Here is a 144179-nt window from a genome sequence, read left to right as displayed (position 1 = left end):
AAAAATGATAATATAGGCCATCAAATTGTGGAGACAATTCAGAATTTAGATTATGTAGTAATGAATAATGGACAACCAACTTGCCAAACGAGTCCAGGAAACTCAGATTCCATGATTGATGTCACGTTTTGCTCACCATCCCTTTTTGATAAAACTTCGTGGTCTGTAGATCTTGATACCTTGGGATCAAATCATTTCGTTATAAAGGTTGTGATCGATGTCTTGGGAACTAATGCTAATACCATTTATCCCAGTACTAAGTGGAACATTAAAAAAGCAAATTGGTCATTATACTCTCAGCTTGTTGATACCTTATTAAACGAAAAACCTCACACATCCTTAAATACCCAAGAAAAATATAATTTCCTTATTGACTGTATTAATGAAGCTTCTAAACAATCTATTTCTGAATATAAACCATTTAAATGCAAACGGACTCCCCCTCCGTGGTGGGATTCGGAATGTGATCAATCCGTTGCGGAAAGAAAGAAGGCATTAATAAACTATAAAAACAATTCTTCTCCTGAAAATTTTTGTAAATGCAAAGAAGTAAATGCTCGTGTCAAAAAATTCCTGAAATTAAAGGCCAAACAAAGTTGGGTTGCATGGTGTTCAAAATTAAATAAACAAACTCCATCTAGTCTTATTTGGAATCAAGCAAGAAAAATGAATAGGAAAAAAGTTAATTTTTCATTACCTCTAAGTAATTCATGGGTAGACGATTTTTTCGATAAAATAGCTCCACCTTACGTAAATAACCAGTTAGATGTTATTAATTCTAAAACGCTTCCATCTGATCAGAATCATTTTCTCCTTACACCTTTTTCGAGAACTGAATTAGAATTTGCCCTTGATAATCGCGTTAGTACCTCACCAGGATACGATGCAATCAAATATCCGATGATACAACATTTACCAGATAACGCAAAACAATTACTTTTAAATATATTTGACCAGATAATTATTGAAGGCAACAGCATAATAGATTTTAAGCGTATTATAGTCGTTCCTATTCCCAAACCGGGGAAAGACCCTAAATTAGCTGAAGCTTACCGACCGATATCATTATTATCATGTATATTGAAGACTCTCGAACGGATGGTTAAGATTAGGTTGGATTGGTGGCTAAGGGATCAAAATCCTTTACCCGCTAACCAACATGGTTTTAAAAAAGGTTATGGAACTTTAGATTCCTTAACAACTCTTGTTGTAGACATTCAGAACAGTTTTTCCAGGAACAGTTATGTGCCCGCTTTATTTTTAGACATCGAAGGTGCTTATGACTCTGTCTCTCTTTCAATTCTCCAAGAAAAAATGATTACATTTTTTAATATTCCATCACAGTTTGCTTCTAACATTGTAAACCTGTATAAAAATAGAATAATTTATTTAAAAAATAATCATACTCTTATAGGCCCTAGACTTAATAATAAAGGATTACCTCAGGGCTCCGTTTTGAGCCCTATTTTATTTAACATTTACACAGCAGATCTATACAACATCACTATTAACAATATTGCATTTAATGTTGTACAATATGCTGACGATTTCTGTTTGTACACAGAACACAAGAAATATCAGCAATCCATTGAAAACTTGAATAGTGTCTATGGTCTCCATAAAAAATGGTTTATTGAAAATGGCTTTGAATTATCATGCAGTAAATCACAAGTTTGTTTATTTACCAGACATAACTTTCCTAATATTAACACAATCACCTTAGGTGGGCATAAATTTTCTTTTAAAAATAAAATTAAATATCTTGGAATGATACTCGACCAAAAATTGACCTGGAAGTTACATATTGACGACATGTTGAACAGGTGTAATAGGGGAATAAACTTTCTTAAATCAATTAATAGAACTTGGTGGGGATCGGATGTTGAAGTAAGTTTATTATTTTATAAAGCTTACATACGATCTATTTTCGATTACGGCAGTGTTTTGTATGGATCAGCAAGTAATGCACTACTAAACAAAATCAACGTTTTACAGAATTCAGCCTTACGAATATGTCTAGGAGCTATGAGATCCACTCCAGTACAAGCTTTATATTTGGAAGCCTTGGAACCTCCTTTAAATCTAAGACGAAGTTTTTTGTCCAAAAAATATTTAATGAAAGTATACTTAATTAACCCTCTTCTATACCAAAAAATAGTGACTTTAAGTTGCCATGATCTAACCAATAAATATTGGCAAAAAAAGAAATCTCCCTTACTGTGTGAAGCTTATAATGAAAATATAGTACTCTTAAAAAATATAGATAAAACGAACGACTTATTCAAAAACTACGCGTACTCATCTTTCTTTTCTCCTACAGATATTATTGTACCAAATTATAGTGAAAACATATATTTAAATAAAAATATTCTTTTATCCATAACGAATAGTTACAATGAGTCAATAGCTCTATATACAGATGCGTCTAAATCTGCAGATGAAACTGGATGCGCCTTTTTTATACCATCGGGACATATAGAAAAGAAATTCAAACTGAAACCGGAGACTTCGATTTATACAGCAGAGGCTATTGCAATATATGAAGCTTTACTATATGTAGCTGAATTTGATTTCGCCCATATTATAATTTTGTCTGACTCCTTAGCAGTATTGAAATCTCTTGGTAAATATGGACCCCCAAACATCCAAGACTGCCCATACATTTATAAAATTAAACATATTAAACAAAATCTTTTAACCAAAGGAATCAATGTACATTTTATCTGGATTAAAGCACACGCAGGATTTGAACATAATGAGTATGTCGACTTATTAGCCAAAGAAAGCGTTTCATCCGATACCAGTATTCTACATAAAATAACACTGACTGATAGTATAATCTCTTTCAAGTCAACACTGCATCGGGAGTGGAGCTACCAGTGGAAGGAATACTCTTTTGTGAATCAAAATAGATACTCGTTAATTCAGCCCGATATTCCCAAATTTCCTTGGTACAAGTCTTGTAGAGCTTCTAGAAAGTACATAACTTCTATTATTAGAGTACGATTCGGGCACGCATGTTATCCAAAGCATTTATTTAAAATACAGGTTTTGGATAATGATAAATGTGAGCATTGTGAAGAGGAAAGTGATTTAGATCATATATTTTTTGGTTGTTCTAAAAATACAATTTACTCATCTAAATTAATAAATGATTTATTAAAATGTAAAGTAGCAACTCCTTGGAATATACTATATTTATTATCACTTGGTTCTGTAGATGTATACAACTCTTTAATTAACTTTTTAAAAGACAGCAAATTATCATTATAATTCCCTTAAACATTTTTAATTAATACCTTTGGTAGTTAGTAGTTTTAGCTGTTAAGCTTAGTGTTACTTAATACCTTTTAGTTGTTATCTTTGTTTTAAACCTGTTTTGTATAACTTGATAACTTGTATTCCTTATGTGTCTGGCAGTATGACGGTAAGTCTAAGCCAAAATAAAAAAAAAATAAAAAAAAATATCAAAATATTGCTAGGTATTTACCGGAGACAAAAAAACTTGGGAATACACAAAGAAGTGGATCACTGAAGCCATCAACAACACAAACTCTAAAAAAATAGATAAGAAAAAACATTGGATGACTGAATATACAGGGTGTAACAAAAATACAGGTCATAAATTAAATAACATATTCTGGGACCAAAAATAGTTCGATTAAACCAAACTAAACTAGTGCAAATATGCACACAAAAAAAGTTACAGCCCTTTGAAGTTACACGATAAAAATCGATTTTTTCCGATATATCGAGAACTATTAGAGATTTTTTAATGAAAATGAACACGTGGCATTCTTACGGCAGGAACATTTTAAAAATAAATTATAGTTAAATTTGTGCGCCCCATAAAAATTTTATGGGTGTTTTGTTACTTTAAACCGCCCCAAACTTTTTTGTACGTTCCAATTAAATTATTATTGTGGTACCCTTAGTTAAACACAATGTTTTTAAAACTTTTTTGCCTCTTAATATTTTTTCGATAAACCAGTTTTAATCGAGATGCGGCTTCTTTTTTAATATGTTTACATAAACATTTTATGGGGGTTCTGTGCCTTTAAACCCCCCAAGTGTTTGAGTACGTTCCAATTAAACTATTATTGCGGTACCATTAGTTAAACAGGATGTTTTTAAAACTTTTTTGCCTCTTAGTATTTTTCCGATGAGGCACCTTTTATCGAGATGTGGCTTCTTTTCTAATATGGTTCAAAATATACCCCAAACTGTAATTATAAAAAAAAATTCATATTATTACCAGGTCTCTACAATCATACGTAACAGTATACAAATATGTGGTGGATTTGAAAAATATTCAAAATATCTCGATAAAAACTAGCTTTTTCAAAAAGTACTAAGAGTAGTGATGTTGATTATAGTTACTTTCAAGTAATCGTTACAAATTGTTACTTTTGTATAAAGTAATCATTTTCAGTATTCGTTACTTTGATTACTATGATTACTTTTGTTACTTTTGTATTTGAGTACCGGTAATCATATCGAGAATCGTATTTCTCAGTAGGTAGGTATTTTGTGTATGTATAGGTATTCCGATACGACAACTACCTTCACTGATCTGTTTAAGGGATAAATCGTTACTTTTGTGTAAAGTAATCATTTACAGTATTCGTTACTTTGATTAGTATGATTACTTTTGTTACTTTTGTATTTGAGTACCGGTAATCATACCGAGAATCGTATTTCTCAGTAGGTAGGTATTTTGTTTAGGTATTCCGATATAACAAAGACCTTCACCGCTCTATTTAAGGGATAAATCGTTACTTTTGTATAAAGTAATCATTTACAGTATTCCTTACTTCGATTAGTATGATTACTTTTGTTACTTTTGTATTTGAGTACCGGTAATCATATCGAGAATAGTATTTCTCAGTAGGTAGGTAGTTTGTATAGGTATTCCGATATAACAACGACCTTCACCGATCTGTTTAAGGAATAAATCGTTACTTTTGTATAAAGTAATCATTTACCGTATTAGTTACTTTGATTAGTATGATTACTTTTGTTACTTTTGTATTTGAGTACCGATAAACATATCGAGAATCGTATTTCTCAGTGGGTAGGTATTTTTTATAGGTATTCCGATATAACAACGACCTTCACCGATCTGTTTAAGGGATAAAAATGATTTGATTACTATGATTATTTTTGTATTTGAGTACCAGTAAATTACTGGCAGTACTGGCAGTAATCATATCGGGAATCGTATTTCTCAGTAGGTAGGTATTTTGTATAGGTATTCCGATATAACAACGACCTTCACCGATCTGTTTAAAATCTTCACCGATCTGTATAGTCGAGGAAATGAAGCATTTTGGCTCGCAATTTTTTCGTCCAGCATGGATTTACCTGAAATTTTCACAGAAGGTAGGGAATAGTCCAAGGATCATTTTCTATATCATGCTGCTGTACGCTAAAACCTTGGGGGTAGTTGCCACCCCATCTCGAGGGTGGGAATTTTTTATTACATTTTAATCATGTAAATCGAAGTAAAAAGTAATTTTAAGAAAAAAATGTTTTTATATTTTCTTCGAAAAACTAATATTTTTAGAGTTATTCGTGGTTGAAAGTAACAGTTTTTCGACGGAAAAATCGACTTTTTTAGAGGGTTTTTTGAGGATAACTCGAAAAATATGCATTTAATCCAAAAAACTGTAGATATCAAAATTGTATCTTTTAGTAACACAAACAAAACTGTTTTTCTATAATATTTTTACGACCAATACAAACCGAGATACGGCATGTTAAACGTTAGATTTTTTCGTCAAATGCATAATTTGAAATAATCAAAATCAAATAACGGGAAAACTTTGCATTTTTTCAGGAAAACTTACATCGATGTTTTTTCAAGCATACAATAAGATCTTTGAAAAAAATAATAAAAAGTTTCTAGCATAAAAATTGAGCAACCTATGATCAAAAAAATATCGGTACCTATTTTTCTCTACGAAAAAAAAAAACAGTGAAAACAACCCCCTGCCTACCCTTGTAACTAAAAATTGGTCTTCGCCTTTCTGTAATTCCTTTTATATTTATAATATCAATACACCCAAGAAGTTTGACCTATTTAAAATGCCTAATTTTAGAAAAATTTAGAGTTTAAAAAAAATTTATTTTTTGCAATTTTGCATTTATTATCATTTTCTTCAAAATATCTCCGAAAATGCTGGAGATACGAAAAAAATGATAAACTACTAAATTGTATCTTTTTTAATAGCTAAAATTTCTTTATGCATAGATTTTCATTACAGTAAACAGTTAGCGAGATATAGCTGTTTAAAACATCTATTTACGAGCAAACATCCCCTTATTCGAGCGCTTTAAACCCACCTCAATTAAAAATTAAGGAATCTTACGGAATTTAATTTAGACAATCTTATTTCTCTTCAAAAATCCTACAAAACTATTACTGAAAAAACTTTTTATCGCAAAAAATGAAGGAGCTATATTTATAAAACTAATTTTTTTTTCGAAAAATTCGAATAGTCCCCTTATAGAGCATTTTCAATGTACCAATGTATAATACCACAGAGCCGGTTTGTATACTGGATGACTAAAAAACTATTTGTATGTGTATTTTTATATATTTGTAAATTCTAATTTTTGTGTAAATAAATGTTTTTGTAATTCTTTAATTCTACTTTTTTTCTGTATAGATCTATTAAATTGTCTACTTATAAAATTTGCAATGTTATTAAGGGTGGTTTTTAAGGGTTAAAATATTATTATATTATATCCTAAAGCATAAAACAATCATTATTTAACCAGACATAACCAAATTTTACCTATATTAAAGTTTACAATGTTTTTATATAATTTTTGACAATAAGGGTAGTTTACACCACTAAAAGTAATCAACGCCCTTGAGCATGATATAGAATATGAAGTACAGGGTAAGAAGATTCTAATGCCAAATATTTATGTAAATTGATGCAAGCCGAAATTATTCTTTTAGGATAAGTAAACTTTTCATATATAGCTCCAACAAGGGTGGTTTTAAGGGTTGAAATATTGTGATTTTATATCTTAAAGCACAAAAAAATCATTATGTAACTAATAAGAAGCAAATGTTGACAATATTAAAGTTTAAAATGTTCTTTTATATTTTTTTTACAAATAGGGGTGGTTTTCACGCTTAAAAAAACAAAAACGTACAACGGCTCAATATAGAAAATAAACTAGAGGGTGAAATGAGCCTAATCCCAAATTTTTGTACAAATCGATGCTGGACGAAAAAATTGCGAGGTTGTGCCATTTTTCCAGCTTCATTTCCTCGACTAGTATTACTTTTGTTACTTTTGTATTTGAGTACCGGTACTCATATGGAGAATCGTATTTCTCAGTAGGTAGGTATTTTGTATAAGTATCCGTCACACCCTTAAAACGCTTCATACCGATAACGATATTCTCACTCGATACAAATACACTCGATACTCGATACATACACACAACGATATTATACATTCGTAAAATACCGGTCCCTTCCGTTACTCGCTGGGATACGATTGGTATTTTTTATAGAAAGTAATCAAGTGTACTGGTTGTTGATATAATAGTCGTTACTCGCTTTGATACTATTGGTACGAAGTAACGAAGTAATCAGAGTAATCAAAGTAACGATTTGCCTCTCTGTATAGTAATCGTTACTTTCGGTATTCGTAAGTAACGAGTACTTTGTAACGAATAGTTACATTTTCAACATCACTAACTAAGAGGCAAAAAAGTTTAAAAAACATTGTGTTTAACTAATGGTACCACAACAATAATTTAATTGGAACGTACAAAAAAGTTTGGGGGGGGGGGGGTTTAAGAGAACAAAACCCCATACAATTTTTATGGGGTGCAGAAATTTAACTATAATTTATTTTTTAAATGTTCCTGCCATAAGAATGCCACGTGTCCATTTTCATTAAAAAATCTCTAATAGTTTTCGATATATCGGAAAAAATCGATTTTTATCTTGTAACTTCAAAGGGCTATAACTTTTTTTGTATGTTCATTTGGAATAAGGTAAGTTAGGTTCAATCGAACTATTTTTGGTCCCAGAATATGTGATTTAATTTATGACCTGTATTTTTGTTACACCCTGTATACTCTCAACCTTGTTAAAGAAAGACAAATACTTAAAAACGGCACCGGAAATCGAGATAGGCACCATAAATACAACTATAAAACACTTGTGCAGAAGGGACAAAAATAATTCGATTAAAAACATATAATATGTGCACAACTAGAGGAACATGCTTACCGCCAATAATCTAGAGAACTTTTCTTAAATATCTAGCGAGAGAATAGAGAATTCAAACCGCAGACACAGATCATCAGAAATATAATACATACTGGTAATACCATAACAAACCCAGAATGTATCGCAGCGTTGTGGAAACAATATTGCGAAATACTATTTTTTAACAAAGGCCCAGAGGATAATACAGAGGAAATTAGTTATGAAAAAGAACTACAAATACTGAAATTGAGGCGGCGATAAAAAAAGCTAAAATTCAGAAAAGCAGAAGGGGAAAATGGGTAATAGCTGAGACACTCAGAGAAATGAGAGAGATAGGGACTGAAGTAATGTTTAGAATTTGCAGTGAAATCTGGAACACCGGAAAGTGGCCAAATGATTGGGTTAAACTCACGTTTATTCCCATATATAAAAAAACGTTCACCAACAGATTGCAGCAATTACCGTACAGTAGCATTGTTATCCCATGCGAGCAAAGTACATCTAACCATCATCAATGAAATATTAAAACCAATTCTCTTACACTCTTACTACAGATTCCCCAAGAACAACGCAGATCCTTCCCAGGAAGAGGAACAGGGCCGTGTGGTGCTATGATGCGGTGAGGCAGCCGCATCAGGCGGCATCACAAGGGGGGCGGCATAATCAGTAAAACCAAAATACAAATTGAGCCATTCAATAATTAAAAATATATACAGGACGAAGTGTCAGCTGAAAATATTTAACTGGTTAAGATTTAACAGAACTTATTTTGACAAATTTGGAAAAATTAGTTCTTGATTTAAAACGGCTCAGAGTACAAGGCTATGATAACGGGGTTAATATGGAAGGAATAAGAAAGAGTGTGCAAAACAGAATATCTGAAAAATATCCGAGGGCGTTTTACGTGCCCTGCGCATGCCACCTTAGTCATAAATGACGCAGCGTCTTCATCTACAGAAACAACAACCTTTTTTTGTATTATACAAGAACTGTACAATGTTTTTCTGGTTTTACAAAGCGTTGGGAAGTTCTGAAAAAAACATGTTTCACAACTAACATTAAAACCGTTGAGTACTACACTAGATGGTTAAGTCGAATAGAGGCATTGAAACCTCTAAGATTTCAATTTTGTGAAGTATATAATGCCTTATTCGAAATAATAGAAGACGTCAACAATGATTCAGAAACTAAAGTCAAATAGTCGGAGAGATAGAAGCGGATTTTGTGCGTGATAAGTAATATGGAAAAACTATACGGGGATATGTTGAATTAGTTATGTACATGACTTTCACCAAGGGGTCAAAGTCGCGGATTTTATTATTTTTTTTATGGCGCTCATGATCGAGATAGTGCACCAAAATTTGGGAATAAGTAGGTCATGACGTAACTAAGTAAAATCTGTAGGGGCGGAACGCTGCGTGGCCGACAAAGTGGTGGGGCAGGGGTGAATACAAAAAATATAAGGGGTTTTTTTCGACGTTCGTGATTGAAAGAGTACACCAAAATTTGGAAATAAGTAGACCATGACATTACTGAGTAAAATCCTCAGAGCCGGAAACCAGAGTTGGGCATGAGGGTAGTTATAAGGGGTCAAAATCGCCGTTTTTATTATTTTTTTTGTGACGCTCATGATCGAGATAGTGCACCAAAATTTGGGAATAAGTAGGTCATGAGGTAACTAAGTACAATCTCCAGGGGTGCAACGCTGCGTGACCGGCAAAGGGGTGGGGGTAGGTGTGAATATAAAAAATATAAGGGGTTTTTTGAGACGTGCTAGATTGAGATTGTGCACCAAAATTTGGGAATAAGTAGACCATGACTTAGCTAAGTAAAATCCCCAGAGCCGGAAACCAGAGTTGGGGATGAGGGTAGTTTTAAAGGGTCAAAGTCGCAGTGTGTATTATTTTTTTTGTGACCCGGCACAACATTTGTCCCCACGCAGCGTTCCGCCCCTGGATATTTTACTTAGTAATGGTATGATCTACTTATTCCCAAATTTTGGTGCACTATCTCGATCACGAACGGCAAAAAAATCCTCATATATTTTTATACTCACCCCTGCCTACCACCCCTTTGTACCCCAAGCAGCGTTCCGCCCTTGAAGATTTTACTTAGTTACGTCATAACCTACTTACTCCCAAATTTTGGTGCACTATCTCCATCATGAGCGCCACAAAAAAAATAAAAACCGCGATTTTTCCCCCTTATAACTACCCTCGTTTGCCACTCTGGTTTCCGCCGCTGGGGATATTACTTAGTTATGTCATGGTCTACTTATTCTCAAATTTTGGTGCACTGTCTCAATCACGAACGTCGCAAAAAACCCCTTACATTTTTTATATTCACCCCTGCCCCATCCCTTTGTCGGCCACGCAGCGTTCCACTCCTGGAGATTTTAGTTAGTTACGTCATGACCTACTTATTCCCAAATTTTGGAGCGCTATCTCGATCATGAGCGCCACAAAAAAAATAATAAACAACGGAACTTTGACCCCTTATAACTACCTTCCTTCCCCATTCTGGTTTCCGGCTCTGGGGATTTTAATTATCTATGTTATGGTCTACTTATACCCAAATTTTAGTGCACTATCTCAATCACGAACGTCGCAAAAATCCTCTTATATTTTTTATATTCACCCCTACCCCCACCCCTTTGTCGGCCACGCAGCGTTGAGCCCCTAAAGATTTTACTTAGGTACTTCATGACCTACTTATTCCCAAATTTTGGTGCACTATCTCGATCATGAGCGTCATAAAAAAAAATAATAAAATCCGCGACTTTGACCCCTTATAACTAGCCTCGGCCCCAACTCTGGTTTCTGGCCGTTGGTGAAAGTCATGTACACAACTAATTCAACATATCCCCGTATAGTTCTTCCATATTACTTATCACGCACAAAATCCGCTCCCAGCTTTTAGACTAAAAGCACGAGCATTAGTAAAAAATAGTAAAAATTATAAATTTATATGCCGTGTAGTTCTTTGGCATGATATTTTATTTCATATAAATTCAGTCTCGAAGATGTTGCAACATGTAACTATAAATTTGTCAGAATGTGTAAAAATGTTGTCAGAAACTATGGAAAAAATGAAAATTTACTGACAATTTGGCTATGACCAAATGAAAATTACTGATAATGAAATTGCAGAAAATCTTGTAAATAAGTTCCGAATTTCCTGCTGAAAATTCATATTGAGGCAAAAGAAAAATGCGTCAATTTGATTTGTGGATCAGCTCTCAACAGAGAAAGATAAAAAAGTAAATTTTTTCATTTATATTATAGACATTGCCTTTAATTCTTTGATTGATCGATTTTCGCTTTTAGAAACTCAAAATAAAAATTTTAAATTTTTATATGATATTTTTAAATGGAGGGAAATATAAGAAAAGGGAAGGATGATAAAATTTGTACTAGAAAAATACTAGAAAATGTTCATTCAATACTTTTCATAGAAAAACAATCGGGTATAGAGGCAAATGATTTTCTAGAAGAATTATTGCATTATTTATCCCAAATAATACCATACTTTATGAAACCTTTAGAGGTTTTGAACTATTTGTGCCAAAATAGGGCCGGTATTATCTGTCCCGATTAAACCCCGGTTAGAGGAATTTTGTCATGCGAGGTGCAGAAAGTACCGGCCCTAAGAATTTTATTAACACTCTCTATTTCGGTAGCTTGGGGAAAGAAACTTTTCAAAATTAAAAATGATTAAAAACTATTTACGAAGCTCCATAAGACAAACAAAACTAGAAAAATTAGCACTTATTTCGATAGAGTCCTCACTAGCTGCTACTTTAGACTACACCAATCTGATTAACGAGTTTGCCAAAATTAAAATCAAAAGGATAAAATTGTAATTTTCATAAATACTGTTATTTAATGTTAATACATATTTCATTTAATTTAAAGTATGTTTTGTTTTTAAAATAAAAGTTTTTGTTCATTTTGTGTAATTTCATTTAATAAAAATAAATACTAGTATTAATATAAGTTTCAATAATATTTAGAGGGCGGCATTTCGAAGACTTGCATCATATTGAAAAGATGTACCGCGGCGCTGAAGAGGAATAATAGAACACATTCTTAATATTCGTCAAATTATAGAAAAATGTCGAGACTTTAATATAGAACCCTATTTGTGCTTTGTTGACAACTCCAAGGCTTTTGATAACATAAAATAGGATAAAATGTGGTATATACTTCTTAGAGAAATGGGTACGCCAGAACATCTACTATATTTATTACAAGAGCTGTACGTAAATAATACTGCTATGGGTCATTCCACGAATATACTCTTGTATTATCGCGACAACGAATATTTTAATGTACAACATAGGAAGATAATAGAAAAGTAAAAATAGGCCATAAAGAGCATTGTTATAATGCTATAATAGAGACCTGGAAATATTGCTGCTCAGAATGACGCAAGGACACTTCAAAAAATGCATGTCTCAGAATGCAAGAAACATGCAATAAAAGACTAATCAACCAATAATTTTATGAGCAGAAGTAAAGAAGGCTCTACACTCTACACCAACTAAGAAACAAAAAACCCAGGAATAGATGGCATAGCGGAGACTCCACAACCAATGGGCAAGATTGGCATATATGTACTTGAAGTGCAATATGATATAGATAATATGTAATATTATGTAATAATAAGTTCTTTAGCCGTTGATTGATTTTATATTATAATCAATCAACGGCTAATTTTCTACTTCCAAACATAGCCGAAGAACAATGCAGATTCGTACCAGGAAAAAGAGAACGTGAGCACATTGGACACCAAACGTGGAACAATAGTCAGAGTTTAAACATGCAACTGGTACAAGATACAGAATGGAATAGAATAGAAATATGCTTTATTGTCATGTAAAATTTAACAATTTTATAGACAAAGCTTACAAGAATCATAAATAAGAACAATAACAAATAACAAATACAATTCACTAAAATGATATAAATCGTCAATATAAATAAAATATAATTATAAATGAAGTGAAACAAAAAACAGTATCAATTCAATCTATTGCAAAATTTAAAAAAAAAATTGCAAATTGCATAATCTACCTTAAGAAATTTAATAAGTTAAGTTAAGCTGCTGCATATGACACTCAAATATAGATTAAGATTCTACTTATAAATAAGAATACTGTACTTTCTTAGTTGTTGGTTAAGAAACTCTACTATTGAATAATACGGTCTTTCAGATAAATAGGCTTTAGTCATTTTACGGAACTTGGGGAAGGATGTTGCAGATTTAAGTTGTTGAGGGAGATGGTTGTAAAGTTTTTTTGCAGAATATAATATAGATTTCTTTACTAACTCACTGGACGGGATCGGTAAATAGATGTCAAAGTCAAAGGTAGAATTTCTGGTGGAATAGTCATGTCTAGGTCTTGCCGGAAAGACATGTAGATGTTTACGAATTAAGCAAACAGTTTCTAAAATATATAAAGAAGGTATTGTTAGAATCCTGTGATCCTTGAAGTAGCTTCTGCAATGTGTTGTTCTTCTGAGGCCAAACAGATATCTTATTGCTCTTTTTTGTAATTTAAAAATAACATCGGATTGGGCACTTTGGGCAGCCGTACCAGAACCCCAAAAAGTGAGACCATATCGAAGGTGGGACTCGAATAAAGAAAAATATGTTATTTTGGAAGAGACTAAATTCATTTCCTTCGAAACAGACCTTACTTCAAAGCAAGCTGAGGATAGTTTCTTGCTTAACACATCAATATGAAGGGACTATTTAAGGTTGCTATCTAAAAAAATACCAAGAAACTTTACAGATTCAACGATACTGATCTGGCTGTTATGAAGAGGTAAGGGTTGATGAGCTCCTTTATAGGATGATGCTACTGTTTTATCTACGTTAAAAGAGAGTAAATTTGAATCGGACCAGGATTTTATTGTGAGTAGATCAGAAGTTATAGCAGCATGAAGAGTTGCTATATTTGAGTTGCTCCAAGTGATACTGGTATCATCAGCAAAAAGAAAAACTTTTCCCTCTCGATTTTTAAGCTAGTGATGTCATTAATAAAGATAAGAAAAAGTAGAGGACCCAATACTGAACCTTGTGGTGCCCCACATACAACATTTTTGAGACTAGAGTCTGTATCATTTACTCTAACTAAGTAGTTGTTTCCTATTATCCAAGTAAGATTGAAACCAGTTCGAAGAAATACCTCGAATTCCATAGAAATCTAGTTTTTTTTATCAAAATGTCGTGATTTACACAATCAAAAGCTTTGGCATAATCACAAAAACAGTGGCAGTGTGCAGATTATTGTTTAATGATTGATAAACCTCATATAGTACAGAAAACATGACATCTGTGGTACATTTATTATTATTTAAAAAGCCGAACTGATTTTATGATAAATAGTTATTTATGATATAAGTGTTAAAAGTACACGTTTAAGGCACGCATGTGAAAGTTTGCAGAATGAGCGAAGCGAGTTCTGCAATTCACATGAGTGCCTTAAAAATGTACTTTTTAACACGCATATTATACAATATTTTTTTTTCTACAAACGTAATTACAGGACAATATCTACAAAAACTTTTACTTGAACATTCTGACATTCCAATTTTGTATTTTTTTGACATTACATCAAAATTGCCTATCCTATACGGTCAATACGAACTGCAGTGCCTTAAAAATTTTAAAGCACTAGTGCCTTAAAGTAGCATTTTTAACGCTCGTATGGAGTGCTAAAAATTGCATTTTTAACACGGTTGTAGAAAAATATTGTTATCAACGAGAAAGCATTAAGTCGGGCTTTTATGAGTCTCTCAATAATTTTGGAGAGTACCGGTAGTAATGCAATAGGTCTATAATTGCAGGCATTTGATTTTTCACCACCCTTATGAAGAGTAATAATGATGGCCGTCTTTAGGCACTCTGGAAATTTGCCGTTCTCAAAAGAATCATTAATTAGAGAGATGAGGACTCCCAACACACTGTCTGGGAGATTTGAGAAATTTTTTATGGATAGTCCATCGGTACTACAGGAAGATTTGCTTTTGATACTATTGATTGTTTGGATCAGTTCATATTAATCAACTGACCTTATAAATAATGAATTCGAGACCTTTCCTGAATTAGGGAGATAGGAAATGGGATCTTGTTGTGACACAATAGTTGATGTTATATTTTTACTCACATTAACAAAGTATTCATTTGGATTTTCTGGGTCTGTAAGGGAAAACGTTTGAGCTGTGTGAGTTTTATTTCGAAGATCGTTTATTATGGACCAAGTTTCTTTTGCAACACTTTTAGAGCATCTCAGGCGATTTTGATAGTACAATTTTTTAGCTGATTTTATAAGTTTTAAATAGATTGCCCTGTACTTGGTGATATATTCAGTAACAGAGACGTTGGTAGTAAATTTCTTGATGTACAGTAGAGTAGAGTATAGAAAAAAATAAGGTTTCCCGACAAATGAAAGAAAGATCGAGAGCATATGGAAACAAATGGAGGTCCTCCAGTAATGCATTATCAAGAAGAATAAAAACGGCTTCCAGTAAGTACCCTTTCAGACTAAGACACTAGTGTCTGACACCGGTGTTCAATTGCAGCAAAGCATTGGTGAGCCACTAAAATCAGCCAGACACTCAAAATGGTTCGTCTGTAGTCGTTCATTTAAAACAATGCTTTGCTGCAATTTGACGGATACCGGTGTCAGACACCAGTGTCTTAGTCTGAAAGGGTACTAAATGCATTATCAAGAAGAAACAATAAAGTTAAAACCTTAAACAGATCGGTTTGATAACGACAATAAATCAGACTGAAAATTCGGAATAATAACATTTTTCGTACTAAATTGTTAATAATTAAAAAATCACGCCGGAATTTCTACAAGAAAACTTATAGACAAGGCGAAAGCGGAGGGTTCGTTAGAAAAAAATATTCCCATGAGATTTTTTTCATAATCACATTCGTGAGACATCCCAGAATAAGGTTCAAGAAGTCGCCCACGTGAAAAGTGGTCCAATTTTTTTTAACAATTTTTTTATTCAAATTGCAAAAATCAATATTTTTGGCTCGTAAAATTTTTATTAGGTTTTTTGGACCATTCTGGACAAAAAAGGTCTCTTGTAATTTTTCTCTAAAGTTGATCGTTTTCGAGTTATAAACAATTTAAAATTGAAAAAAACGAAAAATGGCGGTTTTCAAGGCTTAATAAATTGGTTAAAAGTTATTATTATGAAAGTCAGAAAGTGACTAAATCAAAGTTTAAAGCCCCGCACAAGATCCTGAAGAAATTTTTGTCATCATTTTATTACTAAGCTGTTATTTTTAAGTAATAATAATGAGTGTCAGCACGTATTAGGCGGCCGTCTATGATGAGTGCTAGAGAGATGCATTCCGGCAGTCCAATGGGGCATCTTACTCGCACTCACATTTACAGCCGCGTCAATACGCTCTTACGGCTTATTGTTAATAATTAAAAATAACAGCTTAGTAATAAATTAATGGCACAAATTTAATTTCTTCATGATCATGTAGGGGGGCTTTAAACTTTGATTTAGTCACTTTCTGACTTTGATAATAATAACTTTTAACCAAGTTATTAAGTCTTAAAAATGACCATTTTTGCGTTTTTCAAATTTTAAATTGCTTATAACTCGAAAACCATCAACTTTAGCGAAAAATTACAAGATACCTTTTTTGTCCAGAATGGTCTAAAAAAAAACTAAAAAAATTTGTCCAGACCAAAAATAATAATTTTTGCAATTTGATTAAAAAAATATTGTTAAAAAAAATTTGGACCACTTTTCTCGTGGGCGGCTTCTTGAACCTTATTCTGGGGTGTATTATAAATGTGATTATGCAAAAAATCTCATGGGAATATTTTTTCCAACGAACCCGCCGTTTTCGCCTTGTCTATTAATGGTTTGCTTAGTAGGAGTATAGTGAATATTATTAATTCATAATAGTTTGCTATGTAATGCTTAGTAATATTATTAACTATGAATATTAACGAGAAACTTAACAAATACCTGGCTATTGAGATGTCCTAAGCACAATATTAAATTTTACTTTGTTTCCCCTGGAGCATGGATTTCATATTTTCTTAATTATGTCCTACAATAATAATATTTTTTGTATTTAGACAACGGCATCCGATTTGGACGTCGAAATGTTAATGAAATCATTTTTTTAGTAAAATTGTGGCTTATTTCCCATCAAAACTAGTTAATTACTTAAATAATAAATTATGTAATATAATTGAACATAATATTAGCCAGTGGCGGCCCGTGAAGTAGTGCCATAGAGCCATGGCACTACCTTGCTAACTATGCAGAAACATATTTTTTATCTTAAAAACATCTTATGCCTGTTAATTTTTTTTGTGATTATTTCTGTGTAGCGCAATGCACATCTAACCACCGACTCTGGCCACCCACAGCTGACCGGATAAGGGATGAGGATCATGAAAATCCCGGTGCCGAAAGGTATAGTGGCACGCCAGAAAAGAGAAAGATTGTATGAGCATCCTATGTAAGTGGCAGAGATAGAGCGGTATTGCACTTTTAATATACGTTTAAATATATACTCCGTGCCAGGCTCGAAATCTCGAAAAGTAGATCTTAAGATACAATGTTTTAGATCTATTTCTAGTTTCTTTACACGTTCGCTTGACGCTATTGTGTTTATTATCTACTACTGTATTGTATATTTGTGTTTATACTCTACTACAGCGTTTTCCAACCGGTGGGTCGCGACCCACTAGTGGGTCGCGGGCGGATTTCAGGTGGGTCGCGGCGTGGCTCTTACAGTAGCTGAATCACGTACATATACATATATATGTCATGTATATGTCATCATGGGTGAGGGATGGGTCGTGAATATGAAAAATCATCAGAAGGTGGGTCGCCAGACATAAAAGGTTGGGAACCACTGCTCTACTATATTTTTTAATTTGTAATTATTAGTGCGTCGTGGTCGTGGGTGTCGTAGGTATATAAATAATATTTTGATTATTTTCTACGTTTAATTTATTTATTGACAATGAATCAAATTAGTATATTAAAAAACTCTTTTGGTGGTTTTTCGTTAGAAAAAAACTTCAAAATAAAGAACTCGGTCGGCCTTTACCCGATTTAAAAATTGAAAAACAAAGTGGAAATGGACAAAAACTTCGCTGTCGTAAGTTTAATAAAACTATTTATGATAAAAATAGCTGGTTGTGTGGTTGCGAACAAACTAATAAACTGTTCTGTTTTGTATGCGTTTTGTTTGTAAGTGACGAGATATGCGATGCAGTTTTGTTGCGAATAAAAACAAGGTTTACCTTCTCCGGACATTTAGTTTCTTCTCATTTATTTATGTCAGAGAAGTTTTCTGCTTATAAGTATAAGTTCCCCGAATCATTTCTTAATGAAACATGCACACAATTTTTATTTTTAAACAAAACTCGGCTTAAAACTTAATTGCAAGTATTGTATCAGCGAGACGAATTAAGTACTACCTCTGGGGCTGTTCCGTTATCAGTTTTATTAAATGATGAAGGTTTAAAATGTACATTTGAAGAAACTGTTAAACTTTTAAGTATATTAATAACCATTCCCATGTCAACATCTAAATCAGAACGTTGTTTTTTAATGCTAAAACGAATTAAGACATTACTCAGAAATACCATGAAGGAAGAACGACTAAGTACTTTAGGTATGCTGTCTGCAGAAAGACATTTTGTAAATGGCATTAACAATTTTAATAATAAAGTCATTAAAAACTTTGCCACCAAAAAAGAAAGAAGGATGGACTTCACATATCGTAAACTTTAACAGTGATATTAAATAACTGTGTGCGTGTGTGTAAATAAGAGAATAGTGTTATTTTTATAATTTTCTAAATAGGCTCTAGAGACCAAATCGTAACAACAAACTTCAAGTATATCAGCAGTGGTAGGAAGAATGAAAGATTGACAGCATAGGATTAAAGGACGTGGTGCTCGGATGAGTGCGAGAGACGGAAGCTGATGCGTGATGACGAGCGACTGAGAATCGGGCAAAAGAAGGACATCGGGGAGAAATCATGCCCTAACGGGCGATTCCACCCTGATGCCATATTATAAGAGGGGTGGGGTTTAGCTGGTCCCGGCCACATCGGAGTTACGGAGGGCAGGGAGGTCCGATTTAGGGCCAAACTGGTCGACGTGACACTGATGAGGTTTCAGCTCAGGAACCCAGCACTGTTGGAAATGTTTACTTCCGACGTCTGTTTGCAGATTCCCCACCTAGTGATGAAAAAAAGTACATCAGCAGTAAATACTGGTGGTAAGTTGAGTTTTTTTTATTGTTAATTACTTAATTTACGGAACTGTTTTGATAAATTTTGGTCAATTTCTTGGCATCCCAAAAATAGTAATATAAGATAAAAATATCTGCACCTATTTTTTTTAATTTCTATTTTATATCCATTTTGACAATATCGTGAAACCGTCACTAAAAATTTAGGCAGCTGCCCGGATTCTGGCACTACCTTCCTAAAGTTATACGAGCCGCCACTGATATTAGCCCATGTTGTAAGGCCGCTCCCGTATGAAAAAAATTCTGATTCGGTTTCTTTGTGGATTCCTGTTCAAAAATATCCCGTTTAACCAAATCAGAAGGGTACTGGGTGAAATTTTTGGGCAGAAATTGTTTAAACCATTTTTTTAAAACAATTTCAAAAGATCACCTTTTGGTTCTAAATAATACTTTTTAGGGTATTTGGGTCATTTTAAACAAAAAAGATCCCTGGTCAAAAGCTGACAGTTTTAGAGTTATAAGCGATTTAAAATCTGAATATATAAGCGATTTAAAATCTGAATAACTTTTGGAGCAAAAGAGGGGATCGTTTGAATTTTTTTAATTATTTAAACAATTTCTTTCCATTTATTTTTCATACTATTAGTATTTCAGGTAATTTTTCGTATTTTCCGTGTACTTTGCGTATTTTTCGTATTTGCCGTGTATTTTCCGTAGATATATTTTCTTGTATTAGGTATTTGTGTATTTTTGTGTTTTTCTTATTTCCTATGCATTTTTCGACTTTTTCCAATTTCCCACATGTTTTTCGTGTTTTTTTGTGAATTTTCCGTGCGTATTTTTCGGTTATTTTTCGAGTGTTTTTGGTATTCCTCGTATCTATTACCTGTTTCCGGGTATTTTTCGCATCATTTTTCGTATTTACGGTGTATTTTTGTATTTAGTATTTTCCGGGTATTTTTTGCATTTTTAGTATCTACTGTCCGAGTGTTTATCGAAATTTTCGTATTCTCCGTGTATTGTAGGTACTTACGTAGTTTTCGTATTTGCCATATAGTTTTTGTATTTGGCGCATTTTTCGTGCAAGTGCCTATTTTTCGTATTTTCCGTACCTACATATATTTTCGTATTTATTTTATTTTTGTGTTTTTAGTCTTGTCCGTGTATTTTTCGTGTTTTCCGTGTATTTTTCGTATTTTTGTATAACTTTTTACTGAATTTATACTTCTTTACGATCGAGGGTGAAATTTTATAATTTCCTGGCGCATGCGCAGACAGACAGTATGTAGTTCGTTGCTAATCTTTCAAATTATGTATGTATCAGTGCAAATAAGTCATTAAAAGGATATATCAATGTTTTTAGTAAATGTATTATTTATTATAATTTTTGTGTCTTTGGATTTGTCTTCCTGGGGCATAAGATAATAAAATATCTATTTTTATTCTTCACTTTGATCTATTTGTCACCGTGATGTGTAATTATATCCGACACGTCAATAGCACGGGGCTTGATAGCTCGGTTGTTATAGCATTGGACCAGAGATCGAGAGATCGCGGGTTCAAATCCCGGACGATTCATATTAATTTATTTTTTTTTTATTATTATTTTTGCTATCTATTGTTAAGTTTTGGTTAATTTTTGGTAATTATTGTTAATTTTTGGTATTGTAACTGTTAAGTAATTAAGTATCTTTATTTCGTCGAAATTATATAATAGAAGTATAACTTCTTACGTACGTACAAAGTACACACACATTCTTTTTTTGTGTGTTTTTGATATAAAGTATGTACCTATGTATTTTTGTTTTTCGTTTTTCTGAAAACAAATAATTGATTAATTTAATTTAAAAAATTGGTTTTATTCAATAATTCTTGATACCACCAAGATATTTCAAACATGAACAGCTTAGTTTTATTTTCCGGTATGTAAAAATGACTCGCGATGAAAATAATTTACCTTCTACCAGAAGTTGTTGAAAGTTTTTTAGGATTTATTCGCATACAGTCGAACCCGCTTATTAGAATCCCTGTTATAGGAATATCCCGGTTTATGGAATATAAATTCGAGTTCCCGAAACGTTTCCATTTACTCCTTAATAAATTTATCATTTTATTGGAATAGGTTCTAATTAGATAATACCGCTTATTAGCATATTTTGCAGGTCAACGAATATTTTTTTTACAATTTACTAAAAATTTAAATTATGTTTGGTATTATGGTCAGTCGTCAAGGGCCTGTAGTGCTGGATTAGATATTATTAGGGTAATAAATATTTATTACTTTGTTACGAGTGCCTACCAATTCGATCTTTAGCCGAAAAATGCATGGGTCATAAAGTAATTTTTATTTGTCTACACAAAGGCACTGTTGCCTGCTATAAAATTGTTAGAAGCAGTTTATTTAGAATTCACCCAGAGAGTATTTACCTACTTGTTTGCAAGATGTGAATTATGGCTTTGTTAAATTCATCCATTTCTTGCCGCCAATAAAAGTTTCATTCAACCAATGGATTAAGGATGACCACACGGATTAACAACGAAAAAGCTATAATTACCGATAATTTCTCAAGAAAAAATAAGTAATTTTGTTATATGCATTTTAATAAGAAAATATTTACATATCTACATATTTCATACATTTTATATTAATTACCTACTGCTACTGTATTCATTCACATACATAATATAATGTAATTTGGTATTTAACACATACATAGATAAGTAGTAGTTACACTACTGTATTATTGACGTAAAAAGACCTAAAAACATTTACATATACTGATTATATAGGTATATATATGATATACATATTGGCATAGTATGTAAAACTACATATTGGCATAGTATGTAAAACTACACATTGGCATAGTATGTAAATAATATTATTACGTATATTCGGTACACTTATTTCGACTAGCCACCAATGATCGGTTATAGAATATCCCGGTTATAAGAATAATTTTGCCTGGTACAAAGGCTATTCCAATAAGCGGGTTCGACTGTATTAGGAAATAGGCATGGTCACAAGCTCGAGCATAGCTGGGCTCGGCCCGTTTGAGGAGCCGAGCTTCAAGCTTAAGCCGGTATGTTTCTTGCGAACCGAGCTTCGAGCTAAATCAAATTTGTTTCGAGCCGAGTCGAGCCGAGTTCGAAACGAGCAGAACTTTCCTTAACGAGCTTGTCAATATTTTAGCTAATACTTAATACTGTAACAAAAGAGAAATCTTGGCCGACCGCCGTATAACAGTAAACACCTCGAGAATGACGTCATCGAATGATCTAGGCCTCGGCGGAAAGGAGGAGGAACTTCTCGAACGTACGACCCGTAGACGGAACACGCTGATAGCTAGAGATGGGCGTCGATTGTTCCAGAATAACAACTGGGTATAAATACGGGCATATTTGTAAATAGTTTTTAGTCTTAAGCTAAAGTTTGTAAAGTAAACTTGTATAAATAAATAATAAAGTCGTAAATAAATACCCGAACGCTCGTTTTTGTTACAGTTGGTGTCAGGTGTGGGGTAAAGTTAGTGCGATATAAATAAGTGAATTACAGAGAGACTTTAAAAGACTTATTCGTCGGGAATAACCGGAGTGCGTTAATTGTTCGGTATTCGGAAAGACTTTAAAAGACTTTTGGACTTTATTCGTCGGGAATAGTTAAAGTGAGTTGATTGTTCGGTATTCGGAAAGACTTTTAAAAGACATTTTGGAAAGTACGTGTGTGTCCACCAAAGATGTTGCTACAAGAACTTACAGTAAAACAGCTCCGTGAACAGCTAGAGGAACGGGATCTGGACAGCAGTGGGCTGAAGATAGTCCTACAAGCACGACTCGAGGATGTCCTCACGAAGAACGGAGAAGACCCAAAGACGTTCCACTTCCAGTCAGCAGAACAAGCAATCTTATCGAAATTAAAAACTGTTTCTGAAACGATCGATGATACTTCTAAGATAAATAATGAGAAATTCGAAACCATTTCTCAAAAGATCGACGAGACTTCTCAAGTAATTAAAGAAGTTTGTAGACAGAGCAACGAGAAATTTGAAAGTGTTTCTCAAGTAATTAAAGACGTTTGTAGACAGAACGACGAGAAATTTGAAGAGGTTTCTAGAACATTCGATAAGATACAAAAAAGCGTAGACGACAGTAAAGAAATGTTAGAAGAGAAGATCAAACAACTAGAGACTATGGTAACCAATACGAAAGTCCTACCTTCAGTTAATGCAGTAGTTTTGGCCGTAGAAGAGAAGATCAAAGAATTAGAGAGCATGATAACCGATACAAAAGTGCAACCGTCAGTTCATGCAGTATGTTTAGATCCTGTAGTGAAAGATGAACTACCGAGAGACGAAATGTCGCATAATATGAGATTCAAATTACCACCATTTGATGGAAAGTCCTCTTGGTCCATATACCTTAGACAATTCGAAGCTATTGCGACCGCCAATCATTGGACCGAACAAGAAAAGGCTGTTTCATTGACTGCTGCTTTACGAGGTGATGCTGCAGATATCTTAAGGTCAATTCCGAAGGGTCAAGAAAAATGTTACCAGACCTTGTTCACTCGTCTAGAAAAACGCTATGGAGATGCTCATCTACAACAAGTATATAAAGCACAACTGCGAAGTAGAAGTCAACGAACAAGTGAGAATCTGCAAGAATTTGAAGCAGATGTTGCTCGTGTGGTGCGGTTGGCTTATCCGGAGGCGCCAGACAGTATTTTAGAAGAAATTGCCGTAGATACCTTCATCAATGGGTTGAAAGAGAGTGAACTACAGAAAGCCTTACGACTAGCAAGACCGAAAGTTTTAGATGAAGCACTTGCTATTGCATTGGAGCACGAAACGGCTAGTCAAACTTCACGAAGCCATAGAGTAAGAACCATTGAAGAAAGTGACGAACACAACGATGAACCTTTGGAGGAAATGATACGGAGAGTAGTTCGTACCGAGATGCCAAAGAGACGCGAGCCTAGATGTTGGAATTGCGGCGACGTAGGCCACATTCGTCGTAATTGCAAGAAGATCGTACAGCCGTCGGAAAACTAGAGCGGGTCGACACCAAGGGGCAACTGCCGACCTCGAGAACTAAAGCCCCCATAGTAACTGTCAACCTTACGTCCTCCGGTGCAATCCACAACCTATACATCGAAGGTCGTATCAATAATAGATGTAGATCGTTTTTGGTGGATACAGGTGCAACGAGAACTATCGCACGTCCAGACGTAGTACGAGGCCACCATAAGTTATCAGCTGCAACAGTAAAGCTTAGAACGGCGACTGGTGAGCTAATTAATACATATGGCGAGGCTAATATGTCAATATCCATTGGCCAGACCACAGCTGAACATCAAGTATTAATTGCCGAGATCTCCGACGAGTTCATATTGGGGATGGACGTACTAAGAAAAGTGGGGGCAATATTGGATGTTCAAAATGGAGTTCTCAGGATCAATGGTGAAGAGTTGCCCTTTCACGACGACAAAGAAGATGCCATCCGCTTACTAACTACATGCGACGTAACCATACCCGGTAATAGTGAGAAAATTCTGATGACCATGCTTGATGGACACTGCCGAGAGGGAAGTTTAAGGATGGTCGAAGATGTGGATAATGTCGGGTTCCTAACGGCGAAAACTTTGGTAAAAGTTCGAGATGTCATCCCTGTAAGAGTTATGAATTTAAGGGAAACTGCTATCAAGTTAAGTAGAGGAGCTTTGATCGGACAGTGTGTCCCCGTGGCTTCAATTTGCTCTATGAATACCAATAAGAAACCATCGAAGTCAAAGTATCCAAAAGACCTTGTTGAGATGATCATTGAAAGATGCCAAGATCTTGATCATAAACGAACGGAAAAAGTGAGGTCTATGCTGATAGAGTATCAAGATGTTTTTGCTATTGATAAGAAGGATAAAGGCAAAACAAGCATAGTAACGCATAAAATAAATACTGGAGACGCTCAGCCAATCAGACAACGGCCTAGACGACTTCCATTTGCGAAAAGAGATGAAGCCGAAGAGATTATCAAGGATATGGACAAACAAGGGGTAATTGAACCATCGAACAGTCCATGGACATCACCAGTAGTTCTGGTAAAGAAGAAAGATGGTTCAACACGTTTTTGTATCGACTACCGCCAGCTCAATGCGGTAACAAAAAAAGATAGTTATCCTTTGCCCAGAATAGACGATACATTGGATACTCTCTCCGGTTCTCGTTGGTTTTCCACACTCGATTTAAAAAGTGGATATTGGCAAGTAGACATGGAGCCAGCCGATCGGGAGAAAACCGCATTTTCGATAGAATCAGGGCTTTGGCAGTTTACGGCTATGCCGTTTGGTTTATGTAATGCCCCTGCCACATTTGAAAGATTAATGGAGGCAGTTTTAAGAGGTCTAACATGGAAAACATGCCTGGTTTACTTAGATGATGTAATCGTGGTTGGAAGGTCCTTTGATGAACATGCCAAGAATCTAATAGAAGTCTTTCAACGATTGAGGGCAGCGAACTTGAAGTTAAGTCCGAAGAAATGTCACATGTTTCGACGAGAAGTTAAGTACCTAGGACATATTGTATCGAGTAATGGTGTAACAGCTGATCCTGAAAAGATTGAAGCAATTACAGATTGGCCAGTACCAAAAGATAAACATGAAATTAGAAGTTTCCTTGGTTTATGTACATATTACCGACGATTTGTCAAAGGATTTGCCAATATCTCCAAGCCCCTAACAAAGTTGACGGAGGAGGGCAAAGAATATACATGGAGTGAAGAGTGCCAAAAATCTTTCGAACAACTACAAATGGCTCTGATCAGTGCACCGATATTAAGCTACCCGGGACAGGCAGGAAAATTTGTTTTGGATACCGATGCTAGCAACAGTGCTATAGGAGCTGTTCTCTCCCAAATCCAGGATGGACAGGAAAAAGTCATCGCTTATTTCAGCAAAGTCCTGTCGAAACCAGAAAGAAACTATTGCGTTACCAGAAGAGAACTGCTGGGTGTAGTGAAGGCTTGCGAACATTTCCATAAATACTTGTATGGCAGAAAGTTCCTTCTTCGCACCGATCACGCTGCTCTAAAATGGCTCATACAATTCCGTAATCCAGAGGGCCAGATGGCAAGATGGTTAGAAAGATTACAAGAATATGATTACGATATAGAACACAGGGCCGGAAGAGTTCATTCAAATGCTGATGCCCTTTCGAGACGACCATGCAGTGCAAATTGTAATCACTGTGCCAAATTAGAGGAACGATTTTGCCCCGTGAGACGAACCACCGTAATTAATGAGCAGTGGCAGCCCCAACAGTTACAAGACGCCCAGGAGGCAGTGGCGTAACTAACGCCAATGCAACCAATGCGGTGCATTGGGGCGCAGGCCTTAGGGAGGCGCAAAAACTGATATTCTGGAAAAATTTTAGCTAAAAAATATGTTGAAGCAAAACTTCCTGTAGCTTCCCGAAAATAAAAAATGTAAAAAAATATTGTTATTAAATAAAAAAAAATCTATGGTATGTATAACTGACACGTTCAGTTTTTTAAACCAAGATAATTTATTACATTTTTCTGACAAACAACTTGTAAAGTCAGCCTCTGAGTTTTGTAAAAAATATGAATCTGATGTGACTCATGCTTTGACCAATGAAATAATTTGCTTTAGAAATGTAGTCAAAGACGATATCAAAAGTAATAAAATAAGCAAAATCAGCCACTTGGCTGATTATCTATTGATTAGGAATAAATTTATTGCATCAAGTGTCCCAAACGTAAGTACAGCATTAATAATGTTTCTTACATTACCCGTAACTGTTGCAAGTAGTGAAAGAACTTTTTCTAAACTAAAAATAATAAAGAACTACTTAAGGAACTCTACGTCCAATACTAGACTGTGTGATCTTAGTGTAATTAGTATTGAACATGAAAGAGCTCGGTCTTTAGATGTAGAAAAGTTAGCAAAACTGTTCCTAGAAACAAAGAGCCGCAGGGGCTTTGTCAGGGAATAGGAATTAACGTACAGTGTTGTTCCTATGAGCTGTAGGTAGATTTGACTGTAAAAATGCATCATCTGGTAAAATTAATCAAAGTTTGAGAAACGGAACATAAACATTATATTGTTGCTTGCGATATCATGTATACGATACTGTATAGGGCACTGAATAAATAAAAAATGTTGAGTAAAGTAAGTAGTGTATATTTTGTCGTCCTAAAAAGTACATTAATTAATTGTAAGTATGTAATGTGATCCTCACTTCAGTTATATTATTGGTATTTGGAAATGTTCAGTAACTTAAGGGGCCATCCTAGTGTAAAAATACGAATTTCGTACTTTTACACTAAGATAGCCCCTTAATTTTATTTTCAATTAATTTTTTTAATAATAACTTTTTAATAATTAACTTTAAAATTACTAACAAAGTAAGTTATCAATCGAAGTAGCACAGAAAACGACAATAAATATCGCTTTCGTACCACCTCCAGGTGGAATACTTTCTTTGGTTACACCTCTGAGATTTTCAAAATTTATAAATCATACAGGGTGCCGAGGAAATTGAGATGAGAGAATTTTAAATAATTCACAACTCATCTATTCAGCGTGGTAAAAGCTCCAACAAGAAAGATTCCTTACTACTCAAACAAAAGAGTAAAAATGAATTAAAAATGTATAAACATTCTCAATTTCTTTGCAATACGAAAATGCAGCAGCTGCATAATACTCTGGTTAAATCGGAGAGTGGTAAAATTACTGTTATATTTCTTCGTATAATCTTTCTCTGGAGAAATGTCGTTGTTAGTTTCGTTGGGGGGTGGAGAATAAGTCTGGGAATAGGGGCGCACGAGGAATACTTGCATTGGGGCGCAGGTCAGATTAGTTACGCCACTGCCAGGAGGATGATCCATGTATAAAAAGAGTATTGGATTGGATGCGGCAAGGTGAGAGACCTAGTTGGCAGAACATTAGTGCATATAGTCCAGAAGTCAAGGCCTACTGGAGCCAATGGAATTGCCTGGTACTAAAAGATGATCTTCTGTACAGAACCTTTGAGAACGATGATGGTACAGAATCGAAGCTTCAGTTGATTGTACCTAAAAGTAAAGTGTCAGAAGTATTGCGTCAGTTGCATGACGGTACATCAGGTGGACACTTTGGTATTACGAAGACTCTGCAAAAGGTTCGAGAACGGTTCTATTGGGTGAACTGTAAAGATGATGTAAGAAGATGGTGCCAGAAATGTGAACTGTGTGCATCCGGTAATGGTCCAGTTGGTAAAAAGAGAGCACCCATGAGACAGTATAATGTTGGCAGTCCTATGGAAAGAGTAGCAATCGACATTGCAGGTCCATTTCCAGAAACTGATGCTGGAAATAAATACATCCTGGTAGCCATGGATTATTTTACGAAATGGACCGAGGCCTATGCATTACCAAATCAAGAAGCTGCTACCGTTGCAGAGGTACTTGTTAAAGAATTCTTCAGCCGATTTGGTGTTCCCTTGGAGATCCACTCCGACCAAGGGCGAAACTTTGAGTCAGCTTTTTTCCAAAACGTTTGTAAATTGATTGGTGTCAATAAGACCAGAACAACACCCCTGCATCCTCAATCAGATGGGATGGTCGAGAGGATGAACCGAACGATGGGTAAACACTTGTCCAAAGTTGTATCTGAAAATCAGCGAGATTGGGACCAACACATTCATTTATTCCTGATGGCCTACCGCTCGGCCGTAAATGAAACTACAGGTCAAACACCAACCTGCCTGATGTTGGGTCGTGAAGTTCGTTTGCCCTGCGACCTAGAGTTTGGCTGCAGACCTTCCGAGGAACATGTTGCAGGCGAAGAATACGTCGACCGCCTGAAGTTACGAATGAACAACATTCATGAATTTGCCCGACAACATATCCAGATAGCCAGTGACAGAATGAAAGATCAATATGATTCTCGATGCAAGAATGAAAGCTTCGAAGTAGGTGATCTTGTCTGGCTTTATAATCCACAACGTCGTCGCGGCTTGTGTCCTAAACTGCAAAGACAATGGGAAGGTCCGTATGAAGTTAAGAAGAAAATAAATGACGTAATATACAGAATTAAGATGTTGCCAAACGGTAAACCAAAAGTTATTCACATTAATCGTCTTGCACCATATGCTGGCTCAAATGAAACAGAAGAAGCCCGAATCCTCCAACAGAAGATGAAAGACGCCGCACAGCCAAGTTTTAATCAAGTTATGTCAAATTACGCAGCGAGAAAGAGTGCTAGATTCGGCGTGACCACAGAAGTTCAGCAAGATCTGTTTGGTGTTCCAGAAAACGTCTCTCTAGCCCACTGTGTTGCCCAAGACCTCGAGGTGACTAAAGGAATCTCGTTCGTATTCAATAGAAAGTTCGGCCGCCTGGACGAGTTAAGACATCAGCACCCTAAAATTGGAAGAGTACTGCGATTGGAAGATGGTCCTCGATCTTTGCTGTATATGGTGACCAGGAAGTCTTACACGGACACGCCAAGCTACGAGAACATATGGCGTGCTCTAACTAATTTGAAGAAAACCGTGTGTAATTATGACATCAAAGATTTGGCTATACCAAAAATAGGCCATGCAGTAGAAAATCTGGATTGGAAGATTGTGAGAAGCATGCTTGAAGTGATCTTCAGAGAAACTGGCGTACGAATTACTGTGTGTTGCATGAACCCGAAGATGTCATACCCTTCAAAGACAGTAGACTGCTATTTCTTCTTGAAGGGTGTATGCAGAGCTGGAGAGTCGTGTAGATTCCGCCATCCTGGGCCTTCATCTAGAGTTGCTGATCGGGACGCTCAGATCTTAAGAGGGGAGCAGTGTAACAAAAGAGAAATCTTGGCCGACCGCCGTATAACAGTAAACACCTCGAGAATGACGTCATAGAATGATCTAGGCCTCGGCGGAAAGGAGGAGGAACTTCTCGAACGTACGACCCGTAGGCGGAACACGCTGATAGCTAGAGATGGGCGTCGATTGTTCCAGAATAACAACTGGGTATAAATACGGGCATATTTGTAAATAGTTTTTAGTCTTAAGCTAAAGTTTGTAAAGTAAACTTGTATAAATAAATAATAAAGTCGTAAATAAATACCCGAACGCTCGTTTTTGTTACAATACTTTTTCTAATTTATTTATTTCTGCTGCGACTGATACTTCTGTTTAAGAATAAGTAATTCAGACTATAAATATGTATTTTCAATATTACAGTGTGTCCGTAAAACATGGAATAAATTCCAGCCGAGCCCAGCTCGACTCAGCTCTAAATATTTGAGCCGAGCTGACACGAGCCACGACCTCAACCTGCAGCTCGAAGTTCAAGCCGAGCTTGGCTCGAAACTCGAAAGTTAAAGCCGAGCTCAAGCTTGTCAAAAGCTCGGCTCGGAAAGAATCGAGTCCATCCTTATTAGGAAATTTTAAAATTTATACAATCACAATCAAAGCACTTTTCCGTACACCACTGCAAAGGAAAGGGGTAAGAACGGGGGCAAGCGTTATGAGCGGTGTATATTCAGGCGTACAAAGGCGCATAACTGACATTGAAAAAGAGCTTCCTATGTTGATCGTGCATCCCATAATCTGAATCTAGTGTTGAATGATGCCGTTGCTGGTGTACAGGAGTTTTTTTTTAGGATATAATTAAAAGATTATATGTTTTTTTAGTGTAAGTATTTAAATATGGGATGTACTATGTGCTGTTATGACTTTGGATTCATCGCGTTTGCCAACACTTAAAAGCAGGTTATGTGAAACCCGGTGGTCATACACAGACATGATGCTGTTATGGCTTTGCATCAAGCTTTCCAACAAGTAATGAAAGCTTTAACAAAAATTTCATTGCTATCTAAAAAAACGATGAAAAATTAGAAACTAATGCATTATTAGAGCATATGAATAATTGTGCATCTAACATCAAAATTTTTGCAATCTGAAACGGCCCTTCAACTTTTTGAAAAAACTTGTGATAAATTTCGAGAAATGAAAAATTTGTTTTCCGAAACTTTAGCAGAAGCAACAGGAATAGCAGAATAGTGGGGTATTATTATACATACCGGAATTTAAATATAAACGGATAAAACGTAGATATAAAAAAAATTTACGATGAGCTCAGCTACGACGGAAAAATAACGACGCAAAAAAATTTTTGAAGTTAATGTTTTCAGTGTAAATTTAGGTATAATATTGCAACGACTTACTAATAGGTTTGTCGGATTAAGAGACATGTATAATAGGTTTTCATGCATGTCTATTCCTAAAAAATCTTTTAACACTAACTGATGAAGACTTATACCAAATACTCTTATACAAAGGCCAAATAATGTCATTTAGATATATTTTAGTAATAATTATACTGTTATTAGTTGTCGTTATGTTTATAATTCGGAGGCCCACCAAAAATTGTTGCGGGGGCCCCAAAATCTTCAGCTACGCCACTGGTAACCGTGTCATCTAATAGTCATATTTCATGATTCGTTAATTCCAGTATTTTTTGTAATAATTTTTTACACATTATAACAATTTTTATCATTTTCAGAAAACACAACATTTTTGGTTTTTATTTTGAATACATTTTTCAGAAATGGATCCTCATTTTAACTATACTGCCATCTCTCACTGAAAGGATAAACTTCAAACCAGAGAACTACGAACACCAGTTCTCTGCTTCAAACTGTCTAAGTTGTACAGAATTCTATAATGCAATCTTCTTTTGGATAAAGTTTACTCTTCATTTTTTTAACAAAAACGTATCTATAATATAAAATCTGGTACACAATTTAATAAAATATATTTTTGAAATCTTAAATGGGATAGGTACAATATTTATTTTTTTTAGTTTCCATCCTGCAGGATAGATGATAAACTGTACACTGTCACGTTGTCTGACGTTGACAATGACATTTATTGTTGTCAAATGGTTGTCAAAAATGACGCAATGAATAAGAAAATGTGTTTATGTGCCAAAAATGTTTATTAAAAACCGAACCTATTACAGAATTTTAATAAATATCAACGAAGCATCGACATGAGCGAAAAGAGGATAACCCTCAGCAATGAGGCCATGGAAAAAATTATCGGGAATATGACGGCGGAAATGCAAAACGTTGATGGTCAATATGTTCCCTTAGGCTTCACACCACCTTCTTCAACATCTGAGCCCTTAAACTGGAATCAGCAAACAAATTATATGAACAGATATTCTCCTGAAGTTGAGCAGTATCCCCAGCAGCGGTATAATTTTATTCCTCAAGCTCAACACATGTTTGATGCCAATGGATACAAAAAAGGTAAAACTTACATGTAGACAACAGATATTTTTAAAAATAAAAATTAATCAGTTCTCACAATAATAAAAGAATGTGGTAAAAAATCGGACTAAATATGTTTTTATGAAAATAATTTTAAATACTGTGAACTGTGAGATTATTGTTGTCAGCTTTGCCAACATTCATACTTATGAATGTTTTAAAAAATAAATCTGTAATTTTTAAGAAGTAACCAATTATTTTAAGATATGGATATGTCTATTAAAAAAATTACAGTATGTAAAAGCTTTTAATACTCAAAGTATGGACATTGGTAGTGATTTCAGGAAGTAACGATGTAACAAATGGTTAACCACCATAAATGAATCATAATAAATGTTTAGCTAAATAAATATGTTACTTTCTAGGTCAACCACAGCTAAATATATCAATGTAGATATACAAAATGGTTGATTAAAAACAATTTATTAGACATGTACATAAAACGGGAGACTATTGTTATTATTAGACATGTAAAGCTTACAAAATTGGTGAATTTTGTTCTTAACATGGTCCGTGTGGATGGCATACATGTGAGTCACATGATGCCTTCACCAATGTGAGGACGGAGCTCATGTATGCCATTGATTATACACATTTTTAATATGTGTTTTATTTGTCCGTTCAGAGTATAAGTCTTAGGAACATACATCCACAAGCAATGTGTTAACCATTGACATTTCTAAGAATCAAAATTTTATTTGTGAGCAATGCTTAAGAGAGAATAAATAAGTTACTAAGAATTTTAGAACAAAAGTACAATCTTTACTGAGTGGTAGAAACCACCAAGAAAGCATAACAATACATGGAGAACAATTTAAAAAAGTTGAAAAATATAAATATCTGGGTACAATAATTAGTGAATGCACAGAAGAGATTAAAGTAAGAATAGGACAGGCAGGAAATGCTTTCAATAAACTGAAACAAGTATTTTGTAGCAAGGATATTACAATTACTTTAAAGATAGGACTTCTGAGGTGATACATGTTCTCCGTATTATTTTATGAATTGGAGGCTTGGACATTAAAGAGAGATGTTTTGGACAGATTAGAAGTCTTCGAGTTATGGGCTTATGGAAGGATATTAAGAATAAGTTGGGTGTATAGTGTCTTCCAGTGTTACTTTTAGTTAATATTGTACTCCTAGTGAAACTCAATCTGCGTTGATATTGTCAAATCTATGTAATTTTCACAATTTATTTCAAATCAACACAATATCCAATTCTCGTGGGGTTTTATTGGATGTGATATATGCTAACGACAGTTTTATTGTAGTTGTAGCTTCTGATGAGGAATTAGTTCCATTAGATAGGCATCATCCTGCCTTGAACATTGCCATAAAAGATTTTCATTGTAGTAATAACTTCTCAACAAACCAGAACAGCTCTTACTATTTGGATTTGAATAACACTGATTTTAATGCCTTGAATGATTACCTTTCTTGTATTAACTGGGATCAAATTCTTGAAAATCAAAGTCTAAAAAAAATGTTAAATATATTATTCTACGAAGTCATGTACTGTGCTTTTGAAATCTTTGTGCCAAAGAAAATGATGTCAACAAAAAAGTTTCCAAAATGGTTCTCGCCAGAACTAAATAAACTAGTAATTGAAAAAAAGTTATCACATTTAAATTTTAAAGTTAGTTCCTCTCTAAATGATTATAATGCATTCTCGAGCCTTAGAAGTAAATGTAAAGCTCTAACAAAAACTTGTCATAATAACTTTATAGAAAAAACTGAGAATTCCATTCATAGTAACATTAAATCGTTTTGGTCATTCATAAATTCTAAACGAACGAGGACGGGTTTACCAAATGAAATGTCTTTGAACAATATCACTTATACAACTCCAAGTGATATTGCAAATACTTTTGCATTGTATTTCTCATCAGTTTATTCTGAGAAAGCAATCAGTAAAAGTGTTTTACCTCCCACCACCAATATAACAATAAATTCCTGTAATATTACAATATCTCAAGTATATGAAAAAATGATGACGTTAGATGTGAACAGAGGTCCTGGTCCTGACAAAATACCTCCTATAGTTTTAAAGAAATGCAGTTTTATTTTGGCAAGACCATTGTGGAAAATTTTTAATTCTTTATGTAAGTACTGGTTACTTTCCTGATCCTTGGAAATTAAGTTTTTTAACGCCAATACATAAAGCTGGTAGTAGATCCGACATTACAAATTACAGACCAATTTCTATATTAAAAATACTATTCCCAAGTTACTTGAAAGCTTAGTGTCGGACTGCCTCTCTGTATGTTTCAAAATGTTTCCAGTAGATGAGCAATATGGTTTTCAGAAACACAAATCATCGGAATTAAATCTTCTTTGCTATTTGGATGTGCTGTCAAGTGCTTTGGAGGGTGGGTATCAAATTGATTCTATTTATACAGACTTCTCCAAGGCGTTTGACAGGGTAAATCATAACATCCTATTGTCTAAATTAGAATCTGCTGGCGTAAATGGGAAACTGCTTGAATAGCTGGAAAGCTACCTAACAGGAAGGCGCCAAGTAGTAACGATCCAGGATTGTCTATCTCAGGATGTAGTTGTCCGTTCTGGTGTCCCTCAGGGTTCACATCTGGGTCCGCTATTATTTATTATATTTATAAATGATATTGCAGATATAAACTGTGGTAAACTTTTGTTTGCAGATGATTTAAAAATCTTTTCAAAAATATCTAGTCCTGACGATTCGCAAAATCTGCAATTTCAATTAAATAAAGTACAGGGTTGGTGTAAAGAAAATGTAATGGACCTAAATGTCAAAAAGTGCCATAAAATTAGTTTTTATCAATGTAGAACGTATATTCTGTTTGAATATAAACTTTATAACACACCACTAGATTGTGTTAATACAATAAGAGATCTTGGAATACTATTTGACAAATCGCTAAAATTCGCAGATCATATTGATTCTATTATTTCAAGGGCATTACAGATGCTTGGCTTCATGAAATGAAACTGCTATAATTTTAAAAGTCCCAATAACAATGAGCTGTTAGACCTCACTTGGAATACTGTTGTAGCATTTGGTCACCTTACTATAATGTTTACGCAGAAAAAATTAAAAAATTTCAAAATAAATTCCTTAGATTTTTGGGATTTAAAATTACAGCTATTAATGGGAGTAACAGGTTTTACAGTTATGAAGAAATTAGAGCATATATATAAATATCAATACCCTGGAAGAACGTTGTTATCACCATGATTTGAAAATTCTGTATATTTTCTTAAATGGTACAGCAAGTAGTCATTATTTATTGTCTAAGGTTGGTTTTAAAGTCCCTTCATACAGTACTCGAAATGCAGTTGAAAACACTTTCCATGTACAATTTCATTGATGTAATTATGGCCTCAATGAACCCATAACTAGAATGTTACGTCTAGCAAATCAAAACACTGAGAGGCTTAATTTTAGTTCCACACCTAACCAATTTATACGCGACTTGCAACAAATCAATATTGCCTCTTAATTGTTTTGTTTTGTCCACCCTTACCAGTCTGTTCTAATTTGTTCTGTATGTAATTTATTTATTTTAACTATTTTAACTTTTATATTTTATATACCGGGTGGTGAATTAGAAAATGGGCCATAGGAAACTCGATGTAAAATTCTAAACTGTTGAATTCCTGCTTCCCTAACTATTTTACATCAAAAGTCATGGGAAACTATTTGTAGAGAACTGAAATCTGTATCGAAAACACGTGTTAAAATTGTTCTACGAACTAAATGTATTCCAAAATTTTGCAAAAATATAATACATTTTTCAGACCACCCCTAAAAGTCAGGCCACATGTAGGGCATGAATGTTTATGATGTATTGCGTTTGATGATATTGATGTAAGATGTGTGACAATTTGAATTGTCAATATTTTTATTTGATGATTAAATAATGATAAACAATAAATTTTATTAAAAATACTACTACTACTACTGAACAATAAATATTACTTTGTAAACACTAAATTGTATTGTTTAGATAATTAAATTTTTTAGATAATAAATTCTATTGTTTACAAGTAAAGTTAATGAAATGTACCTACTCAGTTGACGAAAAATCGCAATAATGTTGTATTCAGGCAATAGTTCGAGCACTGCTAGATCTTTATTTAACATAATGATACACACCAATTCAATTCCAGGTTAAACAACAATTCAAAGAATTTCAATATAGTTTTACTGTGATCCTTATTCCTAAATTGTAACTATACATTTTTGATGTAATATTAACCTACTTGTATTGCATTGGCTGTAACTTTAAATATTGTGTAGACAACTTTATTCCGTCAGTGTTTGACATAAGTTAGTGGCACTGCCAATTTATTCTAAAACTCATTTTGTTATTTGTTAGCGTTATGTATAATTTTATGTTGATTAAAACCTTACATCACAGGTTTTACTTAATCATTTCAATTTAATCAACATAATGGAGAAGTATCTTAAGACCCGAGAGGTTCCATTGGGGTCCATCTCTGAAATCAACAGCAAAGGAATGGGACCATTGGAACTGTGAAAGGACTTTTATGAACTTTTTGGCTGCCCAGGTTGTTACCCCCGCTGTTTCTGCTGATGGTTCTGCTGGACCACTCCTTGATATTAACAATATTAAGCTACAACTGTTAATAAATCATATTTCGCCACGAGTATATACCTTGATAAGCGATTGTAAAACTTACAACAAATCCATTCAAACGCTTGATAAAATATACATCAAACCAAATAATATTATTCATGCTCGTCACATGCTAACCACTAGACGACAACAAACAGATGAGACTATCGATTCTTACATGCAATCTTTAAAGCAGTTTTTTAAGGAGTGCAATTTTACTGCTGTAGATGCTGATACTAATAAAAACGATACGATCCGTGGAGCTTTTATTGCTGGAATGACGTCCACAAAGATACGATCAAGATTATTAGAGAGTCTGACATTAACTTTGCAAGAAACTTATAGCTATTTCAATGGAAATGGCAGAACTCAACTCTCAGGTTTATGGAAGTCAAAATCCAACACTCAGTGCTCTACCTGGTAACTATCAATTTGAGTCACAGAGGTCTCCAACGAATTCTGAACTTGTCACTGTGACAGCTGCTACCAACTCTACTGCTAACTCTTCTAGGTCAGGACACAAATGTTTTTTCTGCGGTGGGCCAATACATCCAAGGAAGAACTGTCCTGCTCGGGAATCCATCTGTAAATCCTGTAATAAAAAGGGGCACTTTGCAAAGGTTTGCCGCTCCAAGAGCACTAGTGCATCTACCAATGTATCTGAAGGCTACGATAACTGTACAGCCTGCATTCTTGCTGCTACTTCTGCTTCATTGAAGAAAGCTATCGTGCCTGCTTTTATAAAAGGCCTTCGTGCCGATGCCCTTATAGATACGGGTAGCTCTGTCAGTTTTGTTAATGAAGACTTCGCTAACATATGCAAACTCCCTAGGAAGCCATGTACGCAGACTGTTTCTATGGCCTCATTATCGCATTCTTCTTAAGTTAAAGGTGTAACTTGTCAAAATATTCAAATTGGTGACCACTTCTATGACAACATTAACTTACTTATAGTTAAAAATCTCTGTGCTGATATAATAATTGGTCATGATGTTCTATCTAACCACTCGAGTCTAGAGTTTGAATTTGGAGGACCTAAAGAAGTATTCAAAGTGTGTAGCGTCGTTGAAGCCTCAGTTCCTGCAGTTCCTTTATTTAGTAAGCTGACTTCAAATTGTAAACCAATCGCAGTAAAATCACGCAGGTACAGTGCTGAAGATTAGATTTTTATTAAAAATGAGGTGAAGAAGCTTTTAAACGATGGCATTATTGAAGAAAGTTAATCTCCTTGGAGAGCGCAAGTCCTTATCACCAAAAACGAAACTCACAAGAAGCGCCTTGTCATTGATTATTCTCAGACAGTTAATCGATTCACACAACTTGATGCCTATCCACTACCAAATATCGAGGAAATGGTTTCCAAAGTGTCACAATTCACTGTCTTTAGTGCACTAGATTTTCAAAGTGCATACCATCAGGTCCCAATCCTTCCACATGAAAAGCTGTACAGAGCCTTTGAAGCCACTGGTAAACTGTACCAATTTCGACGTATTCCGTTTGGTATTACCAATGGTGTAGCCAGTTTCCAAAGAACAATCGACTGGCTCATACGCACAGAAAATCTTGAAGGGACACATGCCTACCTTGATGACATAACTGTTTGTGGCAAGACGAAAGTAGAACATGACAAAAATCTTGAGAACTTTCTGAAAGCCACAGAAAAATACGGCTTGACTCTAAACAAAACGAAGAGCAAATTTAATCATATATATACTAAGGATTTCCACAGTTTTCACTGTATTGCTTCACTCAACCGTTCTCTCCAGCTCTTTCTGTCTTGCCAGTCCCCTTCCTGTAGAAATTTAATCAAACAGTAATAAACTTACTCGGTTATACTATAGGCCCAAACCATATCATAAAGCCAGATGGTAGCAGACTACAACCCTTATTAAAAATGCCTCCACCGAATGACACTGTATCTCTCAGAAGGGTATTGGGTATGTTTGCTCATTATTCAAAATGGATTCCCAACTTTTCCGAAAAGGTTCACACATTAGCTCATATCAACAATTTTCCTTTAAACGAAAATGCTTTATCATGTTTTGAAAATCTAAAATCTATAGTTGCAAAGTCGTCTGTTCATGCTATCAATGAAAATATGCCATTTGTTGTTGAAACCGATGCTTCAGAACACTCAATTGCTGCTACCTCGAGTCAGGATTCCAGACCTGTTGCTTTCTTTTCAAGATCACTTAACTCTAGTGAGCTGAACCATTCTGCTGTGGAGAAAGAAGCGTACGCTATCGTTGAATCTCTAAAGAAGTGGCGTCATTTTCTTATAGAAAAGCCTTTCACAGTCATCACTGATCAAAGGTCTGTAACATTTATGTTCAACACGAAGCATTCCAGCAAAATTAAAAATGAAAAAATACAAAGATGGCGACTAGAATTGGCACCTTATAAATATGACATTGTGTATCGGCCAGGAAAAGACAACCTAGCAGCGGATGCTTTATCACGCATCTGCTCTTGCGCTACTACCACGACGGCAGGTGCATCAAAACTCAAGTCACTTCACACAGCACTTTGCCATCCAGGTGTAACACGTATGTTTCACTGGATAAAATCAAAGAATTTACCTTTCTCTCTCGATGAAGTTAAGAATATGACTCGTGACTGTCAAGTATGTGCTAAAATCAAGCCTAGGTACTTTAAGAATGAGGGACCTCTTCCGAAGCTCATAAAAGCCACATCTCCCTTCGAACGCCTTAGTATCGATTTTAAAGGACCAGTGCCTTCGAATACCAATAATCGTTATATTCTTACGGTAATAGATGAGTATTCCAGATTCCCATTTGCTTTTCCATGTAGTGACGTTAGTGCCAAAACAGTAATTTAGAATTTAAATAACTTATTCATGATGTTTGGAATGCCTGCATATATCCATTCGGATAGAGGGACTCAATTTCTATCAGCCGAAGTCAAAGAGTTTCTCAACTCCAGAGGGATCGCGACTAGTAGAACTACTGCTTATAATCCTCAAGGAAATGGTCAAGTGGAGAAGTTGAATTCTACTGTGTGGAAAGCTATCCAACTGGCCTGTGAATCACAAGAAGCACCTATTGAGACTTGGGAACAATATCTACCAAATGTTCTGCATTCCATTCGTTCATTGTTATGTACCGCAACTAACTGTACGCCATATGAAAGAATGTTCGTGCACACACGTAGATCTTCAAATGGGAATACAGTACCGTCATGGCTAGCAGAATCAGGGCATGTATTGATGAAAAGGTTCGATCGGAAAAGCAAGTATCTCCCTATCGTAGAAGAAGTAGAGGTAATAGAGGCAAATCCTGAATACTCTTTTGTTAAACTGACAGACGGACGGGAGACCACAGTGTCGAATCGTCATCTGGCTCCAATTGGACGAGGTGAGGGAGAAGTACTAGAGATACCAGATCAAGAACCAGTGTTGGTAGAGGACCTACATGAGTTACATTCGAGTTTCAATGAATCCTCATCTACAACCACGCAAAACATGCAGCCCCAAGCAGATGCATCTATATCTTCCCCTCCACCGGCTCCATTACTTGTTGAAGAACCCCCAGTGTGTTCTCGACGAAGTTCAACAACACCTCCTTCAGGAGCGCCTAGAAGATCTGAAAGAGTTCGTCATTTACCACGGTATTTGGAAGACTATAGTGTGGGAGAATGATGTGATATTAACCTATTTGTATTGCATTGGCTGTAACTTTAAATATTGTGTAGACAACTTTATTCTGTCAGTGTTTGACATAAGTTAGTGTCACTGCCAATTTATTCTAAAACTCATTTTGTTAGCGTTATGTATAATTTTATGTTGATTAAAACCTTACATCACAGGTTTTACTTAATCATTTCAATTTTTATTATTTAAAGAACGAATAAAAATAAGAATAAAAATAAATTATGATAATTTCTAAACATAAAACTATAATAAATGTTCAAACAATCCGCCATTTTGTACTAAACAGTATCCCAATCTATCGTAAAATTCTCGTCTAACATTAGCTAGAACGCGTGGCGTTATTTTTGCACACTCTTCAATAATTCCAATTTTTAATGCTTCAATATCGGTAAATTTTTGGTCAGAATAAATTTTTGATTTTAGATAGCCCCAGATAAAATAATCGTTTGGAGCTAGATCTCCCAATCTCGGAGGCCACTTAATGTTACAGTTAGGTCCAATCAGACATTAAAGCTGTTTTTAAGGAATTCTTTACTCTCACGGTTATTGTGCGCAGGGCATCCATGCATTTGAAACCAAATTTCTTCTTCATCTGGAGCTGCTTCTTTAAGTCTCGGTAAAATCTCTTGTAGCAAGTCTAAGAATTTTTCTGAATTGAAATTTTCCTCATTAGACAAGGCGAAAACGGCGGGTTCGAAGGGAAAAATATTCCCATGAGATTTTTTTGCATAATCACATTCACGAGACATCCCAGAATAAGGTTCAAGAAGTCGCCCAAGTGAAAAGTGGGCCAATTTTTTTTAACAATTTTTTTTAATCAAATTGCAAGAATCAATATTTTTGGCCCGAACAATTTTTTCTTTAATTTTTTGGACCATTCTGGACAAAAAAGGTCTCTTATAATTTTTCTCTAAAGTTGATCGTTTTCGACTTATAAGCAATTTAAAATTGAAAATAACGAAAAATGGCGATTTTCAAGGCTTAATAACTCGGTTAAAAGTTATTATTATGAAAGTCAATATATGACTAAATCAAAGTTTGAAGCCCCCCCTACAAGATCCTGAAGAAATTTTTGTCATTATTTTATTACTAAGTTGTTATTTTTAAGTAAAAATAATAAGCGCCATGCACGTGTGCGGGGCTGTAAATGCTGAGTGCGAGAGAGAAGCTATTCCAGCAGTCCAATTGTGCATCTTACTCGCACTCACATTTACAGCAGCGTCAATACGATACAACCACTCATTGTTATTAATTAAAAATAACAGCTTAGTGGTAAATTAATGACACAGATTTCTTCAGGATCAAGTAACGGCGACTTTAAACTTTGATTTAGTCACTTTCTGACTTTCAAAATAATAATTTTTGACCGAGTTATTAAGCCTTAAAAATGGCCATTTTTGCGTTTTTCAAATTTTAACTTGCTTATAACTCGAAAAAGATCAACTTTAGAGAAAAATTATAAGAGACCTTTTTTGTCCATAATGGTCCAAAAAACCTAAAAAAAAATTAGTCCGGGCCAAGACATTGATTTTTGCAATTTGATTAAAAAAAAATGTTAAAAAAAAATTGGCCCACTTTTCTCGTGGGCGACTTCTTGAACCTTATTCTGGGATGTCTCACGAATGTGATTATGCAAAAATATCTCATGGGAATATTTTTCCCAACGAACCCGCCGTTTCCGCCTTGTCTACATAGAAAAATGGCCCAATAATATTGTGTCTAAATATTCCCAACCAGACATTTATTTTTCGACGGTATTGGGTATGGCTTTCAATAATGTTATCAGGCTTTCTTGTCGACCAAATCCTATAATGTTGAACATTTGGTTCATTATTTAATGTAAATGTACATTCATCACTAAACAAAATGTTTTTCAAAACTGTCTGTCTGCATTAGCCTTCTCTAAAAGTTCAAAACAAAATCCCCCTCGTCTCTCAGCATCTCCTTGTCTTAGTTCTTGATGACGTTGAAATTTATAAGAACGGAATTTATTCTTTTTCAAATTTTTTAAGGCCGTGGAATTATGAATATTAAACTGGTCTGCAATGGTCCGAGAACTTATTTTAGGATTTTCTACTACCGCTACATTTATTTCATTTTGATTTTCTAAATTTCTTGGTACCTCAGCCTCAGCAATATTGTTTATACACGTACACTTAGAAATCAGGGTTTCAGTATTTTCAAAATTTTGTAAAATCCTTTGAATTGTTGAATGACTTGGAATTGGTCTATTGGGACCGTGCAAGTTCGGCAAAGCGACACCTGGTTTCTACGCTCAGCAACATTATTCGCACTTTTAATTATATTGGCCAATTATATTAGTCCTGGTTACTGGATAATTGTCAAAGCCATGATCCAAAAAAATAATAAGAAGCAAAAATAAGATTCAGGTTATGTTATTAAAACGTAAACAATTGTTATGTAGTAAATAAAATTAGTTATTAAAATGCAGTACTGCAAGCAAAATACAATTAATTAAATTTACCTTTATATAATAATTGCATATCATATCAATATTGTGGAGCAATATATAATTTTTCTTCTTCATTGACAGTAGATATTATGAAATCTACGTCAATTTGACAATTTCAATTGACAATGAATTATTTAAGAAAGTTACAATATTACTCCGCTATTCTCGCACGATCGTTTCTCGTATCTTCTCCAAATACTTACACACCGCGAATTTTGATATTTTACACTAAATAAAGAACTGACAGTTCACGCACTATTGCCTAAATATAGCAGTTTTATTATTTCTAATTTCTCCTCAACTGTGGCTAATTGGCGAATGGATTTAGTGTCCGTAGTCATATAAACCCAAACAAACAACAACAACTCCTCAACTGAGTACATTTTTTAATCAACTTTGTTTTTTAAACAATAAATCACAAAATAAATAATATTTTGGCAATTCAAATAATTGTCAAATATCAGAAACGTCAATATGCACAAACGCAACATTATGTCATATATTCTTGCAATACGTGTGGCCTGACTTTTAGGGGTGGCCTGAAAAATGTATTATATCTTTGCAAAATTTTGTAGTACGTTTGATTCGTAGGACAATTTTAACATTTGTGTTCGATACAGATTTAAGTCCTCTACAAATAATTTCCCATGACTTTTGATGTAAAATATTTAGGGAAGCAGGAATTCAATAATTTAGAATTTCCCATTGAGTTTCCTATGGCCCGTTTGACGATTCACCACACTGTATATATTATATATAATATTTGCCTTATATTTAGTATCTACTAAATTGTTCCAAAATTTGTAAAATATTGTAACTGTATTGGGCTTGTCCCGTGGAAATAAAAAAACAAAACCATGTGTAAAATATTGGAAGATTTCAAAATGTGGACATACAAAATAATGCTAAAAATTCCATGGGCTGTCAAAAAAACTGAACCCTGAACCTGTATATTATATTAATAGTACGTTCTTTAACGGTAAAATATTGCAAAACCTCCAAGTTTTAAAGAACCACTTGGATTGACATGAAATTTGGCGTACGCATAGCTAACATGTTAAAGAAAAAAAGTGATATTGTGCCGATGTGTTCTTTTGCCCTGGGGGTGAGTTTCACACCCTCTCGGGGGTGAAAAAATATGTGTCCAAAATAAGTCCGGAAATGGATAAACTGACTAATTCTAAGCAAATTCTGTTCTATAGACTTTTTCACCAAGTCGATACTTTACGAGTTATTTGGGAGTGAATATGTTCATTTTTCAACAAAATAACCATGTTTTTAGACGGTTTTTCGCAAATAACTCAAAAAGTAAGTTAAAAAGGGAAGTTCCCTAGGTTGGCTGTATACCATATTGGGACCGTGCAAGTTCGGCAAAGCGACCTCTATTTCTACGCTCTGTACTTTTATTCGCACTTTTAATTATATTGGCCAATTATAATAGTCCTGGTTGCTGGATAATTGTCAAGACCATAGTCCAAAAAAATAATAAGAAGAAAAAATAAGATGCAGGTTATGTTTAGCAAACGTAAACAATTGTATGTAGTAAATAAAATCAGTTATTAAAATGCAGTACTGCAAGCAAAATAGAATTAATTAAATTTACCTTTATATAATAATTGCATATCATATCAATATTGTGGAGCAATATATAATTTATCTGCGTCAATGACAGAAGGTATGAAATATACGTCAATTTGACAATTTCAATTGACAATATGAATTATTTAAGATAGTTGCAATATTTCTCCGCGACTCGCGCACGGTCGTTTCTCGTTTCCCTTTCCAAGTACTTGCACACCGCGAATAGTTAAAAAACTCTAACCTGAAGTAGAAACCACTTCTATGTAATTGGTATATTTATTAAAATCTAAAAAAATCCCAATGGATTGAATAAAATGTGTCCAATTCAGAACGTTTTCAGACCTATCGGTCCATCATCAGTGAATCTACAATAAAATAAGTAATCCCACTATTAAAATTGAAAATTTATAATTCGATTTACATTATTTAAAAGTAGTATTAGCCTGTTTAATACTACTTTTAAATAATGTAAATCGAATTATAAATTCAACCATTGTTTGGTTCTGGGGCTATTTAGCAAGTATTCAAGTAAGTAATCTTAACCACACTTTTCTAACTTTCAAAATTTCAACCATCTTTCTGAAAAGGTCTGAAAACGTTCTGAATTGGACACATTTTATTCAATCCATTGGGATTTTTTAGATTTTAATAAATATACCAATTATATAGAAGTGGTTTTTACTTCATGTTAGAGTTTTTCAAAAAGTAAGTATTTTGTTGAAAAAAACATTCTTAGCAAAAATATAGCGTGTAAAAAACTGAAAAAATAGTATATACAATAGGGCTCTATACCTAGTAAAAGCAGAGTTATAGCTAATGAAAAATAGGTTCATGAATTCGTCAAATTCCAAATAGAATATTTTAACGTGAAATAACCAAAGAATGAAGCATTTTTGGGGAAAACTCATTACAACTTTTTTAAAGCGTTTAAAAAAAAAGCTTTATTTCTGTTTTATAAAAAAATTTCTATCTTCTAAAGTAAGCAAGTTACGCTCAAAATAAAGTTGGTTCTTTTTTGTTTTGGTAAAAAAATCGGGAAAACCACCTCCTAATTAGCATCTCGAATAAACTTTACTCGTCACCACTCTCGTGGTAACTCTCGTTACCACTTCACAAGTTTCTTTACTTGTGTTTGTATTGTTTATATCATCTGTAGGTTTCATCGGTTCAAAGTCCTTATTTTTGAAAGGGTTGTAAAAGTGCTTGAACGAGCCACTAATCACGAGTATGCAAATTTAGAAACACCAAATCTTAACCAATATTTGTCTTACAGAAAAACAAAAATATATAATATTCACAAAAACAAAGCCGACTTTTTTTATTCTTAGAGATTTTTGGTATTTCCAACAATTTTTAAGTTATTTTGAAAATAAGCATTTTTTTTCAAAATTAAAAATTTTTATTTTAAAACTAAATTTTTTCAAAAATAAGCACTTTGAATCGATGAAACTTACAGAGCATATAAACACAACATAAGTAAAGTATTTGTGAAGCCGTAACGATTAATTTCATTTAAGTTGTTAATTAGGGGGTGACCTTCCCGATTTTTTTTGTCAAAAAAAAGGGATCAACTTTATTTTGAGCATAACTCGTTTACTTTTGATGCTAGAAGTTATTTTATAAAACAAAAATAGAACTTTTTTAATCACTTTAAAAAAGTTGTAATGTTGAAGATCTTCGATGTTATCTGCTATCAATAAATATGCCGTTAACTTTAATACCCTTATTAAAGTCTGCCACTGCTTCTGTGAAGGCTTCTTCGGCATAAAAATTGAACAACATTAGAGACGACAGTATTCAACCTTGCCTTGTTCCTTTTTTAATTGAGAAATCTTCTCTTTCGTTGAAATTTCGCTGAAAGACATACTGTTGCTGTCTGGTTTCAATACAGATTGGCGATAATTCTTATGTCTTTGGCATCCAATCCCAACTCTTGTGTAGGTATTTTATGCTCATACTGCTTTCTCATAATCAATGAAACAGATAAAACCATCCTTTCTTTGATCTAAATATGGTACATTCACACAGAAAATTGATATAATAATAAGATTCAAAATTCTCAAGAAGACTTCTTCTTGACACCTATAGCAATTAATAGGCTATTGATTATATTCAAAATAAGATCGCTAAAAGGAACTACAACGTTAACGGGGTTTTATTATTCCATATGGTCAATGGACATCTATATATGAAAAAACCGCTGAGTGCTACCATTTAAAGGGGTGCGTTTTTGAGAAATGGGTGAATTAGTCCCTGGGCACAGGTTACATTAGGGTAAGTTCTATGCACTTTTGGTACAAACATATCTACATAAAAATTGTTCCTTGTTAAATTTCCTATCTAAATATCACTTTTTAAAGTCAATGATACTTCTTTTTACAAAAATATATTCATAAGAAAAAGCACCAAGAATCCCAAAAGAAAGAAATTTTGTTATTTGTCCCATAACTTTTGTTTGCGAGGATATAGGTATAGACATTGCTTTACAGAAAAAACCTACATATTTCTTTTTTAAAATGTTGTTTAGTAGAGGTAATTAGGATTTATAGTTTTCGAAATATGATTTTTCAAAGTTCGCCACTCACAGCAATTTTGGGCAATTTTCCTTGTTATTTCGCAAATATTGTTCTGTAACTTTTTTCTACATAACTTTAGATATATGCAATGGTACACGTAATAGGAATAGACATCAATTACCTTTAAAATGGTCTACTGTATAATGTTGTACGACTTTTTTTTAAAGAGATTATGGTTTTTCAAGGTTTTATACTTAAAAAAAACGATTTTTTATCATATAATATAAAAATAAAATAATGTTATTATATAATATGTATATTATATATTATATATTATATATTATATAATACCTAATATAAAAAATATATTTTTTTATATTATATATTATATAATACCTAATATAAAAAATATATTTTTTACATTTTTTACGATTATTTTTGAATAAGATATTATTTTTCAAAATGTAATAAGTACTGCAACGATTTTTGATTTTAGGATTATTTTTTGAATTTCTCATTATAACTTTTTTTTTCTTGTACATGAATATGCTATATATTGCTCAATAAAGAGGGCTTACTTTCTGTTCTTTAAAATGGTGTATCATCTATATTTAAATAATGAAAACCGAGTGATTCTTTGATATTTTTTTACCTGTATTATTTAAAATTATTTCTTTTACAAAAATTACCTACATAAACATTAGTCTTAGAAAACATCACTTTAGTTAAAATTATTTAAGCGTTGACATTTAAAAAATTTTCAAAATCAAAGTTCATCTCTTCGTTAGCATTAGCTTCAATATCTTCCTCTGACACCTGTTATCTTAGAGTTCCCATAATTAGTACCCATGCACATGCACCCTTTGCAGAATATTGAACAACTAATTCCTATCTTTTTACAACCGCAGTTTTTTGTACATCCTTTGGTACATTTACATGCTATTTTTTCAAGAAAAGCTTGTGGTGCAGGAGCTGTGATAGTAAATATTGGAATTAATCCATATTTTGAAGTTTGCCCGGCCGAGTCAACTGGATCCAAAGTATTACCTATAAAAAATAAGATTCAATCATAACACACAATCACATAAAAAAGTTATAATGAGAAATTTAAAAAATAATCCTAGAATTTTTTATAATACACCATTTTAAAGTAAACAGAATAAGCTTTCTTTTTTATTATATAATATATACTTAAATGTAGAAAAAAAAAGTTATAATGAGAAATTTAAAAAATAATCGTAAAAAATATAAAAACTCGTGAAAAGTATAAAATCTTGAAAAAGATAACCTCTTAAAAAGAAGTCGTACAACATTATACAGTAGAACATTTTAAAGGTAATTGATTTCTATTCCTCTTACATGTACCATTGGATATGCCTAAAGTTACGTAGAAAAAAGTTACAGAACAATATTTGCGAAATAACAAGGAAAATTGCCCAAAATTGCTGTGACTGGCGAACTTTGAAAAATCATATTTCGAAAACTGTAAATCCTAATGACCTCTACCAAACATCATTTTAAAGAGAAAAAATGTAAAAAATTTTTCTGTGAAGCAATGTCTTTTGTGTGAAAATGAAAATTTATTTCTTTTGGGTTTCTTTGTGCTTTTTCTTTTGAATATATTTTTGTAAAAAAAAGTATCTTTGACTTTAAAAAGTTATATTTAGATAGGAAATTTAACTAGGAACAATTTTTTGTAGACGTGTTTGTACCAAAAGTACATAGAACTCACCCTAATGTAACCTGTGCCCAGGGACTAATTCACCCATTTCTCAAAAACGCACCCTTTTAAATGGTAGCACTCCGCGGTTTTTTCATATATTGAGATTCATTGACCATATGAAATAATAAAACCCCGTTAACGTTGTAGTTCCTTTCTATAGTACATAATCAATAGCCTAGAATGCTGATATGTATAATTAGATATTATTTTAAGGTGAGTCGAACTGGCATTTTGGCTAAGCTGTTGGCGATGTTACTTTACCATAACATTCATTGGTTAGATATCTTCTTCTTTTTGTATAGACATGACTCTGTCTGTTTTTTCAATGTGCCTCTAGTAAGTTGTCGGTTAGATATCAATGAAAAATATGTTACAATTTTTGTTAAATTACTACTTACATGCTCAAGATTTCCAATTGAAATTATAATATAATGAAAGTTATTTCAAGGAAAGAGATTGCAAAGAAATTGTGCTGTTGGGAGATTTTAATGCTTGGTGGACAGAGAAAAAAACAAATGACAAAGTTGTGGGAAAATACGGTGATGCTAAAACAAATGAAAATGGGGAACATTTAATCGAATTCTGCGAACAGCACTCTCTGAAAATTCTAAACGGATTCTACCAACATAAAACATACATAAGTATAGCTGGGTCCAGCCAACGAGAAATACCAAGTCAATTATAGATTATGTTATCACCAAACAAGATACACACATACAAGTTGATGACGTAAGAGTATTAAGAGGACCGGAGTGCGGAACTGATCACTATAATATGGTAAGATCAAAATGTTTTCTACAGTATCGACCGCAACTACTACATAAAAATGACAACCAACTTGCTCAATCAAGACCATTGGAGACGGATCTACCTAAATACAATATTGATGCACTGCAAAACGACTCAACATCATTTTTATGTAATAGCCCAGTCGGGATAGCATTTGACCTTGCATTACGAGTTGCCCCAAATTTTATTTTTCTTATCTTTGGGGGGAGTCAATTTAAAATCTCGACTGAATTCCACCGTTGCGTTAGACGTCATATTGATTTTAAACGAGAACCGTTTTTGCTCAATATCTCCGCCATATACAACTTATCGACAAAAAGTGTAGAAACTGAAATTGTTGAAAAGGCGATTTTCTATAATTTCGTTTATTAAAATTTTTTTCGTGTGGTCGATATTTTCCGAGTTATGGGGGGAAAATAGTGACAGTTAAAGCATAATTATTGAATTATCTCGTTTATTATGAGTTTTACAACAAATATGCATCTATACAAAAATGAAGAGAATTCAATTTTGTATAATTTTGATCTTTCATTTTTTTGATAAAATTAATATTTAAGGTATTAGTACGTATGAGGTAAAGGTGCGAGCGTAAGACATGATTGATTTTATATCATTTGTTTTTGTTCAATATCCCCGCCATTTTCAACTTTTCGACAAAAAGTTTAAGTACTGGACTGAAATTGTTTCAATTACGATTTACTACAATTTTTCAAGAGAACCAGTGGCGGGTCTACGAGGGGGGAATGAAGAAATTCTCCCCAACAGGGTCCAAAATTTAAACAAAATTGTTGAAATAAAAAAATATATTAGCTGACATGAAACTTAAAATATCGACAGTCTATGTCATGACAGTCATATGTCTTTTATGTATTTAGTTTGGTTGGTGTTTCATTGGAAGTTTCAAATATTGTATAAAATATAATTCTCTTTATTTTTGATTGCGTACAATTATGTCGTATAGTTAATAATAAATGAGACAATTCAATAATTATGCTTCCCCTCCGTTTCCACTAGTTTCCCCTTTAACTCGGAAAATATTGATCGCATAAAAAAATTGTGCAAGGGAAATTGTAGGAAATTGCATTTCCAACAATTTTAGTTACTACCGTTTTTATCGAAAAGTTGAAAATGGCGGAGATATTAAGCAACAACAGTTCTCCTCTCAAATCAATATGGCGGCTAATGCAACCGCGGAATTCAGTCGAGATTTTAAAATTACACTATTATCGATCTCCCCTAAAGGATAGAATTATAACATTTGGGGCAGCTCGGAAACAAGATCCAATTCAATAATTGTGCTCCCCCCACCACTTTTTACTATTTTCCCACTTAACTCTAAAAATATCAATCACATGAAAAAAATGTTAAAAAGAAATTGTAGGAAATCATACTTGAAACAGTTTTAGTTGAAAATGGCGTAGATATTGAACAAAAACAATTTCTACAAAATCAATCAGGTCTTACGCTCGCGCCATTACCGCATACGTACTACCTTAAATAGTAATTTTAGCAAAAAAAGGAAAGAGGTTAAAATTGTGTAGAATTAAATTTTCTCTATTTTTCTATAGGTACATTTTTGTCGTAAAACTAATAATAAACGAGATAATTCAATAATTATGCTTTTACTGTCACTATACCGACATAACTCGGAAAATATCGACCGCATGAAAAAATTGTAGTAATAGAAATTATAGAAAATCACATTTTAAACAATTTTAATTCTTATACTTTTTGTCGAAAACATGAAAATGGCGGAGATATTGAGCAAGAACGGTTCTCGTTTAAAATCAAAATGGCGGCTAACGCAACGGCGGAATTTAGTCGAGATTTTAATTTTACACTACTATTGCCCCCCCCCCTAAAGATTAGAAAAATAAAATTTGGGGCAGCTCCTAATGCAAGGTTAGGCCAGTTATTCGTCTAACCCGACTGGACTATAAGCTGCGGCTTAGCCAAAAATTATCAAACCTGATCTACTCTTCAGCCCAGAATACCTATACAGAGATAATAAATAAAATCAATGGAGCAGCTTATGAAGCGCTCGGCACAATCCAAAGGAACAAAAAGAATACTCCATTGTGGTGGACAGATGAAATCGCTAATGCAGTATATAACAAGAAACAAGCGTATCAAAAGTGGCTGCAAACAAATGACCCAGATGATAGACGAACATATGCAAGATCAAACAGAGAAGTAAAAAATGTAGTAACGAAAGCAGAAAATATTTCCTGGGAAAGTAAATGCGAAGAGCTCAACAAATATAGGATCAACAAGATCAAGAGAAGCATGGAAAACGGTAAACAATCTGAGATCAAACAGAAAAGAAACTAGCAGAATAGATTTAATAGAAGAAAGATCTTGGATCGAACATTACTCACAACTTTTGACTGAAACAAGACCGCAATTCACAAACATCAGTAGAACAACATATGAAGTAGAATGCGACGAAGACGATGAAATAACAGTACAGGAAGTCAATAATGCAATACGAACAATAAAAAAATCGAAAGTCATGCGGACCACAAGGAATACCGAATGAATTACTGAAACATAGCCCTCAATTATTTCGAGAATTACTGGCGTATGTTTTCACCTTATTCTATAAAGGTCATGACTTACCACCGGAGTGGACAAAAGCACATATTGACAACATACACAAAAAAGGGGCCGGCGTAGCCGAGTGGTAGTGTGCTAGGCTAGCGTGCCGGTGGTCCGGAGTTCAAATCCTACCGCCGGCAAGAACAACTAGACATTTTTAAAAAATGTTTATAGGCCCCAGGTCGACTCAGCCTGGATAAAATGAGTACCTTGGGTAAAACCAGGGGTAATAATAGGCGGTTGAAGCGTAGCACTGGCCCTGTTACCTTCCTTGTATACCGTAGGCCCTAGATATAGCAGACTACCCTGCTATACTCCCAAAGCCACGTGAGCGGTATAAAACGGGAGACTATTATTATATTACACAAAAAAGGAGATAGAAAAAAATTGTTGTTTAAACTATAGGGGGCTTAGTGTCATAAACTCACTCTCACGACTTTATGGAAAAATAATAAAAAATAAAATTGAAAAAGAGATGACAGATGTAGAAGAACAAAATGGCTTTCGTGCAGGCAGATCCTGTATGGACAGCATATTTTCTCTAAAGCAGGTTATTGAGAAAATATTAGCCCACAGCCTTTCCACCCATGTAGTCTTTATAGATCTGACAAAGGCATACGATGGTGTACCACTTTCAATGCTCTGGGTAGCAATGGAAAAACAAGGGATAAGCAAAAAATATACAAGCATTACAACAGCTTTACAAAAATATGACGGTAAACATTAAAACTGGAAACAAATTAACGAGAGAAATTCCAATTAGTAAGGGTCTAAAGCAAGGCTGCTGCATAGCACCTACACTCTTTAAAATATATTTAAATAAGGCATTCTCACTGTGGAGAAGAAAGTGTTGCAATATGGGCATCCCAATCGATGGCGATAGATTGTACACAATACACTTCGCTGACGACCAAACTCTTCTAGCTGAAGACGAGAGTGATATAGACTATATGCTCAGAAAACTGGAAGAGGAGTACACTAAGTGGGGCCTTACAATTAATATACAAAAACCGAATACTTAGTTGTAGGAGAAACACCAGAAAGCCTACAAATTGAAACGGGAACTATAAACCCAACCGAAACTTATAAATACTTAGAAGTCCAAATAACTTCAAAAGCAGGGAGTAACGAGAAATACATTCCAGGATTGGCCAAGCAAGATCAGCCACCAGACAGCTACACGGGCTATTATGGAATAATAAAATAACAAAAGAAAATAAAAGAAGAATATATAAAACAATAATAGAAAGTATTGGGTTGTACGGCGCGAACTCTGGGAAATAAACCAAAGAAATAAATCAAAAATTAAGGCCATGGAAATGAACTATTGGAGACGATGTTGCCGGTTCACTAGACTTGATAGGGTGAGAAACGAAGATATTAGGAGAGAAATGGAAATCGATCTAGATATAATAGACACAATCGAAGCCAAAAGACTCAACTGGTATGGACACCTTCAGAGAATGCCTGAAAGTAGATGGCCAAAAAAAATAGAAAAATGGACTCCACCCACAAGAAGAAAACGAGGTAGACCAAGACTATCCTGGAGAGAAGATGTCGAAGATGCAATGACCGACAGAGATCTAAAAACTGAAGATTGCTTCGACTGAAAACGCTGGAAATTAGGATGCAAGAAGCGCCGTCAGCTGTAGAAGACTCGCTTATTACATATACAGTCTGTTCCAACGAAAATTTGATCCCCCCCCCCTCCCAGAAACTCAGAAACCAAGAGCTTCTTCAAAATTTAAAAAAACATGTCAATTTTTAATGGGAGGGGGACGAATTTTCTTGCAAAATTCATGCCCTCAAATGTAACCCTCTATTGCCCCGCGTCGACCCCCAAATTTTTTTTAAATAGCAAGTGTGGTCGAGTGGCACATCATTTGAAAGGTAATTTTTTTTTAATTTACCTAATAAGTTTGAAGATAATTTTGGACTTACAAATTTATTATAAATTAGTTAAATCCAAAATTATCATTAAAGTTATTCAGCAAATTAAAAAAAAAATTATAGGGTCCTGTAGAGAAAAAAAAATACCTTTTAAATGATGTGCCACTCGACTACACTTGCTATTAAAAAAAATTGGGGGTGATGCGGGGCAGGGAAAGGGGGACGAATTTTCATGTTTTTTTAAATTCTGAAGAAACTCTTGGTTTCTGAGTTACTGGGAGGGGGGTCAAATTTTCGTTGGAACACTGTGTATATGAAAGTTATTATTCATATTCTACAGTTTTAGAAAATATGTAGTTACCTTAGTTAACTCATTCACTGCCGGTCACACCACTGTGGCATGCTTAACTCTGTACGCCCTGTGCTGACCACGCAATAGGTACGTGATGTACAGGTTTGTGGACAACGATGTTTTTAAGTAGTCGGCACCCGAGGTACTATTCAAATTTTACACCGGCAGTGAATCTGTTAAAAAACAATTACCTGTGACTAATCATATTTTATTTCTTTTAGAGTATGACCTCTACAAGTCGATGCAAAATGGCACTGCAGATATGGGACTCTTTGAGACTGAATATCCCTACATACCACAGATGATGAATAATATTCCAGAACATCCTTTGCTTCACTCTCATCATGATGCCATGCCACATGTATCAAATCCTTCTCAATTGATAGATTTAGTAGGTAACTGGATGGTACCTAATAACAGCGGTACCTATTCTCCCTTTGGTACTTCCGAAAATTATAAACCAAATGTATTTGATTTACCAACTGATCTCAACACCAGTACAAGTATACATTTGAAAGATGAAACCAGATATAAGACTGCTGATCAAATGGAGGATATACAGTTTCAGGTATACATACAATTGTTAAAATGCAAAGGTACATGTTAGCATGTACATAATGCTAACATGCAAAACTCCATATTTAAAAAGTTACTAAAATAACTGAAATTACAAATTATTGAATTAATTACTCCTGTTATATTAATGGTTCTTCATATCAAGGCTTCATCCTCTAAGGATTTACAAGACATACACTAAAAGTTTTTCACAAAAATAATAGAAGAAAAACATATTTTTGGAAAAAATCAGCTTTACTGTTTTTAAAAGTGCTTATCTTTGAGATCAATACTCTTTTGCATTCGAAAAAATCAAGTGGTGAAGCATTTGTACCAGTCCCAAATAGTCATCTCAAAAAATGAGATTTCTGTATACTTGAATTGCCTCATCTATCATAGTATCTTAAAACATTTATTTCGTAGTTTGTTTTTGATTCTCTGGAATGCAAGGACCATCAAGACCATCAGTCACTTCTAGCAGACAAATGGCTATATACCATTGAACATTGACAGTTCTACCATTCTCCAATAAAATTTTGATCACATAACCCTTTTTTTCTGCAAGCATGGACTACTTATGTTTGGTGTGGCTCTTCTTAAGAAATCAACTTAAAGTTGATTGATTTTTTGTTTTGGGTTCATAGTAACATATATGATGCCATGATCAATGATGCATGAATCTCATGATAGATAACATGTTTATCTGCTTTAATATTGCCGCACACAGCATAATGTTACTCTTCTTGAAAATAACTTTATTCAAACTACAATACAATTTCAATACTTTTGCAACTTGAACAAACTGATAACTGTAAACTTCAAAATCTGAATTACAACTATTCCCTAATACGTCAAACACATATGTTTATATAGATTTTCCGACGTTTTAGACGTCACCAGACATTTCTGAACTATTCCATGACATTTCGTGCGTGGCTATTTCTTCTTTCACGTCAAGGGACTTTTTCTATGTTGGATCAATCTACGGAACTGTCGTAACAATAATATTTTCCGAAACACCAGCTATGGCCAGACAGTCCTCACAGAATTTGTCACTGAGGCTGTTGCGTCCATCCTTCAATTGTTCAAAACATCTGTGAACAGTCGATGGGTTTGGTGCTTTATCACGAAAACCAAGACGAAATTGTTTTGAATTACTTAGGGCAACTAAAATTGTATAAAATCATCACATGAAAGTTTTCATGGAAAATTTCTATTTTTTCACTAAATCGATTGTTTTGAACATTTTTATTGTTGATAAACCAAGCTATCCATGTTTAATCTGTCAATGTTGTTTTGTTTACCTTAAGAAATGTCAAAATGTACAAAAACCACATTTATGAAGTTGAGTACATAATTTCCGTTACGTGGCTCTGCAAAACTTGTAGTGTAAATTTTGTAATGATGTGATAAAATACTCTTAATGGTGTCTGCCCATTGTTCTCTATAGTGCATTTATTGACTCATTTTAGAATATAAGTGAGACTTACTTAACCGTTTTAGTTACTCCAAATTATTCTAATAGAAATTTCTACAAAACTTTTTTCTATCTTATTTTTACTTGCAAAATAACAAAGGCATATTTGATAACGAATTCTATCTATACCAGACTTAGATTTGCAGCTCCATGCATGGTCGAGAAGAGAAATTCTTCTATAAAATATAGAAAATAGTATGCTAGGTTTCTGTCAAAGATAGAGACACAGCAAGAATCACTGCCCACTGTAGTCCAAAACGGAAAGTGAAACGAGTTCTGTACTACGGCAGTCATCTATATAACTAAAAGGCTGCACTACACTGTCCATAAGGAATTACTGAAGAACAAGTACCCCCACTATGAAAAAAGAAAAAAAAGCCAATCTGAAACAGCAGATCCAAACCAACAACCCTAAAAGAGACAACAAACTATGTCAAATCTGCCCATACACAACAATAATATTATGCCAGAACAAGAAGGCACAAAAGCTGCCGATAAGTTATATAAGTGTTCATAATTAAAAACCACATTATAACCTACACGGAGCATATGAGTACAACACTCCACCTGCTGATTAATGTTATAACAAAACTAACTTATGTACCTATACATTTTTGAAGATACCAGTTTGGAACGCCAACAAGTTATCACAAAATCAAGAAGAAATAAAAGGTTTTTACAATTAATCACAAGAAAAGACATAGTGTTTATATCAGAGACACAATTCACTCCTGTAGATCACATTAAAATTCCCAATGACATAGTATTCAACCCCTTCAATACGGTGATGCACAGGTGCATCATGAGTTTGCGTTCACCATAATATACGGCGGTGCAGACGTCTGCATCATATTTAAGGTATTTTTGTTTGATCCGAGTGTTCATATTCAAATCTAGAGGTGGGGAAACCCACCTTAAATTAGTTGTATCCGTATATAGGTGCGACTTGCCGTATGACGGTCCGGCGCGAAGGGGTTTTAATACTAGAAACTCTGACTACACTTACCACGGGGGTAAAACCCTAACTACAGAGTCCATGAAAGTGAAGCTATAATACAGAAAATCAATCAAACACCATGGACTCAATAGTTATAAAAAAAACTTCTTTCATAATAATTGTAGACTGGCATGAATCTTGAACAATTTCAGCAGTGTACTGTGACCCTACACAGTATTATGAATGTTCATTACTACAAAATAACCACACTATTTTAAAATGATAACCCGAACATCTCAAATGAAGCTTTATGATATCAACAAGATGGACCTACTTCCCATTATGATGCAACCATTCTTAGTTAGTTAAACGAAATATTTCCAAATCAATTGATTGTGAGTAGGGGATTCATAGAATGGCCAGCTAGGTCACCAGACCTTACTCCGCTGGATATCTTTTTGTAGGGATATATTAAAGCAAATGTGTGTGTCACTGGATTCAATAATATCAACGAACTGAAGGAAAGAATTCCTACTGAAATTCATGCTATCTGATCTGAAACTCTTGAAAACGTGCCGTGTGAATTTGCTTTGCTTATTCTTAAGAAGTAAGAAAATCTTAATTTAGTATCTTATTTAAACTGTTTTTCATTTAAATAACCAACGATTTGCTTCAGTTCTTAAAAATTAAACATAGTTTCTTGAAACTGTCCAACTGATTTTTAAGATCTTATATATCAAAAACTACTAACTTTAGGGCAATAGTAATACATATTGCCATTTTTAAAATTGCATTGTCGATTTAATTTTGACAGGAAAAATATAGGTTTATTAAAAAAAACAAATGACGTCATTTACGTCATTTCGGATGATGTCCACATGACATAATGGTGACATCCTCATTATAAATCAGCCAATCGCGTCCAATGCTGGACATAGGCCTCCCTCAGTTCTTTCCAGTCTTCTCGACACTGGGACGCTTGTAGCCAATTTCCGGCTACTCTTTTTATGTCGTCGGTGGTCGCCCTCGGTTTCTTTTATAGTTTCTGGGCCTCCATTCCATGATTCATCGTTTCCACAGTCCATCTTGTGTTCTAGCTTGCCCTGCCCAGTTCCACTTTCGATTACGTCTTGAACTCCTGATCTTTGCCTGATTTGTTGGTTTGTTATGTGGTCTCGAAGGCTCACGTTCAGCATTGCACGTTCCATGGCTCGTTGTGTAACTCTGAGTTTATTTGCGGATTTTTGCGTCAGTGTTAAAGTCTCTGCTCCATAAGTTTGTACAGGCAAAATACCTTGGTTATAAACCTTTCGCTTGAGAAACATAGGAATTGAACTTTTTAGAATATGGCTTAGTTTGCCAAATGCTGCCCATCTAAGGCCTATTCGCCTCTGTTTTTCATGTGTTTGATTGTCTCTGCTCATTTTGATCTCGTGTCCGATATTTGTAAGTGTCTGTTTGTTGTATGGTATTATTGTCAATAGTTATATTTTCACTCATTAAGAGATTTGTCATAAGTTTAGTTTTCTCAAAGTTCATTTTTAATCCTGCTCAATCAAACAGAGTTTTAAGCGAATGTATCATAGAAACTATATTCTACAGAATCAAAAACCTTCTCGTAATCCACAAATGCAAGAACCTCATAGTTTAGGTCAAAAATCTCAAAATCCCTGCTCAGCATGAAAGCAGAGCTAAATTTACAATTTGACTTATCTCAGCGTTTTTTAGTCCATCATACATTTAGTAATAAACTAACTAACGAAACCTAAATTTTAGTTTAATAGAGACTCGAGGAAACCAAGAATGGTGGCTGAAGTAAAACCTATGAGGCCAAGCTACTCAGATGTTTTAACCAAGGCTGTACCACAGACTTTGAGTAAACCGTTAAAATGTGAAACTAAAGATAGTAAACCTAAAAAAGACAGTAAGAAGAACAACAAAAATGAGAAGAACCAGAAAATGAATAGTACATTAGGTAGGAGCAGTACTAACAATGATATGAAGGTAAGTGTAGAATATTAACTTTTAATAGAAATATCTTCTCTGTGATATTAATGTGTGTAAAATAAATATACTTTTAAGTAAATAATGAATGGGTTGCATGTGTGAGTCCATACTATTGTAGTAAAGAAAAGAGAGACGTTATCACAAACAATTTATTTTACCACTGACGACCGGTTTCGCTGTTTACAATTTATACAGCATCATCAGGTCCGGTTAAAGTAAAATCAAATGCTACAAACAACAAAAAACCAGAGTTAGTAAGATGGTCTGGTTTAAATAAAAATTTAATGATACAGCCAATATCAAAGTACATATGTTCATGCATGCACATGAATACCCACATGTACGTGCGCATGGTCTACAATCCACATACTCACAAACATGCACGCATTCATGTGCAGTGGCAAGCAAAAGTATGTCAAGTATAAGATATATACTTACTTTCCGGTATAAGGGAAGAATGTAGTAGTATTCAATATCATACTTTTCTGTGCACTTTGCTAGAGGGATGGTTGGTGAAGGGAAAAGGGGCGTTTAAACACAGCGATAAGTCCAGCAACTAGTTGTGATGACAAGTTGCTGTGATTTGTTGAGGTTGAAATGCTGTTTAGACGCTGCGATAAGTTGACCACAACAAGTTGAAGAGGGGACCATTGTGTACATTAGACCCTTTTAGACCCTTCAATGAATTATAACTAGTTTTCATCGTAAACAAATAGATCCTGTTACTTTCAAAATATAAAGGTTGGGTATGTTATACAGGGTATTTACAAAGTTATAACCAATTTTATATGAAAATCGTAACAAGTTCAACTCACTGTATAAATAAAAATAAGCACAACGGCAATGGTTTATTGATGCCATATTTTATTTATTGTCAAAATTTTTAAAAATGATTGATATTGCTAATTTACTTTATATCTAATAAAGGGTGAGTTAAAACTCAAGTAGGTAGGTACATTATTTTTTCAGTAAAATTTAAATGGGATACCCTGTATTTTATATCACTATTAAAAAGTACCATTACCGTACTTTAATTTGTATACAACATTCCCTATTCGTCTGTCTACGCAAAAGAAAAAGTAATTAAAAATGCGTGATCAAGGGATCAGGCACGTCAACTTCTGTCGGTTTTTCAACAAAAGCTTTGATGGTTCGCAATACGTATTTGGACGGGTTTGCGAGTGGTTTGTTGATTTTGGAGCGCCTGAGTTGAAAATATCAACAAAAAACATTCATACATTAAAAATTTAACTTTGTTTCTGGTGAAGCAACACAGTTGGAAAAAGCAGCTGATATAATATTATAATTGTCACCGGAAAGCAAAAAAGGTAACGCACAACTTGGAAGAACCTATAGTTTTCTAACTTCGCTTCTGGTGAAGCAACAGGGTTGGAACAACCAGATATATTATAATTGTGTCACCGGAAAGTGAAAAAGGTAACTCACAACTTGGAAGAGCCTATAGTTTTCTAACTTCGCTTCTGGTGAAGCAACGGAGTTGGAACAAGCAGATATATTATAATTGTGTCACCGGGAAGCGAAAAAGGTAACGCACAACCTGGAAGAACCTATAGTTTTCTAACTTCACTTCTGGTGAAGCAACAGGGTTGGAACCACCAGATATATTATAATTGTGTCACCGGAAAGTGAAAAAGGTAACTCACAACTTGGAAGAGCCTATACTTTTCTAACTTCGCTTCTGGTGAAGCAACGGAGTTGGAACAAGCAGATATATTATAATTGTGTCACCGGGAAGCAAAAAAGGTAACGCACAACTTGGAAGAACCTATACTTTTCTAACTTCGTTTCTGGTGAAGCAATGGAGTTGGAACAAGCAGATATATTATAATTGTGTCTCCAGAAAGCGAAAAAGGTAACGCACAACTTGGAAGAATCTATAGTTTTCTAACTTCGCTTCTGGTGAAGCAACAGGGTTGGAACAACCAGATATATTATAATTGTGTCACCGGAAAGTGAAAAAGGTAACTCACAACTTGGAAGACCCTATAGTTTTCTAACTTCGCTTCTGGTGAAGCAACGAGTTGGAACAAGCAGATATATTATAATTGTGTCACCGGTAAGCGAAAAAGGTAACGCACAACTTGGAAAAACCTATAGTTTTCAGGGACTACCTTTTTCGCTTTCCGGTGACACAATTATAATATATCTGATTGTTCCAACTGCGTTGCTTCACCAGAAACGAAGTTAGAAAACTATAGGCTCTTCCAAGTTATTCGTTACCTTTTTCGCTTTCCGGTGACACAATTATAATATATCTGCTTGTTCCAACTGCGTTCCTTCACCAGAAACCATGTTGGAAATCTATAGGTTCTCCCAAGTTGTGCGTTACCTTTTTCGCTTTCCGGTGACACAACTATAATATATCTGCTTGTTCTAACTGCGTTGCTTCACCAGAAACGAAGTTAGAAATATATAAGTTCTTTCAAGTTGTGCGTTACCTTTTTCGCTTTCCGGTGACAATAATTATAATATTCTGCTTGTTCCAACTGCGTTGCTTCACCAGAAACAAAAGTTAAATTTTTAATTTATGAATGTTTTTTTATATACTGATAACGATTTCCGAAGTGAAACTCGAAACGTCAAGTAAACTTGATTTCAAACTCGAATTGTGACTTATGTCCAAATAAAATAGTAAATCTTATTTTGTATTTCTCACGCCGGTAAGAAGACAACAATGAAATGACCTTTTTTACATTGGTCCGCATGTATATTTTTTATTTCAGCTTCGAGATGGATGACGTCACTAGTATGTAAATGCCAAAAAATCATAATTTAAAAATATGTCCGGATTTTTTAGTCGTCGGTTTACGAAATAATGAATTTATTCCATTTGGTTTTGCCACACTGTAGAACGTAGAACTAATAATAATTATTAAGTTACATAATATTTATTTAATTATAAAATTGCATAAAGTTATAAATTTAAAAAGCCATCGTCGTCATCTGAATAGGGAATCTTACTGATTCAAAAACAGCTTTCTTTGAAACACTTCAGATATCAGGACATCGAGATTCATTTTTCGGAAAAATAACAAAGAGTGCGAGCGGAGAAATCAAACTTGTTTGGTTTCGCTGTTTTGCTCTATGATTTCTGCCACTATGTTATCGAACACCCTATGTAACATTCTAATTAATTTTATAAATGTGAATCTAAAAGTTGGCTACAATTTTTGTTATTAACTTTTATTGCTATCTATTACTATAACGGATCTACGTAGCTTTACCCCACTAATCAATCACCCTGTACATTATTTAATTATATATGTAAATAAATTCTAATACGGTAAGATTCTCCTAAATTGATACGACCCAAGTCCAATGATAAATCGCTGTACCGTTTAGACACGACGATAAATTAAAACAACTCGATCCTTGTGATAAGTTGATACCAACCTCAACCCAACTCCAACTTTGATAAGTCGTGCGATGCACCGTTTACACACAATGATAAGTTGCAACAACTCGATTGACCTTGATAAGTTTTTTGATATATCGCTGTGTTTAAACGATCCTTTAAGGGGCGTTTAAACACAGCGATAAGTCCAGCAACTAGTTGTGATGACAAGTTGCTGTGATTTGTTGAGGTTGAAACGCTGTTTAGACGCTGCGATAAGTTGACCACAACAAGTCGAACAGGGGACCATTGTGTACATTAGACCCTTTTAGACCCTTCAATGAATTATAACTAGTTTTCATCGTAAACAAATAGATCCTGTTACTTTCAAAATATAAAGGTTGGGTATGTTATACAGGGTATTTACAAAGTTATAACCAATTTTATATGAAAATCGTAACAAGTTCAACTCACTGTATAAATAAAAATAAGCACAACGGCAATGGTTTATTGATGCCATATTTTATTTATTGTCAAAATTTTTAAAAATGATTGATAATGCTAATTTACTTTATATCTAATAAAGGGTGAGTTAAAACTCAAGTAGGTAGGTACATTATTTTTTCAGTAAAATTTAAATGGGATACCCTGTATTTTATATCACTATTAAAAAGTACCATTACCGTACTTTAATTTGTATACAACACTCCCTATTCGTCTGTCTACGCAAAAGAAAAAGTAATTAAAAATGCGTGATCAAGGGATCAGGCACGTCAACTTCTGTCGGTTTTTCAACAAAAGCTTTGATGGTTCGCAATACGTATTTCGACGGGTTTGCGAGTGGTTTGTTGGTTTTGGAGCGCCTGAGTTGAAAATATCAACAAAAAACATTCATACATTAAAAATTTAACTTTGTTTCTGGTGAAGCAACACAGTTGGAAAAAGCAGCTGATATAATATTATAATTGTCTCCGGAAAGCAAAAAAGGTAACGCACAACTTGGAAGAACCTATAGTTTTCTAACTTCGCTTCTGGTGAAGCAACAGGGTTGGAACAACCAGATATATTATAATTGTGTCACCGGAAAGTGAAAAAGGTAACTCACAACTTGGAAGAGCCTATAGTTTTCTAACTTCGCTTCTGGTGAAGCAACGGAGTTGGAACAAGCAGATATATTATAATTGTGTCACCGGGAAGCGAAAAAGGTAACGCACAACCTGGAAGAACCTATAGTTTTCTAACTTCACTTCTGGTGAAGCAACAGGGTTGGAACAACCAGATATATTATAATTGTGTCACCGGAAAGTGAAAAAGGTAACTCACAACTTGGAAGAGCCTATACTTTTCTAACTTCGCTTCTGGTGAAGCAACGGAGTTGGAACAAGCAGATATATTATAATTGTGTCACCGGGAAGCAAAAAAGGTAACGCACAACTTGGAAGAACCTATACTTTTCTAACTTCGTTTCTGGTGAAGCAATGGAGTTGGAACAAGCAGATATATTATAATTGTGTCTCCAGAAAGCGAAAAAGGTAACGCACAACTTGGAAGAATCTATAGTTTTCTAACTTCGCTTCTGGTGAAGCAACAGGGTTGGAACAACCAGATATATTATAATTGTGTCACCGGAAAGTGACAAAGGTAACTCACAACTTGGAAGACCCTATAGTTTTCTAACTTCGCTTCTGGTGAAGCAACGAGTTGGAACAAGCAGATATATTATAATTGTGTCACCGGTAAGCGAAAAAGGTAACGCACAACTTGGAAAAACCTATAGTTTTCAGGGACTACCTTTTTCGCTTTCCGGTGACACAATTATAATATATCTGATTGTTCCAACTGCGGTGCTTCACCAGAAACGAAGTTAGAAAACTATAGGCTCTTCCAAGTTATTCGTTACCTTTTTCGCTTTCCGGTGACACAATTATAATATATCTGCTTGTTCCAACTGCGTTCCTTCACCAGAAACCAAGTTCGAAATCTATAGGTTCTCCCAAGTTGTGCGTTACCTTTTTCGCTTTCCGGTGACACAACTATAATATATCTGCTTGTTCCAACTGCGTTGCTTCACCAGAAACGAAGTTAGAAATATATAAGTTCTTTCAAGTTGTGCGTTACCTTTTTCGCTTTCCGGTGACAATAATTATAATATTCTGCTTGTTCCAACTGCGTTGCTTCACCAGAAACAAAAGTTAAATTTTTAATTTATGAATGTTTTTTTATATACTGATAACGATTTCCGAAGTGAAACTCGAAACGTCAAGTAAACTTGATTTCAAACTCGAATTGTGACTTATGTCCAAATAAAATAGTAAATCTTATTTTGTATTTCTCACGCCGGTAAGAAGACAACAATGAAATGACCTTTTTTACATTGGTCCGCATGTATATTTTTTATTTCAGCTTCGAGATGGATGACGTCACTAGTATGTAAATGCCAAAAAATCATAATTTAAAAATATGTCCGGATTTTTTAGTCGTCGGTTTACGAAATAATGAATTTATTCCATTTGGTTTTGCCACACTGTAGAACGTAGAACTAATAATAATTATTAAGTTACATAATATTTATTTAATTATAAAATTGCATAAAGTTATAAATTTAAAAAGCCATCGTCGTCATCTGAATAGGGAATCTTACTGATTCAAAAACAGCTTTCTTTGAAACACTTCAGATATCAGGACATCGAGATTCATTTTTCGGAAAAATAACAAAGAGTGCGAGCGGAGAAATCAAACTTGTTTGGTTTCGCTGTTTTGCTCTATGATTTCTGCCACTATGTTATCGAACACCCTATGTAACATTCTAATTAATTTTATAAATGTGAATCTAAAAGTTGGCTACAATTTTTGTTATTAACTTTTATTGCTATCTATTACTATAACGGATCTACTTAGCTTTACCCCACTAATCAATCACCCTGTACATTATTTAATTATACAGGGTGTAACGAAAATACAGGTCATAAATTTAATCATATATTCTGGGACCAAAAATAGTTTGATTGAACCTAACTTACCTTAGTACAAATGTGTATATAAAAAAAGTTACAACCCTTTGAAGTTACAAAATGAAAATCGATTTTTTCCAATATATCGAAAACTATTAAAGATTTTTTATTGAAAATGGACATATGGCATTCTTATGACAGTAGCATCTTAAGACAAAATTATAGTGAAATTTGGACACCCTATAAAAATTTTATGGGGGTTTAGTTCCTGTAAGCCCCCCCAAACTTTTGTGTACGTTTCAATTAAATTATTATTGTAGTACCATTACTTAAACAAAATATTTTTAAAACTTTTTTGGCTCTTAGTACTTTTTCGAAAAGTCAGTTTTTATCGAGATATTTTGAATATTTGTCAAATCCACCACATATTTGTATATGGTTAAGTACGATTATGGAGACTTGGTAATAATATAAAAATTTATGTATGATTTACATTTTTAGGTATATTTTGAACCGTATTAAAAAAGAAGTCATATCTCGATAAAAGTTGCCTTCTCGAAAAAATACAAAGAGGCAAAAAAGTTTTAAAAACATTTTGTTTAACTAATGGTATCGCAGTAATATTTTAATTGGAGCGTACACAAACATTTGGGGGGTTTAAAGGAACAAAACCCCCATAAAATTTTTATGTAAATATATTAAAAAAGAAGCCGCAACTCGATAAAAACTGCCTTATCGAAAAAATACTAAGAGCCAAAAAGTTTTAAAAATATTGAATTTAACTAATGGTACCACAATAATAATTTAATTGGAACGTACAGAAAAGTTTGGGGGGGTTTAAGGGAACAAAACCCCATAAATTTTTATGGGGAGCACAAATTTCACTATAATTTTTCTTTAAGATGCTCCTGCCATAAGAATACCACATATCCATTTTCAATAAAAAAAACTCTAATAGTTTTCGATATATTCGAAAAAATCGATTTTTATTTTGTAACTTCAAAGGGCTATAACTTTTTTTGTGTGCATATTTGTACTAAGGTAAGTTATAGTGATGTTGAAAAAGTAACTATTCGTTACAAAGTACTCGTTACTTGCGAATACCGAAAGTAACGATTACTATTCAGAGAAACAAATCGTTACTTTGATTACTCTGATTACTTCGTACCAATCGTTGATTACTTTGATTACTCTGATTACTTTGATTACTCTGATTACTTTGATTACTCTGATTACTTTGATTACTTTGATTACTCTGATTACTTTGATTACTCTGATTATTTCGATTACCCTGATTACTTTGATTACTCTGATTACTTTGATTACTCTAATTACTTTGATTACTCTGATTACTTTGATTACTCTGATTACTCTGATTACTTTGATTACTCTGATTACTTCGTTACTTCGTACCAATCGTTGAATACTTTGAATACTGTGATTACTCTGATTACTCCGTTTACTTTGATTACTCTGATTACTTCGTTACTTCATACCAATCGTATCAGATCGAGTATCGACAGAGCGAGTATCTACTTTGATTACTCTGATTACTTCGTTACTTCGTACCAATCGTATCAGAAGAGTGAGTAACGATTATTGTATCTACAACCATTACACTTGATTACTTTCATACTTTCTAGACTGACCGTAAAAATGTGGAAATGATAATGTTTTTACAGTATGTTCAATGATCAACAACTTTAATTTTGTATGCGTTGCATTGGTTTTATTAGAATTAGACCAGGGCATTTATCACTAAAAGCACCAGATTAAATTGATTTTTAAATAGAGCACCTAGAGACTTGCGACTTTTTGCGTTGTGTTCAGCATGAACTCAAGAAAAAGGTTACAATAGGAAAATGGGTAGGAATTAGAAATGCATAAGTGCATTTGAAAATGTATAAAATGCATCCAAAAGTGCATAAACATGTCAAAATCAGTATACGGTCAGATTTTGTTATTCGGGGGGTTTTTGGGGTCACTGAACATGGAATATGCAATCAGAACTGACCTCCGAAGTACCTCTGGTATCCAGGGTTATTCAAAGGTACGTCATCTAGAGTTTAGAGGGTTTTTGTCACTTAATTGATGCAAACAGATTACTCGAGGGTTTTTACGATCTTCTTTAAATGCCACCATCTCCGCTGCGGAGGTCGGCAATCATCATAGCTATTCGTATTTTAGAGACGGTTGCTCTGAAAAGTTCATTTGATGTACATCCTTACCACTCTCTCAGGTTGCGCAGCCATGATATTCTGCGTCTCCCTATGCTTCTCTTTCCTTGAATATTTCCCTCCATAAACAATTTAAGCAAGCTGTATCTCTCTCCACGTGACATATGTCCGAGATATTCCAATTTTCTTATTTTGATGGTATTTAGGATTTCCATCCCTTTATTCATCTTTCTCAGAACCTCTTTGTTTGTGACGTGTTCTGTCCACGATATTTTCAGAATTCTTCTGTACACCAACAGCTCGAATGATTCTAGTTTTTTCATTGATGCAGCATTCAAGGTCCAAGCTTCCATTCCATAAAGCAAAGTCGAGAAAACGTAGCACCTAGCCAAAGTAACTCTTAGCTCCAACTTCAAATCTCTTGTGCAGAGCACTTTTCGCATTTTGTTAAAATTTGCTCTAGCCTTTTCTATTCTGATTTTGATTTCCTGTAAGTAATCTCCTGTGGAGTTGATCATTGTTCCAAGGTATGCATATTGGTCGACTCGTTCGATATTGGATCCGTTTATGAAGAGATTTTCGTTATTTCTTTGAGTTTTCGATATTCTCATAAACTTTATCTTCTTGACATTTATTGTTAACCCGTATTCTTGTCCAAACTCCGATATTCTGGTCACTAGCCTCTGAAAATCCCCAATATTTTCAGCTAAGATGACAGTGTCATTCGCATATCTAATGTTGTTAATGGGAACACCGTTTACCTTTATTCCAGCTGTTGCACCCTCAAGAGCTTACTTCAAGATCTCTTCCGAGTAGGCATTAAAAAGAATTGGCGACAACATGCATCCCTGTCTCACTCCACTTCTGATTTCAATTTCCTCTGACAGCTGATCGTTAACACGTACTTTTGCTCAATGCTTATAGTATAAATTCGATATAATCCTGAGGTCATTTGTGGTCTATGTTCTTTGATTCCAGGACATGCATTAATTGTTAATGTCGTACTTTGTCAAATAATTTATTATAGTCAATAAAACACGCATATATATCTTGATTGACGTCCAGGCACCTTTGTATAAGTATGTTAAGTGAAAAAAGAGCTTCACGAGTTCCCAGGCCTTTGCGAAACCCAAATTGCGTATCATTAATGTATGTATACCGGGTGGTGAATTGGAAAGCGGGCCATAGGAAACTCAATGTAAAATTCTAAACTGTTGAATTCCTGCTTCCCTAATTATTTTACATCAAAAGTCATAAGAAACTATTTGTAGAGAATTGAAATCTGTATTGAAAACAACTGTTAATATTGTTCTACGAACAATAATTATTCAAAATTTTGTAAAAATATAATACATTTTTCAGAGTAATACGCCAAAGTTAGGCCACACGCAATACCATAATGTGTATAAGGTTGCATTTGTTGACAATAAATTTATTATATTAACAATTTGAACTGTCAATTTTTTTATTTATTTTATCAATTACTGTTTAAAACACAATAAAGTTGATAAGATACCTTTAGTTAAGGAGAAGTATTAATAATAAAGATATCTTCTTCAGTCAATAATGTGCTCACTGTCAGTTAAATAATAACGTGTGGCCTAACATGCCCACACATACCTACTGCGGTAAATACATTATATTTTTCAAAATTTTGGAATGTGTTTAAATCGTAGAACAATTGTAACTTCTGTTTCTAATACAGATTTCAATCCTCTACAAATAACTTCTCATGACTTTTGATGTAACATAATTAGGGAAGCAGAAATTCAACAGTTTAGAATTTTACATTGAGTATCCTATGGCCCGTTTTCCGATTCACCACCCTGTATGTCCAGTTTATGATATATTTATAAACAGAAACATATATTCATAAACATATAAACAAGTGTACATGTACAACTATACGCTTTCAGTCGAAAGTACTACGGACCATAACAAATGCATCTTCTTGGTTTATATCAAACAGGGAAGTCCGAGACGATCCCAAGTAGGCACAGTTAAGGAAATAGTAAGTGAATACAGCAGCCGCTATTTGGTGAAATTGAAAAACCACCCAAACAATCTTGCACTAATCCTGATAGATAATAGTGAGCACTGAATAGAATAGAATATAATAGAATAGAAATATGCTTTATTGTCTTGAAAAAATTTAACAATTTTATAGACAAAGCTTACAAGAATCATAAATAAAAACAATAACAAATACAATAACAAATACAATTTACTAAAATTATACAAATCGTCAATATAAATACAACATAATAAAGTCAAATAAAAATCAGTAACAATCTATTGCCAAATTAAAAAAAAATTGCAAATTGCGTAATCTACCTTAAGAAATTTAATAAGAAATTTAATAAGTTATTTAATAAGTTATGCTGCTGCATATGACACTCAAATATAGATTAAGATTCTACTTATACATAACAATACTGTAATTTCTTAGTTATTGGTTAAGAAACTCTGCTATTGAATAATATGGTCTTTCAGATAAATAGGCTTTAGTCATTTTACGGAACTTGGGGAAAGATGTTGCAGATTTAAGTTGTAGAGGGAGATGCTTGTATAGTTTTTTTGCAGAATATAATATAGATTTCTTTATTAACTCACTGGACGGGATCGGTAAATAGATGTCAAAAGTAGAATTTCTGGTGGAATAGTCATGTCTAGGTCTTTCTGGAAAAACATGTAGATGTTTACGAATTAAGCAAACAGTTTCTAAAATATATAAAGAAGGTAATGTTAGAATTCTGTGATCTTTGAAGTAGCTTCTGCAATGTGTTGTTCTTCTGAGGCCAAACAGATATCTGATTGCTCTTTTTTGCAATTTAAAAATAACATCGGATTGGGCAGCTGTACCAAAACCCCAAAAAGGCAGACCATATCGAAGATGGGACTCGAACAATGAAAAGTATGTTATTTTGGAAGAGGCTAAATCCATTTCCTTAGAGACAGATCTTATTGCAAAGCAAGCTGAGGATAGTTTCTTGCTTAACACATCGATATGAAGGGACCATTTAAGGTTGCTATCTAAAAAAATACCAAGAAACTTTACAGAATCAACGATACTGATTGGCTGTTATGAAGAGGTAAGGGTTGAAGAGTTCCTTTATAGGGTAATGCTACTGTTTTATCTACGTTAAAAGAGAGTAAATTAGAATCTGACCAGGATTTTATTGTGAGTAGATCAGAAGTTATAGTAGCATGAAGAGTTGCGATATTTGAGTTGCTCCAAGTGATACTGGTATCGTCAGCAAAAAGAAAAACTTTTCCATCGATTTTTAAACTAGTGATGTCATTAATAAAGATAAGGAAAAGTAGAGGACCCAATACTGAACCTTGCGGTACCCCACATACAACATTTTTGAGACTAGAGTCTGTATCATTTGCTCTAACCAGTTGTTTCCTATTTTCCAAGTAAGATTGAAACCAGTTCAAAGAAATACCTCGAATTCCATAGAAATCTAGTTTTTTTATCAAAATGTCGTGATTTACACAATCAAAAGCTTTGGCATAATCACAAAAAACAGTGGCAGTGTGGAGATTATTGTTTAATGCTTGATAAACCTCATGTGGTACAGAAAACATGGCATCGGTGGCAACAGACTCGGAAACTGAAGAGCCACAAACCATTGGAGCTACCATATAGGTTCTTAGGTTCTAAGCGAAGTACTTAGTGTTAAAGGCACATTTCAATAATCTAAGAGACTATTGGAGTTATTGTTATCACTGGATAACAAATCCAAATTTATAGATAGATACATCCTTTTGTACAAACAAAAAAACATGTTTATAATTTTTATGTATGGATTCACTCACCATAGATAAAACCCTTATTCACCACCAACCCTTCTTCTATACCTCTATGTACGTTTAATTTAAAAATATTTACCTTATTCTGACTTCTCCAAAAATTAATAAATAAACGTCTATGAGGCAGTTAACGTGTTAAAATAGTTTAGTACCGAGAAATTGCGAGTCGTAAAGTTCCACGAACTTCCTTGACACGTTCTTGTGTTGAGTTAAATATCTACTTTTATTTATGGTTACGCATTAACAAAAGTGGTTTTTGAAAATTCAAAAGCCCCTCATAAATTTCTATTACAACATATGGACTTACAACTGAGCGACAGGTCTAGTTGTGCCCGTAACAAAGGAAGTTGAAGTACTTTTTTGAATTAGTGTAGTGTGTGTGATAAAGTTATTTGTCTTGTCTTGTCAATTGTGTATTATTCCGAATTTCGAGAAAAGTTGTAACGAATGAGCCATATGTCCCATATTATGGGAACCATATGTGTGCTTTTTGACCATCGAAATACAATGGACAAAAGGATAAAGGATTATTTTTTAATTTTCCACACTTGAGATAGTAGATTGAAAAAATCTACTAATTTAATAGTTGTAAAAATATATTTTTACTTCTTGTATTTCGATGGAGACTTTCTAATGTAACAAGTTCTTCTGTTACACAATTTTTTTAATTCAAAAACAATCAACAATTGAGCAGTGTTAGTTATATTGTTACTTTAATTAAGTAAGTGCCAATGAAAAGTACTTAAATTGTGAACAATTTTCTTTTAATTTAAGAAACATTGTTGTTGTAATAAACATTGATATAATTTCAATACATTGAACTGCTCTGCGTACAGACAATTTAAAATCTTCAAATTTTTAAAATTGTTTTGGTCAAATTGCGTTAAGGGGATGGGTACGAACTTTCGGTTTCAATGCTATTTAAATGGGATTCATTTTTTTCGAATCCTGAGAAAACTAATAAGTATTTTTGAAAAATTAAAACGCAGAATGAAATATTACGTTATTACCGAAGGCGAAGGTCCCTGTAAACTTCTATAATGTTTATTTTAATAAGTTACAGGGGCGAAAAAAAAAGGAGAAAATTTGGTGTGATTTTTAATTTCAAATATCTCACCCAAAAGAAACTTTATATTCATTCTAAGGGACTTTCGGCTCTCGGCAATAAAGTAATCTTTCATTCTGCGTTTAAATTTTTCAAAAATAGGTACTTATTAGTTTTCTCAAGATTCGAAAAAAATTATTATATTTAAAATACATTGAAAATTTTGGCAGGCGTCAAAATTTTGCATTTTGTTCCTTTCCCCTTGATAGATTTTTTAATGAACTACCCTTCCGTAAATGGTTTGTTATGTTAAGCAATCTATTTTGAAATATTAAGGACTTTTTGATTACTTAATGCTGAATTGTGTTCTTTACATTTTTTAAAAGCGCTTTGTTGTCCGTCTAATGAGTTTTGTAAAGAGCCAATTTTATTTTGTCTGAATTGAGATTCAAATTTATCACATTCAATTTTGTGTTTCATGTAGTGGTGAGGCAAACGTAATTTCTTTGAATAGGTACTCTTATAGATTCTTTGCAAATTAAGCATAGTGCTTTAATAAAATTATATAAAGAAATATTTTTTTAAAAATGAATAACCATTTTCAATTAAATATTTTTTTTCTTTATTAATTAACTTTTCATTAAATTCACACTTTTTCTCATTAATTTTTTTTTCTGTGGCATTTTATTTATTTTTTCTATGATAAGACCTGAATTATTTTACCAAATTAAAAATAACTTGTATTACGTATCTACTCATTAAGTATCTACTGTCGTTGTAGTGAAATACACCTTCCCATTATTCTGTTAGCCCGCATTGTTGCCATCGGCCACATTTCGGCATGACACTAAGTTTTTTGATTTTTTCTAAAATTATATTGGTGCTTTGGCGGGCCTTCAAAAAGGCGCAAAGGGCCGCATGCGGCCCGCGGGCCAAAGTTGCCGACCCCTGCATACTGTATCGTATTGTATTATTCTTATTATTGTATGTTATTGTATTATATTGAATTGTATTATTGTATTTTATTGTATTGTATTATATGTATTATTTTATTTTATTGTTTTTATTTTTGTATTATAAATAGCTTAAATAAAAATAAAAAACTTAAAATATGTTTACATTTGTTAGAAAACCTAATTTAATTTAAAACTTGTTTATCTACAATTATTTGATATAGAATTTATTCTGTTAAAAATTATAAAAAGCAAAATGTGCCCGATATAATTTTGTACAGACATTAATTAATTAATAATCAAAAATGACGTTTTTTAATAAATTCTACTAAAATTTTTTCGGCCCGGTAAGATATTATTGTATATTTTCTGGATCATTTGAAACAAAAAAGGTATTTTGTAATTTTTCTTTTAAATTGATCGTTTTCGAGCTATAAACAATTTAAAACTGAAAAAAAACCACAAATGACGATTTTCAAGACCCAAAAACACAAGTAAAATATATTATTGTTGTAATCATCAAGTATCTAAATTCAAATTACTTAAACTTTTTTCTATCGGGTCTCAATTTTTGGCAAGATTTATTCTAAAATATTTTTTTTAATTGTTACGAACCTGCAAAACTGCATTAATAACTAAAAAACAAAGTTTTTAAATGAAATAAGCCCAAAATCCTTTCGAGAACTGATAGAAGAAGGTTTGAATTCAATTTAGGTACTTCGTAATTTCAAAAATGTTATTTTTTAACTATGTTTTTAGCCTTAAAAATTGCCATTTTCCTTTTTTTTGGTTTTAATTTGTGTTTAACTCGAAAATTATCAACAAGAGAAAAATTACAAAACACCTTTTTTGTTTCGAATGATTCAAAAATCTAAAATTCTAATAAATACCTACACGGGCCGAAAAAATTTAATAAGAATTTATAAACAAAGTCATTTTTTAATTATTAGATAACTAAGTAGTCTGGTCAAAATTATATCAGGCGCCCCTATTGTTATTTGTAATTTTTAAAATCATAAATTACATATCAAATTTATGAAAATAAAAGGCAAATATCGAGCAACTAGGTGATATCTGCCTTTTATTTCCATAAATTTCATTTATTCGAGCATTCAATCATCTCCTATTTTACATATAATCATTTTATCCATTAAACAGATCGGTGAAGGTCATTGTTATATCTGAATACCTATACAAAATACCTACCTACTGAGAAATACGATTCTCGATATGATTACCGGTACTCAAATACAAAAGTAACAAAAGTAATCATAGTAATCAAATCATTTTTATCCCTTAAACAGATCGGTGAAGGTCGTTGTTATATCGGAATACCTATAAAACATACCTACCTACCGAGAAATACGATTCTCGATATGATTACCGGTACTCAAATACAAAAGTAATCAAAGTAACGAATAGTGTAAATGATTACTTGTTATATGGGAATACCTATACAAAATACCTACCTACTGAGAAATACGATTCTCGATATGATTACCGGTACTCAAATACAAAAGTAACGAAAGTAATCATAGTAATCAAAGTAACGAATACTGTAAATGATTACTTGTTATATCCGAATACCTGTACAAAATACCTACCTACCTACCTACCTCCTGAGAAATACGATTCTCGATATGATTACCGGTACTCAAATACAAAAGTAATCATAGTAATCAAAGTAACGAATACTGTAAATGATTACTTATTACATCCGAATACCTATAAAAAATACCTATCTACCGAGAAATACGCTTCTCGGTACGATTACCGGTACTCAAATACAAAAGTAACGAAAGTAATCATAGTAATCAAAGTAACGAATACTGTAAATGATTACTTGTTATATCCGAATATCTACACAAAATATCTATCTACCGAAAAATACTCAATACAAAAGTAATCAAAGTAATCAAAGTAACGAATACTTGAAATGATTACTTTATTCAAAAGTAACGATTTGTATTGATTACTCGAAAGTAACTATAATCAACATCACTAGTAAGTTAGGTTCATTCGAACTATTTTTGGTCTCAGAATATTATGTGATTTAATTTATGACCTGTATTTTTGTTACACCCTGTATATGTAAATAAATTCTAATACGGTAAGATTCTCCTAAATTGATACGACCCAAGTCCAATGATAAATCGCTGTACCGTTTAGACACGACGATAAATTAAAACAACTCGATCCTTGTGATAAGTTGATACCAACCTCAACCCAACTCCAACTTTGATAAGTCGTGCGATGCACCGTTTACACACAATGATAAGTTGCAACAACTCGATTGACCTTGATAAGTTGTTTGATATATCGCTGTGTTTAAACGATCCTTTAGGTTTCGCTGTTTACAATTTATACAGCATCATCAGGTCCGGTTAAAGTAAAATCAAATGCTACAAACAACAAAAAACCAGAGTTAGTAAGATGGTCTGGTTTAAATAAAAATTTAATGATACAGCCAATATCAAAGTACATATGTTCATGCATGCACATGAATACCCACATGTACGTGCGCATGGTGTACAATCCACATACTCACAAACATGCACGCATTCATGTGCAGTGGCAAGCAAAAGTATGTCAAGTATAAGATATATACTTACTTTCCGGTATAAGGGAAGAATGTAGTAGTATTCAATATCATACTTTTCTGTGCACTTTGCTAGAGGGATGGTTGGTGAAGGGAAAGATTTTAATGTAATATATTAACTAAACATTGGTGGGGTCTTGAGGGGTTTAGAGGGAAATACGACATTAAACCGATAGTCTAATTTGTTAGTTATATATAGTGATGTTATTTTAATTTAATTATATATGGTGATGTTGTTTTAATTATTAATGTAGCTTTTAATTATATATGATAGTTAGATGTTGTGCTGGGTGTGCGATTTTTAGAACAGATTGGTCGTTTATGTAATAGATGTGATCTGTTTGCGAATATTTATTTGATATGTTTAAAAATGAAATTGAAGAAGAAATTGAACAATAGTAATTTGTTAAAACTTTTTCATATAAAAATATTAAAAATTGTCAAAAAATTAGTCAAAATGTAAAATCATTCATAACTTACTCAGAGTTAAAGCTAAGTGTTAAGGCAATGTAGTAAGTAAATTAAACTTATTGTAATGTGAAGTTATAATTATCTATAGTACAATGAAAAACTATGGAATATCACTAAGAAGTTTAAAAAAGTTAAAGTGTAGAAAAAATTAATAATAATAAATGAAAAAATGAAAAAAGCTTTGTAAAAACTTTTTATTTCTATCTCTATTTCTATTGCATAGTAATATTTGTTGAGTTTGAAATAAAAAGTTTTTACAAAGCTTTTTTCATTTTTTCATTTATCATTATTAATTTTTTCTACACTTTAACTTTTTTAAACTTCTTAGTGATATTCCATAGTTTTTCATTGTACTATAGATAATTATAACTTCACATTACAATAAGTTTAATTTACTTACTACATTGCCTTAACACTTAGCTTTAACTCTGAGTCAGTTATGAATGATTTTACATTTTGACTAATTTTTTGACAATTTTTAATATTTTTATATGAAAAAGTTTTAACAAATTACTATTGTTCAATTTCTTCTTCAATTTCATTTTTAAACATATCAAATAAATATTCGCAAACAGATCACATCTATTACATAAACGACCAATCTGTTCTAAAAATCGCACACCCAGCACAACATCTAACTATCATATATAATTAAAAGCTACGTTAATAATTAAAACAACATCACCATATATAATTAAATTAAAATAACATCACTATATATAACTAACAAATTAGACTATCGGTTTAATGTCGTATTTCCCTCTAAACCCCTCAAGACCCCACCAATGTTTAGTTAATATATTACATTGAAATCTTTCCCTTCACCAACCATCCCTCTAGCAAAGTGCACAGAAAAGTATGATATTGAATACTACTACATTCTTCCCTTATACCGGAAAGTAAGTATATATCTTATACTTGACATACTTTTGCTTGCCACTGCACATGAATGCGTGCATGTTTGTGAGTATGTGGATTGTACACCATGCGCACGTACATGTGGGTATTCATGTGCATGCATGAACATATGTACTTTGATATTGGCTGTATCATTAAATTTTTATTTAAACCAGACCATCTTACTAACTCTGGTTTTTTGTTGTTTGTAGCATTTGATTTTACTTTAACCGGACCTGATGATGCTGTATAAATTGTAAACAGCGAAACCGGTCGTCAGTGGTAAAATAAATTGTTTGTGAGAACGTCTCTCTTTTCTTTACTACAATACTTTTAAGTTTTTAACCAGGATGGCCTGCACCAGGACTTTTTGCTGGCCATGGTAAAAGATTTATGTTCTTATTGACCTCCTTCCTCTTTTATTATTTGAGCCGTATGGACTTCAGAATTATCCTTTAATAAAAATCAATTATGAGCATGCAATTCATATAGTCCTCTAGTCTGCCTGTTTTCCAATGTTTCTCCAGTATATTATAATTCCAGTGTGTTCGTGGTTGTTCCACTGATCGACTTTCCATTAGAAGCATGATCTGTCGATACTTTACCTGTCATTATATCTATATGATTGTTGCATTCTGGACGGGATTTAGCCAGCACTTCTAGAGAAGGAAAATTATTTTCTGTACAAAAATTATGTATGATACTAAAGGCTTGTTTAGTACTGGGGTACATACAAAAAACATAGATGCTCATGAGGGTTGTTTTTATACCCAAGCCTGGCAAAACCAGAAGGAAAAAGCTAGGCCCATGAGGCTGATAAGCCTGATGTTATTAGTACTGAAGTGAGGCTGATAAGCCTGATGTTATTAGTACTGAAGTCTCTAGAAAAACTGCTCCGTAAGCACATTAGGGATTTTGTATTGGTTGAAAGTCTAATACACCATCTAATACAGAAGATGGGGTATATTCTGGAAAACAGTGATGTTGGTTGCATTTCCTGATGTTGGGAAGCATTTGACAATACCCCCTACGAAGCAATTAGAAGAGCGTTTCATCTAAAAGGAATAGATGAAACAAGCTGCAGATGGATGTGCTGCATGCTGAGGAGCTGTGTGATTCATGCAAAATTACTGCAGGATAAAGTGTCAGCACAGGTAAAAAGCAGCCTTGTTTAACACATGCAATATATTGAATAATCATATACATATTTACCATAGTTCCTAAAAGTATAGCCAACCATCAGTAGTGCAGAAGACCCAAAGGGACTACAAAGTCTTTTGTCGATAAATACATTAGCTATATGGTATTATTTTTCTGATACATTGTAGATTGTAAAGAGGTGATTTTGGCATTATAAATTATATACTTGCCCACACTGCACACTAAAAGATCTTTTGTGTGCTTACATCTATGTTAGTCTGTCATCATCATCATTCTCTTTGCCTTATCCCTATGTGGGGTCGGCTTCCCTAATTGCTTCCCACAACACACCACTCGCTTATTTCCACTTCATCCATCCAGCCCTAATTCTACTGCATGCATCTCCATCTATTTCTCCATTACTCTGTAATACCGATCCTACGTACTTAAAACTATTGCTTTTCACAATCATTTCACCATCCAAAGATACCATTTGATTTGTAGTAACTCCATCTTTAAATGAACATTCTAAATACTCTGTTTTTGTCCTACTAAGTTTTAAACCTTTTTCCTCCAGAGCTTGTCTCCACTGTTCCAGTTTTTGTTCCAAGTCTCTTTCACTATTTCCTTATAACACTAAATCATCAGCATACATTAGGCACCATGGAATGCTACCCTGTAGTTTCGCTGTTATCTGGTCCAAAACTAATGAGAATAAATGAGGGCTAAGCACCGAGCCTTGGTGCAATCCTACTTTCACCTGAAATTTATTAGTCTCTCCCACACCTGTCCTAACACTAGTCGTTACTCCCTCGTACATATCTCTCACAATCTTTACATATTCGCCAAGGACTCCTTTCTTATTGAGTGCCAACCATAGAATCTCTCGAGGAACTCTATCATATGCTTTCTCAAGATCAATGAATACCATATGAGCGTTGGTCTCTTTATTCCGGTATTTTTCCATCAGTTGCCTTACAATGAAAATTGCATCTGTTGTTGATCTGCCCTGCATAAAGCCAAATTGATATCGGATATTTCGATTTCTTCACGTATCCGTCTATCAATTACTCTCTCCCATATTTTCATGGTATGGCTAAGTAGTCTTATAGCCCTGTAGTTTGTACATTGTTGTATGTCTCCCTTGTTTTTGTAGACAGGTACTAATATACTGCTTCTCCATTCGTCTGGCATTTGTCCAACTTCCATAATTCTATTAAATAGACCTGCTAGCCAACTTATTCCTGTCTCTCCCAATGCTCTCCATACTTCCCCAGAAATATCATCTGGTCCGACTGCTTTTCCTTTCTTTATTTTTTGAAGCGCTTGAGCCACTTCCTCGTGAACTAGTATTTTATTATTTTCATCTCGGATACATCTAATCTGATTAAAATCTTTTGCTTTCTTTGCTCTCTGCTTGGCTATTTTATATATTTATCTTCGTTTCGCCTTCCCTAGTATCAAGTTGATCGTATAGGTTTGAATACGCTTCTGCTTTGGCTTTTGCTACTGCTACTTTCTCTTCCTTTTTCGCCACCTTATAGTTTTGAAGATCTGTGTCGGATCTGGTTTCTTGCCACTTTTTATATAATTTTCTCTTCTCTTTTAATTTTCCTTGTACTTCGTTTGACCACCACCAAGTCTCTTTATCCTCAAACTTTTTTGCTGGCGTTTTCCCAAGTGTTTCAATAGCCGTCTCTCTAATAATGTTGACCATTTTTCTCCAAATTGTGTTAGGGCTTCCTTTCATGTTCCAACTTATTTTTTCTACTATTATTTCCCTGAATAGACCTTCTTTCTCATCTTTTAGCATCCACCACTTGATTTTTTGTGGTCCTCTCCGATATTTTTGTTTAGTTTCGGTTTTTACTTCGATGTCCAGAACAAGCAGCTTATGTTGTTGGCTTACTGTCTCACTAACTATTACCTTGCAGTCCTTGTATTCACGTATATCTTCTTTCCTTATCATGAAGTAGTCTATTTGGGATTGATGTTGTCCACTTTTGTAGGTAATAAGCTGAGTTTCTCTCTTTCTAAAGAATGTATTAACAATCGCCATATTCAATGCTGTTGCTAATTCAAGCATGTCATCTCCAGCTTCATTTCTAGTTCCAAAGCCTAATCCCCCATGTATTGTTTCATATCCTGTCTTGGCTTGACCCACATGTGCATTGAAATCACCTCCCATTATAACTTTCTCCTCTGCCGGGACTAACATCTATGTTAGTCTGTACTCTGGACATTTTTCGGCCTTTGCCGAATTAATCGCAGTTTTGTTTTTCCGTGTAATTTCTTTTTACCTTGGGACAATTGATCTGTTAATGGGGTGTAGATTTATAATTTTCTGTCAATTGCGGTTGTTTGTTTTTGGTCCATTCTTGTTCCGCGAGAGGCTAATAAAATCTGGGAATCTACTGAAACGTTGACCATGACCAGGAGTACAGTGCAAAAGATGCGTGTGTCTCAAAGGGCGATGGAGCGTGCTGTGTTGGGCGTTTCACTACGAGACAAGATCCCAAACTGCCAACTACGACAAAGATCAGGAGTGATTGATGCAGTAGAGAGCAACACTGGGCAGGTCACGTGGCTCAAATGACAGATAACAGATTGACAAAGCGGATACTGGAATGGAGACAAGAATGTAGATGATGCCTAGCGAAGCAGAGGTCGTCCACTAACACGTTGGACTGATGATCTAAAAATCTAAAACGTTGTCATACCACACCTCCACCATGAGAAGATCTCACGGTTCTTGGAGCGTTTTGTTTTAAATTTTATCAACATCTTCCTTTTTTTTTTCATTATCTTGAATATCTTTGGTAACTACTACTTGCACCATGTCATCATTGCAACATCTTTTTATGACCTTTAAAAGCCTTACTATGTTCATATAGTAAGCTTATTACATTCAGAATCATTTGTACCTTCTGAGGTTTAAGGATCTGGCATTACTCATGATCTGTCAATAACCTTTACATATCGCACCCTCAGTAATATAAAGGCTCAACTCAAAATTTGTGTTAAATGTGATTTTGAATGATATGGGCACAAAATGAAATTATCTACCGGTTAGCATTGACAGAGGGAGAAAAAGAACATGAATGGTTGGGTAAATATTTTTATGCCTCTCTCACACTCTCCCCGGCCACCTCTGGTTTTTACTGCTACAAGGGAGCAATCAGTAACATGTCTTTCTATGACGAAAATCCTGGTTAGTTTGTGTTTTAACATTCTGTATTATATAGAATAGTTTTTAGTTGAGCCGTTATATTATGCAAAATATAGTAAATAAATGGGTCTAATTCATAATAGATCGTTATTTTGCATAAACAGTGACAGGGCATTAATAATATAAGGGATCAAACTTAAACAGTTCCTTATTTCTGTTATGTTTTTTGTACTATATGGGACTAACTTGAAAGTATTTTTTTCAATTACGTGTAATTAATGGAATTTATTTATATTTTTTTTCTCATCGCTATTTATAGTGCAATTATCAAATAACAAATCTGCCAAATTTCACATTTATAACTTAAATAATAAGCATGTTATGTATTTGAAAAAAATAGCTATAATTTTGGAAACCAGAATCTTTAAACGCGATTTCCCAAAAATCTACTTTTTTTAATTGTGCCTCTATATTACTGCGGGTGCGTATGTACAGTCTTTAACACATCCCAAGGCAACACAAATGCTTTTTAGTTTTCGTATTACGATCTTTTTGCCAAAATTAAATCTTAACTATACAAGGTGGCCCAGACTAATTTAGCCACGCTATATCTCTTAAACGAAAAGAGATTTTCGAATGGGACAAAAAGTGATATATTCTACTTGTAATACACTTTAATATGGCGTACAAAAAAATCATCCCCTAAATACTCATCCCTTAATTACAACCCCTAACTTTAATTTTTTTAATAGCACCCTGCATATTTTGTTATAGTTTTGGATGTGGTCTTTTATCGTCTATTCAAGACATTTTTTAAAAATAAAATCGGTTCGTAAATAACCAAGAAACTATCAGTTTATTTTTGTTAATTGTGTGTCCCAGACTAATTTATCCAGGCTATATTTCTGAAACGATTAGAGATTTTCGAATTGGACAAAAACTGATCTATTCCATTTGTAATACACTTTCATATCGCGTAGAAAAAATTCATCCCCTAAATATTCATCCCTAACTTACAGGAACAAAATCAAACTGATATTTTCTTGGTTATTTACGAACCGATTTTATTTTCAAAAAATGTGTTGAATAGATGATAGAAGACCACATCCAAAACTATAAATAAATATACAGGGTGCTATTAAAAAAACTAAAGTTAGGGGTTGTAACTAAGGGATGAATATATAGGGTATGATTTTTTTCTACGCCAGATTAAAGTGTATTACAAGTAGAATAAACTACTTTTTGTCCCATTCGAATATCTCTATTCGTTTAAAAGATATAGCATGGCTAAATTAGTCTGGGACACCCTGTATTATTTCCAGAGAATTATATTTGTAACATCCGTTCATTTGGTACCATGGACGACAAAGATCTTGCTGTAATTACTTATTATTTTAATTATATAAAAAAGCGTGTTACTTTTACCTGTTGTTTCTTTTATAATACTATTTGATTAATTATTTATAGGGTAATATAGATCTTAAAGATGTCCCAAATGAAAAAAATCTGAATCAAACTAAAAGTGACAAAAAGACTGCAAAGGGTGGTAATTTTAGCAGAAAGTGGGCCTCTCTAGATAACATTGCTGATCCTCAAATAAAAGTAGAAGAAACAAAGAAGAAGAAAAACGATGATTGCAAAGGTTCAGGTCAGAAGTTTTCGAAAAAAATGAACAAAACCATGAATGATGTTAATATAGAATCAACTAATTCTAAAGCTGAAAATTTTAATTTGACCAAAAATGGTCTGAAAAAGATTAGTAAACCAATAGCTCGACCAAAGGCTAATGATTCGTTTGGTAGTAGTGATCGACCTCCGGGAAAAAGAATACAGAGATCTCGTAAGAAGGAAGCTCATGTACCCTTTGGTAAGTTATACTATTATTTACTTTTTTCAACTGCAGACACCTACAAATGTTAGCCCTAAAGTATCACAATGAGATTTAAAAAATATTATCAAAAATTTAAACACTTTATTAAGTGCCATGAGATAATTGCTAGTGTCACTCTCATTTCGGTCTTTGGGCAACATAACACACATGCTATGTCGCAATGCTGGAAAATCTGTTTTGTAGTAGGATCACTAACGGGAGAATTTTACTATCATCCTTGTATGTGGTTGGCTTTTTAATGACAAATCACATGCTTTTTTTTCAAGTGTTTTCTTAAGTAGAAGTTGATTTCATGTAGTCGAATGAACTATGTTCCAATAAAATCGTCCCAGGAACGCATTCCAAAAATAGTATTTACCATATCATTTTAAAGTCATTTTAAATAAAAATTTTATTTTAAATAAAAATATCATAAACTTTAAAAATTAATAGACCTGGATCCCGCGTAAGAAAGAAAAGTTGATTAATAGCAAGCTGAAAATTTGTTAATAGCTTAACGGTGTCTAGTCGGACAAACTTTGATTCACGGGAACACTGGAACAGGGGAAGTTTTAATTGTGGACCATGATAAACGTGTCGTCCTGACAAGTTTATGATTGTGAAAAATAGCAAGTTGTTTTTAAGTTTATTCGATAGCCAATGTTATGTAATATATGCGAAAATGTTTGTCCGACAAAAATGTTGGGCATTTTAACGAGTCCGACACGTAGAACATGTCACATCACAGGAATTATGTTGGTGATGAATAGCAGTCTGATTTTTGCATGAGAGTTTAATGAAAGGTTAAAAAAGCAGTTGGAAGTTCTGTCCGACAAAATTAATGGGAAGTTTTCGTAGTCGGATATTCTAAACAGGTAAGATATAGACAAAAATGCTGGTGATAAATAGCTTTCCGACAAAGACGAAATTTAATTAAGTAAATTATTCCTTACCAAGAATGACTGTTGTCGGAAAAAAAATAAGGGGTAGATTTTGTAGTCGGACAATTTCAAAAAATAATTTTTGATATTTCAATAAGGGGTGATTATTCTATGTCAAAAGTACCTGCAATCAATTACAATCGATATCTTTCGATTTATCTCAACATCATTTAGATACCTCACTGTAATAGTAATTTATAGTAGATCAGGCAAATTATATTAGGGATTGAGTGGTCTAGCTATCTTTATCTGCCACATGCGCGGGATCGCTTGGTTAAAAGAGATAGATAGACCACCTATTGACTTTTTGCACTGTATTCCCTGTCTACCCTTATGTCTATGAATACATTTCCATTTAAGAAAAACTGTCACTTTTGAAAATAATTCATAATAAATTGCAATCGTAACTTCAAATTTAAACTAATCGATTTATTTTGGCAGCAAATTATTTCTTGCCATGTGACATATTAATTACATTATTATTTCATTTGTAGAAAGTTGAGAAAAATTACGTTATACAATTTTAGTAATAATTTATTTAGGTACCCTTTTTCAATCAAGCAAAGCATTATAGCACGAAGAATGATATTCAATAGAACTTTCACAATTATCTGGCAACTGAACCTCATTGAATTGATGACCAAGTATTTTACTAACTTTGTAAAATGTTCGAAAATTACTCAAAAATGTTCCGTTGAATGGTTTCACTTTTGATTTGGCGACTTAAAATTTAAACTGTTGACACTCAAAATAGACACAAAAATACTCCATAGTTAATATAAATTTTAATTTCCAACACACGTGGCAAACAGAAACTCAGAGACCATGTACTTTCAAATACTACTTTTATAGCACAAAGTGTCACACTGACAAATGCAGCCTTCTAATACATACTTCTAAGCATAATGTGTCATATTTACGTCTATTCTTATAAGCACCGAAGTTTTAGACTCTTCACATTTTTCAATGTCGTTTACAGGGTTAAGATTTGAGTATGGAAAAAAATGTATACAACGTTTTTTGTAGGAAATGTTCCGTACTTTCTGATGCGCCTAATTAGAAAACCCTAAGAGATTGCTTTCACATCTTCTTTGACATTTTTTATTATCATTTTGAGAATATCTAGAACAAACTCCACCCAAAAAAATAATTGTTTTGCAATATATACATGCATTGATACTTACCTCACTGTTTTTGGAGTGTGCATGTATATATATGCACATGCAAATATGTGAATATAAATAATAATATACAACTAACATAGCTTTATCAATATGTGACGAAGTCATTCTGAAAAAATGTTTTTTATTTATTTCCTTCGATTTGCCCAAACTTTTTGTCCGACATATAACTTTTTGCGTTACAAAATATAATTTGTACATAAACAAATCAAAATTAGCTTGCTATTTATCACCACCATTTTTGTCTATATCTTACATGTTTAGAATGTCCGACTAGGAAAATTTCCCATTCATTTTGTCCGACAGAACTTCCAATTGCTTTTTTAACCTTTCATTAAACTCTCATGCAAAAATCAGACTGCTATTCATCACCAACATAGTTCCTGTGATGTGACATGTTCTACGTGTCGGACTCGTTAAAATGCCCAACCTTTTTGTCGGACAAACATTTTTTCATATATAATATAACGTTGGCTATTGAATAAACTTAAAAACAACTTGCTATTTTTCACCATCATAAACTTGTCAGGACGACACGTTTATCATGCTCCACCGTTAAAACTTCCCCTGTTTCAGTGTTCCCGTGCATCAATGTTTGTCCGACTAGACACCGTTAAGCTATTAACAAATTTTCAGCTTGCTATTAATCAACTTTTTTTTCTTACGCGGGATCCAGGTCTATAATGTCTGAATTGTCAATTTTTTTAAATTTATTAATGTTTCGTACTTTGGGAACGATATCCGAACTGGAAATCGACACATCAAATAAACTTATTTTAAAATAAGATTGCAGCTAATTCTCAGTAAAAATAGTAATTTGCATTAATTAGTAAGTGTGTTAAGATGCTACAAGAAAATACCTTCAGAACGACATTGTCAAATGATGCTCAGTTTTTCATAGGATTTTCAGAGATACTGACAGAACTTAGTCAAAAATTTTCTACGTTGAGAATAGTGTACAGCTAAAGTTAGTCATTATCATAAATATTGATGGCATAACTTTGAAGGCATAATTACTACGTATTGTACAATATCACAATGAGATACTTAATTTATTCAGTTAACTTTTAAGTGTTATTAATTATTACTAGAGAAACGATTTAATATCTTTATGGTAGGGGAGCAAAGTATGCTAAATGTGCAGTCACTCGAGCGCTTTGGGGACCTATTGGGTTGTAAACAGTAGGTCTTAAAACCAAAAAAAGTTAAGTAAAATTTTCCATTTTAGTGGGCGCTTGCCATTTTTTAATTTAATTTTCCATTTCCAACAATCGTTTTTTCCGATTATAGCGACATCTATCCATAATTCGAAAAAATGTGTCGAATAAAAGTTACTTATTTTTACGTAAGGAATCCAAATCTGCAATAAAAAATGAGGGTTCCTATTTAAGATTTTAAAGTAACCCCCCGCCCCACATCCATGGGGGGTCGTGTTTGGTGCCTTTCGACAGATTTTTCAAAAATATTGAATAAGTGTATTTTACAGTTTTTCGATCTGATGTTCATTTCGCGAAATATCACGGGATTCGTAATTAAAATATTAAATTTACCCCCCACCCCTCTCCGTGAAAAGTCGTGTTTGGTATCATTCGATAGATTTTTAAAAAATATTGAGCACATATTTTTTAGTTTTTCGATCTGTCATTCATTTCGCGAAATATTCGGTTTTTTCTTGTGAAAATTTGGGGCTCACCCATTTCCTTACGCCCGGCTCAAATCGTCAGATTTTTGAAATATACACTCGTTTGCATGTACTTAACCTACCTTATCTTAATCTGACAATTTCGAGTTTTTTTAAGGGCAGATTTTTTTTTTCGGGCCCCCCTTAACGAACTCCCCTGTGTTAAGAGCCAATATATAGTAGAGGTACATCTGCAGGGTACCAGGTTTCTCACCATATGCTAATCTGACGCGCTCGAGTGACTGCAAAAATCCCCGCTTGGGCTCCCCTACCATTAATTTTTTATGCCCGAATGCTCACTTAAATTCCACTTATTCCACTTAAATTCCATGCAACACTTAAATTCCATCCCAAAATAGATATATAATTTGGAGTTACACATATGTAAGTGTTTGTATACCGTTTTAAAAAGTTTCATTTATTTACCACCAATTTCAAACCTGGAAGAGGTGGCAAAAGGTGTTGCAAAAAGAGTTTGTGTGTGTATGTGTTTCGACTTGAATAGACAACATTTTCAATCATTTTTGTAGTATGTTCGGTTTGTATACACCTATTGTTAAAATATTTATTTGTGACTTTGGGTTATTACATATAAATATATCAGGTAATAAATAAAATAATTTTTATTATGTATCCCAAAATATAAAGCATGTACATATAGTATGATACAATTGATCCAAAAAAAGGCATAACCCAGACATCCAAAGTGAAAGTTTTCCTTCAACACCAAATTGTTCTATATGGTCCACATAATGCTCAGTAAAAAGTTACACCATTTTGAGCGTCGGGTTTGGGGTGGGGAGGTGGGGGAGAAGTCGGTAAATTAGTAGTTTTTTAAGTTTATCGTCAATATTTCTAAAACTATGCGGTTTGGAGTGAACAATGTTCTATACAAAAATGTTCTACATTGAATTTTAAACTAAAAAGGTCCTATGCATAATTAATCCTTTTAAAATGAATGGTTCCAAAGTTACGGAGGTAGTATAGTATAAATTGGTCCAAAAAAAGGCCCAACCCCGTCATCCAAAATAAAAGTTTTCCTCCAACACCAAATTGTTCTATATGGTCCACATCACAAACCATACATACTCATAGACGTTTCACGGCCATGTTAATCTTTCGGATCGAATTAACGCCATCTCTTGATTGGAATGGGAACTAAATTGACAAATTTGTTACGTGGGAATTTCAAATTATAAATTTTGCGGGATTTTTGATGAAATTTCGCAGGAAATTAAAACAACAGAAAGACAATTCAATGTTTTATTCAATGTTTTACTGAAAACTTCAAATATTCCAATTTGTTTTCAAAATGCTATAAACACTACTGCCATGTGTCACGTGAAAGCACTGATGTGTAATATTGAGTTGAATGAAAATTTTTGAAATAATCTTGTAGGATGATTGTTTAGATAAATACCTTATAATCTTTCACAAACTTCCAAAAATATATAGGCCCGAAATGTTGATGACACACTTGTATATTGGAATAAAATGTTTCAGGATCTATTATATTGTTTTTTTAAATGTGGAGATACACAACACGGGATGATCAATGTAAACTAAAAATTCTACTCACAAAAACGGAGAGGAGGTTAATACAATTGATTAAAATTGTGATTAAATCTAATTAAAAACGTAACACCACTGTAATAAAATATTTAAGCCACAAACTGTAAAATAAAAAGTAAATAACAAATTAATTTAATTGTCAACTGTCAGTTGTTAAATATGACAAGAGAATTGACTGACAGCGACATCTCTGGATTGGAATGGTAACTAATTTGCTGTCTTGACCTTGACAATTTACGTGAAACGTCTATAAGTATGTATGGTTTGTGGTCCACATATTCAGTCGTGTGATGGATGACCGAAGTTAACTTTAACGTTTGAGTTAAAGTTAAGATAACTCTCAGGAATAACGATGCTCATAACTATTTAGGTAAAATTCGGTGTGATGTATCGGTCAGAGTTATGAGATAGTTATTTCATCAACGTTATATTAGAAATAACATTTGAGGAAAAAAGGTTACAGTAACAAAGATAACCTTATGTAGAAGTAGTACAAGTTGGAGTGAGCGCGAGAGATTGATCGGAACGTGCCACAAGCTTGAAAGGATGGGAAGATACCCATAACAGCAGCGGTGCCAGACTTGGTACAAGTGTACCAATTTGATACAATTAACAACCAAACTTTTGATACTAAACTATCTTAAAGTAAAAACCTCCAATTTTGTGATATAAGAAATTTGCTTCAAATATCATTAAACGACGTTTTTTAAAGTTTTTGTACAAAATCATTTGTTCAGTCATTCCAGTGCATTTACAAAAATTTGTCTGGCAACACTGCATATGTTTATAAATTTCAACTAATATTCAAAAATTATATCTCGAGTTGATTTTTGTATGATTTTTAAAATTGTATTCCCCTTCTATAGCTTTACTTTTTATTGTTAATTATTATTTTAATTGTACTGCTTTATATTTGATATTAAATTAATAACATGCCGCACAAAATCCTAGGACAACATAAAGCATCGTTCTTCGTTGAATATTCACTTGATTTCTATCTAAAAACAAGTCAAAAGATGAACTAACCTTACATATCCTTACATAACTACAGAGTTATCTCATAACTTGAGGTTTAACGTCGCGTTATAAAGTGACAGTTGATATACCAGATAACTCAAGAACTGTCAAGAAGTAACGCAAGTAGTTAAGTTAAATATGATACATCACCCCAATTCGAGGATTATAACATAACTACAGGATAACTTCACGTTAACGATAACTTCGGTCATCCATCACACGGCTGATTGTTCATTAAAAAGTTACACCATTTTGAGCGTCGTGTTTGGGGGAGTGGGAGGGGAGATGTCGGTAAATTAGTAGTTTCTTATGTTTTTTGCCAATATTTATAAACTTAAGCGCTTTAGCGTGAACAATATTGTATACAAAAAGTTATACATTAAATTTGAAACAAAAAAGATCGCGTGCATAATTGTTCTAAATCAATGGTTCCGGAGTTACTGAGGGTGTAAAGTGGAGGTTTTCCATATGTTTTACATTTTTTGGGCAAATTATAATATTATTACTGAGGAAACTAATTTTTTTAACAGGATTGTGTTTTCTAAATATAATTTGCTATTTTAATGGCCGGAGGTATGTTACTGATAGGGCCTTGAAGGAACGTCAACTTCACCACCTTCAAGAGGCTTCTACAGGCCTAGACCATATAAATCTCTGGTACGAAGAAACCTACTGTGAACTTTCTATGGACAATGTCGCATGAATATCTTTCCAACAGTAAAATTTTCGCTTCTTTAATGTAGAAAATTTTTGTACAGAATATTGTTCACGCTAAGCCGCTAAGGTTTGGAAAACATAGGAAATATTGACGAAAAACTTAAAAGACTATTAATTTACCGACTTTCCCCTCCCGGTCCCCCCAAACCCGACGCTCAAAATGGTATAACTTTTTACTGAACAATATGTGGACCATATAGAACAATTTGGTGTTGCAGGAAAACTTTTATTTTGGATGCCGGGGCTAGGCCTTTTTTGGACCAATTACACTATACTACTTCTGTAACTTTGGAACCGGTAGTTTTAAGAGGATTATGCATAGGAACTTTTTTGTTTATAATTCAATGTAGAACATTTTTGTACATTACATTGTTCACTAAACCGCATAGTTTTAGAAATATGGACGAAAAACCTAACAAACTACTATATTGGCGACTTCTCCCCCACCTCCCCCTCAAACCCGACGCTCAAAATGGTGTAACTTTTGACTGAATAATATGTGAACCATATAGAACAATTTGGTGTTAAAGGATAACTTTCACTTTGGATGTCTGTGTTTGGGTTTAGTTATACCATACTAATATAAATATGAGAAGTACAGCTAATCATACAGAGTGAGTTTTATGTATGGAAACGCTCAATTTTCTCGGAAACGGCTTGCACGATTTTTATAAATTTTGGTGGGTAGGGGTTTTCTAATGCGGCCGATATTATAGGGATAATTACATTGTTGTCAAATCTTCCGTTTTTCTGAAAATCTAATTAACTTTCTTATTTTAAATGGAATACCCTGTATATTTTTTGCGTGTTGAAGTCCTTAAGAAATACTGATTATTTTTCATGTTATATTCCCTATGCCTAAAGAGCATAATTTCGGAGTTATTGCTACATTTATTTAAAAAAAAATTAAACCAATTATAAAAATCAATTTTTTCGGCCCGGGTATACATTTTTTTACGTTCTTTGGACCATTGGGAACAAAAAAGTTCTTTGTAATTTTTCTCTAAAGTTAATCGTTTTCCAGTGATAAACAATTTAAAACTGAAAAAAAGTCGAATAATGACGATTTTCAAGGTTAAAAAACACAAATAAAAGATATTATTTTTGAAACTGCGAAGTACGCGAATTCAAGTTCAAGCCTTATTTTATCAATCACCAATAAGTAATTTGAGTTTGTTTCATTCTAAAATATTGTTCTTTAGTTGTTAATGTAGCCCGATCACCCGTCCTCTCAATGCGCTTCATTAACAATTATTAAAAATCAATGTTTTAGAATAAAACGTGCCAAAATTTTTTATAGCAAACCCCTATAAGAAGGGTTTAGCTTGAATTTGATTACTTTCCAGTTTCAAAAATAATATTTTTTATTTGTGTTTTTGAACCTTAAAAATCATCATTATTCGATTTTTTTCAGTTTTAAATTGCTTATAACTCGAAAACAATTAACTTTAGAGAAAAGTTACAAAAGACCGTTTTGTTCCCAATTATCCAAAGAATTCAAAATAAAATCTACACGGGCCGAAAAAACTGATTTTTATAATTTGTTTAATTTTTTTTTTTTTTAATAAATGTAGCAATAACTCCGAAACTATGGCATTTAGGTTTGGGGAATATAACAAAAAATTATCAGTATTTCTTAAGGACTTCAAAACGCAAAAAATATACAGGGTGTTCCATTTGAAATAAGAAAGTTCGTTAGATTTCCAGAATAATGGAAGATCTGACAACAATGTAATTATCACTAGAATATCGGCCGCATTAGAAAACCCCTACCCACCAATATTTATAAAAATCGTACAAGTCGTTTCCGAGATAATTGTGTTTCCATACATAAAACTCACTCTATAATTGCTATACAAATAGCTATTTGTATAACAAGGGAGGAAAGTGCTACTTTTCCTCCCGAGAATGAAGTTTACAGCCCGACGCGTAGCGGAGGGCAGTAATCATTCGAGGGGGGAAGGCACTTTACTCCCATGTTATACATATGATTTTTCCACCTTCCTCAAATATCAAGTAATTTTTTCATTTTTAATCATTTATTTATGTAACTAACTGACAAAAATTATTAGAGCACTAAAACTAACAAGTAGGTACAGTATAACTGTCAAATATAAGTCAAATTATTAATATTAACATTGTTAAATCAAAAAAACAATTTACTGTTTTTACCATTCTGCAAAATACAGGGTGTTTTATAAATAAACGTTAAAATGTATAGATACTTACGTAATAGATAATAGAATATTGTATAGGGCGCCAATAAGTTATTTCATCAATGACATACCATGACGTCACTTTTACTTTTCCTCCCTAGGGAGGAAAAGTACTTTCCCCTTCCTATGAGGAAAAGTACGACTTTGCTCCCTACAATCAGGTCAGGAAAAGTATACTTTCGGTAGAGGTAGGTGGAAAAAATTTTTTCCTACACCAAACTTACTTCATTTTTGCCTTTGTTACGTTTTAACATTCCTAAGTTGTCAATTAATGCACAATTTTAATTATGAATTGTTAAGCTAGTTAAGAAACTTGTTATAGATTTGACTAAAATGCTCGTTTGGTGGCAAGTGTTTGATAAAATGAAAAGAATGCATTACTTTCAGGAAGTAGATGGAGCACATTTTGAACACTTAATTATAGGAACAAAAGTTTGAGACATCCTGGTGGGAGGAAATGGTACACAGGTGGGTAGACATCGAAATTATGTTGTAGTCTCATATTTTGTGAACATTTTACTTTTTTAGTTTTTCTGATATCTTTAATAACAAATAAACTATACGGTTTTACTCTTTAATATGTATTTTAATTGACGACATGCGATACGTGAGGAGGCCATGTCTTATCATACACTAAAATGAAATTATTTCCTATATGTATATAGTACGAAAGGAACAAAGTGTTCCAAGAAAGAAAATCTGTGCAATATACCTCTCGATATTTAAAGAGCCTCCACGTAGACACCAGATCCGTACTTACTCTCAAGGAAAATCCACCCCAAAACATCACAGAGCCTACATTAAACAATCTCGTCTCTCTTATGTTGCGCTGTGCATGCCGCTCACTTGGTCGACAAATATCTCTTAAGGTGGCGACCAGAATTGTTAACGTTATGTGCCTTTCTGTTTTTAAAGTTTTGGTAACTGTTTTTTTTTTATAGTTAATAGTTTCGTTTCAATTAAAACACGTTATGTTAAAGAATAAAACCGTCTATTTTCTTTGTTTCTAAAGATATCAGGGACATTCAAAAAACAAAATGTTCACAAAACATAAGCAACAACTTATACCTTGTTCTCCGTACAGGTAGTCTCAAACTTAACATAAGAAAAACATTTCTTTTCTTCCACCCGTTCTAGTCCAGGGCGCATCTGTTTTGAGATGGACGTTGAGAGGTGACTCAAATTTTTTGCAGAAATTGCTTGAAAATAACTCAAATAATAATATTTGAGTTATCCTCCCACTCAAAATGGTCCGGAACATTGTTTAAATAATCAAAATGTCAAAATATGAAGGAAAAATTCGATTTTTTTATTGGTTTTTTGATTATAACTTTAAAACTATTCATTTCTGAGAAAAGTTGTACTGACATAAAAGTTACGTAATTAAATTTCCTACAATATAGAATTAGCTAAAAATTAAAAAAAAATAGTCACCCTTGTTGCAAAATAGCAATAATTGCGAAAAAAACATACAAAAATAAGTATTCGCATTTTACGTTTTTCAACCATTTATGCTACACTTAGGACCTTCATATTTTACCCAGAAAAACTTTATAATATAGTAAAACCACACTCTAAATTTCATTAAGATCGGTTTACAGATTTTGCAAAATAACTTTTGCCAAACTGCATCCAGCTTTCGCAAAAAAAAATTCATTTTTTGAAATGTTACAGGACTGAAAATAAAGCAGATAGCAAGTTGAATTTTTTTTTGCTTATAGAAGTGTACTGTACCCTTCATTTGCAATTTGCAAAATTAAAATCGATAAATTACCACGGCGTCAGGAAATTTTTTAAATAAACATTAATTTTTGGTGCTGCGCACAGGACAGCGGTGTTCGATTCACACAAGTTGATTTCCACCAAAATTTCTTCCAATCTTTATCTAATATATTATTTTCTTACTCTATATTTTGTTGTATTTTAATATTTTAATTCCACAAAAGTCAAACTAATTTTATTATTGTTTGTGAAATATTGTTTAAACAGTTGCATATGTTTAAAAATAATAAACTTTTATTCTCCAAGTTAAAATATATGAACAAAGAAAGTTTTTGCTAAAGAAAGTGTTATTTCAAAGGATAGAGTATGTGTTTTTATTTTGCAATAAACAAATTTATTTATTTATATCGAAATGTAATAAAAGTTAAAATGTATCAATCATTATCAAAGGTCATTGGAATGCCCAATCAGAGCAAACTATCCGCTGTCCTGCGCGTAGCACCAATAATTAATGTTTATTTAAAAAATTTCCTGACGCCGTGGTAATTAATCGGTTTTAATTTTGTAAATTGCAAATGAAAGGTACAGTACACTTCTATAAGCAAAAAAAAATCAACTTGCTATCTGCTTTATTTTCAGTCCTGTAACATTTTGAAAAAATCCATTTTTTTTGCGAAAACTGGATTGCAAAATTTATTTTGCAAAATCTATTAAATTGATCTTAATGAAATTTACAGTATTGTTGTACTGTATCATAATGTTTTTCTGGGTTAAATATGAAGGTCCTAAGTATAGCATAAATGGTTGAAAAACGTAAAATGCAAATACTTGTTTTTGTATGGTTTTTTTCGCAATTATTGGTATTTTGCAACAAGGGTGACTATTTAAATTTTTAACCAATTCTATATTGTAGGAAATTTAATTATGCAACTTTCATGTCAGTACAACTTTTCTCGGAAATGGATACTTTTAAAGTTATAATCAAAAAACGAAGAGAAAAATCGAATTTTTCCTTCATTTTTTGACATTTTGATTATTTAAACAATGTTCCGGACCTTTTTGAGAGGGAGGATAACTCAAATATTATTATTGGAGTTATTTTCAAGCAATATCTGCAAAAAGTTTGAGTCACCTCTCAACGTCCAAATGTACTAATATTTTTACAGATGCGCCATGGTCTATTCAAAATATGTATATATAAAAATATATTTAAAATATAAGTTCATAAAAGAAGTTTGAGTAAACCTTTGTCCAACTGTGTAAATACCAAAGAAAAATCTAAAATAATAAAAAAACTTAGCGTAATCCGTTAGTCTGTTCATGAAAAAATCAACTATGAAAATGGGCATAATTTTAGGTGATGCATAACTTTTAAAACTATGTATGTGTATATTGTATCATTACAATACGTTTATCTCGTTCGTGAAGTAATGCCATATACCTGCACTTTAAACTTTTAAAGGTATTTGCAAAAAAAGATTGTTTTGTTAAACACTACTATTAACTTTATCATTTTTTAAACAATGATGTATAAAGTAGTGCATTTTAATTTTAATGAAATTAAAAACGGGTCGTATGTAATTATAATGATGAATTTAAATACGTTTTGTTTTTGTACAGTGATGCACGTCGGCTGATTTTGTCTAGTAATGTCAGTGTTGACGAAGTTTTGGATAAGACGATCACCCAAAAAACTTAAAAAGAGTAAATATTTGTAATGTTAATTTGAAGATATTGTTAGAACTTGTTTAAAAAACTCGATTTTTCAATGATTAGTTACTAAAATATAACCTTTACTTACGTAATTTATAGTAGTAGCTAACGACTACATGTGATAAACATTATATTATGATTGTTGAATAGAATAGTGTGGAATATTTTTGTTTTCGTAATGATTATAAAATGTTACATGGAGCTGCTAATATTTTTAGAAAACATAAGTAAATTCTCGAATAGATCTTTAGATTCTAGTGTTTATTCTTTTTAAATTGGTTTCTAATTCTCATCTGTATAATGTACAACTGAGATACCACTTATCCAGTTTTATTATACGAGGTTGATTGATCTAAATTCATCTTCAATAAGCAGTCAATACCTGCTCAAAAAAATGGTCAAACAGAAAAAAGTTATTTTCTTTTTGGGGTTGCTGATTGAAAGCAGAGATTAGGCCTGGATCCCGCGTACCAAAAAAGTTTACTAATAGTAAGCTGAAAATTTGTTAATAGCTTAAAGGTGTCTAGTCGGGCAAACTTTGATGTAGGGGAACACTGGAACAGGGGAAGTTTTAATTATTGTGGAACGTGATTTTAATTGTGGAACGTGTCATTCTGACAAGTTTATGATTGTGAAAACTAGCAGGTTGTTTTTAAGTTTATTCAATAGCAAACTTTATGCAATATATGAAAAAAATGTTTGTCCGACAGATATGATGGGCATTTTAATAAGTCCGACACGTAGAACATGTCAAATGACTGAAATTATGTTCGTGGTAAATTCCAGTCTGATTTTTGCATGAGAGTTTAATGAAAGGACAACAAAGCAATTGGAAGTTCTGTATTTGTAGTCTGAGTTTCGAAACCTGTAACCTGTTCCACAATTAAAACTTCTCCTGTTCCAATGTTCCCGTAGATCAATGTTTGTCTGACTAGACACCGTTAAGCTATTAAAAAATTTTTAGCTTGCTATTAATAAACTTTCTTTTTTGGTACGCTGTATCCAGGCCTAGATGATTCAAACCAAAATTGTGTAACGAATACAATTATATTTCAGGTACAACTACCTATAAAGAACTCTTGTATTTAATGGAATAAAGTTGCCAAAGGCGACAGAACGGTCAAGTACTATACATAGATATCTGGGAGATTCGAGACCAAGTCGTCTCCTTGAGTTTATTCGAAATACGAAAGCAAAGAAGTTAGTTACTATGGTCAAATTCGTTGAAGTTGATTATTTAAGTTCATCGATACAGATGCCTTGAGATTTGGCAACGTTTCCGTTAGGTTGGTTCCAATTTTGATGACTTAATTATCGTCTTCATCATTACGGCTCGTTATGAGCCAAAATCTTTCTTTAATGATTCTTCCTTGGCTCGACAAGTCTTCTCCATCCTTTAACTACGATAGATTTTATGTCGTCCTCAAAGTTGACAACTACCCCAGTTTCTCTTTCTCCATTTATCCTCTAAAATCCCTATCCATCTAAAATCCTCTATCGAATGCCACGCTTTGAAGCTCCCATAATTTGTATACAACTCAACGTTGTCACGCTTGATCCAAGATTCTTGCTATTTTACTCCTCCATCTAAATTTGAACATTTCAGCTGGTACTTCATCGTTTGGTGGGCTCTTATTTTCTTTTAGTTTTTCTATTATTTCTTTTTCATTAGGCGGTCTGGCCTCTGTCCGTTGTTGATTGGTATTTTCCTTCATTTATTCTTCTTCATCTTCTGTTGTGGGTATTTCATTTAAAAGCTTTTCGAAGTATTCTTTCCATGTTTGGTATTTCGTCATCACTTGCTAAATTCCTTCCATTTTTGCTTTTGTAGTATACTATGTTTTCTTTGGTAACCCTTTTTCTCATTGTCACCCCTTGATATGTTTCTAATTTCTCCATTTTTTTAAGCTTTCTTCTATGCATTTCAATGTAACTTCATTGTATATTTTTTTCTTTTATCTTATGATTATTTTGGCTCGTTTCTTTTTTTCGTTGTATTTTCTCTTTAACTCTGGTGTTTTTTTTTTTCTCAAAATCGTAATTTATTTCGTTCATCTAGTTATATTTCTATTACTGGCTTGCGCTGTTTTGGTCCATATACTTTTATTTGTATCCATGTTTGTTCAATATTTCCATTTTCGGATATATGCTAATTTTTTAGTAACTATTCTTTCATATTTACTTCTTTTCTTTTTTTTTACTTTCACATTTACTTTCTCCACTTTACTTCCATCTTCTGCTCTTCTTCTGGCAGTAATCTAAAACTGTAAATGGCTTTGTACTATTTTTCTGTTGGTTTCTAAGAACTGGTTTAAGCTGCTTCATTTGTATTCCGACTATAAAAGTGATCTGAGTTTCCATGTTCCTTGGTATATTCTTTTTAGTTAGAAATACATCCTCATAATTATCATATAGCATTCTTTTCCGGAATCTATTAGGAAGTGACCATTTTCCTTTGATACTTCATGCAAACTATACTTCCCTATGGTATTTATTATTTTATCATTTTTGCATTAGAATCATCTAGCATTATTTTAAAACATTTTTATATACTTGGCTTGGTCTTTGTAAATATGTCACTATATCCGCAAATTTTGTAATCCATTTTAAAAATAGTTCTATGCTACCTAGGCACCTGAAATTTTCAGAATAGCTCAGAACTAGTTAAAAATGCAATATTTAACTGCTATTATATGGATATATCGATTTTTTAAATTTCAAACTATTTTAAAAAATAACAATGCAATGGCATTTAAATTCCATTTTAAAGTATGTTAGTATATCGATAGGTGGTGGCTCAGTGGTAGAGTATTAGACTGCAGATCGAGAGGTCCCGAGTTCGAACCCGGCTGTACGTATCTTTTTTTTAATTTTTTTAATAAATAATTAAAAGTTAATATACTAAAAATTCATATTTTATATGTTAATTATTATACATATATATGTATAAATATTATATATTATTATACCATTTTAAATATATTCTTTCGTTTATATAAGTTTATAATTTTATATTGGGTCCTATAAATAATGAAAACGTTTTATAATAAAAAGTTCTTTTTGATAAAAGTGTAATTATTTCACATTGTGCTTGGGATTATTTTTGAATAATTTCCTCTTCTAGTTGACCTAAACTACTGTCATATTATGCTGCTTTCAATCCAACAAAATTATTTTTAAACGAAGTTATTGTTGATAGTTAAAAAATTCAATATATTAATACATGTTTTTTTTTTCAGGAGTGGTTGGACAGAAATTGAAACAATATACCAAAGGTTGGTGGAAAATCTTTACGGTATTTTTATTATGGTTGTTTCATTTGATCTCGGATATATGTCAGTTAAGTCTACATATTAGTCGTGATATGTAAGTATAATATTTTACTATCTTTTTTTTAATACTCTTATATTAGGTTTCAGGTTTTTTACTGGCCAAAAATTTTAAAGCATACACATATCATCATGGTCTTTGGTTCGACAATTCTTTGTGGATCCTGGCCTGCTCCTAGATTCGTCGCCATTCTGTTCAGTTTTTAGCGACCGGTTGCCATATTCTTCTTCTTTTTTTGTATAGACATGACTCTGTCTGTTTTTCAATGTGCCTCCAGTAAATTATCGTTCCATCGTGTCGTTTTCGTGGTCTTCCCACTGATCGTCTTCCTATTGGGAAACCGTCTCTCGTCATCCCTACTACTCTATTGGTTGTCATGTTCTTCATCTTGCATCTCTGTCGTATATCTGTACTTGTAGCTCTGTCCCATAGTGCCTTACCATCGATTTGTTGAAGGGTTTTCATCTCATTTGTTTCGAACAATCTTTTTGTCCTCTGTGTACCAGGTCGTGTTTTTGCCGAGTATGTCATTATTCGGTACCGCCCAAAATCCCGACAGCCAAAATCCCGACGGCTAAAACACCGACACGCCAGAATCCCGACAGGCCAAAATCCCGACATGCAACAATCCTCGCATAATTAAAAATTCCGACTTTTGTTTATTACTTTTAATACAAAATACTTTTGTTTAGTAAGAAAAAATAAAAAACAGATGGCCATAAACAAAAACAAGAAATAAATGTAATTATATGTTAAAAAGAAACTTATCAAACCTGTCGGGATTATGGCTGTCGGGATTTTGGCTGTCGGGATTTTGGCTGTCGGGATTTTGGGATAGACCCGTCATTATTGGTCTGATGACTGTTTTGTAAATTCTGCCTTTCATTTCTTTTCCGATATTTTTATTTCTCCATATTGTGTCATTCAGGCAACCTTCCGCTCTGTTTGCTCTATTCACTTGATCTTCAATTTCTGGTTCGAGCTTTTCGTAGCTAGATAATGTGATGCCTAGATATTTAAACTCCATCACTTGTTCTATTATCTGACCCTCCAGCTCCAATTTACATATTATTGGATTTGCTGTTATAATCATGCATTCTGTCTTTTTTTGTGAAATTAACATGCTAAATTTTCTTAGTTATATCAAACTGGTGCAGCAAACATTGTAAATCATCTTCACTTTGAGAGATTAGTAATGCATCGTCTGCATCGTGACCAGACATCTCGTAAGGCGACAATTCGTAACCGGACAACTGGTAACGGACAACTCGTAACGGCGACAGTTCGTAACACCGACAGTTGGTAACAATACAAATTCGTAACGGACAATTCGTAACGTCAAAATTGAATTATTCAGTTTATTGTTGTTAACGTGGAACTGTTATTACAGTTATAATTGAAATTATGTTTATTAATTTAACGAATGAGTACCGGGATAATAAACATTATGTTTAAACACATTTTATATTTCGTGTTTCAGAATACCTATATTATTAAAAGTCTTTAAACACAAACAAATATTTAAATACATACAAACTTTCAACAATATTTTTAAAAGTTTATACTTTTTATTGTTCCTTAAATTTGCATATGACTAGACAAAGGAATAATAAAGTAATTCGTGAAATCTTTAAGCCGACAACCGTCTTTAGAAATTTTCAACTTTCTAAGTAAACATTTTGTAAAAGAAAAATTGTAATTACCTGTTATTATAATAAAGCTTGTGATTGGTTATACTGATTACTGATCTGATATGATACTGATACTGAATACTGATCTGATACTGATTCGTTAAATTGATAAACATAATTTCATTTATAACTGTAATAACAGTTAGTTTCCACGTTAACAAAAATAAACAGAATAATTCAATTTGGAGGTTACGAATTTGTATATTTACGAACTGTCGCCGTTACGAATTGTCCGTTACCGTCCGGTTACGAACTGTCGCGTTACGAGATGTCATGGAACCCGTCTAAATAGCAGATCATTTTCAGTTGTGTTTCTCCCATTTAATAGTATCCTTTTTTAGTTCTCACTTTATTATTTCATCCATGATTTGAAGAATAAAGGGCTCAGAGAATCCCCCTATCTTATCCCCTTTTACTTTTATTGTGTTGTTCTGGTAGATGTTTTCTATCGTTTTAATAGGGAACTTGCATAAAATTTTAAATTCGAAAAAAATGGTATAAATCACAACAGAACATAATTTAGAACCTGTATCAAAGATAAAAAAAGTTTTGTTCGTCTTTCGTTTGGCCCCTAAAGACGACTAAAAATTCAACTTATACCAGCCACCCCAAAACGCGTCGTGACGTCACGGGGTTGTATGTTTACATTCTACACCAATTATATATATAATTTTAAATTAGACATTATAAACGTCAGTAAAAAATACAGTTATGTGGCGTTAAAAGTTTTTTTTTTTTTTTTATTGTTATCAGCATCAACCACTTTGGGTTATTAGCTGTACTGTCATTGATACATGGTTACTTAAATCTAATAGCATTTTGATTAGGTATTACATAAGTTCACATTTAGGTAACAATATCATAATTTACAAATTAAGAATGGGGTTTATAAAATGTTAACAGTGGTTATAGTTTGTTTAAAACATTAATTTCTTTCAAATAATTAAACAAATGCGTAAGCTTACAGTGTGATCCTAAGGTTGCTTTTATATTGAGAGGTATGGAGTGTTTTTGTCTTTCATTAAGATATTTAGGACACTCTATTAATATATGTGTTACATTGATGTCGCAATTACACAGGTCACAAATAGGGCGATTTGACTTGGAGATTAGGTAGCTGTGAGTAAGTCTGCTATGCCCTATGCGTAAACGATTTAGCTTCACAAACAGCTGGCGATTTAGGTCTATCTCACACCAAGGTTCAATTGAGGGCTTTATTGTGTGTAGAGATGATTGTGAAAGATTCCATTCGTTTTCCCATTTGTTTAACACTTTTTCTTTAAGGAATGGTTTGTAATCGGAAACAGGCACTAAGTTCACTAACACTGAAGACGCACTGTGTATTGCTTCTCTGGCATGGAAATCTGCTTTTTCGTTTCCTTGAAGTCCAATGTGTGATGGAACCCATATAAAGCTTACTTGCTGCATCGTGTTCTTCAGTAAATGTAATTGTTCTTTTATTAAAATACTTATAGGATTACTTGTATATAACTGTTCTATCGTATGTAATGCACTGAGAGAGTCGGTAATTATGACAGATTTTGGAATTTTTTGAGTACGAATGTGAATGAGGGCTTGCAGAATTGAATATAGTTCTCCAGAGTAAATACTGCAAGTGGAAGATAATTTAAATTGTAATATAGTGTTTGAATCTACAACTGCCGATCCCACACCATCAGCAGTCTTAGATGAATCTGTATAAATATAACAATGATCTGGGAAAGAAGCAAGTATGTTGAGAAAAGATTGATTAATTGTTGCATGGGGGGTATCAAGCTTATTGTATTTAGAGAGAGTTAGATCACATATTGCAGGAGGAAAGGTCCAGGGCGGAGGAATAACTGTATTTGTCTGATTAAAAAATTTTGGGAATTGAATATTATTGAGAGAGAGATATTTTCTGATTCTCTCGTAAAAGGGAGGGTTAGTTCTTTTTTTATTTACATAAGTTTCTTTGAAACGTTCTGCAATAGTGTGGTGGAAAGTGGGATGCGATTCTATTGCATATATGGATGATGCGTAGACTAATGACAAGTACATTCTTCGGAAATTTAAAGGTGGTTCTCCGGTTAAACATTGTAAACTATTAATGGGGCTAGTACAGAATGCTCCTGTGGCTATTCTTAATGCTGTATTTTGTATGACTTCTAGTTGAGCAAGAAGTGTCTTCTTTGCAGATGAGTATACAATTGATCCATAATCGAGTTTGGATCGTACTAGAGATTTGTAAATAAGAATCAAACTTTTACAATCTGAACCCCAATTACGATTGCACAGTGTACGCATTAAATTGAGACCAGATTGACAGGATTGTTTAATGTGCATAATGTGGTACTTCCAAGATAGTTTTTTATCAAAGATCATTCCTAGAAATTTTAAGTGTTCCACATAAGTTAAGTTGTTTCCATATAACTGAAGATCTGGAGTTGTAGACTGCCGTTTTTTTGAAAATAAAATACATTTAGTTTTGGTTGTAGAGAATTGCAATCCTACAGCTTTCGACCAGTTTTCAAGGTGATTTAATGCACATTGTAAATTTTTCTGTATAGAAAGAATATTTTTTCCTCTTGAATATATGACTAAATCGTCAGCGTATAATCTCGCTTTAACAAGTTGTGGAAAGTTTTCTAAGATTTTGTTTATTGCTACTAAGAATAGTGTTGAACTAATAACAGATCCTTGAGGTGTTCCATTTGTTTGGTCTTTAGTGCTGGATAGTGTACCATTTATCTTAACCTTAAATTGTCTCTTACTAAGAAGATTTTGAATGAAATATAGCATGTTACCTTTGACGCCCCACTGACTTAGTGTGTTAAGAATGTCATATCTCCAAGCCATGTCAAACGCTTTTGTTATATCGAAAAAAACCGCAAGACATTCCTGTCCAATTGCAAACGATTCATTTATCTCGGATTCTAGGTCAATTAAATTATCTATAGTGGATCTGTTCCTGCGAAAGCCGCTTTGTTCATTGATTATTAATTTATTATTTTCCAAAAACCACCTTAGTCTATTATTCACCATTTTTTCCAAGATTTTACACATTGTGTTGGTAAGCGAAATTGGCCTATAGGATTCGGGATCAGTTCGTGGTTTATTTGGTTTTAGTAATGGAACTATTATCGCCTGCGTCCATTTTGTGGGAAACTCATTATTAGTCCAAATTCTGTTGTATAGGTTAAGAAGATATTGTTTTCCATTATCTGGTAGATTTTGTAAGAAACTAACAGGAATATCGTCTGGTCCTGGCGCCGATTTTTTGCTGGTACTTAAAGAGTGATTAAGCTCTTCCATGGTAAATGCTATATTAAGAGGATTATCTTCAATGCAATTAAAATCTATTAATTTATTTTCCGAAATCATCTTGGTATTGATAAATTCTTTAGAAAAGTTGTTATTGCTGGAGTTCATTTCAAATTGTTTTGCTAATAAATCTGCTATTTCGTTATTAGATGTTACTATCTGTTTGTTATTGCATAGAAATGGAATCTTTTTATAGGTATTACTTCCAGATATTTTTCTAACTTTTTCCCATACGGTGCTTATAGGCATAGTGGAATTAATAGAGGACATAAATTCTTGCCAAGATTTTTTTCTGTTCTTTTTAGTTATATATCTAGCTTGAGCCCGTAACTTCTTATATTCTATAGTATTTTCAAGTGTTTTGTGACGTTTCAATTTGTTAAAGGATTTTTTATATTTCTTTATTATATCAGTACACTCTGCGTTCCACCATGGTAATGAATTTCTTTTATGTAGAGTTTGTGTTTTACCTATATGATTTTCACCGGCAAGATGGATTAATGATATAAACGAATTCAAAAGTTCATCTATATGATGATTTTCGGTGACTTCTTTTAAGCTATGGCAGTTCTGTTGAATATACTTTTTGAATAAATACCAATCGGCATTCTTTAGATTCCATTTTGGAATTGGGGTTGTATTAGTATCTTCATAATTACTGTTAAAAGAGACTTTAATAGGATAATGATCACTTCCAAATAAAAACGGAATTACATCCCATGAAAATTTTGCTGACAGTAGAGGATCACATAATGACAGGTCGATAGCTGATGAAGTACCTGTATGAATATTATATCTTGTTGATTGTCCATCATTCAGTACGTTTAGGTTTTTTGAGGTAATTATGTTTTCTAAAATTTTGCCCTTGGAATTTATTCCAAGAGATCCCCATATTGGATTATGGCTGTTAAAATCACCAACGATTATTCTGGGAGTGGGAATCTGATCTAATACATCTGAAATATCTGCTTCTGTGATAGGTAAGTCAGGTGGAATATAAATATTACAGATATTCATTTTTTGTGGAAAGGACACTGATACTCCTACTACTTCTAAATTACTATTGATTACTAATGCTTCTGATTCATATTTTTTGTTAACATACGTAACAACTCCTCCACTAGCGATATTTGCGTTGTCTCGGTTTTTATGGAAACAAGAATAATTCTTCATGTCATAACTATGATATCCTTTAAAGTTTGTTTCTTGTAAACATATTATTGATGGTGAGATTATTGAACATAAATGTTTAAGCATTTCTAAACGGGGATAAAACCCGTTAACATAAAACATGTTAACATAATAAGATTTTAGTTTATTTCTGGAGCTGAATTTGTCGAACAATCACTATCTTGATAAGCGGGATCGTCTAGCATTTTTTCGATTTTGTTTATTAATTTAGTGCATTTGGTTTTCATGCTTTTTTCTGTAAAATATGGCTTAATTGTTGTTAACATGTAAATAAAGTTGGGTATATCCGTTGTGTATGTTTGTAATAAACTAATGGGATCAGTCGAGCTAGTATAATTTTCAAAAAAGTCAAGTGTTTGTTCATATGTTAAGTTAAAATTATTTGACGTATCGTGAAATACTGTTTTTGTTGGCATCATTATTTCCTGAATTGATCTGGTAGATTCAGTTTGCTTTTTTTGTTTCTTTTTGGTTTGTGTTGGTACTTTAAATTCTTTATTTAATTCTTCAGTGGGAGATGGAGTAGTATTAATTTCCGAAATTGTTCTCTTATTGGTCGTTGACTGATCCTTAGATATACAATTAGTTTCCATAATTAATACGGGGGGCATTAAATTAGTATCTGTTTGTTGGTTAAGTGAAGGTTCGGCATTAGAATTACTGACTGGATGATTTGGTTCCATTTCTAGGGGTGATGGAACAGACTTGGGGGATTCTTGTGGTTGTTGTTGTATTGGTTGTTGTTGTATTGGTTGTTGTTGTATTGGTTGTTGTTGTTGTATTGGTTGTTGTTGTATTGGTTGTTGTTGCATTGGTTGTTGTTGTATTGGTTGTTGTTGTATTGATTGTTGCGGTTGGTGTTGGATATGAGAGGAATCGTTTTGTTGATTATGATTTGAACAATTTGCTGCAATGTGACCTGTGTTCTTACAGATAAAACATGAAGGTTTATCTAAACTTAAATATATGCGATACGAAGTTTGATCATATGTCATTAAGAAAGAAGAGGGAAGGTCTATATCTGCAAGTGGTTGAATATAAGTTTGTCTTCTAAAACTGAGGACGTGTTGAAATTCTGGAAGTTGACTACCGATTCTAAGGAAGGTTAAAGGTGACATTAATTTAAGACCGAATTTGGTTAACTCATTCTCTATTAGAATATGTGGAATAGAAGGGCAAACACCCGATAGTAACAGTCTTTCGTTTGGAGTTATCAATTTTCGTGCTTTTAGATTTTCGCCTTTAATTGTTATTTCTGCTGGACCGGACATAAATTTTTCCACCAGGGATTCGCTGGAGAGATAAATACATATTCTGTTATTTGATAGCCTTCATGAAAATAAAATATTCCGTGGATGAACAACTTCACCAAGTGCTATTAAGTACTCTTCTATTTTAGTATCAGGTAGCGAATTAAATAAAATTGCTTGCAGCTTTGAAGGAAATTGAATTGAAGAAGCATTGTTAAGCACAGTTAAATATGAGGTTTTGTTTTGAGGTTGTTGATGATCTTCAGTCATGATTGTTGACAAATTAGTTAGGTCGGATCTGGTATCATTTGGTATACTCATTAGTAATTATGAACCAGTTTCAGAACCAGAACTAGTTCCGAGAACTGGTCTTTCGGCCGTCACTTAACCTTACAAACGGTATGCTTTGTAATGTTTTGAATAAATAAATAATAAAAACTCACTGGTTTATTCCGTAAGGTAACTGCACTATATACTATTACTTTTTGCTTATTTTCAAGTTTATTTGGATATAAACTACTTGAAAAAAGATGATTTTTTGGGACTGAAATGTAAACACAGTTTGTGTTACCATGTTCAGGACCGGACTCCTAAAAGTTTTTTTTGGTCGTTTGAACTATTCATAGAAAATTTGTACTTTTACAAAATGGTTTTATTTTCAATAGTAAACCTTCTTTCCTTTCCTTCAAAAACTGTTTCAAACTCCAATCTTAACAAACTGGTATATATTATTACAACGACATACGATAAATGTCATTAGAATATAAATATTTTTCCTTTATTCCCCGACGACGAGCTGGGCAAATGCCCAAGTAGGTGGAGGTCAATAAACTAAAGAAGAAGAAGAAGAATATACGTAAATATAACCATAAACGGAACCACATAGTTAAACTGTGTGACGTCACGGGTCGTTTGAACTATTTTAAGATACAGAAGACTTTAAATTTGTAGTTCTAAGTTATTATGAGTTTTTGAAGCGTGAAATTTTGGAAATCTCATTTTTATACAAAACTGAACATATTATGTAATAAAAAAAATATGCAAGCTCCCTATTATTGTTGTTGATTATTGTTGTCATCTTCTGATTTTTCTTCTTCTTCCTACTTTAAAAATAGGCTCAATGCCTGTTTTACTTCGGTTTTTAGCCTCAATTGACATTGTCTGACTATCTTTTCCTCGGTCGTTCCAATGATCTTCCATTTGGCGATTTGTCTCATACTATTCTATTTTCTGTCATTCTTTCTATGTGTTGATTCCATTCTATTTTTCTTCTTTTGGTCCACATGTTTATTTCTTCTATACCACATCTCGCTCGGAATTCCTTACTTCTTACTCTGTCTCTTCTTCTGATTTTTAATATCCCTAAATCGGCCTCTTCTTCATCTTCCTACAGGTGTTCCTGTGGTTAGCTTTTTAGCAGTTTGGCAGGTGTTCCTTGTTGTCTGGCATTCGTATTATATGTCCAGCTCATCGCTGTGTTTTAATGAACGTTACAACGTCTGGTTCCTTAAAGAGTTGGTATAATTCGAAGTTATATATTTTGTTCCACTTCTTTTGATCGTTTATAGCTTCAAATATTTTGCTGAGTATTTTACGCTTGAATATTCCCAAAAGTCTGTCATCCTTCTGCTTGTGCCCCATATTTGACAACCGGCCTCAGCAGTGTTTTGTACATAACAATTTTAGTGTTATGTACAAAACACTAAAATGGATTGCGTTCTTTTTGGATGTTTTCTTGAGTGAAATTGTCCTTGGAGTCCATAATATGCCCTATTTGTAAGGTCTTTTAATTTCTTCGCTTGTTTTTGTAGTAGTCACTAATGAGCCAAGATATATGAAGCTGTTAACACGTTCAAAAATATGACTTCCAAAGACTGTTCCGGTTCCTCATTTGCTATAGGCATACACATAAGAAATAATTAAGATTCTTGAATTAACACAAAAATTTACTGCAGGCGAGAGAACGGTCGAAAAGGGCTGCTACTCAGGAGAAGCGAAACAAAGTCCCGTTAAGTCTTAAATTGTTTTCAATTATACGCAAGTGTTCAATAAATAATTTTATTCCAGGGCTTCTATAACGTGGACATGGATCTGCCTCCATTGGTCGATGCTTTTAGAGTCAACCAATAACTTTCTTCAAAGGATACGATTCTTCAAATGGTTACGAGATAAATTTAAAGGTAGAAAGAAAGCAGAAACGAACGATGAACCGCCACGCTTTACGCAAAACGGTCTTCAAAATAATATAAATATGCCCACAACGGGGGATGAAGCAATGAAGAGATTGTTAGCATGTAAGGGAAAAGATCCATATAGTATACTAGGGGTAGCTCCAACTTGCACTGACGACGATATCAAAAGGTAATTATTAATAGTATCTTCTTAGTGTTGATATTTTAAGTGAAAACATATTTTTAATAAATTAACAAATTTGATAAATTGGTCAACGTTCCTAACCTTCTGTAACCTTCAGTAATGGAGAATTGACAGCAGTTACCAACAGTTACAAGACGCCCAAGAAGATTCATCATCATCAGTAGCACGAGAACCCTTTTTGGGTCCTGGCTTGTTCTAGGATTTTCCGCCATTCTGCCCTTGCTTTGTTCTTCCAATTATTAATCTCAAGTGTTTTCAGATCTTGTTCCACTTGTTCCATGTATCTAAGTTTGGGTCTTTCCTTTGATCTTCTCCCTACTGGTGTCTGCCTCATTATATGCTTTGGTGTTTCAGTCTCCAACATCCGTTCAACATAGCCCATCCAGCGCAGACGTCCGATCTTTATGGATGTTATGACGTCGGGCTCATTGTAAGCTGCGTAAAGTTCAAAATTATATCGTCTGCGCCATACGCCATTTTCTTTTACCCCCTTATATATGTGTCGTAAGGCCCAAAAAGAGTATCCATGTATAAAGAGAGTATTGGATTGGATGCGTCAAGGTGAGAGATCTAGTTGGCAAAACATTAGTGCATGTAGTCCGGAAGTCAAGGCCTACTGGAGCCAATGGAATTGTCTGGTACTAAAAGATGATCTTCTGTACATAACCTTTGAGAACGATAATGGTACAGAATCTAAGCTTGAGTTGATTGTACCTAAAAGCAAAGTGTCGGAAGTATTGCGTCAGTTGCATGACGGTGCATCAGGTGGATACTTTGGTATTACGAAGACTCTACAAAAGGTTCGAGAACGGTTCTATTGGGTGAACTCTAAAGATGATGTAAGAAGATGGTGCCAGAAATGTGAACTGTGTGCATCCAGTAATGGTCCAGTTGGTAAAAAGAAAGCTCCCATGAAACAGTACAACGTTGGTAGTCCTATGGAAAGAGACATAGCAAGTCCATTTCCAGAACCGATGCTGGAAATAAAATATATCCTGGTAGCCATGGATTATTTTAAAAATGGGCCGAGACCTATGCACTACCAAATCAAGAAGCTGCTACCGTTGCAGAGGTTCTTGTTAAAGAATTCTTCAACCTATTTGGTGTTCCCTTGGAGAACAAGATTGCATGAAGGATCAGGGTGTATCGATGAATTACTTTAGTAATTTACCGTTTCAACATTTACTTTAGTACTTGTTTCTGCGAAGTTGTAAATATGTGCTGTTGCTGTTTTTAAATAAGCACTTTTTAACACATAATTTAAGTTTGTATATAATGAAAGTATGAAATTAAAGTCCATGCAGGGTTTAATTTCAGCCTTTCGAGGAAACTAATCACACAGTTTGGGTTTCACAATAACCTTGGAACCAGAAAAGCACTATTTAGTATTCAGGTTATGATGCAGTATGTCGACCAGCCTTAATGAACAACACTAAATAAAATTAGGATGACGTACCATATGGGGAACCAAAATATCCCAGAGAACGGCAGTTCTCGCCAGTGGCGCGCACACACCCCTAAATGCGACACTATAATACGCGAAGTTTTCGATTCTGTCAACCTGACTGAATTGAAAAATGGGCCAAATCTCATCTTATTTAGGACTTGCCAATCCGTATGTCAACCGTCCATTTTGGGTCCGAAGGTGTGGGTTTTACGGCCCTCCCCATTTGTTGCCTTTTTTTCGTTCTCGTCCCCAAAAACTTCCAAAAATTTAGAAAACCTAAGTCCAACCTCTGTCGCTTCTGATAGTATTGATCATGACCTTTCCAACGCATGTCGAATTTTGAAATAGGTTATTCCATTCAAAACTTACCAAGCTCAGAAACGTATGTTTGTACGTGGAAAATTTACACCGATCTGAATTATTTTTTCTATGTTTCAAGAGGGGGTCGGGGCCGATTCAGAGTAAGCCAGCTATATGACTGGGTCAGGGGCGTGCGGTCCATGGAATCAAGGGAAGCATTGCTTCCCTTGGTTTCCGTAGGTAATACCGTACCAACTAAGTAACTGAGATTATTTAAAAAAAAATTGAACAAACACATAAGCAGAAGCAGGATTTTAAGTTGCATACGAGAATATTTAATTTTGTAATACAAGCAGTAAGTAATAAGAAAAGACAAACGTATTTTACTCTATTTTTGTCATACAGTAAATAACAAAGCAATGAAATACTCTAAAAGCAGCGCTGTATGCTGCATTTCTAGCTTTCGTTCCGTACGCGTACGCGGACCCATAGGCCATGATCGTATTTCTACGTTGGTATTCGAAGTCATGTCGGTCGATAATCTGATTTCAAATTTGCTTCTCCTCAGCCTATAAAAATCACCGGGGTTATTTACACGCAGAGTGGCGAGTTCAAATTTCGGGCATATCTATCGCTTATAAGATAAGCAATTTTGTCAACTGCATACAAGGAGCTGTTTTCGTGAATTTAAATGGGATTTACCAGCATTTGACGATGACGATTTTATTTAATTATTTATATAATTAAATATAATAGAATTATTTATTCGTATGAGTACGATTAAAGGACGTGCTCAGTATCCTTGAAAAGAAAAACATAGGTCAGAGGTATAGAAACATAATCAAAGAGCTCAATAGATCCAACAAAACACGAATTAAAACCACACACGGGCTCACGGAAGAAATCAAAATCAATGCAGGCATTAGACAAAGGGACAGCCTCAGTCCATGCCTATTTAATTTAATAATGGATGAAGTTATAGGTAGTGTTAACATAATGAATCAGGGATACAAAATGGGTAACCGAACCATGAGAATACTTTGCTACGCAGATGATGCAATCTTAATAGCCGAAAACGAAGATGACTTACAACGCCTACTACAAAAATTCAAAATAACCGCCGAAAAGTATAACCTGACACTATCCAAAGAGAAAACCCAATCGATGGTAATATCCAGGAACCCAATTAGATGTAAGTTAGTAGTGGACGACCATATAATCGAACAGGTAATGGATTGCAGATACTTAGGTGTGGAAATATCTAGCGACAGGCATCTGTGGCAAGAATCAAAACAGCAGGCAATGAAAGCAGCGAGAATATCTGGTTTCCTGAGGGATATAATCTGGCGGAATAAATATATGAGCACCGAAAGCAAAGTCCGCATTTATAAGACATGTGTTAGACCAGTACTGACATACGCAGCTGAGACAAGGGCCGAGACAACAAAGACCAAACAGATAATGAGAACAACAGAGATGAAAACCCTAAGATCCATAAGAGGTATCACACTCAGAGATAGAGTACGAAACGAAGACACATTGAGAGAGCTAGGCGTTCAGGACGTAGTGAGATGGACAAGAGCGCGACGACGCATGTGGAGGGACCACGTAGATCGGATGGACCCTGAACGTATGGCGCATTGGGCGAAAACACAGAAGCCCAACACCAAGCGACCCATAGGAAGACCCAAAAAACGATGGTACGAGAGTTGGAGCTCCGGATCGCAGCAAAGACTGTAACAGAAGAAACAGGACATAGTCCTATTACAAGAAGAAGAAGAAGAATTATTTATATTATAAATACTAAATATTTATATAAATACACTGCGGTGCAAAAAAATCGATCCACTAAAAATTTGGTCATTTTTGATGTTTTGAATTTCCTAAACCTGTTGTCCGATTTAAGTGATTTTGTATCACGTTATAGCCTTATCCATTGACAATATCTATGTAATAATATTGTTGCTACACAGTTAAACTGTCATTGTATACCGGGTGTACGAATCAAACTGTGTTTTTTTCTCAAAGTTCACCACAGTCTGTGGGATATTCTAGCATTTATAAAATACTGAAATTAAAACACAACTAGAGCCTCAGGTTTTCTTAACATTTTGTCTTTCGATTTATTCGCTTATGTTGGATAATAAAAAAGTTAGGGACTTTAACAACTAGCCATGTTCTTTATCAATACAGTGTGTTCCTAAATAAGTGCGACAAACTTTAAGGGGTAATTTTACATGAGAAAATAATGACAATTTGTTTTATAATCATATGTCCGCAACCGCTTCGTTTCCGAGATACGGGATGTTCAAATTTTTTTTACAAACTGACCATTTATTTATTGCTTTAAAACCAGTTGAGATATGCGGATCAAATTCGGTGGGTTTTAAAACGTAGTTATTGCACATTGTTTGACATACAATTAAGAATTTTATATTCATCATTGGCGTGCGTACGGGTAATATCGGTCATAATACCCGTTTGCGCGCCACTGGTGAATATTAAATTCTTAATGGTATGTCAAAAAATGTGCAATAACTACGTCTTAAAACCCACCAAATTTGATTTGCACATCTCAACTGGTTTTAAAGCAATAAGTAAATAATCAGTTTGTAAAAAAAATTGAACATCCCGTATCTCGGAAACGAAGCGTTTGCAGACATATGATTATAAAGAAAATTGTCATTATTTTCTCTCATGTACAGTACCTCATGTACAATTTTTTCACCCCCTCTTGGGGGTGAAAAAATATACGACCAAAGTAAGTCCGGAAATGGAAAAACTGACTAATTGTAAGTAACTTTTTTTCTATAGAGTTTTTTCATTAAGTCAATATTTTTCGAATTATTTGCCAGTGAATATGTTTATTTTTTCAACAAAATAACCACGCTTTTAGACAGTTTTTCGCAAGTAACTCAAAAACTAAGTATTTTGTCGAAAAAAACATTTTTAGCAAAAATATAGCCTGTAAAAATGTTTAAAAAATGGTGTATATATCACGTCTCTATACCTAGTAGAAGCAGAGTTATAGCTAATGAAAAATATGTTCATATTCGTCAAATTCCAAATGGAATACTTTAATGTGAAATAACCAAAAATGAAGCACATTTCGGGGAAAACTCATGACAACTTATTTAAAGTGTTTAAAAAAGCTTCATTTTTGTTTTATAAAAAAAATTTTTAGCATCAAAAGTAAACAAGTGACGCTCAAAACAAAGTAAGTCCCTTTTTTTTTGGTAAAAAAATCGGGAAAATCACCTCCTAATTAGTATCTCAAATGAACTTAATCGTTACGACTTCACAAGTTTCTTGACTCGTGTATGTATTGTTTATATGATCTGTAAGTTTCATCGGTTCAAATTCCTTATTATTGAAAGGGCTGTAGTTAAAAGGGGTTGAACGAGTCACTGATCACGAATGTATGCATATTTAGAAACGCCAAATCTTAATCAATTTTTGTCTTACAGAAAAACAAAAGAATACAGGATATTCAGAAAAGCAATGCTGACTTTTTTGTTTTTTGAGATTTTTGGTATCTCTAACAATTTTTAAGTTATTTTGAAAAAAAGCATACTTTTCAAAATTAAAATTTTTGAAAATTTTACTTTGAAACCAATTTTTTTCAAAAATAAACACTTTGAATCGATGAAACTTACAGATCATATAAACACAACATAAGTAAAATAATTTGTGGAGCTGTAACGACTAATTTTATTTAAGTTACTAATTAGGGGGTGGTCTTCCCGATTTGTTTTTTGCCAAAACAAAAGGGAGCAACTTTATTTTGAGCGTAACTTGCTTAAATTTGATGCTAGAAACTTTTTATAAAAACAGAAATAGAGCTTTTTTAAAACAATTTAAGAAAGTTATTTTGGGTTTTCCCCAAAAAGTACTTAATTTTTTGGATATTTCACGTCGAAATATTCTATTTGAAATTTGGCGAATATGAACCTATTTTTCATTGGCTATAACTCTGGTTCTACGAGGTTCAGAGACCTCACGCGTACAATTTTTTTTTTTTTACTTTTTTACAGGCTATATTTTTGCTAAGAATGTTTTTTTCGGCAAAATACTTACTTTTTGAGTTATTTGCGAAAAACCGTCTAAAAAGGTGGTTATTTTGTTGAAAAATGAACATATTCACTCGAAAATAGCTCGAAAATAACTCGAAAAGTGTTGACTTGGCGAAAAAGCTCTATAGAACAAAAGTTACTTAAAATTAGTCAGTTTATCCATTTCCGGACTTATTTTGGACATATATTTTTTCACCCACAAGAGGGGGTGAAGTCACCCCCAGGGCAAAAGCACACATCGGCACAATATCACTTTTTTTCTTTGACATGTAAGCTATGCCTATGCCAAATTTCATGTCAATTCAAGCGGTTCTTTAAAATTTAGAGTAAAAACCGTGAAAGAATGTACTACATAGCATTTGCTAAATTTGAAGTAAAACGCTCCACAAAAGAGTACCTTAGGATAAAGTTTATAGTTTGAAGCCTTTTTGTGGCGCGTTTTACTTCAAATTTAGCAAATACTATGGAAAAATATTTTAAAATAGAACTGTACACGGAAATGGTTCAGAGGTACTGTGACAAGCAACTAAATTCGGTCAATGCTACATTTTGAGATAACATTCTACAGTGTCCCAAGCTGAAGTATTGTCAATGATGGCCTGTACCGGTAAAATTATTCGGAGGACAAAAAAATAAAAAAAATATTCTTGTCGACAACCAGACGGCGATACTAGCTGTAAATAACACACTTAATAAATCAAAACTGTTAAAAAACGTCTCTTTAATATTTGCTTAATAAACTATAGTCCAGGGCGCATCTGTTTTGAGATGGACGTTGAGAGGTGACTCAAATTTTTTTGCAGAAATTGCTTGAAAATAAATCAGTTAATAATATTTGAGTTATCCTCCCTCTCAAAAAGGTCCGGAACATTGTTTACACAATCAAAATGTCAAAAAATGAAGGAAAAATTCGATTTTGTCTTCATTTTTTGATTATAACTTTAAATTATTCATTTCCGAGAAAAGTTGTACTAACATAAAAGTTGCGTAATTAAATTTTCTACAATATAGAATTAGTTAAAAATTTAAAAAATAGTCACCCTAGTTCCAGAATAACAATAATTGCGAAAAAACCATATAAAAACAAGTATTCGCATTTTACGTTTTTCAACCATTTATGCTACACTTAGGACCTTCACATTTCACCCAGAAAAACTTTATGATACAGTAAAACAATACTATACATTTCATTAAGATCGGTTCAATACATTTTGCAAAATAAATTTTGCAATCCAGCTTTCGCAAGAAAAAATCATTTTTACAAAATGTTACAGGACTGAAAATAAAGCAGATAGCAAGTTGAAATTTTTTTGCTTATAGAAGTGTACTGTACCTTTCATTTGCAATTTACAAAATTAGAACCGATTAATTACCACGGCGTCAGGAAATTTTTTAAATAAACATTAGTTTTTGGTGCTACGCGCAGGACAGCGGTGTTCGATTCACACAAGTTGATTTCCACCAAAATTTCTTCCAATCTTTATCTAATATATTATTTTCTTACTCTATATTTTGTTGTATTTTATTATTTTAATTCCACAAAAATCAAAGTAATTTTATTATTGTTTGTGAAATATTGTTTAAACAATTGCATATTATGTTTAAAAATAATAAACTTTTATTCTCCTAGTTAAAATATATGAACAAAGAAAGTTTTTGCTAATTAAAGTGTTATTTCAAAGGATAGAGTATGTATTTTTATTTTGCAATAAACAAATTTATTTATTTATATCGAAATGTAAAAAATTAAAATGTATCAATCATTATCAAAGGTCATTGGAATGTCCAATCAGAGCAAACTATCAGCTGTCCTGCGCGTAGAACCAATATTTAATGTTTATTTAAAAAAATTCCTGACGCCGTGGTCTTAATCGACTTAAATTTTGCAAAATTGCAAATGAAAGGTACAGTACACTTCTATACGCAAAAAAAATTTCAACTTGCTATCTGCTTTATTTTCAGTCCTGTAACATTTTGAAAAAATGAATTTTTTTGCGAAAGCTGGATTGCAAAATTTATTTTGCAAAATCTATGAAACCGATCTTAACGAAATTTACAATATTGTTTTATTGTATCATAAAGTTTTTCTAGTTGAAATATGAAGGTCCTAAGTGTAGCATAAATGGTTGAAAAACGTAAAATGCGAATACTTGTTTTTGTATGGTTTTTTCGCATTTATTGCTATTTTGCAACAAGGGTGACTATTTTTTAAATTATTAACCAACTCTATATTGTAGGAAATTTAATTACGCAACTTTTATGTCAGTACAACTTTTCTCGGAAATGAATACTTTTAAAGGTATAATCAAAAAACGAAGAAAAAAATCGAATTTTTTCTTCATTTTTTGACATTTTGATTGTTTAAACAATGTTCCAGACCTTTTTGAGAGGGAGGATAACTGAAATATTATTATTTGATTTTTTTTTCTCTGATTCTGGCTTTGGTTTAGAACTAGAACCTTTAGCCACGTAATTGTATAACTTATCACTAGGGAGCGGATTTATATGCGATCAATTTTGATGAAATATGCGCATATATATGCAGTAAAAAATTACGAAATATGCGCAAGATATGCACAAAAATTCAAAAAATGCGCATTTCGAGAAACCACAAATTTTCTGCTCCATTCTATTCTAGGGGGTTCTTTTATAAGGGGGGCGACAATCTTATTTATTATCTTCCAAATAAAATCATCATTTTTTATATATGCAATTTATTCCCATTTTTTACAAAAACTGATACCCATAGTTACCTATTTAAAATAAAACAAAAATATCACTACATATATCTTCGATTATAATTCACTACAATGTGTTTTTCCAAATTTTTTCCGAGGAAACTTTTTCTTTGATCAGATGAAATATTTTTATAACTTGAAAAACTCCTTTCAACATCAACAGAAGTAATTGGGGCGTATTTAAAATAACTTAATAAAGCCGAAAATTCTGCATCAAAATCAATTTCAAAATTTCCATTAAAAATTTCGCATATGTTCTCCAAAGTTTTAAAGCCGTTTAAAGACGGGATCTGATCTAAAGCATGAATATTTCAATTTCCGTTAGAAAATCGTAAAACTATGGTTAAATGTGTAAATTCTCTTACCAATAGGGGATTTCAAAGAATCACCAGAATTATAGGTACCTACTAAATTGGGATACAAATTGTACTAAATATAATAAAAGTAAATAAAATTCGGATTTCCCGGTAAACCATCCTTCATTATTTTAACATCCTACAATAATTTTATAACGCCGTACTATAAGCACTATAAGTATAAGTACTTGGTGTAAAGATCGGGTATTTTCTAAGAAAAAATGAAAAGGCAGTGAATGAGCCGTTTCTCTTCAGGTAGTTCTCGAATTAATAGATAGGACAGCCTGTGCGGGGAAATATTTTGTGTCGAATTAAAAAATTAAAATTTTTTTTTTGACTTAAATGTTTTTAAATAGGCACAAAATATGCATGTTTCTTTAAAAATATGCAAAATTTAGTAAAGTTCTCAAATATGCGAAATATGCATGCAATATGCATTTAGCATACAATCCGCTCCCTACTTATCACTAAGTCAGGGGAGTAATGTGTAGTGTGTGCGTTGAGTAAGTGTCTTGTTACTTTGCAAAGTCGACGTCATTGTCTTTGCAAAGAGACGCTAATTGTTTCCGAACTTATTTGATTTATTTTCAAGCAATTTCTGCAAAAAAATTTGAGTCACCTCTCAACGTCCAAATGTACTAATATTTTTACAGATGCGCCCTGGTCTACTAGCACAAGATAATGCTGTCATTACTTAGTAATTTTTATTAAATTATATCCCTAAAATACAGAAAGTCACTTCTATTTTAGCAGTTAAAGGATTAAAGGGTTTTGATGAATGACTTTGATATTTTTTCTTTGTAGATATTACAAAAGACAAGCTTTTCTGGTGCATCCTGACAAAAACAATTTGCCTGGAGCAGAAGAAGCCTTTAAAATTCTGGTTCATGCATTTGATATGATAGGTGAACCTGAAAGGAGAGCAGCTTATGACAGAGGTAAGTTAACATACTCGCTGACATCGAATGCAGAATTGCTGGTGACACTCTATATTCTGAGCTTTTTAAAATTATACTCAGATTTGAGTACTAAGGAAGCAGAATTCTATTGGATTTATATTTAGATAAGCGGACAGGTGATGAATGCAAATTATATATTGTCCCATGTACGCTATTTATCGGTCTGCTTACTTTATAAATTTTAAAAATCTCAGATTATAGATTGTCACCAGGAATTCTGCATTCCGATCTAAAACGGAATTTTCTCTTTTGTTTAAATAGATGCCGCTAATGCATCCAGCAGCAAATAATTGTTTATTATTTTGCTTAGTAGACAGCCAGATTTAGTTCGCTTCAGGGTACACCGTATCGATACATTAAATATATCGATATATTTTAAAATTTTATCGATATTCAACTTTCGATATATCGGAAAATATATCGATATTTGAGATTCAATGTATCGCCCACACAGGATTAATATACCTACAATATTGGCAAGATATAAAATTATAATAAAATCTTATAATATAAATTATATCCTTACTTTTTTGAGACGCTTAGTATACTATACCAAAGAAATATTCTACTATACTAAAGAAATATCATAATCAAGATTTTCGACCAGTATTATTTAATTTAAATTTCGTATACCTACCCTTAAAATTTTTGGTAATACCATATAATATTTTTTAACTTCTAACAATGTTTTTAAGAGGGCACCCTATGTAAACCGTAATAAAACGATTTCAAATTTAACATTTGACACGTTCACGTAGTACTCATTATAAAGTTTTATTGTATTGTATTTACTAAAGCCCTAAAACTCAAGATGTCAAGAATACTGGTGTTGGAATCCAACATTTCGTTTTTAACATCTACCATCGAGAATTGGTTCAAGTAGGTACCTATTGTTGAATTTGTGTGTAGTTAATAATAATAAAACGAGAAACAATAATGGCTCTACCCAAAAGCAATGTTTGGTTGCATTTTAATAAAATTAATAAAGAACAATCTCGCTGCTTGCTCCAAGTTTTAAAAACATCTGGAAATACATCCAATGTATACGCGCACTTAAAACAAAAACATAGTGGAGCTTTTTAATCAAGTAAACCAAAGAAAAGACAGCGAGAAGAAGAATATATCGATATATTTTCTCCGATAAATATTGTATATCGATATCTTTATATGGCATCGATATCATTGGCAACATGGCGGAGATCGAGGAAGTTAAGAAAGAATTGAACAAATTGAATAAAAGTGATCTAATCAGGATAATAATTGAAAAGAAAGTTCCTTTAGACATAAAATCAAGTGATAAAGTGGTTAAGTATGTGGAAAGTGATGAAAATACCAAGTTTCCTGATGTAACTACTGAAATATCTGATAATAGTTCAACTGACCACGCCAATGCGGTAAGTCGTTTAACATTAAAATATGACCTCAAAGTCGACAACGTCCAACTAGAAGCTTCAACACGTATTATCAAAGAACTTGAACGAACGATTAGTAATCAAGATTATATTATAAATTTGCTACAAAACCCAGCAAATTTGCAGGTTAACCATGTGCCAAATACAAACAAACAAAGCAGTGTTGCCGGTCATCCTCCAAATTCCGTCGCTAAAGCTGATGGGAAGAAAACCAAGAGCATACACGAGACACGTGAGAATATAACAATTACAAACCAGCAATTCTCAAGCGCCTTAACGCAGGCTCAACAAAGTTTGAAAATGAATGATATCCACAGTCTTGGTCAAAACCAAAACAAAACTCGGTCGGATGCAAAAGTTGTGGGCAATAACAGCGAGAGTGAGGAGCTTGCAACAAAAGACAAGGTGTGGATTTATGCAGCAAAGTATAAACAATCTTACAGTACACAAAAATTGGGAACATACCTACAAACAAAGTTTCCCGGGCATGAGTTCTCGTGCATTTTATACGAGAATAAGGTAAATGGATCCAATTCTTTCAGGATTACGGCAGATGCAGAATTGAAGGATATTCTTTTTAAACCACAGACATGGCCAAAGGGAATAGAGGTGAGTGAATATTTTTTTCGCAGAAAATATTCCGTCAATAAACCTCCTAACCAAGGTAGATACTTTAACAGGAAAAGACAACAGTGAAAGTGTTACTTTAAATAACTCTGTACCATTTTATAATAAACAAAATTCGTTAGCAAACTCTGACCAGATTAGTCTAGTTAGTATTTTCCATGTAAACACACAAAGTTTAATAAACAAAATAGATCAGCTTAATGTTTTTTTGAAAAATAAAAGATACAATATATTATGTTTTTCTGAACATTGGCTCAGAGAAAACGAATTAACAACATTAAAGTTTGATGGGTACTTTTTGTCAACTTTTTTCTGTCGGAAGGTAAGAGAACATGGAGGTGTTGCAATTTTTAGCGATAATAAATTTTCTGCACGACCAGTTTGTTTGAATGATATATCACGTGAATATAAGGGTGCATTTTGTGCATTAGAAATTACAGATATTAAATCTATTCTAGTAGCAGTGTATAGAGCCGGAAATGGGAATTTTAAAATATTTCTAGACCTTTTTGAAAAGTTATTGGTGTTTTGCTCTGCTAATTTTTTAGAAATAATAATAATTGGGGATTTCAACATTGATTTTAAAAAATCTTCTAATGAACTCAGCAATTTCCGTGATCTAATTTCTACTTTTGGCTTAAGAATAAATATTAATGAATATACTAGAATAACAACTAGATCAGCAACTTGTTTAGATAACATCTTAACAAACATAGACAGTGGGATAATTGGTTGTGGAATTGTGTACCCATGTATCTCTAATCATCTTGCTCAATTTATTAACTTAAAAATAAAATCTGAAAAAAATCATAGTGCAAATACATACACAAGACGTATAACGAGTAATGGCATACTGAAGTTAAAACATTCGTTAAATAACGTTGACTGGTCTTTAGCTATTTCTCTCAAAACAGCAACAGAATTAGCTCAATTTATTACTGAAATGTATCAAAAGTTAACTGAAATCAATTTTCCATTAAAAAAATTGCGAACTCATAATAAAGCTCCAATTTCTTGGTTTGATGATGAATTAAAACTTATCCGAGAAAATCTTTCCACGGTCAAGGTAATTGCTGACGTTACAAAAGATTATAGTGAATATAATAAGTTTAAGAAGCATTATAGATCAACAATATCATTAAAGAAAAAACTAGCTTATGGGTATTTCTTTTCAAATTCTGAAAATATATCTCGTGACAGTTGGAAAGTTATAAACTATCACAGAAATAAAGTTCAAAATAAAAAAGTTTGTCCTAGTACGATCTCATCAAACGATTTCAATATTTACTTTACTTCAGTAGCTAAAAATATTAGAGATTCTTTTAGTTCTACAAATGAAAATGTAGCTATAGATATTTTGAAAGATGTACACTCTTCTTGCCACTCTTTATTTTTACTACCTGTTACTGATGTTGAAATCAGAAATGTTTTGCGTGGCCTGAAAAATTCACATTGTACAGATTTTTATTTCTTGAACAAAAAAATAATTGTCGAAACTATTGATATTGTTATTGGCAAATTAGTTTTATTTTACAATAATTGCCTTACTGAGGGGATTTTCCCAGATGTACTAAAAGTAACAAAAGTGTTACCACTATTCAAAAGGGGGTCTTTAGATGAAATTGGAAATCGTCCCATCTCTATCATTCCCATTTTCGGTAAAATTTTTGAAAGCATTCTTAATACTCGTTTGATAGAATATCTAGATAAACACAAAATACTTCACTGTAATCAATATGGCTTTAGAAAAAAGTGCAGCACTACACAAGCTATACAGAAAATTGTGAGAGATATAGTCGACGGCTTGGAGGAAGGTCATTTCGTGTCTTTGACATTGTATGATTTATCCAAAGCTTTTGACTGTGTTTCGCATAAATTACTGTTGGAAAAAATGCATAAATATGGTATAAGAGGAAACACCCTCAATATATTTACATCTTATTTAACAAATAGAAAACAGGCAGTTTTTCTTAATAATAGCTATTCTGATTTGAACACGGTCGAATACGGTGTTCCTCAAGGTTCAACCCACTTTGTTTCTTATTTATCTTAACGATCTATTTCACTACACTTTTCCCATAAAATGTGTGTGCTTTGCAGATGATACCACTCTCATAAATACTGACATTAATCAACATAATTTGAAAATTAAAATAGATAGTGATACTCAGAAAGCAAAAAACTGGTTTTTGCATAATGGTCTGAAGCTAAATGAAGACAAAAATCAGAATTTGATGTTTAGTTCTGATCGGAAGTGTGTCTTAGGAAATAGGGTTAAACTCTTAGGAATTTTCCTACATGATAATTTGGACTGGAGTGCTCATACAGACTACTTAAGTTCTAAACTTGCTACAACTATATTTTTGACACGCAACTTAGTTTTTATGATCCCTAAAAGTATCCTTAACTTAAAATGATCTAGTTTGCACTGTTCCATAGCCATTTAAAGTACGAAATAACTATTTGGGGTGGCTCTTGTCACGCAGAGATAATTTTTAAATTACAAAAGAAAGTAGTGAGGATACTTGCAGAAGCAGAGTATAGGGAACACTGTAAACCTTTATTTCAGAAGTTAGGTATTATGTCACTGCCTTCACTCTATATATACGAGACACTGATTGAAATTCATTCCAACAAAAGTAAGTTTAACATAAACTCCAACTTCCATGATCATCATACAAGATCGAGAGATGCTATTAGAGCACAACGTTTTAGGTTGACGAAAAGTATAAAAAACTCGACTGATGTTAGTTTGTACAATTTTTTGCCAGATGAAGTAAAAAGTCTTCATTTACAGTCGTTTAAAAATAAAATAAAATCACATTTTTTAAAACATTGTTTTTACACAAAGACAGAGTACTTAGGTACCGCTTATATATAATAGTACTAGTTTGGTCAGGGTTTTTTTGCCGATTATGACGATATTAATTTCATGCTTTTATGTTTATTTCGTGTCTTTACGTTTTTACATAGTGTGTTAAATTGTTTAAATTTGTTAGTACCTGTTTGTATAATTTCCATTATAATTTATAATATTCATCTTTTAAAATTTGTTCAAGTTTTATAATGTACGTACTCTTTTGATTTGTCAAAAACAAAAGAAATTTTGTATATTTGATTAAATAAATTATATTCTATGATACGATATATCGATGTGTAATTTGTTTTTGCCATCCCTAGGTATACCACACCACAGGCAGTTCTGATGACTCTATAAAGAAGAAACATATGTCAGCTGATGGTGATGGCCCCTGAATCGAAGTAAATCTAAAGCTGTCTATCCTTATAAGATATTTGTTGTATTTTGAAAACAGCTTCCGATCGGGAGGGCGACACCTTCATTTTCAGGTTTGATGACACAAAAAAGTGATTTTGTGCTATGTCGGAATTGTATGGTGATTGATGGGGTAGTGTAACTATTTTGCGAAAAACTGTCACCGCTTGTTCAAAAATGCAGCCATTTCCTTCTCCTTGCGATACTCGATCTTTTTAGAACTTGAACGAAAAATTATATGTTGATTGTCTGACTTCTGGCACATATTCATGGTCTAGAACCCGTCATAATCATTTCCAGTATAGGGATTGTTGTTTGGTTTAGGGATCATAACCGTAAACCCATTATAAACTTTTGTTTAGCAATAAAGTTTAAAGCTTAAAACCTAATAGTCTGCGCAGATTATCGGAGAATAGGCCATTTTTGGGGAAAAGCTATTTACCAGCAATTTTATTGCTGGAATCGAATCTTATGATTGTATATATTAATAATATAGGTATGCAAAGTCCGCAGATGGTGTGCTACTTTTTTATAAACAAAATGGCGCCCGAAAATCGTGTTTTTTTCAATTTTTGCTCTATAACTCCAAAGATTTTAATTTTACACCAAAAACACCCAAATAAAAATTCACCGTAATTAAATTCTGCATAGAGACGTGTTTTTTCCGATTTACTTCGACGAAAATTTTCCCCAGAAAATGCGAGTTTTTCCAACAAAATCTTTAATTTTCAACTAAAATTTTCGATAAGTAATTGTTTATCAATAATTAAATAACTTGGTAACATAAAAGTAACATAAAAATCTCGTATAGATTATAATTCCAGAAACCGATGGAAATTGAATGAACAGTTTAGCAACAATTGAATTGTTAATTAAAATTTACCGTCGCTATAATAACCACAATAATTATGGTACATAAGAATAACTATGATTTTTGTATAAAAAACACTTTACCTATTTAAGCGGCCTCGGGAATACTTTAAAATTATAAACAATTTTTTGCCTTATAAACAAATAGAATATCTCGGGAAATATTAAATTAAATTAAATCATGGAAACGGTATTGAAAAAAAGCAGCAGGACGCTTATTTTAAAAGAAAAAACGTTTAATTGTGATGAGTGGTTTCTGAGATACAACCGGTCAAAGTTGACCGGAATTTACGGCAAAGATGTAAACAATAGGATCATAATTTTCGAACCATCACCTTTTTATTTTGGTCCTCATTCTCCACACCAATTTTCATATCTTTAAAATGCTCATAACATATATTATTATAATAAAAACTATCGATATTACGAGTGAAAATTGCCAAAAATAGCAAAATTCCAATCGAAAATTAGGTTGGAGAAAATGTAATCTCAAAGTTCAAAATCGGTATACGTTAAAAAAATGGATTTTCTCGGCTTCCCATGGAGCAATTTTCTTCATTCTTTTTTTGTTTCCAAGTAACTCGAGTAGAGCCATCTAACTAACGCATTATTAAATGTCAAAGTTGCTTTTGTTTTGTTATAATAAATTAATTAATTTATTATAACAAAAAGTTTTAATTTGTTTAAATAAAGATTGTTTAAATAATTAGACAGCTTTCAAATGAGAATATTTGTATTTTTAACGTTAAAAGGTACACTTGTAGTAAGTTTATCTAAAAAAAAGTCGACAGCTGGAAAAAATATGTAGTTTTCTTTTCTTATAAATAAATTAACAAAAAATGTTATTAATTATAAATGTTAGTTAGTTATAAATGTTATTAATGTTAACAAAATTTTGTCTTAAACAAAAGCAAGTTTGACATTTAGAAAACTACATATTTTTTCCAGCTGTAGACTTTTTTTTAGATAAACTTACTACAAGTGTACCTTTTAACGTTAAAAATACAAATATTCTCATTTGAAAGCTGTCTAATTATTTAAACAATCTTTATTTAAACAAATTAAAACTTTTTGTTATAATAAATTAATTAATTTATTATAACAAAACAAAAGCAACTTTGACATTTAATAATGCGTTAGTTAGATGGCTCTATTCGAGTTACTTGGGAACAAAAAAAGAATGAAGAAAATTGCTCCATGGGAAGCCGTGAAAATACATCTTTTTAACGTATACCGATTTTGAACTTTGAGATTACATTTTCTCCAACCTAATTTTTGATTGGAATTTTGCTATTATTTTAAAGATCTGAAAATCTGTGTGGAGAGAGAGAACAGAAATAAAAAGGTGATGGTTTAAAAATTGCCATCTTATTGTTTAGATTTTTGCCGTACAGGCCGGTCAACTTTGAGCGGTTGTATCTCAAGAACCACTCATGACAATTAAACGTTTTTTCTTGTAAAAGAAGCGTCCCGCCGCTTTTTTTCCAATACCGTTTTCATAATTTAATTTAGTTTAATATTTCCCGAGATATTCTATTTGTTTATGAGCCAAAAAATTGTTTATAGTTTTAAAATATTCCTGAGGCCGCTTAAATAGTCCAATTTCAATTCTGTAAATTACATTAGATAGGTACAGTGCCTTTTTATACAAAAATCATAGTTATTCTTATGTATCATAATTATTGTGGTTATTATAGCGACCGTAAATTTTTAATTAACAATTCAATAGGGAACTTGCATAAATTTTTAAATTCGAAAAAAATGTTATAAATCACAACAGAACATAATTTCAAACATGTATCAAAGATAAAAAAGTTTTGTAGGTCTTTCGTTTGGCCCCCAAAGGCGATTAAAAATTCAAATTAAAACAGGTGGCCTAAAACGCGTCGTGACGTCACTCCGTTGTACATTTACATTTTTCCAACAAAGTAAACAGAATTTTAAATTAGACGTTATAAACGTCAGTAGAAAATACATTTATTTGACGTTACAAGTGTTTTGATCGTTTGAACTACATATTCATAGAAAACTGTACTTTTACAAAATGGTTTTATTTTCCGTAGTAAACCTTCTTTCCTTTCCTTCAATAACTATATCAAACTCCAATGTCAACAAACTGGTATATATTATTACAATGACATACGATAAATGTTAATAGAATATAAATATTTTTCCTTTATTCCGCGACGAGGTATACCAAAATAGGTGGAGGCCAATAAACTAAAGAAGAAGAAGAAGAATATACCTAATTATAACCATAAACGGAACCATATAGTTAAACTGAGTGACGTCACGGGCCGTTTGACCTATTTTAAGATACCGAAGACTTTAAATTTGTACTTCTAAGTTATTATGAGTTTTTGAAGCGTGAAATTTTGGAAATCTCATTTTTATACAAAACTGAACATTATTATGTAATAAAAAAAATGTGCATGTTCCCTATTGTTGCTAAACTGTTCATTCAATTTCCATCTGCTTCTGGAATTATAATCTATACGAAAAAAGCTTTTATATTGCCAAGTTATTTAATTATTGATGAACAATTACTTATCTAAAATTTTAGTTGAAAATTAAAGATTTTGTTGGAAAAACCCGCATTTTCCGGGGAAAATTGTCGTCTAAGTTAATCGGGAGAAACACGTCTCTATGGAAAATTTAATTACGGTGAATTTTTATTTGGGTGTTTTTGGTGTAAAGTTAAAATCTTGGAGTTATAGAGCAAAAATTGAAAAAAACACAATTTTCGAGCGCCATTTTGTTTATAAAAAAAGTAGCACACTATCTGAGGACTTTGCATACCTATATTATTAATATATACAATCATAAGATTCGATTGCAGCAATAAAATTGCTGGTAAATAACTTTTCCTTGTATTTTGCTAATTAGCCCAGAGCATAAGGCAAATTCGTTGCTTGCAGCTCTCCTTTACTACTTTCAACGGTAAAAACAGCGATTAACGCAAAAAGACGATGTAAACAAAAGCATGCGATTACAAACGAAACACTTCCCGGTAAACGCCCCACAAAGGGTGCTGGAATGTTTTGACGCAAAGTTATGAACGAAGGTCAGATACTTTGAAAGATAACTTATCATCATCATTATCACCCAGCCCTCTGTGCCCACTGCTGGACATTGCCTCCCTCATTTTTGTCTATTATGCTCTATCAAAATAGAGGCAGAACATATAATAGAGAGATATCGAAACCCTAAGTTAAAAGTTCCTTTATTACAGGATCTTTTAATAAAGGACAAATACAGGATATGTCTAATGAGAGTTATCGGAAACGCAGTTTTAAGGAATCTCTTATTTTGACTAATGACACATTAAATATTTTTGTAAATATAAAAATAACCTATAAAATTCTATTTGTTGATAAAAACATAAATATAAGTGAAATTAGACGCCTTTCTTTTCTTGTTTCTTCACAAAATTTGACAAATTTGTCACATTTTTGACACGTTACGTCAAAATAAAGGATCCTTTATTAAAAGATTTTTGTCCTCTATTTTTCCTTAAATACGGGTGGCCTGTATTTTATTACAGGACAAAAATAAAGGACGTGATACTGCGCTTGCGTATATGTCAAAATAAAGGATCTTTTATTAAAGGACGATGCTAAATAGGTTTTCGATATCTCTCTAATAATCATAAAATAAAAATGCCTCAAAAAGGTAGCTTAGGAACATTATATTTTTTATGGTGTTTCGTGGTATCAATAGTTTATTTATTATCATGTTTTAGGTGTTGTTGAATCGGCGCAAGTAGTACAAGCCTGGAGTGAGCTCACCGAACTTCTCCAGCAGCTTCAACAGAAAGTAGAAGCGGCAGCTAATACCATTAGGTGCAGTTCTTGTGGTCTAAGGCACAAGAGGGTCAAAATAGATAGGCCTAGTTACGCTGCACGGAACTGTAATACTTGTAAGGTATGTAAATTTTAATTTAAATAATTTATTAGTGATTTAATTTTAATGTATTAGTGATAAAATACAGTGGTGAGGGCGCTAATAACCGGTAAAATAACTCATGAGATGGAAAACATAATACGTTGTGAAATAAAAAGGGACGAATTTAATAGAAATGGGAAATTATCAATAGAGACCTAAAAATTTACATGATATTGATAGTTTCTCACCTTTAGACGTATCGGAGGAGTTTGACAACAGCCACTTTGACATTTTATAAAATTCTCCTGTGACAGTTTGACTCCGATACATTTAAAGGTAGGAAACTATCAATATAATGTAAATTTTATTTTACTGTTATTATTTCTTAAGATGTCCCTGTCATAAGAATACCACATGTCCATTTTCAATAAAAAATCTATAATAGTTTTCGATATATTGGAAAAAATCGATTTTCACTTTATAACTTCAAAGAGCTGTAATTCTTTTTACGTGCACACTAAAGGAAGTTAGGTCCAATCGAACTATTTTTGGTCCCAGAATATGTGATTTCATTTATGACCTGCCATTTTGTTAGACCCTGTATAGCATATAACTTTTAAAATGTTTACATGTAGCAAATCAGTAAGGTGGGAAACTAAAATATCAATATAATGTAAATTTTATATGTTTCTATTTATAATTTCCCACCTCTACTAGTTTCATCTCTTTCCTACATCACAACGCAAGTATGTTTTAGTTGTTTCCGTTATTTTGCTGGCTCATTAGCGCACTCATCACTGTATAATTTACACATTCTCAAACGACCAGTAATTTTTAAACTAAACATAAAAACATATCCCTTTTCTTTATACATAACATCATTTATTTGATTAAATTAAACTACGTTATTGTCGTCCTATTTAAGAATGTTAAAAACAAAGGTGCAAATTAACTGTATGGAAGAGTTTTGTCTTATTCTTTAAGTTTCCTAAACGGGCCATACAAGGAAGAAATGCAGCTCATAAGAAATATATCAAATGAAGAACGTGAAAAGGAAGAACAATTTTGGAGGAAGAAGGACCTAGGTGGAGAAAATATGGAGAATACAATGGATAATTTCCCTCTAGTAGCGCCCGTCATTCTTCTTAGATATTTTTTTTATATCAGGCGACATCTAATAACCTTAATCGTTACAGTAGGTTTGCTTATTAAATGCTTATTTACAAAAGTAGCTGAATAAAATCGAATACATATTGAAAACTCGAAATGTATTGTAATTAGTAAAATTCACAACCCAAATTCTTTTCATGGTAGAATTACATGGATAGTGATACATATTATCAAGAGATTAGCAACAGTAACATAAAAACATCAACTGATATAATGTAAATGTGCCTACTGGAATAACACTTCTCAAGAAATCAGATCAGAGAAGAATTCAGCATAACGAGCTCAAAATTTTTAATTTGTGAGATATAAAAGCTCATAAATAGCTCGTAATTTAGCACTACTTGTTTTTTAATTTCTGCAAGGTGGGCGGCCAGCTCAACAGGGGTAAAGATGCAATTATTGGCGCAGGAACAATTCGAAAGAGTCTTCTCGGCAAAAATGACATACGGTATTATTACTATTATTATGGAAAAATTATAGAGGATGATACAAAATTTAAAGTATTATGAATAAATGTGGAAGTACTTTCATATGTTATCAATATTATTGAAATGCATACTATTTATCGAAGAAAACACATATACAGGGAGTTTCATTAAGAATTGTCCATATATAGTAACTGGAGAAATCTTAGCACAAAATACGAAGATTTAACCTACATAAAAGACTTAAATAAAATATTCCTCCTTACCGAGATACAGAGTGTTTTATTACAAATATTCTAAAATGATTTTAGCCTATTGTTTTAACACCTTCCAACATTTTCTGTTCAAACTTGACAAACAGTTAGGATACTTTAACTAGTGTTAAAAGATAGTTTTCCGCTCTTACCAGAGGCGTACTGTAGGAATATATATACATCATTTCCCCCCCTTTCCCCCCTCACGATCTACGCCACTGTCGTAATAATCATTTTAGCCTTTTTTTATTCGTTACTTTTTAAGTAAATATTATCCTTGTGTCTCAATGCGATAGATTAAGTAATTTTCAAGTTATTTGCGTTTAAAGATAATCATCGTCACATAGCCAAATTTGTCCACTGTCGGACATAGGCCTCCTCAAGATGTTTCCACCCTTATCTGTCCTGCACAGCTGCAATCCAGTTTGTCGCTATTATTTTAATGTCGTCGGTCCATCTGGTAAGTGGTCTTCCACGACTTCGCTTGTCTGCCCTTGGCCGCCACTCATAAAATCTTCGTTGTCCATCTGTTGTCTCTCTATCTTGCGACGTGTCCTGACCATTTCCATTTCAACTTCGTAATGCGTTTTATGATGTCTTCCACTCCAGTTCTTCGCCGTAACTCATCATTTCGTATTCTGTCTCTCAAAGTTAGGCCAAGCATAGTTAGTTAAAGATAATGGATTCAATAAAATTGTGTATTTTAAATAGCATTCAATAATATAAGATTATGTGTTTAAAATACATAATCTTATTGAATTCATTACTTATAAATGCAAATAACGTGAAAACTACTTACTCTATCGCATTGAGACAACAGGATGATATTTACGTAAAAAGTAACAAAGAATCAAAGAACATACTGAAATGATTATTACGACAGTGGCGTAGATTGTGAGGGGGAAACGGGAGAAAAAGGTAAAGGAAAAAGCCTATATCCATACAACACGCCTCTGGTAACCGCGGAAAACTATCTTTTAACGCTAGTTAAAGTATCCTAACATGTGTAAACTGTTTGTCAAGGTTTTACACAAAATATTGGAAGTTGTTAAAACAATGGGTTAAAATCATTTTAGAATATCCTAATCTTATAAAGTCCTAATGTGTCAAGTCACGCAGTTTGTCCGGTTTCCGGTTTCGATATGTAAACATTGAATGACGTTTAATAAACATCACTATTTTTATATTAGCAAATTATATATAGCAAATCTAGCAGATTTATTTATGAATATGTGAATAACATAAATATATTAAGTGTGAGTAAAATCTGTCCATTTTAAAAAATAAGTATTTATATATGTTTTTCTTGGCAGTATTCATTGTATTTATATGTTTAAGATTCACCATTCAGCACGCGAAGGTGATATATGGGCCGAGGCCAAAGTAATGGGCTTCCTTTGGCACTATTATGCCTGTATGGAAGGAGCAGTATATGACATTACCGAATGGGCGGGATGCCAAAAAGACAATCTCAAACACCTACGTCCTGATTCTCACCACGTACAGTATAGGTATAATCTAGTTATTCTTTATTTTTAATTAAATGTAAAACATCTAAACAAAAAATTTAAATGGCAGAAATTATGAGGTGTGTCCAGACATGCTCCGAATGCCGTATCGAACCTCGTCGCAAACATCGAATGATCAACAGAGGTTTGCGACGGCGTCTTGAATAAGCAATGAACCAAACATCGTTCCTTACTTCGTTTTTTATTTTTAATTGTTTTAAAATACAATCTGTTAAATCACTAAGCATTTCTGTTAAACGAACTAAATGTGAGAGGAGTTTTAGTCCAATGACTATCAACTCCTAGTAGGTTAAACCTACTCATCCTTACTTCGTAGCGGACATTTTGACGTTCCATCAGTAATTGTCTTAAAACCGTATCTGCAAGATGGACGGTGCTGCAGCAGCTTATATATTTATTCATTTTTTTTATTTTGTTATAATATCTGGGATTCTTTGGGTCCCATAATATTTCGTTTTCTCGATAATTTTCTACTAATAGTAAACAATTCTGGGTAGATAGAGTTACGAACAATGAAGTACTGAGAAGAATAGGTAAAGAGAAGGAAGTTGAACTTACAATCAAAGAAAGAAAGCTACAGTATCTCGGACATGTGATGCGGGGCGAGAAGTATGGCATCCTACGACTCATAATGATAGATGGCAGAAGAAGCATCGGAAGAAGACGAATTTCACGGCTGAAGAACCTGATAGAATGGTTTGGATGCAGCTCAAAACAACTATTTAGAGCAACTGTCTCAAAAATTATAATAGCTATGATGATTGCCAACCTCCGTAGCGGAGATGGCACCTGAAGAAGAAGTAAACAATTATTACCCGTCCATTCCATTTTTAAACACTCAATTTCAAAATAACAATGACTGGAACGCCGAAAGGTTCGCAAACTCGTCCAGATGTGAAATTATAGCGAACCTCGTCCTGAACCCTTTTGATCCGACCACCCTTTTCTTTGATGCGAACTGATTTACCGACAACTAGTGGAACGCTTCGATGTTGCACTCTGATCGAGACGAGGTTCGCTACGTTGTTGCAGGCTGCCTTCCATACTCAAGTTCGAGACGAGGTTAGATACGGCATTCGGAGCATATATCTGGACGCCTATACCTATAGATATTTGACGAACGAATTATGTAGATGCAAATATCTGGCTATAGGATATCTGACAAAGTTCCTCTTTTGCATTCAGTCAATAATATATTGTCCTGAAGCTATTTTCTTGTGGCATAGTAATACAATTTACTATTTTTATTGGGAATAAGCCACAACTTCACTTTAAAATAAAATTGTGGCGTATTAACAATAAAAATAGTAAATTGATATATTGGATATAAGTCAAAAAACGAAAGTATTTAATGTATTTGTCGTATATAGTGATGTGATCTTGATTATTGATATGAGATAATATTCTTATGTCATTTAATTTAATCAATGTATTAATAATAATCTAATTAATTTACCAGATCACATATCAATATGTTTTCAATCTCAGGGCGAATTATAAAATTAATTACTTACTCTCGTGGCTTCTAAGTATTTCTCAATGGTTCCTAATCGGGATAGGGAAGAAAAGAGTAAAATAATACACATATATGGGTTACAATTATAATCAAAATATTGTTTATTTTATTTAAATGGCAATCACTGCTTAATATTTGCTAGATCTTATTTTTCTTAAACATAACATTTACAAATGGGAATCTTATTTCCTTTTGGTTTCCAATTGAAAGTTTTTATTAACATTTAACTATTAGGATTTATTAGCAACAATTCTATTTAAGTTTGATGAAGCTTTTCTGATATTATTTATTATGTTCTTCAATTTATAATGTGGTATTTAATACGAAAAACCCATGCATTCATGTCCAAACAAATGAGACTGACCTTTTTCTGGTGAACTGAGAATGTCTTCACACAAGACCCGTTTCCTGCTATCCTTGGCTGCGATCAAAACCTCGTCCTGGCTTTCAGTAATGTTCTCCTTTGAAAACTAGCTCGTATAGCTCTCGTTCATGCTTCTGTCGTGATGCTGTATTCTACCTTTTTCGAAACTGCAATCAGCTACCGGGACACTCTTGGCTCAAGGAGGTTCTTTTACTCTCAACCTGGCCTACCTTCTCGTTCCACGATAGATACTCCACACTCACGGAACTACACCGGCTTTCTCACTCTCCGTACACTACCGTCTACTACTGGACTTCACTTCTCGACAGCTCAAAACATTCTGATCTCTATTTGTCATTCATTCCCCTACTTTCTAAATATCCCTTCCAGATTCACAAATCAAACTTCCACCACCAACTCTCATTCGCAGTATTCCTCAAAACCAATTTTTAATCTTTCTAAATATGCTTAATGGATTTCAAAAGAAAAATAGTTAATTCCCATTCTAAAATTACTTTCTACTAATTACAAAATTTAATGATCTATTATCTACTTCAACTGAGTCTTATTTAGCATAAGCTAATGATCGAACCTTCCGCGAACAACGATAATGACCTATTATCGATTTCACTTGAGTTTTATTTAGCATAGGCTAATGATCGAACCTTCCGCGAACAACGATAATGGTACGCGCCATTCACTTTGTTTGTTCTAAGCGCATTGTCCCGAGTTTCGTTTAATCACTTCTTAAAATTAAATATAACAATTTGTTGTATACAGGTTGTTCTAAATTTATATGCCCGTGGTTGAGAAAATTGAAAATATTTTATATTAAATTGAATTTTGTTTATAATTATCAAAATTTAATTTTCATATCAAATAGAAATATAACAATAGATACAAAGAAAACTCGAAAGTACAATGTAAGGAAAATCCTTGGAGATATTTTCATTGCGAGAAATAAAAATCATTAGATAAGGAGCAAATCTAAAACAACGAACATCATTGAACACGTTTTTAATCTACAGGGTGATTGATTAGTGGGGTAAAGCTCAATAGATCCGCTATAGTAATAGATATTAATAAAAGTCAATAACAAAAATTGTAGCCAACTTTGAGCTTCACATTACAAAATTAGTTAGAATGTTACAGGGTGTTCGATAACACAGTGGCAGACCAAACTTATATTTTTTTTTTTAAATGGAACACCCTATATTTTATTTTATATTCGAGATCCTGTTAAATTCTCCATCACAAAAATATAGACGTTTATTATGTTATACAGGGAATTTACAAAGTTATAACCAATTTTATATGAAAATCGTAACAAGTTCAACTCCCTGTATATATAAAAATAAGCACAACAGCAATGGTTTATTACTGCCATATTTTTATTTATTGTCAAAATTTTCAAAAATTATTGACATTGCTAATTTTCCTTATATCAAATACAGGGTGAGTCAAAACGCAAGTACATTATTTTCTCAGTAATTTTAAATGGAACACACTGTATTTTATATAGCATTCCCTATGTCAAAATTTATTAGTTTTCGAGATATTTTCATTTTTCAATGGACAAATAGCGTGGCTATTTATTTTACTACCCAGATCACCAGGACCATAATAAACTGGACTGATTTTTTTGGGGTTACGTTAATAATGAAGTTTATAAAATACCTCCAACAACAAGGAATGAGACGAAAAATAGAATACAAAGTGTATTTCGATGTGTTAATTTACAAATGATTTTGTAGTGTAAGTAGCTCATTCAATGATCGTTTTTAGGCGTGCATAAATGTGTTAGGAGGTAATTTTGAACACCCTGTGTAATGAAATATTAAAAATATTTTATTAAAAGTAGCTTTTAATTTTTTCAAACATGTTCATTTTTCGTTCTTTATTTGTTACATTGTTACATTTACATACAAGAGTAGTGTTTAATTAAAAAAAAACAGTGAAATCCTGTATAAAAGGTATATTTAAAAACCCTCAAAAGGGCCACATCAAAATCACATAACTAGTTTTCGACTGGTTTACCAGTCATCATCAGTGCTTACGTGCAATGTACATGCTAACCACCAAGATAGGATTTAACAAAAATATGTGGGTCAAAGCCCAGTAAAAGAAATCCGTCAAGGAAACATTGGTTTAAAAAGCTACATTAAGTATGGATGTTTAAAATATTTAGCTAATCTGCCCTAGGTAACATCTGAGCTGTGGATTTGACTTGTTTACATGTTGAAAGTATGACGGCAAGTCCATGCAAGTAGCATGTACATTGCACGTAAGCACTGATGATCAATGGTAAACCAGTCGAAAACTAGTTATGTGATTTTGATGTGGCCCTTTTGAGGGTTTTTAAATATACCTTTTATACAGGATTTTACTGTTTTTTGTATTACATGGTATACAGCCAACCACAGAAAAACTTTTTCCTTGTGAATTTTTAGTGTTTAATTGTCTTCACAAAATGTTGCATTTTGTGTTTGTGTGTTTTTTTGTAAAATTTATTACTAATAAATTATTTTTCTTTCTTTATTTGTTACATTTACATACAAAAGTAGTTTTTAATTGTTTCAAAAATGTTGCATGTTGTGGTTGTGTTTTTTTTTTGTAAAATGTTTTACTAATATATTATTTTTCTTTCTTTATTTGCTACATTGTTACATTGATTACCGGATTGATAATCAGTAATCGTCAATTGTCAATTCAGTCATGGCTTACTTAAAAATTTGAAAAAATTTAGACACCTAAAATAAATTCCTCTGAAAAATGAAAATATCTCGAAAACTTCTGAATTTGGACATAGGGAATGTTATCTAAAAATTAAAGTACGGTAATGGTACTTTTCAATAGTGATATAAAATAAGTTCCATTTAAAATTACTGAGAAAATAATATACTTGCGTTTTGACTCACCCTGTATTTGATATAAAGAAAATTAGCAATGTCAATAATTTTTGAAAATTTTGACAATAAATAAAAAAATATGGCAGTAATAAACCATTGCTGTTGTGCTTATTTTTATTTATACAGGGAGTTGAACTTTTTACGATTGTCATATAAAATTGGTTATAACTTTGTAAATACCCTGTATAACATAACAAACCTTTATATTTTTGTGATGGAGAAATTAACAGGATTTCGAATATAAAATAAAATATAGGGTTTTCCATTTAAAAAAACATAAGTTTGGTCTTCCACTGTGTTATCGAACGCCCTGTAAACTAATTTTGAAATGTGAAGCTCAAAGTTGGCTACAATTTTTATTATTGACTTTTATTGCTATATATTACTATAGTCACCCTGTAGAATGGAAATCTGCATAAGGCATAACGAAAGATATGAAGATAGATGGTGGACCAAAGAGATTGGACGCTGAAAACCATATATTGCAAAAAGATCAAGTTCGACAAAGTTGAAGTGATCATATTAAGCAAAATGTATGTCCAATATGAAAAATATAAAAGAAAAAAATTAATGGTGACGAGAGGAAGAGATCGATATTCATTGTATTAATAGATAATGGGCTATTGACAAATTTAGGTAAATAAGTACCTAAATACAGCGATTACATTTAACTGGCCAGTTTATTGGTTGGTTATTCCCTTTATGATGTCAGTAAGTTCAACGATGTATAGTAATTATTTGTTACTACCCTTTCATAAATCTTCTAAAACCTTTTATTTCATAAAAACCTTTCCAAGGTTACTTCCACTGGAAACGCCTTTGTACTACTCCGAAGATAACCCGTTCAGCACGGAGGTCAAAGCTTCCTGGACCTCCTCGACACCGCCATGAAGAGTTCGCTTGAAGTATATCTTAATCTTGGGCTATAAGAAAAAGTCACACTGAGCGTTATCGAGATGTAGGGTGGGGACGACAATGTTAGAAATTCTTTTTTCGATAAAAACTATTGCATAATGAACGAAAATAGGCCGGTCAGTTGTCGTAATTCAACCAAATCCAACCATTCTCAACAAGTTCGGGCCGCAGAAGGAAATTGCGTGCTCGCAGCCCCTTTATGATGTCAACATAGAACTGTCCAGTCACCACTGTCTGGTTGGCAGCAACATATTCGCGACAAATATCGAATATCGAAAAAGACGATCAACAGTGCCTCCCCATCTGTCTCCATTCAGGTCTCATCTCCAGTAACTATCTGATTCATCTAATGTTTGTTGTCGCTGTGAATACTAAAGAACAAATACTCACAGATTTTCGCATGTTTCAGTTGCTGGGTGAAGAGTTTTGCCACCATATTTAACATCATATTACTACGCATAATCAGCGTGCGCAGACGGTCAACATTCGCATGGGTATAGCTACAGTAGATGACAAGAGCTCCACGTGAAAACGTCATCTACTGATACACACCCATTCTTGAACCGTTTCGCCCACTTAAATTCGCTTTTCGATATGCACTCGTCTCCTTACATCATTTGCAATTTTAGGAGATTTCCTATAAAGTTTTTCGACAGATTTCACTAATAATTGGATCATAACACGTTGATTATAACGCGAGTTACTCATTTTCACGACGTCATTAAAAAATTACTTTCGAAAGATATGCATAAATCACAAACCAAATATGCCATGAAGTTTAAACTGTTAACTGTAATATGTCTTTAAACTGAATATGAACTTTAAACTGTATTGGGATTAATAAAACAAACATTGCATTGTTTAAACGTTTCGGCGAATTGACATTTTCAATGAACACCTATTTTTTAGTATTTTATAATTTACAACTATATGTTGAATATTGATAATAACAAATAATATCTTAATATACACTTGAAACCAGATTTTTATGCCCAGTTGCACCAACAGACTGTAAAGCAACTAATTTGCTAACCGTCAATAGGGCTTTTTATTCACAGTCATTTGTTTCGAGCTTCTGTTATATGTTGTATAAACTGTGTATATTAATATTATACACGGATTATGCGACATTCGTCAGAAGCTCGAAACAAATGACAATCGATGAAAAGCCCTATTGGACGATTTAAATCAATGATCAATGATTATTTTGCAAACGAGTTGCACCATTCTAAAAAACTGTTGGTTTACAAACCGACAATGTATAAGTGGCAACATCGTATTAATACAGATTATTCCATTCGAATCTGAGTTTGGTCTGTCAAAGATGATTGTCAAAGTAAGTTTTGTAAGGTTATGTTATGAAATTGAATTGCCAAAATAAAATCAGTCGATTATTCAAATAATCGCAGAAAATGGGCTGGTTACTTTTGGCAGTTCAAAAACTGTCGGTTCCAATAGGGCTTTTCATCGATTGTCATTTGTTTCGAGCTTCTGTCATGTGTCGTCTAATATTAATATACACTGGGGTGCAAAATTAACCGGACACCTTAAAAATGGGTCATTTTTGATGTCTCAAATTTCCTGAACCTGCTGTCCGATTTAAGTGATTTTTTTAATATATTATAGCCTTGTTCTTTAGCAATATCGCTGTAATAGTATTGTTGCTAAACAGTTAAATTTTCATTGTATACGGGGTGTACTAATCAAATTGTGTTTTTTTCTCAAAGTTCGCAGCACCTTACTTACTTCGCAGTGGAGTATTCTAGAATTAATAAATTACTGAAATTAAAATCCAACTATAGCCTCATGTTTTCTCAACATTTTGTTTTTTTATTCATTCGCTTATGTTGAATAATAAAAAAGTTAGGTACTTTAACAACTAACCATGTTTTTCATCAATACAGGGTGTTTTTAAATAAGTATGGCAAACTTTAAGGGGTAATTCTGCATGAAAAAATAATGACAGTTTGCTTTTGAGATAAAGGGGGATGAAATTTTTCTTACAAACTGACGATTTATTTATTGCTTTAAAACCGGTTGAGATATGCAAATACAATTTGCTGGGTTTTAAGACGTAGTTATTGTACATTTTTTCACGTACAAGTAAGAATTTAATATTCACCATTGGCGCGCATATGACGGCTCATATTACCCGTATGCGCGCCAATGGTGAATATTAAATTCTTACTTTATGTGAAAATATGTACAATAACTACGTCTTAACACTCACCAAATTTCATTAACATGTCTCAACCGGTTTTAAAGTAATAAATAAATCGTCAGCTTGTAAGAAAAATTTAACACCCACTATCTCAAAAACGAAGCATTTGCAGACATAGGTTTATAAAGCAAACTGTCATTATTTTTTCATGTAGAATTGCCCCTTGAAGTTTGCCATACTTAGTTAAAAAGTTTTTAAATTCATTGATGAAAAACATGGCTAATTGTTAAAGTACCTAACTTTTTTACTGTCCAACATAAGCAAATGAATCAAAAAACAGAATGTTGAGAAAACATAAGGCTATAGTCGGGTTTTAATTTGAGCATTTTATAAATGCTAGAATATTCCACAGGGTGATGCGAAGTTTGAGAAAAAAACACAGTTTCATGGGTACACCCGGTATACAATGAAAAATTACCTATTTGGCAACAATATTATTACAGCGATATCGCTAAAGAATAAGGCTATACCATATTGAAAAATTAAATCGGACAACAGATTTAGAAAATTCGAGACATCAAAAATGACCCATTTTTAAGGTGTCCGGTTAATTTTGCACCCCAGTGTATCTACGTCATACGTTATTGGTATATACCAGTGCTTGGTATATACGTATATACCAGTGATACAAGATACAAACTAAAGACGTTTGACGTAGATATCTTAATATTATACGACACATGACAGAAGCACGAAACAAATGACTGTGAATGAAAAGCCCTATTAATTAATGGTCGGTGCAACATATTTTAAAATAAACGGACAATCCAAATCAAAAAATCAATCGTTTATTTGTTGGTGCAACTGGACATTAGTATGACACTGTCGTAGCACATGTGCTAAAGATTAATTTATTTAATTGTGGTAGATATTGAAGAGGTATTTATTTCTGTTTCATTGTGAATACAGCTCAGATATTTTTTAATCTCTAGTGTACATATTTATTATAATTTGGACCACTTTCTAAAAGTTAACATTTTCAAAATATAAAAATGATAAGCTAGGCTCAACCTAAAAGATTTAAATAAAAATAAAAATCTAAAAGATTTCTTAACCCGGGAGCAGTCGCGCCGTTAGAAAAAATTTAACATTTTACCCTTTTTCGTGATAACTCGATGAAAAGTTTTGCAACATAATTTTCCACTCGTAAGTGTCTTGAGGAAGGGTGTAGTAATGCGTAGGTTTATTTTTTTTATTTTTTTCTTCTTTTTGTGGAATTTATGGCTTTGGTGAAAACCAATTAGCATTAATAATTATTACAAATAATATTTCTAACATAACAAGTAAATGAAAATACTATAAAATAAAAATTTGTTGTAAATTCGAATTTATATTCGTTAGATAAAATCTAACGCGCGACTGCTGACGTGACAGAAGTGAGCGCGACTGTTGCCGGGTTAAGTCTGACTTTCACCTGTACCCCATCCTTCTATAATTTGCAAGGAAAAAGGGCGATAACTGAATAGGCATGGGGAATCTAAAATATGCATTCCACAACACGTCAGTTTATCTAGGTAATCAAACGAATTTTGATTCCTAGTACTCAATTCGTAAGTAAGAACGAAGTTAAATAAAGACAGTAATTTAATTTCGTTTCAGAGACCACCACCATCTGTTTACGTACGATTACCAAATGACGTCATTTGGCAGACGTAAGTAGACTAAGATGGTTGCTCGATTTTGTTCGTGTAGGGATTGCTCATGTTCCTGGAAGTCATCCAATAACATCGACTTTAAGCCGTTTCAATTTTAAAATTTAACAATGTAAATTGCATTTTAAATCCAACCACTGTTTGGTTCTGAGGCTATTAAGCAAGTTAAGAGTTCACAGAGGATAGAATGATAGGTCCGAAAACGTTTTGAACATTTATGTAATCCATTTGGATTTTTTAAGATTTTAATTTTCAATTAGAATTATATCTATTACTCAGGAGTTTTTACTTCGAGTTATTCTTAATTTTAATATTTTCCATTTCAGGATAGCACTAGGTAAGCAAAATCAGCCGAGGAGGCATACGCCGACGGCACCTACTGATAGACCGGATCTGGAAAATCTCTTGAATACTCTCTATGGTCAAACTGAGGGCACTCAAAGTTCCCGACGTAGAAATAAGAAAAGCAAGTGAAATCGTTTTATCTCCAATATATTAGGTTATTTTCTTTTTTTGCAAGAAAATGCTAATTACATTATAAAGCGCTTTAAGAATAATAAAAAAACTGTTTTAAAAACAAATAGTTTGCTTGAGTTTTATTCATAACTAACCTCTGTAATCGTTTGTAAATTAGAAATACCTTGTTCATCTTATTTCCATCAAGGTTCAGGCCACTTACGAGCATGACTGTAAAAATTTTGTAAACTACTCAGTACAATAGGGTTATCTTCTTCTTCTTGTAGTTCCTTCTCCTTTCGGAGGTTGGCTATCATCACAGCTATCCGTACCTTATTGGCGGCTGCTCTGAAAAGATCTACTGAGCTGCAACTATACCACTCTCTTAAGTTTCTCAGCCAGGAAATTCTTCTTCTACCTATGGATCTTTTACCCTGCATTATGAGCCTTAATATCTCATATT

General features: G+C 33.1%; 1 protein-coding gene across 2 annotated transcripts; it reads left to right on the top strand.

Annotated features, from left to right (window-relative positions):
* The first annotated feature begins 32425 nt into the window (after positions 1–32425).
* On the top strand, positions 32426–143841 carry LOC126879617 (dnaJ homolog dnj-5). 2 transcript variants are annotated; one of them, XM_050642790.1, is made up of 10 exons: positions 32427–32809; positions 55266–55612; positions 59790–60017; positions 84061–84460; positions 100463–100589; positions 110056–110349; positions 120083–120216; positions 130163–130344; positions 133493–133665; positions 143587–143841. In XM_050642790.1, exons 1-10 carry the CDS (start codon positions 32548–32550, stop codon positions 143732–143734), a joined length of 2295 nt encoding a protein of 764 aa, XP_050498747.1. In that variant the 5' UTR covers positions 32427–32547; the 3' UTR covers positions 143735–143841. The 2 variants fall into 2 exon arrangements, with proteins under 2 accessions (XP_050498749.1, XP_050498747.1); XM_050642792.1 differs by lacking the exon at positions 133493–133665 and having other exon boundaries at positions 32426–32809.
* The last annotated feature ends 338 nt before the right edge of the window (positions 143842–144179 follow it).

Source organism: Diabrotica virgifera, chromosome 2 (assembly GCF_917563875.1).
Source record: "Diabrotica virgifera virgifera chromosome 2, PGI_DIABVI_V3a".
Lineage (NCBI taxonomy): Eukaryota > Metazoa > Arthropoda > Insecta > Coleoptera > Chrysomelidae > Diabrotica > Diabrotica virgifera.
This window is presented reverse-complemented; position numbering and strand designations above follow the sequence as displayed.

Coding starts and splice junctions, on each gene's coding strand:
- LOC126879617 (XM_050642790.1), top strand. CDS start 32,548: ATGAGCGAAAAGAGGATAACCCTCAGCAATGAGGCCATGGAAAAAATT. Junction 100,590..110,055: donor CTACATATTAGTCGTGATAT/GTAAGTATAATA, acceptor ATTTTATTCCAG/GGCTTCTATAACGTGGACAT. Junction 120,217..130,162: donor GAGAGCAGCTTATGACAGAG/GTAAGTTAACAT, acceptor ATCATGTTTTAG/GTGTTGTTGAATCGGCGCAA.